At 43.4% G+C, this 144,179-nt stretch overlaps 1 protein-coding gene across 2 annotated transcripts; it reads right to left on the reverse strand.

Annotated features, from left to right (window-relative positions):
• Positions 1–36,846: 36,846 nt before the first annotated feature.
• Positions 36,847–89,444, reverse strand: ETV4 (ETS variant transcription factor 4). 2 transcript variants are annotated; one of them, XM_073683656.1, is made up of 13 exons: positions 89,030–89,178; positions 88,025–88,116; positions 87,756–87,846; positions 86,624–86,671; positions 69,808–69,861; positions 54,596–54,719; positions 54,328–54,486; positions 53,874–54,127; positions 44,704–44,760; positions 44,189–44,257; positions 43,609–43,781; positions 42,527–42,628; positions 36,847–37,574 (listed from the first exon to the last, which is right to left on the reverse strand). In XM_073683656.1, exons 2-13 carry the CDS (start codon positions 88,079–88,081, stop codon positions 37,353–37,355), a joined length of 1,410 nt encoding a protein of 469 aa, XP_073539757.1. In that variant the 5' UTR covers positions 88,082–88,116; positions 89,030–89,178; the 3' UTR covers positions 36,847–37,352. The 2 variants fall into 2 exon arrangements, with proteins under 2 accessions (XP_073539757.1, XP_073539756.1); XM_073683655.1 differs by lacking the exon at positions 89,030–89,178 and adding an exon at positions 89,194–89,444 and having other exon boundaries at positions 36,848–37,574.
• Positions 89,445–144,179: the final 54,735 nt, after the last annotated feature.

Here is a 144,179-nt window from a genome sequence, read left to right on the forward strand (position 1 = left end):
TTGTCATGCCCCGCAGCCAGCGTTCTGTCTGAACGTGTGTTCAGCGCTGCTGGTGGTGTGCTGACAGATAAGCGCACGCGGCTCTCCACTGATAATGTAGACAGACTCACGTTCATAAAGATGAACAAATCATGGATCCGAAACGACTTTTCTACCCCTGTGTCATCCTGGGGAGAGTAAAAGCTTGATGATTGGTTAAAATCACCCTACCAACCGTTTTAAGCTTTCAAATTACTAATCATGTTTATCTGTATCTTGGCTGGAAAATAATTTGGGCTTTGTAGCAGTGTGCAGCACTGATTCTATTAGGCCATCTATAATAAGCTCCACCAGATTTAAAATTACTAATCATGTTTATCTGTATCTTGGCTGGAAAATAATTTGGGCTTTGTAGCAGTGTGCAGCACTGATCCTATTAGGCCATCTATACTAAGCTCCACCAGATTTAAAATTAATAATAATTTTTAGCTGCATCTAGCCCGGAAAATAATTTTGGGGCTCCGAGATGCGCAAGACACATAAGTGCCTTCTTGCTGCACTACCTGCAACATGACCCTCATATTGTCAGAATTCGAAGTAATCATGACTACTGGGTTGCCACACTCTTAGATCCCCCAAACTTTTCGATCAACCTTTTCATTTTAATAAAGACCAAAAAAATGGTCATTTTTGAAATTATAAGCATTAGCAGGTTATTAGAAACTGAAATCAAACAGTTTTCAACTCAAAACTTTATTCTAGGTGATGTTACATTTTCACATAGGACCCCTTGTTCGAAAGGAGCTTCTGAACTCTCTTGTCCATTGAATTTGTCAGGTTTTGGATGGTTTCTGCTTCAATTGTTTTGCATGAGGACAGAATACACTCCCAGAGCTGTTGCTTAGATGTGAACTGCCTCCCGCCATCATAGACACTCCTTTTGATGATGCTCCAGAGGTTCTGAATGGGGTAGAGGTCAGGGGAGCATCGGGGTCACACCATAAGTTTGTCCCCTTTTATGCCCATATCAGCCAGAGATGCAGATGTTTTATGTGCAGCATGAGATGGTGCATTATCATGCAAAAAAATGATCTTGCTGTGAAATACACGGTTCTTCTTCTTGAACCATGGCAGGAAGTGCTGTTTGAGAAAATCCACATACATTATGGAGTTCATCTTTAGCGCCTTCAGGGATCCTAAAGGGGCTGACAATCTCTCTCCCCATGATTCCAGCCCAAAACATTACTCCACCTCCTCCTTGTTGGCGCTGTAGCCGTGTTTGCGTGGGGTGTCCATCAACCAGCCATCCTCCACTCCATCCATCTGGACCATCGAGCGCTGCATGGCACTCATCCGTGAACAAAACAGTTTTGAAATCAGTCTTCATGTAATGTTTGGCCCACTGGAGCCGTTTCTGCTTGTGTGAAGTGGATAGAGGAGGTCGACAGGATGGCGTATGCACAGCTGCAAACCTCTGAAGGACCCTGCATCTTGTTGTTCGGGGGACGTTGGAGGCACCAGCAGCTTCAAAAACTTGTCTGCTGCTATGACAAGGCTTTTTTGCCGCTGCTCTTTTAACCTGACGTAATTGCCTGTAGGAAAGAGTCCTCAATTTGCCCTTATCAGCACGCACACGTGTGTACTGTGAATCAGCTACATACTTCTTGATTGCCAAGACACTTCATCTTGATCATCGCACAATGTTGATTGTAGTCATGCCTTGACCTAAACACTCCACAATTTGTTGCTTCTCAGCAGCCGACACATCCTTTTTCTTTCCCATTTTGGCAGAAAATGTAGGCTGCTTAATAATGTGAGACAGCCTTCTTAAGTAGTCTTGCCTTTCATTGGACACACCTGCCAAACTAATTAGCACAGGTGTCTGCAATTGCTTACAGTGATATAAAGAGCCCTGACACACATCACCAATGAGTTTAACTAACAAACAAACAAATTCTTCCCTTATCACTCCTAAACACTTTTTGCATAATAATTTGGAACACAGTGTACATGTGCTTTTCCACAAAACACCAGTGGTTCACGTAGTGAATCTTACAGTTCTAACTTGCCAACCGTGGTCTGTATGGAGTTGTTCAATAAAGGGCCCAAAATTAAGATAACATAGATGGGAGAGGTCTCTATGAATAGGAATTCCTAAGTATTTGATACCCTGTGAGGGCCAGGCAAAGGGAAAGTTGGACTGGATGGAATCCTATATGGATTTGGGGAGGGAGACATCGAGGGCCTCAGACTTCGCTGCATTGATTTTAAAATTTGACCATGTAACAAAGTGATCTATTTCAGCCATAACAGCATGGATGGATATATGTGATTGAGTGATATATACTAGGACATCATCAGCAAATAGAGAGCACTTGTACTCGGTGCCTCCCACCTCAATCCACCTAATATTGGGGTTATGGCGAATTGATGAGAGCAGGTGCTCCGTCACTAGGATGTATAAGAGAGGGGACAGAGGACATCCCTGCCTTGTCCCATTGGTGATTGTGAAAGGTGATGAAAATGTTCTGATGCACCCCCTGGGCCTTGGGACACCCGGAGCCGGACCCTTTTTGGTGGATGCTGGTGGTTGTAGTCTTCGTGGCGGCGACCCGGTTCCGTGGCTCAGGGTGGTCAAACCAGTGGCGGAACTATTTATGTGGTTTTGATGTTTAAATGTCTGACTACGCCACCCGTGGATTGCGGTCAGAGTGAACCGCCGCTGCAGGGCAGACCGCTGAGGCTGGTGTTGTGGGTGCAGCAGAGCGTAGCATAACTCCCCACGGGAGGAGTATAGCCTCAGGGCAGTGTATGCGGAGGATGGGGGTGATGGTGCAGGGCAGCAGCAGTAACGACACGGAGTCAGTGATGCAGTCCAGGGCCTTTACTCACAGTTCTTATTATCCAGACCACGTCTGCAGGTAACGGCTGCCCACGTCGTACTGTGCTCACCAGGTGAGGGGCTCAGACAACTCCCAGATAACTTTGGAGCGCTTCACAGGACCCCCTTTGTGTGTCCTTTGTCTGGCCTTTCTTACCAACCCTTCTGTCCGGCTGCCTCGGGTCTCCTCTTGGTAAACTTGGCGCCAGTTTCCCTGACCCTATGTGGTGCCTTCCTAGCGGGTGTAGCGAGGGGCTGCGCCACATAAAATGTCACAGCCTCCGGTTTCTAGCTGAGGGTCGTTTCCTGCCTCCACTAGTTTCGGGGACCGGTCTCCCCCTTTGGCCTGACCCCTCCACGCAGGTGGATTCGGGCGTGCGGTGGCGACTCGCCCGTCCGCACCCCTGGGATCCCTTCATTCCTCGTTCCTGGAGCCTTCTCCACTCCTCTTCCTTCCTTCTCCCTCTTACAGGCCTGGGCCTCTGTTACTAGGCCCGCCTCCGGAGCAGAGCTCATGCAGAGCCCCTGCTCCCTGCCACTTCTGCTCAGACTTCTCTGCACTGAACAAAGATGGTGCCCACCTTTTATACTCCCTTCTCAATGCACCCAGGAACTGCTTCCTCCCTGCTCCTGCACTACAGGGTTCCCCTTCCTCAGTGTTCCCTCCCCCCACTCCAGCCAGGGACAGGGACTGTCGTGCCCATCTCAGAGGCATATTGGTCGCCCTGCCCCACGGCAATGTGGTGTAATGCATGCAGGTGTCGGGTCCTGATCCACACTCCATCCTTACCTGAGAGTGAGATTTCACACCTCTGGGTGAGGTACAATACCTCTGTAGCAACCGAGCCCTCAGGGTGCTACAGTTCCATCTATCTTCAGCCTAGGTGACGTATTGTGATAAAGGGCCGTGATTTTGGCTATAAAAGGGTCCCCTAGACCCCTACCCCAAGCTTTTTAAGAGAATCATATATGGCGTGCCAGGAGACTCTATGGAATGCTTTCTCAGCATCCAACGAGAGTATCTAATTACAAATTTTTAACTGCATCTAGCCCAGGAAATACTTTGTGCCTAGTAGCAGTGTCTGCTAGTCAGCGGATTATCCCGGCTGTTAAGCAAGCTACACCACCTGTAATTTGGACACTTAATTTTTTCAAAGGAAATGCTTCGGGACCACGGGATACTCAGTGAAGAGCATCATGAGGCACCCCAAGGCATAGGGGCTGGGACTGGCAGTAGGATGCCTTGCGGTGGACAGCCGAGCTCGATCCTTATAAAAGCTTTTTAACTGCAGCAGCTTTAGTGGATGCTACTGGAGCTGGAATTACACGGCTGCTGGCATGAGACTTGCCCTCCAATAGATCCTTGTAAATGGATTTAAAGTGTATTCATTCAAATTAGAGAGACAATTTAAATTAAAAAGCTTAGAGCTGCCTCCACCACAGGGGGGCTCGCTCGACCCACCAGCGGACAGGCACCAGTATTGGGGGAGGGGGGCTGGCCGTCAGGGTTCACCGCGGCTCTGGCACAAACCCGGCGACACGGAGGTGGCACGGGCAGGAGCGGACTGAACGTGTCGGCTTCTCACTTTTTGGATTTTAGAAGGGCATGACATGCCTATATCTGTGTCTCCCCCTCCTTTTACTCCTCCACCTCTTTTCTTTTCGCATGACTATATGTACTTGTCACTTTTCCATGTGTTAGTTGTGTCTTCTGAGCAGTTTGTCAGCTTTTGGACACCTTTGAAGGTGTTTTCTATGTGTTTCTATGTGTTTTTGTTTGCCTGCCATTGGTTTTAACGGTGTTCGAAGAACAGTTCGACGAACAGTTCGGCGAACACACGGGTGTTCGACGAACCGAACTCGAACACTACGGGGGTGGCTCAACACTACTCCGAACGTCTTAAAAAAAATATTAATTCCTGCTATTCCATTTGATTGTGCTAAACCTCTATGCCTTTATTGTCTCCCTCACCTCCCCCAATACATTCTACATTATTCTTAGTTGTTTTCCTTCATGTAGAATTAACCTACAAGGAAAGAAAGGGTTTATTTTTATTCCGATATTTCTGTCCCATTGACTTGCATTGGTTTCCGGTATCGGAATCGGCGATATCCGATACTTTTTGGGTATCGGTCCGATCCAATCCGATCCGATATTTCCCGATATCGGAAGGTATCGCTCAACACTAGTCCTCACCCATTCCCTGTAGATTGTGAGCACTCGCGGGCAGGGTCCTCGCTCCTCCTGTACCAGTCGCCGACTTCTATTGTTCAAAATTTATTGCAATTATTTGTGCTATGTATATCCCTTTCACTTGTAAAGCGCCATGGAATAAATGGCACTATAATAATAAATAATAATAATATTGTGACATGCAGAAGTAGTGCTGTTGCTTTAAAAAGCCTCCAGCAACTATAAGAGTTAATCACAGGAGACAGGAAGTGTTCTGCTTCAGAAGCATCCAACAACTAGAGGGTTTAACACAGTCACAGGAGACAGGGAGTGGTTAGCAGAACCGAGTGGAATTGTGGGGGAGTTGTTTACTGTTCTGGCTGGAGCTGTAGAGAAAGGTGGTGTGTGATCTGTATCTCACAGAAGACAAGGGAACAGAATTCAGGTCAGGATGGGAGCTGAACACGGGTCAGATAGACTCCCTGAGCTAACAGTGTGGAGTATTATCAAGCAGAAAGATAAGGACTGGAAGGAATCGTGTCATAGGGATCATCTCCCTCATCAAACCCTCCCCACCTCCATCTCCATGCAAGATAAAGAATGCTGTTTACTAGTGAGTCCTTGTGAAGCAAAAGCCTGCTGTTTATGCGTAGAAGTGTGCTGCCAAGAGATATAATCTGTGCTGAATTCTGCTACTGTAGAGACTGACTTTACTTTGCCTGCTTTATGAGACGGCACTGTAATGAAGATTGATGCAGTAATATCCCTGAATCGCACTGGCTGTGCTTCAGATTAAATTCCACTGTTAATCTGTTGAAAAAGACTCTTGTAAGATTTGTCTGGTCAGCAATTGAATCTATCGTTTGCCTGAAAGAAGCTGCAGCCTATGGTCAACATGAGGAACGGTTCCCCCAGGATTCCAAAGAATTCATGAAACCTATCTCGCCCTATCTGAACCTAGCGGAGTGCATGTAACATTGGTGAATCGTACGGGGAGTCCTGAGTAGGAATTAGCGTGTAGAGGGAGAAGAGGAAAAGTGTCTGGAAAAACACAGCAGCACAGCACCTCAACTCAACTACCCCAGTCAAAGGGGACCAGCCCTAAAGAAAACTCACTAGCAGAAATGGATGTGGAAATACAAATGGACAGAATTAGTGAGCTGTTACTTCAGTTAACCTGTGAAGAATTGAGAACAGTAGCAGAACATATAAAGATGTCAGAAGAACAGATTTCTAAAGCACACAAACGCAGGCAACTGTTAGCTGCCATTAATGCAAAAATGGACGAGCTGGGGGAGAAAAAAGCTGAAGACTTCATGGGGACATTCCTCCAGGAGCTAACACAGTTTCTAACCAGGTTAAAGTTGGACGATGGAGGGGCGGCACCAATTACAAAAAGCGGGAATCTCCATCCGCAGACTGAACTACAGGAATTGAAAGAACAACTCAAAGCCCTAACAACAGTCCTGCAGGAATTGACCAAAACCTCTGAACGGGTCACAGACTCAGACAGAACCTTTAACCCTCTTGGGTTAGATAAATCAAGGAGACAGTCCTTTCTAACACCACAAATCACCATAAGGAAAGAATTCAAGATCCTGGGACAGATTGGAGTGTGAACAGAAAGAGAAACTGTTTTATATGAACTTGTTGCACCAGATCGATGCAGGCTTACAGAAAGGCTACCAGCCAGGTGAGATCATTGAGGGGGTGGTGAAAGTGATCAGCCCAGGATTGAACCTCCGAATTATGCTAGAAATGAAGAGTCAATTGACCTTACAACAGCTGAAGATGATTTTAAAAGGGCACTATAAAGAAGAAAGTACTTCAGGATTGTTCCACCGACTTATTAACCTCTCACCGAAAAATAATGAATCACCCCAAAATTTTTTGTTCAGGGCAATTGAACTGAAGGATAGACTGTTGTTTGCATCCAGAGATGTAGAAGCGGAGGAGAGGTTTGATGCTGGACTAGTCCAGAAGAAGTTCTTGAGATGATTGGGAACGGAGTTAATCAGCAAAGACATCATGTTGCAGCTGAAACAGTACCTAGAATATCCTGGCATTCTGGACGAAGTCCTAATTTGAAAAATGAATGAGGCAGCTAGTTTGGAGTCAAAGAGCGAACAGAAGTTAAAGAACGTCTCTACTCCTAAAATCACCAAAATGAGTCAGCAGAAGTTGGAGACCCCTGGGTGGCCAGTCCGAAGATCATCATGGAGACGCTCCAGTGCCACCTCTGAGAGTGAACCTTAAAGCACCAACAAAAGAGGGGACCGCCAGCGCTGACTGGGAGGAAGTAATAGAACTGTGAGACGAGTTGATTAAGGTGAAAAGTTGATTCATTCCAGGCCAGAACCGGTATCCCTCAGACCCAGGATTAGGTTCCAAAACAGAAGATACCCGGCTTGTGAGGCATGCCCCTCATCAAATCAGAGTATGTGTGTACACTGTCTAAGATGTGGTGACGAAGGACATTATGCCAAGGAATGCCAATGATCACGGTCGTTTGGGGTTAAAAGACAGGAGGTTGCCAGTGCAGGGCAACTGGTAACCACGACATGGAGGAGGCTCTAGAAGCAAATCCAAATCTCACCAAACCCCGGAAAGGCGCATGAGGTAAAACGGCTGTGTCAGTACTATCCCCAAGTGTGTTCCCGTCTACAACAGCAGCAGGGGAGACAGTGGCATCTGTTACTTAATGCCCAGTGCGGAGATCAAATGATGTACTCCTGGGAGGAGGATTCCTCGGTCGGTAAAGATAGCCTCATCAGCCTAATCAGTGTAAGATGCTTTATACAGTGCCAGCTAGATGGACTCCTGGTAAAAGCACTGTGGAACACAGGAGCCCAAGCAAGCCTTTTAAATGAAGAAGGAGCTATCTGCCACATATATGCCTTCGATTGTTAAAAGAACTCTTAGGACCAGTGGAGCGCCACGGCAAAGCCATCAACCAGACCGAAATTCCTTTCATAGGCTGGGTGGAAGTGACTTTCCAACTGAGGGACACAAAGTGTTATGTTCTGCAGCTAAGAACTAAGGAATAGGAGGGAAAAGCTGTCCCTGCACTGAGACTCAGCTTAAACCCTACGCTGGGGTGGGTGCCCTATTCCTTGTGAATAGCCCCAACGACACTCCTGCACTTAACTCAAATGCAGACCTGAAGGAAGGGTAAAGGGTGTCACTAAAAGATCTAAGGACTGGGAGCAAAACAGGTTACCTCCTAAAAGAAAGGGTAGTTGCAGAAACGAAGATTAAAGGAAACAAAACTGTCCTAAGCACAAAAAACTAACAAGGCAACTTAGCCAGAGCACAAGCGTTACAACACTGATGTCCAGTGAGGAATGGGAGACAGGTGCTGAGTAATAAAGAGTAAGGAGATCACGTGACCAAGACACCCAGCACCATAGGAAAAGACTAGAAGCCAGCAAACCACAAAAAGATGGCCAAAAAGAAAAACAACATAGATTCTAACATGAAGAACAGCAACACCATTGAGCTTTTGGTACCTTTTCTCGTGACAAGTGATCAGAATGTGGCAGAGGATCCTATCCTAGGTTATAATGTAATCAGTGAGGTCATCACGAAGCACAAGTCAGGGACACTGGTGGTGGATGCAATCGCCACATCGCTTGCCATACCCAATGCCGTGGTGGAAAATTTTATTCATAGAGTAAAGAAAGCACAGAACGCTATGGATCTAAAAGAAGTCAAGGTAGGCTGGCGCCCAATTATCATCCCTGCAAATCAAATGATGGGAGTGAGGTGTGGAGTCCTGGTAGAACCGGGAAGAAAAGTCCAGAAAAGACTGTTGGTGCCAAAAGACTCCTCAGAACTTCTGGAAGGCCTAGTTCAAGGTGAGACTGTGCTTACGATTCCTACTGGTGGGTTTGCTCAAGTGACAGTACCAATGATGAATACTACGAAACACGAAATTAAACTCGCCAAAGACTGTGTTAGGTCACATCAAAACCGTTAAAACTGTATATCCAGCCAGTGTGAGACCCGCCCAGGGGTCTACAGTGAGTTCAGTCTCCCCACCAAGGAGCAGGAGTTGTTCATAGGAGGAAATCTAACGGCCCACCTCGGGGTCCTGGCATCCCCCAGTACCCCTGGAACACTTGTGTGCTGAAGATCGAGCGGTAGCAAAACAGATGCTGAGAGAAGAGTCTCATGCATTCTCCAAAGGTGACTGATATAAAGCTGTATCCCGTCGTTGCAGTTGAAAATCAATTTGAAAGACACGACCCCAGTAACCAGAAGTTACATGTCTGTTCCGAAACCATTACACCGTGAAGTGAAAGAGTATTTACAATATCTAACCAATAGAAGTGGGTCCAAAAGTCGAAGTCTTCTAATTCCTCTCCTATTGTTTGTGTTAGGAAGAAGGACGGTACGTTGAGACTCTGCTATGATTACTGGGAACTAAACCGAAAGTCAGTACCTGATCGGCACCCAATACCAAAGATTCAAGATATGCTGGATAGCCTATCAGGAAGTACCTAGTTCTCTGTCCTCGATCAGGGTAAAGCATACCATCAAGGGTTTGTTGAAGAGTCCAGTAGACCCTTGACAGCATTCATCACACCGTGGGGGCAATATGAGCGGATCCGCATACTGTTTGGGCTCAGTTCAGTTCCAGCAGAATTCCAGAGGAGCATGGACACATGTTTAGAAGGATTGAGGGACGATATCTGCCAGCCATACTTGGATGACAATGTCTTACACAAAAAATCCTTCCGGGAGCATGTTGAACACGTGAGGACCGTATTAGAATGGTATCAAGAACACGGAGTTAGGTTGACCCCAAAGAAGTGTGAACTGTTCAAAAGGCAAGACCGATTTCTAGGGAAAATTGTGTCCGAAGAAGGATATACCATGGAACCAGCAGAAATCGCTCCAGTACTGGCCTTAAAAGACTCTACTGTCTGGGAGTTGAGGCAGATATTAGGATTCCTCTCCTACTATCGTACTTACATTCGGAACTTCTCCAGGATTGCCGCCCTACTATACCTCCTCTTCTCTTGGGGGGGGGGGGGGGGGGGAGACAGAGTCAACACCACCCAAAAAAAGAAAGAAAAACAAAGAAACAAAGAAAAAGAAGAATGCGGGTAGGAACAGGCTTAAAAGACAACACCGTTTCGTTCCAACAGCCCATTCTCTGGACAGCAGACTACCAGGAGGTATTGGAAGAACTAATAGACTACCTGGCTAAACCACCCATCTTGGGATATCCTGATTTTAACTTACCATTTGTTCTTCATTGTGACGCTTCTAAAGTTGGATTGGGAGCTGCCCTGTATCAGCATCAAGATGGAAAAAGGAGAGTCATCAGTTATGGTTCTAGAACGTTGACAGACGCTGAGAAGAATTACCATCTACATTCCGGAAAATTGGAGTTCCTGGCGTTGAAGTGGGCTATCTGTGAACGATTTAGAGATTATCTCTACTACAGCAAAGAGTTTGAGGTATACACTGACAACAACCCTTTGACCTATGTCCTTACTACAGCCAAACTGAATGCAATGGGTCAGAGATGGGTCGCTGAACTAGCTGACATCAATTTCAGCATCAAGTACAGACCAGGAAAATGCAATGTGGATGCTGACAGATTGTCAAAAATGCCACTAGAGCCTGAGGAGTTCATGCAAGAATGCTCAGAGGAAGTTAGTCTGGAAGCAATTGAGAGCACTACCCAAGCAGTACAAGCTTATCAAGAGGAAGACACACTATTGTGGTGTCCGTTGACGGTGGAAACCACCATAAAAGCGAGAGAACAAGATCACCCCCTGTCTATTCAACAACTACCAAAAGGGAAAATCCATAGAGCTCAACGAAAATATCAGATAATTGGTAGAATACTACTTTATGTGGACCAAAATCGGTTTCCAAGTAAACGGGAGAGAGATAATGAGTCACCAGCAGTATATGTTTTAGTTAAAGAATGGACGAAACGCTACCTCAGTGAAGACAGAATCCTGTATCGTAAAGGAGGACAAAACCGGCAGTTATATCCAGAATATTCCTTAGGTTGGTCTTCAAAGAACTCCTAGAAAACATGGGACACCTGGGAGTGCAAAAGGACAACAAACTTGATCCGTGAACGTTTCTTCTGGCCGTACATGCAGAGAGATATTGAGAGGTACGTAACTAAGGAGTGTGGGTGTCTGAAAGATAAACGTCCAAACACATCAACCCGGGCACCTATGGGCAACATCCAAACTACGTATCCATTTGAGATGGTCTCAATAGACCTTCTACATCTTGAGACGTGCAAGGGTGGTTACGAATACATCTTGGTGGTGATGGACCATTTTACTCGATTTGCCAAAGCATGTGCCACCACCAATAAAGCGGTTCGAACAGCGGCAGAGAAGATCTTCAATGATTTTGCTTTGAGGTTTGGGTTGCCTACGAGGGTACATCACGACCAAGGAAGAGAATTTGAGAACCAGCTCTTTGCCAAACTAGGAAAGTACTGTAGGATCCAGAGATCCCACACAATGTCCTATCACCCAGCGGGTAATGGACAAGTGGAACGTTTTAACCGGACATTATTGTCGATGTTGCGCACTTTAACTGCTGACGAGAAGAAAGACTGGAAGAGTTCTCTGTGAAAAGTGGTACATGCCTATAACTGTACCTAGAGCAATGCATCGGGTTACTCCCACTTCTTTCTATTGTATGGACGATCGCCAAGACTGCCAATCGACATCATGTTCGATACTCCGGGGTCAGAGACTTACAGAACTTATCCAGAGTACATTCGAAAATGGAAGGAACGGATGGCAGAGGCATACAACATAGCGTCCAACGAGGTTACGCAAGGACAGAGGAAGAGCAAGGAGTATTATGATCGAAAATGTTATGGAGCAGAATTGGCACCGGGAAGCCGGGTGCTAGTCAATAACGTACGTGAGAAAGGCGGTCCAGGAAAACTTTGTTCGTACTGGGGAGACAAAATGTATGTGGTTGTAAGGAGGATAGCCGATGACAGCCCAGTGTATGAAATCCGATTGGAAACGGGAGACAAGAAAACCAGAAAGGTCCATCAGAATTTACTACTACCCTGGTGATTATCTCCCACCACAACAAGACTTTCCAGAAGTAGACCGACATCGTCCGAGATCGACTAAGGGACCACCACAGACGGTGGAAAGTGAACTTGAAAGTTCAGATGAAGAAGAACACGCCATTGTATTTCTCGGACCAGCAAGCAGAGAGATGTACCATCCTCAGAAGAGTGAACTAAGTCCCGAGGCTCCAGAGTTTGTACCAAGGAATACAGATGAAATCCAATTCAGATCTGATGATCGAACACCGGTCACTGAAGTGACCGATTGACACTTAGGAATAGCAGAATTACCAGACCAGGTAGAAACGGTCGATTCAAGAGAAGCACAGGAACTTACAGAGGCAGTTTCAAGATCATCTGAGGAAGTACGAGAAATGAGTGCGGCAGAAGAAACTCCTGCAACCAAGGAACCCGTGGTATCTGAGGAACAACATGCCAGGAGGATGTTGACTTGAGAAGTGAGGAGGCCTGTGATGCTGACGTAAGAGACACTTGGATAATCGAGCCAAGTGCCAAGGACTGTTGATTGGAAACAGGTATCTCTGCCTATGGACCAGGTAAGCTCATTTGAGTGGTATTCACCACCGAGAGACAGTATGGACAATGTTACCTGGTGAAAAGACTTGTTTTGGCCTAGTGAGAGAGAGAGCTGGTTGAAGACGTACGAAAAGCGCCAGCGGAAGAGATGCTGATTGTTTTAATTATGTTTTTCTTACAGGAGCTGACCAGACACATCTGACGAGTCTTTTTCAACAGTTTAACAGTGGAATTTAATCTGAAGCACGGCCAGTGCAATTCAGGGATTTTACAGCAACAATCTTCATTACAATACAGTCTGAGTTTCTTGAGCAGCCAGCTTCAGTAACAATACAGTAGTTTCTTCACAAGGCACAGTATTACAGTCTCTTCAGTAGCATAATTCAGCATAGATTAGATCTCTTAGCAGCACACTTCTATGCATACACAACCACAGGTTTTTCCTTCACAAGGACACAATAGTGCACACTATTCTTTATTCTACATGGAGATGGAGGGGAGGAGGGTTTGATGAGGGAGATGATCCCTGTGACACAATTCTTCCAGTCCTTATCTTCCTGCCTGATAATACTCTGCACTGTTAGTTCAGAGTTTATCTGACCTGTGTTTAGTTTCTCTCCTGATCTGAATCCTGTTCAATTCCCTTCTGTCAGATACAGAAAACACATTACCTTTCTCTTCGACTTCAGCCAGACTACAATAACAAGTTCCCCACAATCCCCCTTCGTCTCTGCTAAAACACTCCCTGTATCCTGTGACTGTGTTACCCCCTCTAGTTGTTGGATGCTTCTGAAGCACTACTTCAGCATGTCACACTTTTCCCTCCTTTTTGAATGTCGTCCTCGACATTCATCTTAATTGGTCAATCTGACCAATTCTGAGACAGTGGTGAAAGTTGAGTAACTTTTTATACAAATTGGCATTGTCAAATTGGCATATCATTTATAAACATTTATAACAACCTATTCTATGACCTTTTTCTTGTAGTACTCCTGTAAGAAATAAACAATTAACACAATTAACACAATCAGCGTCTCTTTAGCTGGAGCTTTTTGTACGTCTTCAACCAGCCCTCTCTCTCTCTAGGCCTTAACAGTTCTTTGTTTCTACTAAGTCTTGTAAGGAAAATCAAAGCATGAAAACAAGTCTTTCCACCAGGCAACATCTTCCATACTGCCTCTCGGTGGTGAATACCACTTCAGTGGGCTTACCTGGTCCGTAGGCAGAGATACCTGTTTCCAGTCGACAGTCCTTGGCACTTGACTCGGTTCACCAAGTGTCTCATACGTCAGCATCACGGGCATCCTCACTTCTCGAGTCAACATCTTCCTGGTGGGTTGTTCCTCAGATACCACAGGTTCTTAGGTCACAGGAGTTTCTTTCGCCGCACTCATTTCCCATGCTTCCTCAGATGCTCCTGGAACTGCCTCTGTAAGTTCCTGTACTTCTCCGGAATCGCCTGGTTCCACATGGTCTGATAATTCTGCTTCTCCTTAGTGTCGATCGGTCTCTCCAGTGACCGGTGTTCGATCATCAGATTTGAATTGGACTTCCTCTGTACTCCTTCGTACATACTCTGGAGCCTCGGGACTTAGTTCACGTTCTGGAGAATGGTACATTCCTCTCCTTGCCGGTCCGAGAAATAAAACAATGTGCTCTTCTTCATCTGAACTTTCAAGGTCACTATCCACCTTCAGAGCTTCAGTCTGTGGTGGCCCCATGGTCAATCTCGGTCAATGTCGGTCTGCTTCTGGGAAGTCTTGTTGTGGTGGGAGATAATCACAGGGTAGTAATAAATTCCGATGCACTATTCTGGTTTTCTTGTCCCCTCTTTCCAATCGGATTTCATACACTGGACTGTCATCGGCTTTCCTCTTTACGACCACATACACCTTGTCTTCCCAGTACGAACTGTTATGATCTGCTACAAGCACTAAGGAAAGACAGGAGATCTGTCCCTACAATAGAACTAAACTGGATCCCTACGATGTAACGGGGAACCTGATCCTGCGATCAGACCCGCTAAAGTCCTCGGCTAGTCTGTACAAAGACCTATAGATGCAAGGGAGGGATTCGTACAAGAACTAGGGACTGGGATAAAGTTGGACACCTCCTAGCAGAAATTGTAGCAGTCAAAGACAACACACAACAAAGAACATAGAGGTCCGAAGACCTAGCAAAACTAACAGAGAACGGTAACAGAGCACCAAGCTAGCTCAAGAGTAGTAAATACAATGAAGTCCAGCAAGGCCAGGAGGCGGAGCCGGATTAAATAGGCAAAAATGGTCATGTGACCAGCAAACTAGAAAAAACCTAACAGGAGAGTTCTAACAGTACCCCCTCTTCTAGGAGGATCCTCCGGATCCCCTAGGACCGGGCTTATCAGGAAACCTCCTGTGAAACGCTCTGACAAGTCTGGAAGCAGAAACATCATCCGCTCTCACCCATGAGTTATCCTCGGGTCCGAAACCCTTCCAAGCGACGAGATACTGCAAACTCCCTCTATACCGTCTAGAATTTAGAATGCGGGAAATTTCATATTCCCCGTCCTCCACCACCGGAGGAACAGTGGCAGAGGCGTCACCAACCGACACATCAGCTTTTTTCAACAGAGAAACATGAAACACCGGATTAATCTTCCAGGAGGTGGGAACCTCCAACCTAACAGCAGATTGGTTAACTATCTGAAGCACCTTAAAGGGCCCTACAAACTTGGGACCCAATTTTTTCGAAGGAATCCTCAATCGCAGATTCTTAGAGGCCAACCAAACCATGTCACCAATAGCAAACGAAACCTCTTGCCGTTTCCTATCAAAGTACCTCTTAGATTTTTTGTTAGCCTCCTGAAGATTATCACGCACATCCGTCCAAACTCTCTCCAAATCACCGGAAAAACTCTCCTCCTCCGGCACAGCCGATACCAATTTGGAGAATGACCCAAAAGACGGATGTCTCCCAGTACAACAAAAAAAAGGCGAACACCCAGCAGAAGAGGATGTATGGTTGTTAAGAGCAAATTCAGCAAGTGGCAGAAACTCAGACCACCCCTCTTGATTGTCTGCCACAAAGCAACGCAAGAACTGCTCAACATCCTGGTTCTTTCTTTCTGTCTGGCCATTAGACTCAGGATGATATCCGGATGAAAACGACAAATGAACTCCCAACCTGTCACAAAAGGCACGCCAAAAACGAGCCACGAACTGAGGTCCCCTATCAGAAACAATGTCAGTAGGAACGCCATGTAGTCTGACAATTTCCTTGACAAAGGCCTTAGCGAGTGTATTAGCGCAAGGCAGTTTGATGAAGGGAACCAAGTGACACATCTTGCTAAAACGGTCCACGACCACCCAGATGACCGTGCAACCTTCAGAGGGGGGAAGGTCAGTAATAAAGTCCATAGCCAGATGTGTCCAAGGTGCACTAGGAACCTCCAGAGGGCAAAGCAACCCCGCAGCAGGAGCATGCGAAGACTTAGATCTAGCACACACAGTACATTGACGCACCCACTTAATGACTTCCTTCTGCCATCCAGGCCACCAAAAACTGCGACCCACAAGTCTCTTGGTCTCAGAAATTCCTGGATGACCTGCCAACCGAGACTCATGACACTCAACAAGCAAATCTCTCCTAAAGGTCCTAGGCACAAACAACCTCCCATGGGGAGTGTTAGATGGGGCATTCTCCTGAGCTTTAAGAATCTCATCCTCCAAAACGGAGTCCAAAGCAGCAATCACAACACCTTCTTGTAAAATGCTCTCCTCCTCCTCCTCAGCACTGACCATGGGAGAACTGCGAGACAAAGCATCCGCTTTAACATTCTTGGTACCCGGGATGTAAGTAATGGAAAAATTAAACCGCGAGAAAAAAAAGTGCCCACCTAGCCTGACGGGCATTCAAGCGCTTGGCAGCATCAAGATAGATCAGATTTTTATGATCAGTGAAAACCTGAATGGGAAATTCAGGACCTTCCAAGAGATGACGCCAGTGTTCAAATGCGAGTTTAATAGCCAGCAATTCCCGATTACCAATATCGTAATTAAGTTCAGTCTCAGAAAAATTTTTTGAAAAAAAGGCACAGGGATGTACTCCATCCATGCTTTCCTGAGACAACACCGCACAAACCCCCACAGAAGAAGCATCAACCTCAACCAAAAACGGCTTAGTCACATCAGGCTGCATAAGGATGGGAGCAGAGGTGAACCTCTCCTTTAGAAACACAAAAGCTTCAATGGCCTCAGAAGTCCACTGAACCGCATTAGCACCTTTCCTAGTGAGATCGGTCAGCGGTTTGACAATAATAGAAAAAAATTTTATGAATTTTCTGTAATAATTGGCGAAACCCAAAAACCTCTGTATCGATTTCAAACCAATAGGCCTAGGCCATTCCTGCACAGCTTGAACTTTAACCGGGTCCATCTCAAAACCTTCACTGGAGATAATGTAACCCAAAAAAATAATTCTCTGTACAGCGAACTCACATTTCTCTAGCTTAGCAAAAAGCGAATTGTCCATTAATAACTGTAAAACCTCACGTACGCTCCGCCAATGAGACTCCAGATCAGGCGAATAAATCAGAATGTCATCCAAATACACAACCACATTTTTGCCGATCAAAGGTCTAAGGATGTCATTAATAAGATTCTGAAAAAATGCTGGAGCATTGGTAAGACCAAAAGGCATAACCAGATTCTCAAAATGACCCACAGGAGTGTTAAAAGCAGTCTTCTATTCATCACCCTCCTTCATGCGCAACAAATTGTATGCCCCCGGAGATCAATTTTAGAGAACCACTTGGCCCCCACTAACTGGTTAAACAAATCAGGAATCAATGGCAGTGGGTAAGGATTGCGTACAGTAATTTTATTAATCTCACGAAAGTCCAGACAAGGACGTAAACCGCCATCTTTTTTTTTAACAAAAAAAAATCCAACAGCCACAAGAGACTTGGAAGGCCTAATGTGACCGGCGGCCAAGCTTGTCTGTATGTATTCCTCCAAAGCCTTTCTCTCAGGAATAGTAAGATTAAATAAACGACTTTTAGGAAGAGTCGCTCCAGGGACAAATTCAATGGTACAATCATAGTCTCTATGGGGAGGCAAAATTTGTGACTCCTCCTCAGAAAAAACTCTCCAAAAATCCTGAATAGGTACAGGTAATTCCCCTTTTTCCACCGCAGCAATACGTCCGTTACAACACTTGTCATAACACTTACGGCTCCAGGACTTAATTTCATTGGTAGACCAATCCAGTACAGGATTATGCAATTTTAACCAGGGCAACCCCAATATTACTGGAGAAGGCAAATTGTTCAATACTACCAAATCCAAATTCTCTTTATGAACACCATTAATAGTGAGGGGAAACTCACAGACCTTGTGAGTAACACTCTTCAAGGGAGAGCCATCGACAGAAACCACAGCAATAGGGGATGACAAAGGTTTAGGTTTTAATGTAAGTTTTTCCAAGAATCCCCCATCAATCACATTCAGAGTAGAACCACAATCCACAAATACCCGAAATGCAATTAATTCTTCCTGAGCAGCGGTAGTAGCAGATAGGAATACTCCCTTAGTATTTAAACAGGCGATACGTGCATAACTGACCATTTTTTTTCTTTGTTCATATGAAGCACACAGTTCTTAATAAAATGACCAGAATTTCCGCAATAGAAGCACAAACCTTCAGAAAGCCTGCGGTCTTTTTCCTGAGAGCGGGGTGTCATCGTCCCAATCTCCATCGGCTCTCCTTTGTCAGCACAGACCCTCTCAAGACTCAGAGCTGACATAGCAGAGGATTTGCTCTCATTAACCCTTGTACGCAGTCTCCTGTCCACCCGTATAGCTAATTGCATAGCCTCCTGCAAGTTTCCAGGTGTGGGATAAGCAATCAGCAAATCTTTAACCCTTTCACCTAGCCCCGCAAGAAACAAACTTTTCAAAGCTGAATCGTTCCACCTCACCTGGGCAGACCACCGACGGAAGTGAGAACAATATTTTTCCACATTACCTGATCCCTGCCTCAAACGTCTCAATTCAGACTCAGCAGATGAGACACGATCAGGATCATCGTACAACAAACCCAAAGCAGAAAAAAAAACTATCCACTGATCTAAAGCACGGATCACTAGGTTGGAGAGAAAAAGCCCATCCCTGAGGATCCTTGCGCAAAAGTGACATTATGAACCCTATGCACTGTGATTCATCACCAGAGGATCCGGGTCTTAAACGAAAATACAATAAACAAGCATTTTTAAAAGAATTAAAATCTTGTTGTTCACCAAAAAATAGATCAGGCAGACGTACCTTTGGCTCTACCAAATGTGCTCCAGAACAGCTACTCACGTGTTGTTGGAGCTCGGCCACCTCCAGAGAGAGTCCCTGCAAGCGTTGAGCCAAATCTTGAACCGAGACCATGATGGAAACTGGAGGTCTTTACTTAGAGAAATTTTTTGGGCTGGACTTACTGTTATGATCTGCTACAAGCACTAAGGAAAGACAGGAGATCTGTCCCTACAATAGAACTAAACTGGATCCCTACGATGTAACGGGGAACCTGATCCTGTGATCAGACCCGCTAAAGTCCTCGGCTAGTCTGTACGAAGACCTATAGATGCAAGGGAGGGATTCCTACAAGAACTAGGGACTGGGATAAAGTTGGACACCTCCTAGCAGAAATTGTAGCAGTTAAAGACAACACACAACAAAGAACATAGAGGTCCGAAGACCTAGCAAAACTAACAGAGAACGGTAACAGAGCACCAAGCTAGCTCAAGAGAAGTAAATACAATGAAGTCCAGCAAGGCCAGGAGGGCGGAGCCGGATTAAATAGGCAAAAATGGTCATGTGACCAGCAAACTAGAAAAAACCTAACAGGAGAGTTCTAACACGAACAAAGTTTTCCTGGACCACCTTTCTCACATACTTTCTTTACTAGAACCCGGCTTTCCGGTGCCAATTCTGCTCCATAACATTATTGATCATAGTACTCCTTACTCTTGCTCTGTCCTTGGGTAACCACTTTGGATGCTGTGCTGTATACCTTTGCCATCCGTTCCTTCCATTTCCGAACGTACTCCAGATACATTCTGTAAGTCTCTGACACCGGAGTGTCGAACATGATGTCGATTGGCAGTCTTGGCGATCGTCCATACAATAGGAAGAAGGGTGAGTAACCTGTTGCATCGCTCTTTGTACAGTTATAGGCATGTACCACTTTTGACAGAGAACTCTTCCAGTCTTTCTTCTCGTCAGTTGTTAAAGAGCGCAACATCGACAATGTCTGGTTAAAAAGTTCCACTTGTCCATTACCCTCTGGGTGATAGGACATTGCGTGGAATCTCTGAATTCTACAGTACTTTCCTAGTTTGGCAAAGAGTTGGTTCTCAAATTATCTTCCTTGGTCATGGTGTAACCTTGTAGGAAACCCAAACCTCAAAACAAAATCATTGAAGATCTTCTCTGCCGCTGTTCGACCAGCTTTATTGGTGGTGGCATATGCTTGGGCAAATCGAGTAAAATGGTCCATCACCACCAAGATGTATTCGTAACCACCCTTGCACGTCTCGAGATGTAGAAAGTCTATTCACACCATCTCAACGAATAACATAGTTTGGATGTTGCCCATATGTGCCTGGGTTGATGTGTTGGGACGTTTATCTTTCAGACACCCACACTCCCTGGTCACGCACTGTACCTCTCAATATCTCTCTGCATGTATGGCCAGAAGAAACGTTCACGGATCAAGTTTGTTGTCCTTTCCACTCCCAGGTGTCCCATGTTTTCATGGAGTTCTTTGATGACCAACTTACGGAACACTCTGGGTAGTACCAACTGCTGGTTTTGTCCTACTTTAAGATACAGGATGCCGTTTTCACTGAGGTAGAGCTTCGTCCATTTTTTAACTAAAACTGATACTGCTGGTAAATCATTATCTCTCTCTCGTTTACTTGGAAACCGATTTTGGTCCACAAAGTAGTATTCTACCAATTATCTGATCTTCTCGTTGTGCTCTATGGATTTTTCCTTTTGGTAGTTGTTGAAGACACAGTGAGTGATCTTCTTTTCTCACATTTATGGTGGTTTTCACCGTCAATGGACACCACAGTGGTGTGTCTTCTTCTTGATAATATTGCACTGCTTGGGTAGTGCTCTCAATTGCTTCCAGAATGACTTCCTCTGAGCATTCTTGCTTGAACTCCTCAGGCTCTAGTGGCATTCTCGACAATTCGTCAGCATCCGCATTCCATTTTCCTGGCCTGTACTTGATGCTGAAATTGAAGTCAGCTAGTTCAGTGACCCATCTTTGACCCATTGCATTCAGTTTGGATGTAGTGAGGACATAGGTCAAAGGGTTGTTGTCAGTGTATACCTCAAACTCTTTGCTGTAGTAGAGATAATCTCTAAATCATTCACAAATAGCCCATTTCAATGCCAGGAGCTCCAATTTTCCAAAATGTAGATGGTAATTCTTCTCGACGTCTGTCAACGTTCTACAACCGTAACCGATGACTCTCAATTTTCCATCTTGATGCTGATACAGGGCAGCTTCCAGTCCAACTTGAGAAGCGTCACAATGAAGAACAAATGGAAAGTTGAAATCAGGATATCCCAAGATGGGTGGTTTTACCATGTAGTCTACTAGTCTTCCAATACCTCCTGGTGGTCTGCTGTCCAGAGAATGGGCTGTTGGGACGAAACGGCGTTGTTTTTGTTAAGCCCGGTCCTACCTGCGTTCTTCTATTTCTCCATGGGTGTTGTTGACTCTGTCGCCCCCCCCCAAGAGGAGGTATAGTGGGGCGGCAATCCTGGAGAAGTTCCGAATGTAAGTTCGATAGTAGGAGAGGAATCCTAAGATCTGCCTCAACTCCCCAACAGTAGAGGGCCGCTTGTCTTTTAAGGCCAGTACTGGAGTGATTTCTGCTGGGTCCATGGTATATACTTCCCTGGACACAATTTTCCCTAGAAATTGGACTTGACTTTTGAACAGTTCACAATTCTTTGGGGTCAACTTAACTCCTTTTTGTTCATACCGCTGTAATACGGTCCTCAGGTGTTCAACATGCTCCCGGAAGGTTTTGCTGTGTACCCCATTGTCATCCAAGTACGGCTGGCAGATATCGTCCCTCAATCCTTCTAAACATGTCTCCATGCTCCTCTGGAATTCTGCTGGAGCTGAACTAAGTCCACTCATATAATCCCCACGTTGTGATGAATGCTGTCAAGGGTCTACTGGACTCTTCAACAAAACCTTGATGGTTTGCTTTACCCTGATCGAGGACAGAGAACCAGATACTTCCTGATAGGCTATCCAGCATATCTTGAATCTTTGGTATCGGGTACCGATCAGGTCCTGACTTTCGGTTTAGTTCCCGGTAATCACAGCAGAGTCTCAACGTACCGTCCTTCTTCATAACACAAACAATAGGAGAGGAATAAGACGACTTTGATTTATGTTATGGACCCAACCCCTGTTGATTAGATCTTGTAAATACTCTTTCACTTCACGGTGTAATGGTTTCAGCACAGACATTTAACTTCTGGTTACTGGTGTCGTGTCCTTCAAATTGATTTTCAACTGCAACGACGGTATACAGCCTATATCAGCATCTTTAGAGAATGCATGACATTCTTCTCTCAGAATCTGCTTTGCTATCGCTACATCTTCAGCACACAAGTGTTCCAGGGGTACTGGGGGATCCCAGGACCCCGAGGTGGGTCGTGTAATTTCCTCCCCTGGGAAACTCCTGTTCCTTGGTGGGGAGACTGAATTCACGGTAGACCCCTGGGCGGGTCTCACACTGGCAGGATATACCATTTTAAAGGTTTAAAAGTGACATAACACAGTCTTTGGATCCAGTCTAATTTCGTGTTTCGTAGTATTGATCACCGGTACTGTCACTCGAGCAAACCCATCAGTAGGAATCGTAAGCACAGTCTCACCTTGAACTAGGCCTTCGGGAAGTTCTGAGGAGTCTTTTGGCACAAACAGTCTTTTCTGGACTTTTCTTCCCGGTTCTACCCGGACTCCACACCTCACCCCCACCATTTGGTTTGCAGGGATGATGGTTGGGCGCCAGGCTACCTTGACTTTTTAGGTCCATTGTATTCTGAGCTTTCTTAACTCTATGAATCACATTTTCTGCCACAGCGTTGGGTATGGCAAGTAATGTGGCAGTTGCATCCATCAGCATCCCTGACTTGTGTTTCGTGATGACCTCACTGATTACATTATAACCCAGGATAGGATCCTCTGCCACGTTCTGATCACTGGTCACGAGAAAAGGTACCAAAAGCTCGATGGTGTTGCTGTTGTTCGTGGCCCTCAGTTGGAAAGTCACTTCCACCCAGCCTATGAAAGGGATTTTGGTCTGGTTGACATCTTTGCCGTGGAGTTCCACTGGTTCTAAGAATTCTTTTAGCGACCTAAGGCAGGTATGTGGCAGGCGCCTTCTCCGTTCTTCATTTAAAAGGCTCGCTTGAGCTTCTGTGTCCCACAGTGCTTTTACCGGGAGTCCATCTAGCTGGCACTGTATAAAGCACCTTTCACCGATTAGGCTGATGAGGCTATCTTTAATGACCGAGAAATCCTCCTCCAAGGAGTAAATCGTTTGACCTCGGCACTGGATATTAAGTTACTGATGCCCTTTTAAAATCATCTTCAGCTGTTGTAAGGTCAATTGACTCTTCATTTCTAGCATACTACGGCGGTTCAGTCCTGGGCTGATCACTATCACCACCCCCTCAATGACCTCGTCTGGCTGGTAGCCTTTCTGTAAGCCTGCATCGATCTGGTGCAACAAGTTCATATAAGATAGTTTCTCTTTCTGTTCACTCTCCAATCTGTCCCAGGATCTTGAATTATTTCCTTGTAGTGATTTGTGGTGTTAGAGAGGACTGTCTTCCTGATTTATCTAATCCTGGCAGGGTAAAGGTTCTGTCTGTGTCTGTCACCCGTTCAGAGGTTTTGGTCAATTCCTGCAGGGCTGTTAGGGCTTTGAATTATTCTTTCAATTCCTGTAGTTCTGTCTGCAGACGGAGATTCCTGCTTTTGGTAATTGGTGCCACCCCTTCATCCTCCAACTTTTGCCTGATTAGAAACTGTGTTAGCTCCTGGAGGAACGTCCCCATGAAGTCTTCAGCTTCTTTCTCTCCCAGCTCATCCATTTTTGCAGTAATGGCAGCTAACAGTTGCCAGCGGTTGTGTGCTTTAGAAATCTGTTGTTCTGACATCTTTATATGTTCTGCTACTGTTCTCAATTCTTCACAGGTTAACTGAAGAAGCAGCTCACTAATTCTGTCCATTTGTATTTCCACATCCATTTCTGCTAGTGAGTTTTCTTTAGGGTTGGTCCCCTTTAACTGGTGTAGTAGAGTTGAATTGAGGTGCTGTGCTGCTGTGTTTTTCCAGACACTTTTCCTCTTCTCCCTCTACACGCTAATTCCCACTGAGGATTCCCCCTATGGGCCACCAATGTTACACGCCGCTACGTTCAGATAGGGAGAGACGGGTTTCATGAATTCTTTGGAATCCTTGGGGAACCGTTACTCAGGGCAACCATAGGCTGCAGCTTCTCTCAGGCACACAATAGATTCAATTGCTGACCAGACACATCTGATGAGTCTTTTTCAACAGTTTAACAGTGGAATTTAATCTGAAGCATGGTCAGTGCAATTCGTGGATTTTACAGGAACAATCTTCATCACAGTACAGTCTGAGTTTCTTGAGCAACTGGCTCCAGTAACAATACATTAGTTTCTTCTCAAAGCACAGTATTACAGTATCTTCAGTAGCATAATTCAGAATAGATTAGATCTCTTAACAGCACACTTCTATGCATACACAACCACAGGTTTTTGCTTCACAAGGACACAATAGTGCACAATATTCTTTATCCTGCATGGAGATGGAGGGGGGGGGGAGGGTTTGATGAAGGAGATGATCCCTGTGACACAATTCCTTCCAGGCCTTAACTTCCTGCCCAATAATACTCTGCACTGTTAATTCAGGGAGTTTATCGGACCTGTGTTTAGTTTCTCTCCTGAGCTGAATCCTGTTCAATTTCCTTCTGTCAGATTCAGATAACACACTACCTTTCTCTTCATCTTCATCTTCAGCCAGACTACAATAACAAGTTCCCCACAATCTCCATCGGGCTCTGCTAAAACCAGGGTCGGCCCGAATGTATAGGCGAACTAGGCGGCCGCCTAGGGCGCCGACCCTAAGGGGGCGCCAGAGAAAAAATAGAAAAAATTATAAAAAATCTTTTCAAAAGGCAAAAAGTTTTAGGGATGGAAAGAAAAGTGTACATAAATTTTTTTTATCATAAATTTAAAAGAAAAACCGTTGAGCTTCAATTTACGCACGGAAAGGAGGCGCCAAACTACGGACGTGAGTCGTTTGCATCGTCTGCTGACAGGTGTTTGATCCCACGCGTTTATTTTGCTCCTAAGTTTTCAAATGTTGGCAAAGCAAACAACCAAAAATGCACAAACTACACTAAGGGGGCGCCCGAGAGAAAAAAATACGTATACTTAAAAGGTAGGTGTACCTATTTATACGTAGTTTGGACTTTAGGTACTAGGTACTAGTTGGCAATTCTATTGATAGATGTCATCAGCAGTCGATGCGGCTAGTGGGAGGAGTCTGTTTTGACGCATTGGCGTAGACTGCCTGGACTGCCAGTCAGGCCAGCTAAGGCAAGGGAGATAGTATCTACGTTTTTTGCATATCGGCGCGCGCCATTATAATATTTTCGAGGTATGTCTCTACTGTTTGCACGCTTTATCATGTGAGCCATTGCTGTTATTTTGTATATTCATTAGATTCATTGTTCCATGAGGTTTCATGAATGCAAATAGAAAATAGGAGGTTTTTAGTAAATTTTTGGCCTAGGTTCTAAAGTGTTAGGCGCTGCGAGGTAGGTATATTGTTTTGATTTTCAAAAATATTGGAAACATTGGAAATTGTTAAAGAAATTTGTGGTTTTTGTCTTAAAAGTAAAATCGTATTATATAATGTTCAGATAACAATTTTAATCGGCGCGTTAACTTTTAGGTAAATGCTGTGTGTTGTAATGAGTCATGGCTGATAAGAAGAAAAAACTTTCGGGGTTTCAGAATCAGAACCGTAAAAGAAAAGCTGAGGAGGAGAAATCACTTTCAAAAATCAAAGGGTCATTTTTAAAATATCTAAGCAATAGAAATGAAGACGCGGAATTCCAAACGTTGGAACAACAGGCTTCTGTTGCCTCGGAAATATCGAATGTGGAAATAGAATTTGTTTCTCATGCTGAAAATAGTGAACTACAACCATCAATATCTGGTGGTAGATGTGATCAAAGTACCAGTACTGACATGGAGGCTGGTACATCTATAGAAATACTACACAAAGACTATTCGGACGATCCCGCTACGTGGACCGTAATCAATGATGACTTACGCCTAGATGTAGTAAAACTCGGCCCCACACAAGTTAAAGATTTCGATTTTCCTTTGGACACTAATCGTAGAAAATTTTCTTGTGTTCACTATAAACGTCGTCTTGTCAATGGTGAAAGTCTTGAACGCAATTGGCTAACGTATTCTATTCAGAAAAATTCAGTTTTTTGTTTTTGCTGCACGTTGTTTCCAGACTCATCACTTCAACTAGGAATCATCAAACGCTCAGCCTTAGGTACTGATGGTGTAAATGACTGGAAAAACATATCTGCTATTTTAGCCAGCCACGAAAAAAGCAAAGATACATGATTAGCTTTCAAAAATAGAAGGAACTCGAAAATAGACTTAAGATGAACAAGACCATTGACGAAGAACACTTACGCAAAATTGAAGAGCAAGAAAAATACTGGCATCAAATTTTAGAAAGGTTGATAGCTCTAGTGAGTGTACTAGGTACGCAAAACTTAGCGTTCCATGGATCAAATGATGCATTGTTTGCATCTAATAATGGGAACTTTTTGAAATTTGTGGAGTATTTGGCTATGTTTGATCCCGTCATGTGTGAGCACATTCGGAAAATCCGGGACAAAGATTCATGCACATTATTTGGGAAAAACAATACAGAATGAGATGATTCAACTGCTAAGTAATGGTATTCAGGAAAAGATTCTTGACGATGTCAAAACTGCAAAATACTTTTCTGTAGTGCTGGATTGTACTTCTGACGTGTCTCATGTTGAACAAATGACTATCATTGTTCGGTTTGTTTCCACATCAGAAGACAAAAAGTTTGAAATCAAAGAGCACTTCTTGGGATTCATTCCTGTTTCTGATACAACTGGAGGTGGTTTGACAGCCGCTGTCTTGAACAAATTTGAAGAACTGTCGCTCTCTATGGACAACTTACGAGGGAAAGGCTACGACAATGGGAGCAACATGAAGGGAAAAAACATTGGACTACAAAGACGAATTTTGGACATAAACCCACGTGCATTCTTTGTGCCTTGCAGCTCCCATTCTCTAAACTTAGTCGTCAACGATGCCGCTAAATGTTGTTTTGGAGTGACAACTTATTTCCTGTTAGTTCAAAATCTCTACGTATTTTTCTCTTCGTCAACTCAGCGTTGGGAAGTACTCGTGTGTCATTTGCCATCTCTGACTCTAAAACCTCTAAGCGAAACAAGGTGGGAAAGTAGAATTGATGCTCTGTCCCCCCTCCGTTACCAATTGAGCAAAGTCCATGATGCCCTAATGGACATAGCAGAAAATATTAGTCTCACAGGAAGCTCTGGAAATGTCTCCCAGCTAGAAGCTCAAGGTCTTTCTAAACAAGTTGGAACCTTTTCTTTTGTTACATCTGTTCTAGCATGGTTCAACATTTTGTACGAAATCAATTTGACAAGTAAGTTACTTCAGTCACAAGAATTCGATTTAGCTGCTGCTTCTCAACACCTTGACAAAACAAAGAAATATCTGCAATCATTAAGAAGCGATGAAGAGTTTGAGAAGCTGTTAGTTGATGCGAGGGAAATCGCAGAAGAGCTTGGCATACCAGCTAATTTTAAGTCAAGTTCTGCGCCAAAACGTTTAAAGAAAAAAACCAGACAGTTCTCTTATGAAGGGAAAGATGAGCCCATAAGAGATGAGAAACAGAGTTTCAAAATTAACTTTTACTTTGCGATCTTAGATACTGCTATAAATTCAGTTGATGAGCGGTTCACTCAGCTGAAAGAAATGGAATTGAAATTTGGATTTTTGTACCACATCCGTTCACTCGAGGGAAAACCAAACAAATTTGTTCTGGATAAATGTAAAGCTCTGGAAAAGTCTCTTACACACAACGAAGTAAAAGACATCGATGCCATAGAGCTATGTGGTGAACTGCAGGCAATGTCAAGACGTGTTCCAGAAGATTCATCACCAAAAGACGTTCTTGAACTTTTGCTGAAATCTGACTTGAAAGAAAGTGTCACCAACCTGGTGGTGGCTCTAAGAACTCTTTTGACTCTGCCTGTGTCCGTGGCCTCAGGAGAGTGAAGCTTCTCAAAACTAAAGCTAATTAAAACATATTTAAGGGCAAATATGACGTAAGAGAGGTTGGTTGGGTTGGCAACAATTTCAATAGAATCTGAAGTTGCTAAACAAATTAATCTCGGTGACTTAGTGTCATCCTTTTAAAAAAAAAAAAGGCAAGGAAACAAATTTTAATTACCTATGGTCGTTTTTGTTTTGTATTATTGATTACTTTGTATATATTTGTCCTATACAACTTCTCAGAACATTAAAGCGTTAGGAGAGAGTTAATTAATCATTGTTGTTGTGGTTTATTTTGCTCCTAAATTTATATCCCAAGTTTTCATCTACTGCCAAGAATAGTAGGGGCGCAACAAAATAGTTTCGCCTAGGGCGCCGTAATCTCTCGGGCCGGCCCTGGCTAAAAAACTCCCTGTCTCCTGTGACTGTGTTAACCCTTCTAGTTGCTGGATGCTTCTGAAGCAACAGCGCTACATGTCACACTTGGCTAAAATATGAGCCAAATGTAGTCTAGCCACTGAACTGGTTTGCAGTTTTATATTCCGACCCCTCATATGCTGCAGCTGGGATGCCAAGATGTAAATCCAAGGGTTGGGAACAGCTAATTCACCTTCCTCCTTCCCATATTCCAATAAATCATAATGAATATGAGGTACCCCTTATTCCATATTAATTCTCTAGAAAGTGATTGAAATTTATAGATGTACCTCCATGGTATCCAATTGGGCTATTGTGAATGACAATAGTTGTTGGATTAGGATCATTTTCATCAAGTTAGTATGACCAATAACCGATATGGGGAGCATACACCATGTATTTATTTTCTGCTGGAATTTTAAGAAATAACGGGTTTATATTTAGTGAGATAGAGGAGCTCAGATCCCTAAACACTTTAATTCCCAAATATGCAATTTACCTCACCACCATTAAAGGGATCAGAGAAATCTGAGTATCTGTAGAGAACATACACCAGCATTTGACAAGACATCCCAATTTTCTGTAGATGTTTTTCATTTCCATGGTTCTCTAGCTGGTCAATTCAGGTATACATGCACTGTGCAATTGATGTGGACGCAACATTTGCTTTTATGATAGAAGAACTTGGTATGCCTCGTCAGCGAAGGAATACTTCTCCTTTCCTCTCCATTGGATCCTTCATGGTTTGAGGAATGCTTGAAGGGAATAGACATCTCAGTTTAGCCATCGGAATATGAATCTTGGGAATTTCTTCCCACATTTTAACATTTTCTAGGTCGAATGGCAAACGATTCTTGAAATCTCTTAGCACAACTAAGCTCTTCTCTGCATCTTCCCATTCCCCCAAGATCATCTGCTTAATATTTTTGCTAAATCTGAAACACTTTGTTGTTTCTTAAACCCGCAACCATCTCATCTTGGACTGAGCGAGATTCTTTGATCTCTTCAATATTCACAGTTCCTCTCACTGCATGTAAAAGCTCATCCGTATCCTCAGCAGAGAAGTAATATTTATTCTCTTCTGGTTTAGAAATTGTAATTACCATGTTTAATGGACAACAAGACAGACTTTTTAACAAGAAAAACCTATAGTCTGGAGGCAGCTTCCTGTGATGGAGATGAACATAGACACTGGGTCCTTTGCAATCACAGAGAGAACTACTCTCGCTCCTCCTCCCTCACACTGATCTAAGTGATCATTGCAGAGCAGGAGAGTAAGCTTCCGGGACTTAAATGCAGGCTGCACGAGCTGAACATATCAGCTGAAGGACCTTCCACCTGATTAACTCGGGGACCCAGAGGCAGATTATAATGAGGGCAATCTGGGCTACCACCCGGGGCCCAAGGCTCTGGGGGGCCCATGGCCAGATTGCCCTCATTGTAATATTTTGTGCGCCACCAACAGCTGCACACATCCCGGCAGGCAGGGACTGGCTGGGCAGAGGGGCATATGCCCCCTGAGGCGGTCCCCACCAGCTGTTCAGGGCCACTGAAGGACCGACACTATCTTTTGAATGCTGTTAGATCCTGGCCCAGCCACATCACAGGGAAGCAGAGACGCCTGTGCACTGCATGCTGTGTGCTGCGTCTGAAGAAGTGACATCACACAGAGTGCCTGGAGCGGCTTCATCCTGGCGGAGAGGAGCTCGTGGATCAGAGGCCTCAGTGGATGGTGGTAAATATGAGGTCATGAATACCAGTGTCGGGGCAAGATGTCTAAAGTGAGGGGGCTGCAAGATGCGGCTCACCTCCTGATAACTTCCCACAGTATTACATATTGTCAGGTTGGCGGCCACTCCGCTGGGGCTCTGCTTGAGTTATTGCAGGAGTCTGAACTTTGCTGCAGCTCAGGTGACGCTGTTAGTGCCAGGTCATCGGCTCCAGCATCACCTGATGTGCAGTAAAATTCAGACTCCTGCAATAAATCACATTGATCCCCAGCAGAGACCACAGACATCACTATATAGAATTCTGCACTAACTGATCAACTCTGAACTTACAGGAAATCACAGATTTTACTATATAGATCCGTATATAAGATGTGAGGTCCTGTAGGCAGGTTTAGGTGTGATCAGTACAGTACATTATATATCCCTGTACATTATACATATTATATCATATCCAGTATACAGATTAGTGTATGGAATACTGTGGTACAGACATCAGTTGGTTTAGTGTTGCTCACCATTATTGGCACCCTTTCCTTTTTTCAGAGACTGTACAATATCTTCAGAAAATCCTTAGGATTTTTTAATTAGTGGTCCAAAGTAATACAACAATAAAACATTGTTTTTCAACTTCCATGTTGCAATTTCAAAGAAAAAACAGAATAAACAGCATGTGCAGCAATAAAGGCACCCCTAATTTATACATGGTTGCCCACCCTTTGGCATTGCTGACATCTTCCAAATGTTTCTTGTAGCCATCTATAAGCATCTTGCAGTTTTCAGCTGGAATTTTCTCCCACTCTTCCTTTGCAGTCTGTTCAAGCTCTTGGATGTTTGCAGGGTTCTTTTTCCCAATGGCAAATTCCAGCTCACCTCAAAGATTTTCAATAGGATTGAGATCAGGACTCATTGCTGGCCATTTTAAAACAGTACATTTTTTCTCTTTCAACCGTTCCTGTGTACTTTTGGATGTGTGCTTTGGGTCATTATTTTGCTGAAGGACACATGATGTTTGACTCAAACCAAGTTTTCTTACACTGGGAGGACATTTTGCTCTAAAATCTCTTGATAATTCTCTGATTTCATGATTCCTGTGATACGGTAAAGGCCTCAAGTAGCAGACCAGCAAAGCAACCCATCAGCATTATGGATCCTCCACCATGCTTAATTGTTGGTAATGTCTTTTCCATATAAACTTCACTGCGCCGTCTGTAAACAAACGGTTTGCATTGCCAAAAAGGTCTCTTTTTGTTTCATCTGTCCGCAGCACATTTTCCCAGAAGGATTGTGGTTTGTCAAGGTACTCTTTGGCATAGATCAGTTGTTCCTTTTTAGGTCTTTTCTTCTGCTATGGTTTTTTCCTTCGCGTTTGCCCATAAAGCTCTGCTTGGTTTAGTGTGCGGCGTATGGTACAGCCCCCCGAGGAAGCCCACACAAAGCACGTTGGGGCTGATGGCAGTGTGAGTCCACACGGGTCATTTATGGGTAAGGTGCACATCCTTCATGCAATTCCTTTTCATGAGACTTCTCAACACTGTGCGCATGGCTATATACATATGACCTGCATTTGTTTACTTGTGTTACTTTGCTGTTCTCAGATGGTGTATATACGTTATATGTGATGGCGTATCCCATATCTTATGCATTTGCACTTTTTCTAATGCCATTGATTAATATAGTTGGGATGCACATCATGTTGATAATGTTCACCATGTGATGGCATCTTTTTCTATTTCCCTTCACATGAGGATTGCAACATATTGTCTTGATTCTATTTATATGATATAGATGTAGCACCCCTCATACCAGATACTACACTGCTCAAAAAAATAAAGGGAACACTCAAATAACACATCCTAGATCTGAATGAAAGAAATATTCTCATTGAATACTTTGTTCTGTACAAAGTTGAATGTGCTGACAACAAAATCACAAAAATCATCAATAGAAATCAAATTTATTAACCAATAAATTTGGCCTGGATTTGGAGTCAACCCCAAAATTAAAGTGGAAAAACACACTACAGGCTGATCCCACTTTGATGTAATGTCCTTAAAACAAGTCAAAATGAGGCTCAGTATTGTGTGTGGCCTCCACGTGCCTGTATGACCTCCCTACAACACCTGGGCATGCTCCTGAGGAGGTTGTGGATGGTCTTCTGTGGGATCTCCTCCCAGACCTGGACTAAAGCATCTGCCAACTCCTGGACAGTCTATGGTGCAACGTGACGTTGGTGGATGGAGCGAGACATGATGTCCCAGATGTGCTCAATCGGATTCAGGTCTGGGGAATGGGCGGGCCAGTCCATAGCTTCAATGCCTTCATCTTGCAGAAACTGCTGACACACTCCAGCCACATGAGGTCTGGCATTGTCCTGCATTAGGAGGAACCCAGGGCCAACCGCACCAGCATATGGTCTCACAAGGGGTCTGAGGATCTCATCTCGGTACCTAATGGCAGTCAGGCTACCTCTGGCAAGCACATGGAGGGCTGTGCGGCCCTCCAAAGAAATGCAACCCCACACCATTACTGACCCACTGCCAAACCGGTCATGCTGAAGGATGTTGCAGGCAGTAGATCACTCTCCACGGCGTCTCCAGATTCTGTCACGTCTGTCACATGTGCTCAGTGTGAACCTGCTTTCATCTGTGAAGAGCACAGGGCGCCAGTGGCGACTTTGCCAATCCTGGTGTTCTGTGGCAAATGCCAAGCGTCCTGCATGGTGTTGGGCTGTGAACACAACCCCCATCTGTGGACATCGGGCCCTCATACCACCCTTATGGAGTCGGTTTCTAACTGTTTGTGCAGACACATGCACATTTGTGGCCTGCTGGAGGTCATTTTGCAGGGCTCTGACAGTGTTCATCCTTGCACGGAGGAGGTAACGTTCCTGCTGCTGGGTTGTTGCCCTCCTATGGCTCCCTCCACATCTCCTGGTATCTGCTCCATGCTCTGGACATTGTGCTGACAGACACAGCTGCCCTTCTTGCCACAGCTCGCACTGATGTGCCATCCTGGATGAACTGCACTACCTGAGCAACTTCTGTGGGTTCTACTGTAGACACCGCCTCATTCTACCGTACCTCTAGGGGTGAGCGCAATGGTAAAATGAAAAAGTGACCAAAACAGCCAAAAAGGATGAGAACAGAGAAATGGTCTGTGGTCACCACCTGCAGAACCACTCCTTTATAGGGGGTATCTTGCCAATTGCCTATCATTTCTACCAGTTGTCTGTTCCATTTGGACAACAGCAAGAGAAATGGATTCACAATCAGTGTTGCTTCATAACTGGACAGGTAGATTTCACAGAAGTGTTATTGACTTGGAGATAATAAGGGAACACTTACATTGGTTCACAAAATACACTGCTCAAAAAAAACAACCCAATCACTCAAATACCTGTGTCTTTGCTTTTATTCTATGTTATCTATTTTTGCCTGTTTGATATGTACAGGTGCATCTCACCAAGTTAGAATATCAAAAAGTTAATTTCAGTTCTTCAATACAAAAAGTGAAACTCATATTATATAGTCATTACAAACAGTGATCTATTTCAAGTGTTTATTTCTGTTAATGTTGATGATTATGGCTTACAGCCAATGAAAACACAAAAGTCATTATCTCAATAAATTAGAATTAACAAAAAACACCTGCAAAGGCTTTCTAAGCATTTAAAAAGGTCCCTTAGTTTCAGTAGGCTCCACAATCATGGGGAAGACTGCTGACTTGACAGATGTCCAGAAGGTAGTTATTGACACTCCACAAGGAGGGCAAGCCACAAAAGGTCATTGATAAAGAAGCTGACTGTTCACAGAGTGCTGAATCCAATCATATTAATGGAAAGTTGAGTGGAAGGAAAAAGTGTGGTAGAAAAAGGTGCGCAAGCAACCGCGATAACCGCAGCCTTGAAAGGATTGTTAAGAAATTTGGGGGAGATTCACAAGGAGTGGACTGCTGCTGGAGTCATTGCTTCAAGAGCCACCACACACAGACCTATCCAGGACATGGGCTACAAGTGTCGCATTCCTTATGTCAAGCCACTCATAACCAATAGACAACGCCAGAAGCATCTTCCCTGGGCCAAGGAGAAAAAGACCTGGACTGATGCTCAGTGGTCCAAGGTTTTGTTTTCAGATGAAAGTAAATTTTGCATTTCATTTGGAAATCAAGGTCCCAGAGTCTGGAGGAAGAGTGGAGAGGCACACAATCCAAGCTGCTTGAGGTCTAGTGTGAAGTTTCCACAATCTGTGATGGTTTGGGAAGCCATGTCATCTGCTGGTGTAGGTCTACTGTGTTTTATCAAGACCAAAGTCAGTGCAGCCGTCTACCAGGAAATTTTAGAGCACTTCATGCTTCCCTCTGCCGACAAGCTTTTTGGAGATGGAAATTTCATTCTCCAGCAGGACTTGGCACCTGTCCACAATGCCAAAAGTACCAATACCTAATTAAAAACAACAGTATCACTGTGCTTGATTGGCCAGCAAATTCAACGGACTTTAATCCAATAGAGAATCTATGGGGTATTGTCAAAAGGAAGATGAGAGACACCAGACCCATCAATGCAGACGAGCTTACACACAGGAGAAAAATAGACCGGGACAAAAAAAATTCCTGGAAAACAGCAAGCACAAGTGCTGATCAGCGATTTGCGTCAATGATCAGCGCTTGGCGGCTGCAGGACGCACGCACGGAGGTGGATAACAGGAGCAAAGTGATTAACAGCTCCCCCAAAAAGAAGTACGATTCCCCCCACCACAGTATTATTCCCAACAGCCACCCAACAAAGTATGGATTGCGGGGAGGGCGGCCACAGCATGCCTCAAATGGGCCATTGCTTCCAGCCTTTTAGTGTTCAGCTCTGAGGGCCAAATCTTAACAGCCTAAGGGTCAGATGTGGCCCACGGGTTGTAGTTTGCCCAGGTCTGCTACAAGCAGATTTTGCTACAGATTTCACTTTTTCCATTGCAACATGGGTGAAATCAGCATGGTTTTGAAAATCTGCATTGGGTCAGTTGTGTAATTCAGTGCAAAGGTTAAAAGGGGCATTCCCATCAACAAGATCGTATCCAAATGTGTAGTAGTGTAATATTAGTGAATACCTCTAATTAGATATGTAGCACAGTTCTTCTGATTTGCTATTTGCTTACCCCATGTGCAGGGCATTGCAGTAGCTAATATATCCATGGTTACAACCACTAAACAGCTGTCACTATATGAGTGGCCCGTAACCGTGGATACCCAAGCCACTTTAATGTCCTGCACATGTGGTAAGTAACCTAGCGAATCAGAAGAACTACACTACATTTATAATTGGAGGCCTTTGCTAACATTATTACACCCACTAAATATTAGAATAAGATCTTCCCACAATGAGCTTTTGATGACGGGTGTTTTCTCTACTAAAAAAAGCAGTGTGTAAAACACACAACTATCAAAAGTTTTTTCAAAGCTACCAGGAAGTATCAAAAGCAAAGCAGCTTTATTTAAAACATAAAAAGAAACACAGCGTCAAAAACTCAATGGAAAAAAACAAAAACACAAACACCAGAAACCAAACTTACCTAGTAGGAGGAGAAATGCTTCAGAAAATCTGCAACAAAAGCTCATCGTGGGAACATTGCCTTAAAGAAGTTGTCCGGTCTTGAGCTACAAGTTTAAAGTAACTATGGCCGCAGACTTGTGAATCCTCACATCATGCGCACTGCGAGGATTCATACTCCCAGCCACATTCAGACTAGACTGTTTCCAGCCTCACTCAACACACTTGCATTAAGCGAGGCCACGACCATCTAGTTGGCATGTGATCGTATGCATGAAAATCATATACTTGCTGGTGAATCCTCAACGCGCAGTGCGCGCAATGTGAAGATTCACATGTCAGCAGTTAATGAAGACTTGCAGCTTAGGACCAGACAACCTCTTTAATGTTAGTTTCTGTGCAGAGGATTGTATTGAAATATCACCTCCCTAGCTGGTACTGTCTTCCGAAATGCATGAACATACCTTACAGGGGTTGTCTGTTAAAAAAACATGGCTGCTTTCTTTAATCTCAAACATTGCAGCAACTGACATTTAATGCATGCTGTTATTGCAATCCAGCCCCATTTATTTTAATGCAGCCCTTTAAATATACAAATTACATGATGTGGGGGAAGGGGAATCCAAGGCATTTTACAGCGGACCATTAGGTGTACAGCCATTTTTACTTGCTGGTCCAATACTGGAAAAGCAGGTCTGCTTTCCAGGAATAGCATTACATTTTTGCAGGGGATGGGTCTTTTATTGCAACTTCTGTGCATTCTGATTGGTACTGAAGATAAATGGGGCTGAGCTGCAATACCAGTGACAAGCCATGGACAAGAGTGGCGCTGTTTCTATAAAGAAAGCAGAGCCTTATGTATCCCAAGCAACCCTTTTAACAACCCAATAGTTTACAAGGATTAAAAAACAATCAAAAAAACTATGAAGAGAAAATATACTTTGCTGGCTTCTAGACAGTACAGATAAAAAATAAATAAAATAATCACATTTAATAGACAAAGCAAGACAGGATTTCTTCAAACAGTTTAATTTCAAAAGGCAGAAAACAGAAGCATTGGTAGATTCCTGGATTATTGCACTGGTTTGATGCGGTCTTTGCTGAAATCCACTCAACAAAATCCTTCCCGAGAGAAAAAAGAAAAAAAAAAAAACAAAAAAAACAAAAACACCCCCAAAAAAACTAAATGCTACTTTAAAAGAAAAAAAAAAAAAGACTGAAGGAAAGGATTTTGCCTTCAATGCTCGATGCTGGAGAACATGCATTTCGTGAAATCAATCATTAATAAGCTTAGCCGTATTAAGAGGAATCTAAAACTTGGTGCTCAAATACACCACAGCCAAGGAGTGTATCTTGAAAAAGCCATGTTACAAACGCCCAAATATAACCTGGGTTTTAATAACTAACAGCGGTATCTTCAGCACCTACCCGCTAGAGTCCATGTTGCTTAAAAACACCAGGTTCTGGCAATAAAAACAAAACAAAAAAGCATCTACATTCATATGATTCCTAACAAAATGTATCCATATATACAAGATTACATGGCAGCCACGACTAGTAATTGTAGCTGCCTTTATAGTTTTGGGAAGGGACCGTTCCCACGTCCTGAAGGTACATGCCGCCTTCATCCAGGTGCGACAAAGGGACAGTATCTTCTTCGCTGATCTGTCGGTCAAACTCTGATTTCAAGGCAGGACGTTGATTGTCAGGAAAAGCCAAGGAAAATAGAGCTTCGGGTTCACACACAAATTTGTAGACATAACGCTCGCCCGCCACCTGAAATATGCAAAATACATTTGGTAAAGTGTTTTGTATGCAAAAAAAACAAAACACAGCCTTACCGTCTGATAATCCCTCTAAACTATGTTCACAAGCAGTGATTTTGCAGGCTTTTTTTTTTTTTTTTTTTTTTTTTAGACTAAAACTAAACTATTAAAACATGTACTGTAGACAAATCAGACAGGTAATTAACATCCAAAAAACGCAGATAAAAATCACAGCATAACCTGCGTTTTGAAACCATTTTTACTGCCAGGTTTTGGTTATACATTAAAAAAACAAAAACATGCTGCGTGTAAATATAGCCCAATTATTACAAAATATCCAATATTATTTCTAGTATTTGAACACAATGTAGCTTTATTAATACAATATTTGAAGCAAAAAAACAAAACAAAAAACAATGTAGGGCTATGTGCGCACGATGAGGATTTGAAACAAATTTTCTGAGCGTTTTTGCCTCCACCTCGCAGAAAAAAAGCATGCGGATTTACATGCATTTTGACTTTTTTTGTCCCAATAAAGTTATTTGGTGGGACATTGCTTAAACCCTTGGATTAAGAACTGGGGTGAGTATATTGGTTCATTTAAATAATTAAAGAATGGGTCTGTTGTATTTCAAATAAAGTGTTTGCTGTGTCTGTTTAACTTTTTACTTTAATTCAGTTTGGTCACCAAAAGGTCTGATTGACACCTTGTCATCGCCAAACAAAAGAGCTGGGTGTCAGCTAGTCCCTTTCACTCAATCTTCATTAGCATTTCTATTCATGTAATTTATGCAACTGCTGTGAGCTGCTAATTTTTCCCTGGCCTTAATTAACATCTCACAGCTGGTTCATTAGCCCCCAAGTCCCCCGATCAGCACTTCGCAGCGATTTGGACACAATGTATTCATGTTGTGTCCAAAACGCGGTGTTCTAATGCCGTACTTTTGTTGTCGGTACATTTGAATCCACCGCAAATCCACAGAAATTGACATGCTGCGAGTGAGTTTCGGTACGTGGCCACGGTCAGGAACTGCTGCAGGTTTGACGCTGCGTGTTTATACAGTGTCAAACTTGCAGGGACCAGACGGTACAGCATAGTGGATGAGTCCACTAGGCGTGCATCAGAGGCTGCGAATCACATGTGGACACTGACACGGGTGATTCACAGGACCGCAACATGTCAAATTCTCTTGCGGAGTCGCTAGTCTCTGCAACAGAAATTTGACCACTAGAAAGTATTGAATGCGGTAAATCCGCATGGTTCAGTGAACACATGTGGATTTACCTGCATTCATTAGAATGCAACATTTTAGACGCAGAAAAAATTTGCGTCCAAAGCGCTGCCATGTCCAGATCGTGGGCACAGAGCCTAAAATTAAAAAAAAAAAAAAGGCGCAAGCTCCCACATCATTTTTATAACCAACAGAGGGAAAGCAGACCACTGAGGGCTGATATTAGTAGCCGGGGAAGGGGCCATTAGCCAACAATGTTCCCTGGCTATTAATATCAGCCCACAGCTGTTTGTTTTGCCTTTACTGGCTAGATTACAGGGGGATCCCAGAAAAAAATTGACGTGGGATCCCCCTTTATTTAACCATCAAAGGCTAAACTAGACAGCTGCAGGCTGATATTAATAGCCAGGGAAGGGGCCATGAATACTAGCCCCCTCTGCGGCTATTAATATCACCCCTCGGCAGTCCCAGAAATGGCGCATCCATAAGATGTGCCAAATCTGGCGCTTAGCCTCGCTCTTCTCACTGCCCTGTAGCGGTGGCAGTGGGGTAATGGGGTTGGGGGTTCAAGTCAGCCTTGTATTGGCGGCTGACGTGAAGCCCAGGTTAGTAATGGAGGGAGTCTATAAGACGCCCCCATTACTAACCGCGTAGTAAAGAGGTCGGCGCTTTTTCAATAAAAGACACGGCCAGCATAAAGTATTTTAATGAAATAAAACACACACTGTTCTACAATTTTTTTTCATTTTTTTTTTTATTACCCTCCATCCGCAAAGCCTTCGATCTCCTGAAAAAAAAACGACAATCATATCCCTCACCTGTCCGCCGTCAACGACATAGTCCACAATTACGCCGAGTGTCCCGCGGCGATCTGGGTCACTTCTAAAGCAGTGACATCAGTGATGGCAGATGTCACTGCTGTAGAAGACAGCAATGTACACTGACAGGGGTGTAATATCACCCCGTCAGTGTACATTGCTGCAGGCAGTCACTGGAGTTGATCAACTGAAGATCAGCCCCGGTGAACTGGGAATGTTCCCAGGGTGAGCATCAGCTGATCATGACGTCACTGCAGGGCGCAAGCCCGCCCCCTGCAGTGTACCGCTGAGGACCAGGAAGACACCGGGGGCCGCCGGACAGGTAAGTATAAAAGGTTTATTTTTCCTTTTTTCATTTTATTTTTACTACCGCAGGCACGTGGGCTGGGAAGAGCACACTGCTGCTCCTCCCTTCCACGTCGTTCCCGCTGTTATCAGCAGGAACGGCGGTCGGATGAGGGGAGTAGCAGTCTCCTCTCCCGACCCAGTTACCACACGCACCGCCGTTCCGGCGCGATTTCGCGCCTATTGATTTTCATTGAAACACAGCAATTAGGCAGGTATAGATATTCTACCTGCGGGTTTGCTGCGATTCAATGCAAGTCAATGTGCGCAAATTCGCCACAGAATCACGCTAGAAATGGTCCTGCTGCAGTTTTTACCGCAATCGTAATCCGGAGCGGAAATTTCCGCATCATGTGCGCAGCACATCTGTATTACCATTGCTATACATAGCAGATTTATTAACAAGCGTTTTTAAAGCGTTTCCGTGGCAGAAAAACTGCCGTGGAAACGCAATAAAAACACATTGTGTGCACATAGCCTAAAACCTAGCAATATGGATTTTTGTGTTGCTTTTAACCTTTGCCTATAGGTCTAATACCAGCTATAAAATCACAGACTGCTATTTCTAATCAATAATGGAGACTGTGATCATTCTGGGCATGAGGCCTTAGTCTCAAAGTAAACAAGTTGTACAAAGCTATGACACCACATTCATTGTAGTCTATTTACCCCTTACTTGTACCACCACATACAGAAGTGGCATACTCCATCCAATACAACAATACAGAGTTATTCCACCTTAGAAGCATTGCTTAGGAGAATCATGGTGCACAAAACCTGACCATGTAGCATCTATGGCTCGGAACGGCTGAGTTTTGTCTCTATGAGCCCTAAGGGCAATATTGGAATCTCCTGGGTTTCATGTGTGAATTTATCTCAATATCAAAAAATTTTTTCTAAATTATTATCCAAGATGACTTTAAAGGGGTTGTCCGGGACAATTTTAATTTTTTCCTCATGGAGCCAAGAACAAACAGGCAGGTAGTTGCTAACTACCTGCTTATTCTGCCCGGTGTCGGCACAGAGCAATCTCAGACAGCTCATGTCTCAATTCTGCAGCTTCACCTCAACAGAGAAGCTCTTAATCTTCTGGTCTGCTCTGTCAACGGGACAAGACTGCCGACATCATGCTCAATGTCAGCTGGCTCCCTGCAGTTATGCAGCGGGGAGCAAGCAGTCACTCAGCATGACATTGGCAGACGCCAGTCAACAGAACAAAGTGGAAGTGGTCACTGGAAGCCACAGAGTAACTGACAGGAGCGATTCATGACCATTCTGAGCTGGCAGATATCGGCAACGGGCAGAACAGACTGGTAGTTAGCATCTACCAGCCTATAAATTCTTAGGTCCATAAGAGAAACATAAAATAGTCCTGGATAACCCTTTCAACAACCAGCAGCCTCTAAAAGCATCTTTCTACATATACCATAAGTAATTTATGAGGTCAACTGTAAGGGAATTTCAAAAAGAAATATAAAACTAACATGATTAGTGCGCATTTATGCAAATACCATTATCTACTTCTGGAGAACACTTTTAAAATCAGTGGGGACCCAAGGGGTCATGCTTCAACTGGTCCACAAGTTATCACCTATTCTTTGGAAAAGATACATCTGTAAATTTCGGAAATAACCCTTCCATGGTGTTTGTCTGACATCTATAATATAACGCTATAAGCGTCCCTCTGTCTGAAGCTTTTATAGACTGCGCAAGTGCCACGCACCTGTGCAGTCTGGTTCCAGACAGAACGCATCAAGCCGTTACAGGTAAGAGGAGTGTATGGCGTCGGAGAGCGCGGTATGCGTAGGCACTGAACGCATACCGCGATCTCCGGCGCCATACTTACTTGACCGGGAGGAGCGTTGCCGTGGCACCTCTGTTCTGGCCGGAGACCAGGACAGGAGGGTGGCGTGGGAAAATCGGCATCAGTGCATAAGCATAGCGGGCTATCCGGCACCATTTTACTGAAGACACATTTGCAGTGTGTCTTCAGCAAAATGGCGCCAGACAAAGCGGTATGGGCACACGTGTACTCCAGCACCACACTCCTCCCCAGGCCTCCGACAGAATGGGACGCAGCTCCTTGGCCACAGGGAAGAAAGGGGAGTACAAGCGTTTATTTTGTGTGTGCGCAGCGTGATCGGGATGAGGGGGCACCATGCATTCCAGGATGAGGGGGCACCATGCATTCCAGGATAAGGGGGTACCATGCATTCCAGGATAAGGGGGTACCATGCATACCAGGATAAGGGATGAGGGGGCAGCACAAATACCAGGATGAGGGGGCAGCACAAATACCAGGATGAGGGATGAGGGGGCAGCACAAATACCAGGATAAGGGACTGGGGGGGCAGCACATACCAATAAAAATGCTCGCCACCTGGGAGTAGAACGGGATCAATAGATAGTTATATATGACTAGATTCAATTATAAGCCTTTTTTTAAAAGGAGGTTAAAAATGTTGACAGAGCACATTTAGTAACTTTGCAGTCTATTTTGGGTACAGTAGTACATAAAAGGGTAAAAAAAAAAAAAAAAAAAAATAATGTTTGCTTAATATACTCACTTTTTGCATAATTCCCTTCTCATAGTAATAGCGCAGTGACCGACTGAGCTTGTCATAGTTCATGGCTGGCCGGTTTTTCTGCATGCCCCAAAGTCTGGCAACCTGCAAAAATAGGTCACAAGCGTCAAAACAGACTCAAATAAGCCTGAATAGCTAGAGAGGTTAACTTAATCATTTTCTTCCTTTCTTTCGTACTTTGTATTTATTGCCTCTAGGCATACAAGACCTTTCAGCTTGCCCAGGCTGATACTGAAGAGACTCACCCAGCTGTGACATTCGAGAATAGAAGAGAACTAATCCAGTTGTATGGACAAGCTTGGGTGGAGGTAAAAAAAGGTTAGGTTGGCTAGAATTTCTTAAGTTTTGAGGGAGATTTGACATTATCACAACTACAAGTCAAAAAATTACTGCAACCTCACTACCATGATAATATGTCTGCTTCTTACTATTAGATGCCCACAATCCAAAATAGGTGGGAAAATTAGCTGATCTCTTCTGCATTTCTGTGATTGTTTAATGGTTGGACATATGACAAAACCGTTTCGAACCATCGTATTTTGTTGTATTGGTGGAAAAAAAGGCAAATTTCTGCCTATAATAAGCACGACCAATGGTATAACAGATTGACTAGCATTCACTTGAGGCACCTTTACATGGGCTAAGACAAGCCGAATTGGCTCAGACCCATCATTATTACAAGATGACAAGTTAATACAGGGCCTTAAGTGCTCGTGCATATGACTGTATTTTCGGTCAGTGTGATCCAACAAATCATGGGGTTGCACTTGGAACAATTTTATGCCAAGCAAGTCAATGTGTCCATAAAAAAATGAAAACATATCAAACCGCACTAAGTAGACATCAGAGTGCAGTCCAATTTCCAAAAACAGAATGGAGAATTTTTTTCCCCTCATCTTCTCCATAGCCAAGAAAATCAGATCAGAGCGTGATCAGAGCGTGATCAGAGCGTGATCAGAGCGTGATCAGAGCGTGATCAGAGCGTGATCAGAGCGTGATCTCAAAAATGCATACAACATGGTGAAAAGCAAACACATTCAGAATGGGAATGCCTGCAATCTTACCTCTTCTGGTTCTATCAACTTGAACTCCATGCCCCGACCTGTCCAGGCGATGAAATGAGAGTTTGAGGGATCATCCAGCAGAGCCACAAGGAACTGCCATAGCTGCAAGGATCCACGTCTTTGGTATGGAGGTCCATCTCTATAGGTTCCAACTTCCTGTTTAATATCTCCTGCTGTAATCCCACAAAGCTCAGGTCAACTCATACAACATCAACAAACGATATAGAACACATGCATGCTTTTTACAGAAGCAAATTATATTTATTCCCTTTCATCTCAAATTATTCAATGCCTCCTTTCCTAAAATGTACTCCGACTTAACATTCCCTGTAGATAAGATGATATTAGAGATCTTCGTTCCTGTCCACCATGTTAGATATGCTAAAGACAAGGAATACCAGTACGTCTACTACATGTGTATGTAGACACTTGGTTATTAGGCATGGAGAACAAGCAAACAGGAAAGAAAATGTGGACCCAAGGACTATTTGTATCTAAGTTTAGGACCAGAAGCTTGAATATACTTCCCAATCTATCACATCTACCAAAATAAGAACTTATGTGATACTAAAACACCAACCTTCAAACTTCTCTGGTACAACACATGCATCATCAGTAAAACTTCTCATGGGCTTTTCATAACCATAACCTATAAAGAAAAATGGGAAAGCCAACTTAATAGGATGCAATCATTAATTTTAATCATATTACAACTTCTTGGCTGTTGACATAATGGCGGAAGAACAGTAAAAAGTAGTATATGAAAAAAAAATTTGGTAAATGTCAACTTAATAAAAAAAAATAAATAAAGTGATGATTTTCTATAACTTATCAAATACTTGTACTTTAATACAAATCCTACGAAATCCTAGTAAAGTTCAAGTAATTTATGTCCAGGGATCTTTCTATAGAAGGTGTCTTGTGCTCAATGACCGGTCATGACCATCACTTTCCTTTTCAAAAACAGGTTGTGTGATATATCCGACATCTCTAACCTACAATCAGAGCTTCTATTTTTCGACTAGGACTTCCCACTTTCAAAAAAAGCCTAACTAAATAAAAAAGACACAAATATAATACACAAGTCATAATTACCATCCATGTTTGGGTAGCCTTCCACATTCCTGTACATGGACTGACAGCCAGGAACATCTGTCAAGAAAGAATGGAACAAAAAACATTGATCAAAAGAAAAAAAAAAAAAAAAAAAAAAAAAAGTAAAATGTAACCCACAAATGTTCTTGCACTGAAAATCAGAAATCTGGTGCGAATCTAAATCTCCCAAAAATACACATGGCAAATAAGTTAATTAGCCAGATGTGCTGTAGGTTTATATTAGCCCAAATCAACGGAGAAGTGGATTGTAAACACATCTGAAAATCCTAATTGTGCTTCCGTTTCTGATACCTTTGGAGTTTACATTACCCCGGACCCCAGCTGTTTAGATGTTTTAGATACAATAAATAAAAGAAAATAAATTTAGCGGTTTGTGACAAGCCAAAATGTTAAATAAAGTTACATTACCATACAAGTGCTTCATACCAGATTCCTCTAGATGTGCCCACCTGGTGGTAGTGGTCAAACATTGTAACGCACGGGGAGGGGGGGTGCAATACATTAAAAATTACCATTAGGCCATGTCTGACCCTGGAATTTCTGATTTGTTGCAGCTTAAGTAGAGGTAATGCATAGCTTTTCCCTATAGAATCTACTTGAAATAAAAGTAGTATGCTACTTTTTGGAGATGGAAATTTCATTCTCCAGCAGGACTTGGCACCTGTCCACACTGCCAAGAGTACCAATACCTGGTTTACACACAACAGTATCACTGTGCTTGATTGGCCAGCAAACTCGCCTGACCTTAATCCCATAGAGAATCTATGGGGTATAGTCAAGAGGAAGATGAGACACCAGACCCAACAATGCAGACGAGCTGAAGGCTGCAATCAAAGCAACCTGGGCTTCCATAACACCTCAGCAGTGCCACACGCTGATCGCCTCCATGTCACGCCGCATTGATGCAGTAATTGATGCAAAAGGAGCCCTGACCAAGTATTGAGTGCATTTACTGAACATACATTTCAGTAGGCCAACATTTCAGATTTTAAAAACATTTTTCAAGCTGTTATAAAGTATTCTAATTTACTGAGATAATGACTTTTGTGATTTCATTGGCTGTAAGCCATAATCAACATTAACAGAAATAAACACTTGAAATAGATCACTGTTTGTAATGACTCTATATAATATACAAGTTTCACTTTTTGTATTGAAGAACTGAAATAAATTAACTTTGTGATGATATTCTAATTTCGTGAGATGCGCGTCTGTGTATCTATATATGTATGTATATATGTGTATACATATGTGTATGTTATAGAATATAATATATATTATATTCTAACACACATACATACACAATTCGGTTCCAATTGAAATTAGATCTCAATGGGTATTAATAGTTATCAAAGATCCTTGGACATCCTCAAGAGGAGGGTAAAGGGGAAAAAAAAAAAAAAAAAAAACAGCATCTTCCCCAATTCCTGTCAGACCAGTATAGCAAATGCACTGCTCAAAAAAATAAAGGGACCACTTAAACAGAATATAACTCCAAGTAAATCAAACTTCTGTGAAATCAAACTGTCCACTTAGAAAGAAACCCTGATTGACAATCAATTTCACATGCTGTTGTGCAAATGGAATAGACAATAGATGGAAATGCCTGGAAATTATCAAGACACCCTCAATAAAGGAGTGGTTCTGCAGGTGGGGACCTCAGACCACATCTCAGTACCAATGCTTTCTGGCTGATGTCTTGGTCACTTGATTGTTGGTTGTGCTTTCACACTCGTGGTAGCATGAGACGAACTCTACAACCCACAGAAGTTGCTCAGGTAGTGCAGCTCATCCAGGATGGCACATCAATGCGAGCTGTGGCAAGAAGGTTTGCCGTGTCTGTCAGCGTAGTGTCCAGAGGCTGGAGGTGCTACCAGGAGACAGGCCAGTACACCAGGAGATGTGGAGGGGGCCATAGGAGGGCAACAACCCAGCAGCAGGACCGCTACCTCCGCCTTTGTGCAAGGAAGAACAGGAGGAGCACTGCCAGAGCCCTGCAAAATGACCTCCAGCAGGCCACAAATGTGCATGTGTCTGCACAAACTGTTAGAAACCGACTCCATGGGGGTGGTATGAGGGCCCAACGTCCATAGATGGGGGTTGTGCTCACAGCCCAACACCGTGCAGGACGCTTGGCATTTGCCACAGAACACCAGGCTGGGCAAAGTCGCTACTGGCGCCCTGTGCTCTTCACAGATGAAAGCAGGTTCACACTGAGCACATGTGACAGACGTGACAGAGTCTGGAGACGCCGTGGAGAGCGATCTGCTGCCTGCAACATCCTTCAGCATGACCGGTTTGGCAGTGGGTCAGTAATTGTGTGGGTTGGCATTTATTTGGAGGGCTGCACAGGCCTCCATGTGCTCGCCAGAGGTAGCCTGACTGCCATTAGGTACCGAGATGAGATCCTCAGACCCCTTGTGAGACCATATGCTGGTGCGGTTGGCCCTGGGTTCCTCCTAATGCAGTACAATGCCAGACCTCATGTGGCTGGAGTGTGTCAGCAGTTCCTGCAAGATGAAGGCATTGAAGCTATGGACTGGGCCGCCCGTTCCCCAGATCTGAATCTGATTGAGCACATCTGGGACATCATGTCTCGCTCCATCCACTAACGTCACGTTGCACCACAGACTGTCCAGGAGTTGGCAGATGCTTTAGTCCAGGTCTGGGAGGAGATCCCACAGGAGACCATCCGCAACCTCATCAGGAGCATGCCCAGGCGTTGTAGGGCGGTCATACAGGCACGTGGAGGCCACACACAATACTGAGCCTCATTTTGACTTGTTTTAAGGACATTATATCAAAGTTGGATCAGTCTGTAGTATGTTTTTCCACTTTAATTTTGGGGGTGACTCCAAATCCAGGCCTCCATTGGTTAATAAATTTGATTTCCATTGATTATTTGTGTGTGATTTTGTTGTCAGCACATTCAACTTTGTACAGAACAAAGTATTCAATGAGAATATTTCATTAATTCAGATCTAGGATGTGTTCGAGTGTTCCCTTTATTTTTTGAGCAGTGTATATGAAATATATGGTTAGATTTCGGTTGACGTGACCATATTATGTATTGGTGACTGAGAATGAGTTGAGTCTCTGACCTGTCCTATATACAAACGCTTGCATTAATGTTCTCCAGCCGGCATGGACCATAACTAGGTTCTTAAAAGCTCTAGGTCTTGGTCTGACCACAGTGATAATAGATTAGTCATGCACGGCTAATATTTTAAAGCTAGAAGTGATGCAAACCCTGAAATCATTGATAAATATCCCCCGAATTGCACCTGCAGATTACACTCCTGGCTCAGGACTCCCAAGGAGAGAACTTGAATTTGTTGTTTCAGTTCCGATTTCCACATCATTTTTTGCTTATTCCTGGAACGTCTCCTTTAAATGTAAATGTTAGGGCTGCAGTTTGGTTGTCAGTGGAGTATTTGTAACCTCTATAGAGGGCTGTTTTTTTTCCCAGCGCCTTAATAGCCTTGGGCAGAAATACAGTAACAGATAGTGTTACCACAAGACAGCCCATATTTCTGGTATGATGTCAGCTGCCTATGAAAAAAGCAGCAGAGTTTTGTAAGCCAGCACCAGAACAGCCCTACGGGGACTTCTTGTCTTTCTCTTGTCCTCCATTTTGTGAATGAAATTCCTCAGACTCCATTCAGAAAGCGAGAAGCCCCATGTATGAGTGTTGGTGACTAGCAGGCAGGTGGGAGGGAGCCGGCTACAATTCAAGGTCGTAATGCAATCCTGTTAGAGGATGCAGAAAAATTGGAGCTTGAAAATGCAAGGTCAGGGGACGGTAAGGAAAGTGCAGCCGCACATCACATGGAGGAGCGTCTGTGCTGCAGTTATTTTTTAACTTTGGAAGTGGAAACACCTGGCCAAAAGTTTCCAGACTCCTCTTGATAACGGCCTACATTAATCTATAGGAAAGCCTGGGTGCACAGCAGCTAGCTACTCCTGTAAAGTCACGAGCAGAGTCTCTCCCTACAGTAACTGTGGCAGATGTTTGTCCGAGAATGGAAAACTATTCTATAGAAACAAGCATGCCTTCATCCCACAAACGCTCTCTTTACTTCTGTGATAAAAATTGGCTCCTATGCTGGTCTTTCTTTTCACAATCATGAAGCATGGTGGCAGTGTAAAGCATGAGGGAAAACTAGAGAAACTGACTGAATTCTCTCTCATAAATAGCCACCAGCCATTGGATTTTACCCAGCAGCATCCATAGACTTTAAAGGCTATGAACATTTTTGGACAGAATTTTTTTTTTTTTTTTTTTTTTTTTTTAATTGTCAATTGCCTTATATATGGGCAGAAAGGGGGATCAGTAGTTAACACTGTTGACTCGCAGCTTAGAATTTCTGGATTCAAATTCCATAACATCTGTAAGGAGTTTGTATGGGGACAATGCTGACAGTGTAAAAACACAGCGGAATATGTTGGTACTAAAGCAGTAAAAATGTTACAAATCTGTGAGCTCCTGATGGCTTTCTCTCAAGGAAGGGATTTTTACATATATCTGCAGTAAACAGGGGGAAAGTATCTAAAGTTTTATGGAGAGCAGAGAAAATGTGTTACAGATAACGAGGAAAGCACAAGCGGTAGAAATAAGTGCAGTTTTGGAGCTGCGCTCGTACACGACAAAGTGAAGACACCAGCGACCTGGATACACAAAATTCTGGATACAATGTTTCTCTTCAGAGGGAGGGACATTCCCATAAGAAAAAAAAAAAAATCAACCTTGACCAGGCAGCAAAGCTCATATCTGGGGGTCTGAAACTGAATAAAGGAATGAAGACTGCAGATCGAAACTGGTCATATTAAAAAGGGGTCCATGGTTTTTAAAGGGAATCTGTGTAGGATCAACCCTCCTAGGCCGTCTATATGGGCATGTAGGTCATCAAAAGTGGACATCCACAATTTCTCTCAATATGTAAGTGAGCTGTAAAGATCTGTATGCTGGTAACTGATCTCCCTGAAAATCTGCCTCCAGAGGTTATTTAAAATGAAAAGGGAGTTACCAGTGTGAGACAAGTAATGACTGACAGTCTGCTCTCCTGATCTACATGTCTCACAATGGTAACACCCCCTTTTCATTTTAAAATAAAGTATGGAGGCAGATTCTCAGGGAGATCATTTTCCAGCCTTTAGATCTTAACAGCTCATTTACATATAACTAAAAACATGGATTTCTTGGGAGTAACATCAGATCGCAGATATCAAGGCATCATTTTAATCAACTTCCTATGACTTGCATGTTCATATAGACAGCTTAGGAGGGTTGATCCTACTGACAGATTACCTTTAACAGGATGGCACAAAAATGTTACGTCTCTGGGGGCTATAAAAACAGGACAAGTATCTGACAGATTGAGTTTTTACTGGTCAGATCTTTTTTGACCTTAGAAAGATGCTTACATCTGCCTATAGAGTGCTTGACCGACAATTATTGCATATATATGGCCAGTGTTAGTTGCCGTGTGCGTGGTACTATCATTAATCATAAAATCATTTAGACAATTAGTGATAATCATTAAGTCCATAGTGCATGGCTTTATACAGTGTATACCCTTTCATTTCCCTTTGTACATCTATAAGTATTGATCCTACACCATAAAAGTCAATGATCTATTTCTTGCATTTGTGAAAAGGGTCCTCTTGGACTTGCCTTATAGTAAAACAATAGTAATGGACCTGTAGGAAATCCAAAAAGATAGCCTATACTTGTATAAAACTTTCACTAGTGGACACTTTAAACTATAGGTACACAATAAAGCCATACTGATAAGTCCCCACAGTGACATCACATATACGCCAAAGGCTAAAGTGCTGTTCCTTATTGGATGATGTGATGCTACGCAAGCAAAGGACGACGTTACCAAGGCTGTATGGAGTAAGTCTAGTAAAGGAAGACCATGGTAGAAGTGAAAGAATTTTGGTAAGGATTGTAATCTGTTTTCCATCATTTTAATATAAGTTAAGTCTCCATAAAACCATAAGTTACAACTGGAAAATCTGGGACACTTCCAGAAATGAGTGAGACATCCTGGACTCCCAAAGGAGTTGGCCAACCTCCAAGACAAAAACTGTATGACGGAGCAGAAAACCATCTGCTCCCTGCCCCTCCACTTACTTTTTCAAGTCACAGGCATTTAGGCCTGCTGTCTGATGGAGAATCAGAGCATCACGCCACCAGCATTTGATGCAGACCGCAAGCTGAGCATATCTCTACTTGTCATGGCAGCTTTATAAGTAAAGTTTACATTTTCTGTTTGCATAAATACGACACTAAAACCATATGGATGCATTGAATGTGCACCAAGGATAAAATTAGGGCACAGAGAAGGCACTATTACTGTACGAAAGCACCAAGGGGGTCATTATTCCCATGTGGGGACACAAAGGGCACCATTATTGTGTCAGCCACCAGGAGGGTATAATTACTGCCTGTGACAGTGGATGGATATAGCACTATCTGGTTTGAGCAGCAGTGCTGGAAAAAGAATGGCAAAAAAAATTCCTACATTCGGCAGAGAGGAGTGATGGATGGAAGAAGTGGTCATGACAGTCAGGACCAGATGGAAAAGAAAAAATATAAAATAAATAAATCAGTGACTATGATCAGAGAAAGCCACTGGATTTATCTGTACATTTTACACATGTGAGGTTTGCAGAGCACCTGTGTAGAACTAGTATCTACCACTATATGGTCAACATACAATAGTGTTACATAGGACTGCAAAGAACAGCTCTGTACACTGCTATGGTGTTACATAGGACTACAGGTGACAAGGTAATGTACTTTCAATTTTGTTTACCACTGCTTTTATTTCATGGGTGACAGGGGTGCTTCAAAATTGAACGTGGGCTGAAACAAAGGGGTGCATCTCCATAAAGTCAGTTCTCAAAAGTTGACAAGTATGAGTAAAACCCTTTAAATCAAATAAGATTTATTGCCAGGTTTATCAGATCAGTCTCACAGTATTACCATCATCGTTGCCCCATAGCAACCATTCACCATACAGCTTTCATTTCTAACGCTCCTTTGGAAAAATAAAAGCTCTGCTGTTTGACGGTTCTGATAAATCTGCCATATTGTGTGAATGCATACATATAGCTCTATATAATAGTGCCATTACATCACTAAATAAAAATGTGTACTATATAGTCAAAAAGTCATAAATGCCTCCTAACGTCATAGATCAGCACCAGACTAAAGACAAAACCTCACATAAAAGTATCACTATACAGACAAAACCATTTATTCAGCTATACATTATAACTTTTCCAGGAGCAGAGGAAACCGGAGGAAATTAAAACTCCATTTCTAACACAAACCAGGCTTCTGACAGGTCTAGCTGTGTCGTTTCACGGCCAGCCGTTCTCGGGAGTTTTAGAACACACTTTTCTTAATTCATATAAGTGCCTGAAACAAGTAGTTTTATTTACACTCCAACGTATGTGGAGACGCGGTGTTGGATGGACCAGACAGATGTTAGCTCATTAGTAAGGAAGAGACTGCATGGAGGCAACAGGAATACAGATTTAAAGAAACCACTGCCGGCTCCATTATTGTATATGACCGACAAATAATGACCCTTTAGACTTTCAGATGATACGATCAACATCTACCAGAGAATCTTCATTAACTTCTTAGGTAGAAATTAACACTTTAAAAGTTTCAATCACTGAAGATACTTGTAAGGCCAGTCATCATCATTTAAGTAAAAGGCCCCAAACGCAGACTAAAAAGTGTATGGGTGACTGCCCACTCTTCCAACAAAGGAGGACTCTTTTTGTTAGTCAGGAGAAAAGCTTCTGCTGGAACTGTCTGGCAATGGGTTTCTCCACTCTTTGAAACCATGAACATTTGGCCAGGCTAAATGTGTGTATGAGGAACTCAAGAAAGCTAGCCGACAGCTGGATGAGCACTCAGTTGTCAGCTATGGCATGTGTACAGGGCCTTGATGAGGCCATCAACCAAGTTTGTTGTTCTTAATTTACTGGTCATTGGTTAAAGTACACTTTTTTTAAATTTTGTTGACTAGATCAATCAAATTCAGCCATGGAAGGTTGTAAGGCCTGGAATAAAGCCCACAAAATGATCATATGCAGGGGTCATGAAAACACAAAGGGGCTATTTGAGAATTCTTATTTTCACGCATAGGGCTATGAACTAACAGGCAGGTAGTTGCTAACCATCTGTCTGCTCTGCTCCTGGCAGATTTTTGCTGGCTCACAGCGGGTACAGACCACAGACGTCATGTCGACAGGGCAATGTCTTCTCTACTGCTCAGTTGCCTGGGTGTCTTGGCTGATGATCTGCAGATTGGATGGCCGGCTCCCCACTGCCCAACTTCGAGGAGCCAGCCATCAATCAACAAAAAGTCAGCAGCAATGCACCATTGACAGAGTTGACTAATAGGAAGAACTGCTCCATTGACGAGAGGTGAAGTGAACCAAAAATCACCGGCTGAGCCAGCAGACATCGTCCCCGTGCAGAACAGGTGGGTAGTTAGCAACTTACCTGCCTGTTAGTTCTTAGTCCCATACATAAAGGGGTTATTTTTAAGTGTTCTCATGTGCCTTGCATACTATAGTTTATAGTGTGGGGTTTATTCCAGGGCCTACTTCCTTCAGCTTTGACCGGCTACGCTAATTTCTGGCCATCATCTAATGCAGAAACTTTTGCAAAACACATTTCCTGCAGAAAAAAAATATAAATAAAAAAATCAGTTGTTACATGGTGCCCATTCAAATGAATGGTGGACCTTGTAATACTTGCTACCGCTGAGTCAGATAGGGAGTGGACATAGGGTATATGAAAAAGGGGACTGTCCAATAGCGGATAACCTAACTGCTAAAGTGCCCAAAAAAATATAAAACAAAAACATGCTTCCCGGACCGGCGCTATGCCTTATGATGGCGATATGTCTACCCAGCAGTCGAGTAACATAGCAGTCATATGACCGCTGGAAAGAGCGCCAAAATCAGAAGTATATGATTTTTAATTTATATTGTGCACTTCAGAACTTAAGGGGTTGTTCAGTAGTGTCCATGTAAAATATGTGGAACATTTGGTTGGGTTGTGGAAGGTTAGGATGGTAAAGTCGTTTCAATATGTCTAGTTCACAATGTCTTACCTGAATCATATGCATAGTCTGTTTGTTCCTGCTTGATTACCACATTGGGTTGGTACCGATGAGGCCTGCTGGTTACAGCATGGCTTGCCTGGTCATACATGGGATCATGGTACTCCTGTTTGAAGCTTTGCTGTGGATACTGGACACATGGCTCAGACATCTGGCGTTGGTAGTTAGCTGAAGACTCCCTATTCATGTTCTGTGTGGATGGAAAGGAGTGGCACATCTCGGGCAGCTGCTGTTGGTATCGGGATCTAAATATTATAGTAGAGGTGTTAGAAGAAAAAGCAATACACTTTTCTTTTGGGGGGGGGGGGGGGGATTTTTGAAGGTATGTCATTTGGGCTGTGTATGGCTAGACTTTAAAGAGGACTACAAATATCGTATTATGGGATTCCACTACAGAAGAACACTTCTGCAGATGGTGCTGGCATTTATGGTCAACTATACTTACCCATGTTCCATGAGATAGCCTCCAGACTGAGCAGACTGTGATGAGCTCTGTGGGTTGACATATCCTCGGTCCTGTCTGGAAAAGTGGGGGAGTGGTGACACTTGAGCACCCTGATTTGGGGACTTGATGTTGACTTGTCTTGATGTTTGGTCATAGGCACTAGAGACAGAAGGAAAGTTTTAACTACAATGCTGAACCAGTGCAACAAATCAGTAATCATCTGTCCAACCTTACTTTAACCATGGAGCAAAGAAACCATAATCCTCACCTAGCATAAAGGCACTGTTCCCCATTTCGATACTGAAACGGTTTTTGGCTGCATGAAAGACTGGGGTCTGAACAAGAGCTTGGCTGTTCCTTTTTGATTTTCACCGGTGGGCTGTGAAAAGCAACTTTTAAGAAAAATAAGAGCTAGGTAAATAGACTAAAATAAACCAGTAAAATGTTCTAAACAGTATTAGTTTGCAAGAAAATCAGCATTTCTCATGTAGTTTTCAATGGGCGATATTTTAGGTCTTACTCATTGTCTCCCTATGTTGTAAAAGACACTACATGCAGTCAGTATTGCACTATATTCGAGAGTTCTTTCATTGCTTCTATGGGAGAAAATGGTTTTAGTTTCATGCCATGCCGCACTGTAGGTCACAATTCAGAGGAATATGTATATAGCGTAAAGCCTTATAAAAGTCTATTGTTGTCATGTTACAGTTCAGAAATACCCATGTGTGCATGGGGCTTTACATTAGGGATAAACTGCCAAAACACTTGAAATGTGAGTAAAAGCAGTCAAATCTTGTCTAAAATAGAAAATCTAATGCAGTAGTGCTACTGCAGAATTATTTATTTATTAATTTCACTTATATGGCGCCATCATATTCCGCAGCGCTTTAGACATCATTGCTGTCACCACTGGGGCTCACAATCTAGATTCCCTATCAGTATGTCTTTGGAATGTGGGAGGAAACCGGAGAACCCAGCGGAAACCCACACAAACACAGGGAGAACATACAAACTCCTTGCAGATGTTGTTCTTGGAGGGATTTGAACCCAGGACCCCAGTGCTGCAGGGCTGTAGTGCTAACCACTGAGTCACCGTGCAGAATAGTAAAACCTTTTAAGAGTTCTTTCTTGGGGGAAAAAAATAAAATAATGATCAAATATGGATAACTAAAAGTCCATGGTAGCTTGTGGACTCGAAAACAAAAACTGCCCATGCATGTTCAGGCCACTTTCACTTATCCGTGTTTCGTGGCCAGAGTCTGGATCCACTGAAATCAGCAGTTTTGGCTGACATTTCCAGTTTTAGTTATTGCCCCTTTGCATGGGCTGATCTAAAAACATTCATCCACTCCAGATTGGCTACATGCAAACCAAATCACCGGACATTTAATATGATTGTCCAGTGCCAATGGATTTTCATGTTGTAGGCAGCATGTTTACACAGGATGAGGCGCTGTCAAAGATTTTTAAGCCTGGTTAAAAAGGAAAAAAAAAAAAAATCTTGCAGCTGGCGAATGAGTGTTTTGCTCTGTCATTGGGCGATTGCAACCCTGTTTAGATGGGCAGATAGTCAGGAACGAGTATTCCTACGAATGCTTATTCTTTGAGCATTGGTTTGTCTAAGTGGGCCATTAATGACAGTTAACCATTTCATATTAATAGTTCAGGCTAGTACAGCCTACTATCTTTTTCTCTACCAGATTTAATCCTGAAAGCCACGAACTGCACTTCCTACTTAGCAATTAACAGCAATTATAAACACTTAAGTAGTCTGGCAATGCTTTATAAGACCCACCCAATATTTGAAAGTACAGGCCTGGAGGACATTTCAAGGTACTTTCAGGTAACATGACAAATGTTTTCCACTGGTAATAACTAATATATTTCAATGGAATGAGATTAATATTTATTACGAAAAAGTAGTTTTACTCTAGACATGCCGGTTCCTTTCTAATGTTTACCACATTTTTATTAATTTAGAATTTTGAGAAAGTTCTGGCTAAAGCAGTAATTGTTTTACTTGAGTTTTTTTTTTTAGTCTCCTAGGTTTGTTTTTTCCCCTTTTCCAACTCTAACTTCCATGACGTAGTTTAAGTCTTGCCTGGCTACTGACCTCTTGATCCTCTGGATATAAAAACACATTTAGCCACGTCATACCTCCTGTGCAGAAAACACTTCACATATTAAAACGCTACAAGATTTTGTAACATGTCCAACTAGGCAGGGACAGAACTATAGGGGGTGCAGAGGTTGTAGTTGTAGGGACTAAGCTGGCAAAAAGCAGAGGTTATTAATTCCTGCATTAAAGAAGTAGTTCCACCTCAAAGGGATGGCACAGAATACTAGGATATGCCATCATTCTAGAAAAATCGATTGATCACTGGAATTCCCACAGATTCTAAGGCCAAATGCAGATATTCACAAATTTTGGTTTGTGGAGATTCTAGATCTGACCCCCACCAATTAAAGGGATGGAAAACCTTTGGGATTTCCCTGTACAGGGATAGTTAATGGGTTCTTTCCATTATATTACATTGTCTACTACATTTGTACAGCACCAATATTATCTGTTTTGTATAATGTAGTAGTGTTTATTATCGGTTTTGTGGAATTACTTAATTACCCCATTACTTTGCCTGATAGTGCCAAGCCATATTTCTTTGCTATCTTAAACCAGATTACTGCAATGGACCATCCGTGAAAGTAGAAATTCAGCGGTCGCAGAGCTCACAAGATTAACTGGTGCTCAGACATAAAACCAGTGTGGCACCCCAGGGGTCTGGTTTCCACAGTAATGTAATGTTATGTCTGAGAGCAGGTGGGAGGTCCTTTGGTCAGAGATCCTGTGCATGCCACACCTCCTGCCCAGTCTTGGGAGGGGGAAGAACTTCCCCTATAAAAACCCGGGGCTGAGGCAGGGTTAGGAGTCTAGGAGAGTAGAGACGAGAAACGGTCATAGGAAGAAACAGCAGAAGCTCAGTGGGAGCAATACTACTACGAGTCAGGGGCTGGCAGCTGCAGAGCTCGCCCTGACTGAGAAGATTTCTTACCGGACCCGGCGTCCGAGGCTGTGGGGACTAACTCTTACCCAGCAGCAGAAGCCGACCGGCAGGGGATTTCAGGTCCTCAGGCCCAGAAACCCGAAGGCAAGGTCACACGCGTGGGACCAGCACCGCCATCGTGGAGCGGAAGCCATTAGAAGGCCCCGAGTCACCGGCCATACGGGTGAGCACCACACGGCACACTCAGGGACGTGGGCTACTTATATCCGCTTCTAGCAAGGTAGCCAGAAGAGTACAGTCAGTTTGGGAGGCTTACAACTCTGCCTGACCAGGGGAGATCCCATCTGCTCAAGGACTGACCAGGCCCCGTTCCCTAGCAAGTACTCCGGGAGGGTCTATCGTTGTTACCAGTAAAGACCCTGAATTACACCGCACCGTCTGAGTGGTTCCTGCTACCCCCATCTTCCACGTCGACTGCCCCGAGGCCATACCCCTCCCGTTGGGGGTTATACTATCACGCTGCACAATTCTACACCGGCCTCAGCGGTCTGCCCTGCAGCGGCAGCTCCATAGCTGCAAATCAATGGGTGGCGTAGTCTACACTCAAATAACACCTATCAAGACTGCCACACACTGAGTTTGACTCCCTGGGCACGGACCGGGTCCCCGCCACTGAGACTACAACCCTCATCTGATCCGGTTCCGGGTAAGCCCCCGTGCGCGAGACGCTGCGCGACACAGCAGGCCCAGGGGCGCGTCAACTTTGGCGTAGTCGGCAGGATTTCGTGCCCGCAACCACCGGGTACTGCGTGCCTGAAAAGCAAAGACTGTTCAAACTTACCAGTGGTTTCCCCCCATCCGGCGCCATCTTCTGCCTTCTTCCCGCCATCCGCGAAGTTTTCCCGCCATCCGGCGCCATCTTCGGCCTTCTTCCCGCCATCCGTGGAGTTTTCCCGCCATTGGACACCATCTTGAGGACGCCGCGCGGGAAGAAAAGGGGCGTGGACTCCGAAAGCGCGCGAGAACTGAAGCCCCGCCTCACGTCCGGACGTTGCGTAAGGTCCTGGAAGGAGCCCAGCAGACGCCGACGTCACCGGAGCGCGACGGAAGGTCCTCAACCCTGACGATCTACTGCGGAGCCGCGGCCTACGGAACAGGATCATCGCAAGGTAGGCCACGGTCCACTAGGGGGGAGGAAGATGTCGGATGCGGAGGAGAGCTTCACTGCCTCAACCCCCGCCAGCGCCACCGCTGCTGCAGTTATGCCCTTCACCATGCCCTATATCCCGGGAGCAGCTTGGCTACCCCAGTACTCAGGGGAGTCACATACCCTGCATGACTTTAGAGAAAAGCTGGATAGCCTCTTCCAGGTGTACCCCCTCACAGAAGAGCAAAAAGTGAGCATCCTGGTGGCCCAACTAACCGGGGCAGCCAAAAGGGAAGTAAAATCCTGGCCACCTGGGAGGAAGACTGTCGCAGGGATACTAACCCGGCTGAAGGACACCTTTGATACCCGCACCTCAGCCGAGATTAAGCTTAGATTCTACGGGTGCAAGCAGCGAGCGCATGAGAGTATAAGGGACTATGCACTAAACCTACAAGAGGCCCTGAGGGCCATTAAGCAGACCGACCCTGATGGAGTGGGAAACGAGGACAGGCTGTTGACCTGGAAATGGGAGTCCTGACACCCGAGGACACTTCACCAGAAGCAGATTGGGACACAGAGAGGCAGCAGCAGTACCGGAGAGTACAGGAGAGCGTGGAGCGAAGTCTCTGTCAGGCTAGGGAAAGACAAGAGAAAACTTACAACCAGTATGCTCCCGCTGTTCCCCTGGTACCCGGAGAGCAGGTCTTGAAGAGGAAGAGACGGCTCCACAAGTTGGACGACCAGTGGGAGAAGGACCCGTACACCGTACTGCCCTCAAGCCACGAGAACCCGAAGGTTTGTACCATCAGTAAAGACGGAGGGGAAACCACAGCCATTGTATCCCGGGACCACCTGAAGAAGTGTCCCGAACAACTGAGGAACCCTGAAGAGGAACAAGAAGACCATCGACCCGTAGAGGAAAGGGAAGATATGGTTAGTACTGTGCTCGGGGACTTCCCTCGGTCTTGGACTCAAGTCAATGGTGCAGTTGTGGTACCCGTACTCACCTTCCTCCAACCAGCATCCCAAGCACCTACGGAGCAACAGGTAGAGCTGGAAGAACAGCCGGTCCAGGAGGCAGAAGACCCCACACCCGCAGACCAGGAGGATCAACCCTCTGCTTGCAGTGAGCCTGCCATATCCCTAGTGAGCCAAAGAGCCGGTAGACAGCTGCCCAGTTTACCCTTGACAGCTCCTACACCCTGTAGTTCAGGGCTAGACAGTCAGCTCCGTAGGGCCACTAGAGGCCAGTTACCCGCACGTTGGAGGATTTGAAGTGTATAAATTGTTTTATTTATGTTTACCTGTGTATTGTTGCTTGTGTATAATTTTGTGTTTCTAGTTATTTGTAGGAGTCCTTGGTGGATTCACCGGGAATCCTTTGTACATAGTTGGAGCGTAACCCAGGACGGACTAAAGACTGTTAAGGACTCGGGGCAGGACAAACCCCTACCTGGTTACGTCTCCCTGTTTTGGTGAAATGGACACCTTGCTTTTCTTCAAAGACTGCACCCGGTTACGGACATGCCGTGACCACCTTTATGTGTTTCTTCTTATTGTACTATTATTGTTGTTATATCTTATGTTTTTCTAAAATATGTTTAGTCCCGGAGTACTAAATTTCACTAGGGGGGAATGTGGCACCCCAGGGGTCTGGTTTCCACAGTAATGTAATGTTATGTCTGAGAGCAGGTGGGAGGTCCTTTGGTCAGAGATCCTGTGCATGCCACACCTCCTGCCCAGTCTTGGGAGGGGAAGAACTTCCCCTATAAAAACCCGGGGCTGAGGCAGGGTTAGGAGTCTAGGAGAGTAGAGACGAGAAACAGTCATAGGAAGAAACAGCAGAAGCTCAGTGGGAGCAATACTACTACGAGTCAGGGGCTGGCAGCTGCAGAGCTCGCCCTGACTGAGAAGATTTCTTACCGGACCCGGCGTCCGAGGCTGTGGGGACTAACTCTTACCCAGCAGCAGAAGCCGACCGGCAGGGGATTTCAGGTCCTCAGGCCCAGAAACCCGAAGGCAAGGTCACACGCGTGGGACCAGCACCGCCATCGTGGAGCGGAAGCCATTAGAAGGCCCCGAGTCACCGGCCATACGGGTGAGCACCACACGGCACACTCAGGGACGTGGGCTACTTATATCCGCTTCTAGCAAGGTAGCCAGAAGAGTACAGTCAGTTTGGGAGGCCTACAACTCTGCCTGGCCAGGGGAGATCCCATCTGCTCAAGGACTGACCAGGCCCCGTTCGCTAGCAAGTACTCCGGGAGGGTCTATCGTTGTTACCAGTAAAGACCCTGAATTACACCGCACCGTCTGAGTGGTTCCTGCTACCCCCATCTTCCACGTCGGCTGCCCCGAGGCCATACCCCTCCCGTTGGGGGTTATACCATCACGCTGCACAATTCTACACCGGCCTCAGAGGTCTGCCCTGCAGCGGCAGCTCCATAGCTGCAAATCAACGGGTGGCGTAGTCGACACTCAAATAACACCTATCAAGACTGCCACACACCGAGTTTGACTCCCTGGGCACGGACCGGGTCCCCGCCACTCGGAGACTACAACCCTCATCTGATCCGGTTCCGGGTAAGCCCCCGTGCGCGAGACGCTGCGCGACACAGCAGGCCCAGGGGCGCGTCACCAGCAACAATGTAAATCCAAGCAATAGCAAACAGATACTCATCAGATAGTAAAAGTCATCTTATTTGGAGAGTTCCTTCGTTCTTCGCCATTGCTTGATTAATCCTTTACTTTGACTTCAGTGTATTATCTTTATACTGTGACTTTGCTGTGTGCATTATTCATGTTTAGTAACAAAAATGTTGAACCATGATCAATGTGTTGATCATTTCTAAATTGACATCACAGTGACCTATTAATATTCCTATGCAGTTACTTTGGGCATTACATATGTGCCGTGATATCATTGTGCTCATTCTCATCATTTCTTCAGTAGCATATGATTTTGTTCTGTGACATCAATAAGAATTTTTCTACTGTGATCTCATCAAGCGCAAAATTAGGAGTATTAAACGATAGGGGTTTTGCCACAGATTTTAAAATGGGGCTTAGAAAATTCAACTTTGGCCACTAACTGGGAAAAATAAAGTTTGTCAAACTTAAAAGCAGGGGATGCAGAGCTTAAAATAAAGTGGTACGGGGGAACCGAACCACATGCCCATTAAATCCCCACTCATCTTCTACGATAGGGGGCATAATGTGACCACTGCTGCCAATCAGAAGCTTCTGCTTTTTTTTTTTTACACTGAATTTTTAATTTTCTGGTTCAGGCAGAACAGGACTGCTTCAACCAGTCTCCTAGCTCTACTCCAGCTTGGATAAATCTTGACCATGGCAACTAATAAGTGGCTACTGACACCTCTATCCACAACAAAGAGTAGAGACCACAAGCAGCAGCACTGAGTGGTGGGTGTCTGGTAGGGGAGCAGGTTTTATTTTTCTTTAAAAGGAATTTGTCAGCAGGATTTCACCCCCAAACTATTCATATACGCATGTAGCCCTTTCAAAGACAAGTCCAACAATACCTTTACATGGTCATTCTGTTCCTCCATTACTGAGAAATCAGCATTTGCAGTGATATGCAAATGAGGCTGAAGAGTTATTTGTAGATCTGAAGCCTCTGTCACTCCAGCTCTATTACCCGCGGTGCTGGGCTGGGAATAGATTTGGAGTGACAGATGCCTCAGATCTACCATAGTTCTTCAGCCTCATTTGAATATCAATATAAAATGCTGATTTCTTGATAATGGAGGAACGGACTGGCCATGTAAAGGTATTGTTGGACTTTTCTTTGAAAGAGCTACATGCGCATATAAGTATTTACATCTCTACAAGTTAAAAATAATATACAATACTACAAACAATAAGTAAAGGCACAGTGAATGGCCGGCTGCTCAGTACAGAGTGAGCAAAACAATCAATTCTACATGAATGTAAAAATTTGACTTTTTGCATCATTTCCTGTGGGAGCCATGTGACAGTAGAAGAGCCCAGAGAAGAGTATTTAAAATAATTAGACACCAGGCAATGACGTCTTTATTCTCTCGCTACTCACTAGAAATTGCTTGTTTGCAGTTCCAGTGTAGCCATGTGACAAGTGTCAGGGGATGGTGTAACATAGTTGCAAGGCTCTCACTGGGGATGCCACTTCCTTCAGGGGCAGACTGTCTTAATATTACTGCTGCCTGTAAACTGAATTATCCAGAGCAAAGTCAAAGGGAAATTCTGTGTGATGAAACAGAATCCAGACTACCGATGGCTCCCGATTTCATTCTAGTGTTCATTTCCCAGAGCAAAGATCTGAACGTGGCCATAGAAACCCATTTTGTAAAAGGCAGAGATTACTAGACAATACATATGCTGTAAAATAACCTCTTTTGCAAAAAAAAAAAAAGAAAATAGAAAAAAAAAAACAGCCATTGATTTGTTGATTGTAGCAAGAGCCACTTTGACATGCTTGATGCAAGGAAAGTGTATGGTTAGTCAAAAGAATGGTCAATTAGAAACTTTTATCATCTATCAACAGATTAAGTAATAAATGAATGATCACAGGGGTAAGTGGGTGACCAGGTTCTGGACTGCTAGGACTATGTCTGATCTCAAGAACAGAGGTCCCAAAGTCCCGTGTGAGTAGTGCAGTAGTGTGCATGCATATCCATGCTCATTTTACTATGGGGACCGGACAATAGTACCAAAGCACATAGGAAACGGAGCCAGTCACCCATGCACACAACCCCTCCAATCGCACAAACTCAATTGATAAGTGACGAGTGTATTTAGTGGGATAACCCTTTCAGCTCACATGATCTACACCACACATTTCAAACTCTGGCCTGTGGGCCAAATCTGGCCAACAGGGTGATTATACTTGGCCTGCGACACCAGAACCACCACCCCTATGTGGGACCCCATAATTCTGTATGGAGGACTGTGTGGGGCCCCATTATTCTGTATGGAGGACTGCAATATCACTCCAAATAAAAGACCAAAAAAGGTCTACCCAAGACTGACAACTGCTATGGATACTATAGATAAAGAGTTCCCTTATGCCACCTCCCTATTAAAAGAGCATACTGTTTTCAAGCATGAATACATTTTAGGTCGAAGTTACCTTGAAATAATGTTTTGTTTGTCTTGTTGTTCTCATCATGTTTTGATTTTTTTTGAGATTTAAAATTGTCTTGAATTAATATCTGCTAGTATGTAATTCATCAGCTCTACTTGGAAGGAAAAATGGGGATTTTTGTCAGAAGAGATTTCACAATAAGACCATTAGTGAAGCCTAAAGAAGTGTTCCCCAGAGAGATAGGATTGTACTTCAAGTCTCCCCGACAGAAGAATGCCGAGCTCCTGTCCTCCTCTTCTTCTATAAAGCATGAATGGTGAAAAGCTGGCTGTGATGTAGGCAATTATTTATAAGTGACATTTCCTAGTCCTGGGAACCAGCAGTTGCCCCAGGCTACAGTTCAGAAACATCACTCCTAAAGTCGGAAAACATTGGGGCTTTCCCCAGTAGAACCTTCTAAAACGGTCATAGTACAAAAATCTTATTAAGTGTTTTCAGGCCTCCTCCACAAAACAAAAACTAAAGAGAACAAACATACTATAATGAAGCATTTAAGAGCCATTCCCTTTATTGCTGCATTAATATTTTATAAGCCCTTAAAGAGAATTAACTAAGTAACAAATGCAGATAAAGCAGTCAAGGAGATGGATTTGCCATTTTCTTTTATCTGTAAATGCACAGTAATCGCAGCATAGTGCTAAGAGGACATGAAGGACCAGCTCATTAGTCTACGCTGTCCTCAGCAGCAGGATTAGCACAAATCCATGTACTGTATATGCCAGCCTCCCTTTACCAACCTACATAACGAAGGCATATAAAAAAATAGAAAGAAACCAGGTTAAAGATTAAACAATTACAAAATATATATTTCTTCATGTTTATGCATTCATGTTGTCAAAAATGGAAGATTATTATTATTAATTATTATTATAGCGCTATTTATTCCATGGCACTTTACATGTGAAAAAGGGGTATACATACAAGAACAATTACAATAATCTTGAACACAATGTGACAGCGACTGGTACAGGAGGAGCGAGGACCCTGCCCGCGAGGGCTCAATCTACAAGGGATGGGTGAGGATACAGTAGGTGAGGGTAGAGCTGGTCGTGGAGCGATGATTAATGCAGGTTGTAGGCTTGTCGGAAGAGGTGGGTCTTCAGGCTCCTTTTGAAAGTTTCCATGGTCGACGAGTCTGATGTGTTGGTGTAGACAGTTCCAGAGTAGGGGGGATGCACGGGAGAAATCTTGTATGCAATTGTGGGAGGAGGAGATAAGAGGGGAGTAGAGAAGGAGATCTTGTGAGGATCGGAGGTTGCGTGCAGGTAAGTACCGGGAGACTAGGTCACAGATATATGGAGGACACAGGTTGTGGATGGCTTTGTATGTCATGGTTAGGGTTTTGAACTGGAGTCTGAGCAATGGGGAGCCAGTGAAGAGATTGACAAAGAGGAGAGGCCGGGGAATAGCGGGGGGACAGGTGGATTAGTCGGGCAGCAGAGTTTAGGATGAATTGGAGGGGTGCGAGAGTGTTGGAAGGGAGGCCACAGAGCAGGAGGTTGCAGTAGTCAAGGCGGGAGATGAGGGCGTGCACTAGTGTTTTTGCAGATTCATGGTTGAGGAATGTGCAGATCCGGGAGATATTTTTGAATCAGGCAATAGTGCTTTGTAGGGTTACATACCATAGACCAGACAAGGAACTTTCTATGGATTCTTTATGGTAACGTAAATCTGCAAAATGCTACCAACTATAAGCAATAAGGAAAGGGGAAAGCAGCCTAATGGTCACAGGTTCATTTTATTCTGCAAGAGATGGGTGGCAGGGTTACAAGGCTGATCTAGTCTCAGGATGGCATAATCCAGCTCTAGGAGAGGGCCCCATTACCATATAGGACCCTCTTCCCTGTATATCTGCCCCCGCATGTTAATGATTTCTATGTAATTTATATTTTAGAATAGTAAACTATTAATTATATGCTTGAATCAAAGTATACATTTTAATTTATATATGTTAATTTCTATATATTAAACCTTAATGAAAACCTGTGATGTATATTTTCACCACAGGTCGGGTGCGCATGTATGCAGCAGGCTCAGGACTTGAGCCAACTTCATACATGGAGGGTGCCTGCTGTGTTATAACAGCCAGCACCTTTCTCCAACAATAGCAACTGTAGTGAGCTCCATTCACTGTGGCTAATCCATTTAACTTCTATTGGTATTCTAGGATATCAATTAATGAAACTGGGGAAGTATATCGGCACTAAACAGCATATGGTATCATAACAGTCAATTCATAGTCTTATGAGCTATGTTGTTTAGCCATTGGTCTTGGTGCTTGGCTGAATAGCATGTAAATCTAAAATTAAGAAGTTAGAAAGTGGCACTCAATGAAGTAAAAAAAATTAAATAATATATATATATATAAATAAAATTCCTTTATTCCATATTTCGTTACGTGGACTGGATATGCAGCTTCTAGCCCATATCTTCTACGGTACCTGGACCCATAGAAGTGCTGGGCTAGCACGAAACAACCGCCCCGTTCCTCTCTCTCCCTGCATATTCAGTCCACATCAAGAAGTATGGAATAAAGGACTTTTAATATTTTATACTTCATTAGGTGAGTGCCGCTTTTTCATTTCTTGATATTGGATTAACATCTAAAGTTGCAATCCAAATGAGCACCCATTCAGGTGCCCGAGGCCACCCCCCCCCCTCCATTTCCCCTTCAGCTGGGTGTGGATGAAGTACCATCGCAGACAGGGGCTAACTGTCCCAATCACTGCCATCTTTGTTATTGTACTTCTATGAAGCCTAGACAGTGATCTCTTATAAAGTGGCGATACTGAAGCATTTGTACAAGTGATCAAATGACTGCAGGTTCAAATAAACCGTAATTAATTTTAATCCCCTGCCCCACGTATAATATATATATAATACGTGGGGCAGGGGATTAAAATTAATTACAGTTTATTTGAACCTGCAGTCATTTGATCACTTGTACAAATGCTTCAGTATCGCCACTTTATAAGAGATCACTGTCTAGGCTTCATATATATATTTTTAATTAGTATTGCTTTATCTGTACAGAAAAAATAAAAAAATAAAAATCTTCGAATGCCTGAATTGGCATTTCTCTTATCTTGCATTCCCCAGCCTCACTTGCAATTAAAAAAAAAATAAAAATCTTATGTACCCCAAAATTTTAATAAAAAAGGACAACTTGCCCAAATAAAAAAAAAAAAAAAAAAAAAAAAAAAAAAAAAACATAACGCAGCTCCATTGATTAAAAGCGGTTTTTGTAGCCAGTAGTTTTAAACCAGATTTTTATTTTTTTTTTTTTACAAAAAATAAAGACTATAAAGGAAAAAATAAGGCACAAACATCAAAAAAAAAAAAAAAGGGGCCAGGTTTTACATTTTTCAATTTTTTTATTTTAATATACAATTTTTAGCATAATTTAAAGTGTCTATATGGCTTTCCGGTATCAAACTTTTAGTGGGGTATGTTGTGGTACTAGGTAGCATTTTTGTAGTATACTGTAATTCTTCAGTTAGTCTTGTTTTTGTCACATTATTCACAAATCATAATAATTATTTAGACCCCGCAGCTAAAAAAAGATATACACTTAACCATTACTCTTCCAGAGAGATAAAAAATAGGTGGGGGGGGACTCTGCCAGACTGAAGGAATAGAAAAAAAAAAATTGTACAAGACTATGCCATAAAGGGGTTAAACTAAGGGCACACACAAAGCAATGTACATTGTTCAGGGACAAGTCTAAGCGTGACACTCCTACAGGCCAGACCAGACACTTCCGAAACCGCTCTACACAGTCTGTTATGGGAGCAACATAAACCCTTAGGAAAGACGGCATCCATAACAGAAGGGGCCGGCCTCAGACACCGCTTCACACCTTTTCATTAAATGTAGCAGCAATACATGTATAGCATTTAACCCCTACATCGCTACGCTTTATTTTTTCCGGTTACTTCCACGCATTTCCCGGAAACAACTTGCAACCAAGTTTTACATACGTGGGAGTTTGAAACCAGAGCCGAATAAACAATCTTTTCCTTTTATCAAATCAGCATGGCTAAAAGCCTGCCTGCTGTGCAGCTGGTGTCCTATAACCAGTCAATACAGAGTCTATGTCCTCCATCCACGTGAGGAGCGGGAACTCTGAGCACTAATGACCTCTAATGGAATCACATACATTAGTATAGGGCAGACCATGGTGCAAAGGGCTGGTGCATTGAGTGGGTAAGTGTAGCTACAAATCTCCAGCTCTACCATTAGAAGACTACGTACAATTGGTCTCGGCACCTAAATACAATTTACCAGTTGTTTATAGCAATGGCAACTTCATTTTCACTTTTTTTCCCCTCTCAACAGCTTATCCAAAAATTACAACCAACCACGTATTTTTTACAGATTCATTGAAAAACTGTACCAAAATCCTAGAGATCGTAAAATGTGTCTACGACCAAATTCTTAAAATATTAGCAGCATTTACTAGGATCTGTAATATATGGCGCACTGTCCGTTAGTTAGGTTACACTCACAGTTTCTACGAGGACTTTAAAGTGATTTTGATGTAGATTTGGAGCAGAATCCACTTCAAATACTGTATTTGAAGCAGCTTTAGATGTCAAGTTAGCAGCACAATACACTTCAAAATCCTTCAGAGAAACCTCTGTGTGAACATACCCTTACACTTCCTGCCCTTCAATCGGTCCTCTATTCTGGAGGGTTGTCAACTACCCATTTAGGTTAGAGCTCTATGGCAACTTTTTGTCTCCTCACGTAAGAAGACAAGGGAGGTTCAATGAGAGTTACTGCTGAGTGTTTGACTTGGACACCTACTAATCAATGACTAGTTGAAGAAAATTACAACCTTGCGAATCACAATGCAATTACTTGATCTGATATTAGGGGCTTGTAGGATCATCCCTCCACTCAAGAAGTTTTAGGCCATGTTCACATGTCCGCTCGGACAATTTCATTTTAGGAACAGACAAGCGGGATAAGTGATCCGCAGCATCAGTTCTGTAACTGGAAGCAGAGGCTTCATTGATTATTAGGAGCTTCGAATAAATTCTGTTTTACAGAAGGGAAGAAAAAGTCTTACATGCCGGACTTTTTCCATACTACTAAAGGTATCCCATAATAATCAATGGAGCCTCTGCGCTTGTGCTTGTTTAGATGACTGATGCAAAGGATCACTTATTCCATTTGTCTCTTCCCTTTATAGGAAAAGACGAACGCAAAGTCTGAGCGGACAAGAGAACAGAGAAAAGTCTTTACTTCGGGGGGATCCAGTGATATTGCACAGGCAAAACATACAGCATCCTTCATTACTATAGCAGCACGGTGGCTCGGTAGTTAGCACCGTAGCCTTGCAGCACTGGGGTCCTGGGTTCCAATCCCACCAAGGACAACATCTGCAAGGAGATTGTATGTTTTCCCAGTGTTCGCGTGGGTTTCCTCCCACACTCCAAAGACATACTGATAGGGAATTTAGATTGTGAGCCCCAATGGGGACAGCCATGATAATTATGTAAAGCGCTGCGGAATATGTAGGCGCTATATAAAAAAATAAAGATTATTATTATTGGTTTATATTGCAGATGGGTGCCATATAGGCCAGCGAGAAGTGACAATGCATGCAACAGACAACACTGGCCATGACAGACCATCACAATAACGCTGGGGTCACATGAGAAAAGCGGTCAGAATATGGTGATCAGCGTGATCCGATTTTCTCAGATGTAGAGAATTAAAAATAAAAAAAAAGTTTCATCTTCAATTTCTAATCTGTGTCTGAAAAATCAAGCGGTATTCAGATGTCATCCAAACTCACAGACATGAATGGGCGAGTGCCATCCGATTAGAGGCCACTTGTGTGCATGCTTAGACCAATAAAAAAACAAGTCCTAACTATGTATATTGTTCTGATCACAAAAATAAAATAAAAATAGCTTCCTATTGCCTCGTCAGGATAGGAGTTTTCCTCCATCAAAGGAATATCCAAATACCTACACAAATAGGAATATTGCAAATGGTTACAAGGAATGTCGCCCGCAAACATTACATTCCACCAACTTCTCCATGGAAACTTTCCTCCAGCCTTGAAACTGTTAACCCCGTCTTCCTGACCCCATGCACAATCCAGTCCCATTTCTCATTTGTGGCTTTTTTTTCTGCCCATTACACTGGAGGTAAAAACTACAATGGCTACTTACGATTCTCTGACTGCAGGTCCTGCAAGAACTGTTCATCACTGTCTGGTACTTGAGCTGCAGAGAAAAGAAAGAAAAAAATAATTACTACTTTTTTTATATTAAAATCACGTTGCAAACTGCTAATATAAAAGGTTTATGAAAGCTCGAAAGTAGTGATCTTGGGGGCAGGGATTTTCCTGCAGCTCCTGTCCTTCAAACGGGATGAAGTGGCCGATAAATGAAGTATATTGTTAACTGTAAAGCTTATATAGATCATACAAAGCTTATATTAAAGGCCTTCCATTTTTTTGTGCATGAAAAAAAAAAAAAAACCATGGTTTGGTCAGTTTTCACCATTTCATCAGTTTTTCTTGTATGAAAAAAAAAAACAAAATCTTGATGCCTCCCATCAGTTTTGTTAACAGTCAGTGAAAAACATACAGCACTAGGGTGCAACTAGCCTGCCATAAGCGACAGGTACGGTAAAATTAACACTGACACCAAAACGCAGAACTCCATGCATGAAGCTATTGTGAAAGATGGACAATTCAAGATTCCAAGACAATTTGCGTTAGAGGTTAACAGCATATAACATTGGCACAAGTCCAGTTGGCTCCAAATAGGATTGCCCATAGACCCCCACAATCTCCTGAACCATTTAAGCCAGTGAAACAACACTGAAGTAGGAGGGTGGTGGGGAATTGAAGTATTAACCCTTTGCAGGGTTTTTCCAAGTGAAACAGTCCGGTATCAATTGAAAGTGTCATGTTGTTCTTGGTGCACTGTAAGCTGAGAAGTGAGCATAGTCTGAGGAACTGAAAGCCGATCTACTTGTCCTCATTTATCTAGCCATAAAACATGATGAAGATCATTCCTACAGGTCAATCACTGCACCCTGCACAGTTCCAGGGCAGGATATAATGTATAGTCAGAGACTCCAAGTACTGATGCTACTGCAGAAACACAAGAGATGGTTAAAAGGGAACCTTCTCTGTCCAAAAACCAACATATATCTGCAGGATATAGCCTCCCTGTAGCAGCTCATAAGGGCACTGCACGGAGTGGTTACAGTACTCACCCCCTATAAGTAGAGTGCGCTGTAATCACTCCCCGGCACTTTGATTGACAGTCTGTACTGAGGCTTCTACAAGTTTAGTCTCCCACTAGCTGCTGTTCCATTGAGGCAGCAGGTAGGATTTTACTACTACTTACTTGCAAATTAACCCTTTATCAGCAGATAGAGATTAGTTTTGGGTGGACATGACAGGTTCCTTTTAAGAAAGGAGGAGTTTCAAGAATGACCCATATTTTTTGTCAAAATCATAAAGGTGGCCAATATACACAATGGTCATGTTAAGGCAGGCGCTTATGGAGAGATGTAGAGAGATTGGTTGGGGCTGTTTTGGGTACAACATTGATACATACTCCGAAAATATGTCTGTTAGGAGACAGACCAGTTACTCTCACTAATATTTCCTACAAACTGTTAAAATAAAATACTTCTATGTGGAAAATGAACTGCAGATCAGGACAATACTGGAAAAAAAGGCTTTAAAACCTTTGGATGCATCACTTGGAAACACCCAACATGGCTTACTGCCCATTTCCGTGAAGATCTGGTTGACTGTACTCTGTCTAATCTAACAGTGGGAATGGTGCTCTACACGAATGACCTGGAATAAAGGCTTACTACCTTGTCTAGATGGGATGGTGGCACCACATGTATTGTCTGGTTCAATTGCTTTTTGAATCTTTGTAGCATATTCATTATTCCAATTGTCTTGTTTTCAGGTTATACATTTTGTATCCTTTTATTATTTACACAGATTCATCCATCATCCATACCTCATCCATCGGTATCTGACTGATTTACTTTATTGTAGAGATGAATGTTATCAATACCATGGATGGCTAGAACAAAAAACTATTTTGGAACAAATCAAGCCAGAAGTGTCACTTGAAGCAAGGATCACCAAGCTATGACTTGCCTAGTTTGGACACATCATGCAAAGAAAGCAATCACTGGAGAAGGACAACATGGCCAGAAGAATAGAAGGAACAGGGCGAAGAAGAAGACCAGCAACATGACGACTTGAAAATGATCAAAATATGGTGGAGAAGACCCTGTTGGAACCATCTAGGCAATCTACTCCACTCTCTGTTAAGGCTTGTGAGGTATCAAGCAGCTTTGTTCGAAGTGATGAAAAGCTTCTCAATCCAGCAAAGCAAATTAAAAACTAATTCTTTGTGACTTAATTACAATATTAGCATAGGCATAAAAAAATCTGACGTGTTTCAAGTCTGCCTGACTCCTATTCGTAGACAGAGTCATTATATCTACGATTAAGAGTCAGCTAGACTTGAAACGAGTCCGTTATTTTTCTATGCCCATGCTACTATTTTAATGAAGTCCCAAAAGAGAATTTTTGCTTTAAATTTGCTTTGCTGGATTAAAAACATTATCACTCTGAACAAAGATGCTGGATACCTCACAAGCCTTAACCAAGTGGAGTGGATTGACCAGGAACCAGACTGAACAACATGCATATATTGGATGGATGAGCTGTATCCACAAACCTTCAGATAGAAATTTGACCCAGAGAATACCTATTATGGGAGGGAAAAAGGAGTGCAAGACCCCTTCTGAAAAAAAAAAACGCATTATGGGTAGGCAGGGGGTAGAGTTTATTTTTAGCTTTTCGATGGGATTACTTCTGCATACGGTGCTGCCTCCATAGCATATAACCATTATAGCTAGTTGTCTGCCCTTGTGTTCAGATTATAAACACAGTGCAGAGCACGTCTCCGTTCTCAAGGACGTACCTACTGAAAAAATCTCCTTGGTGTAGAACATCACAGTGGGTTAATACTTCCTAAAGTGGGGAAAAATAAGGAGCAGCACAAAGATAGACTCTAAAATTATCCCTTCAGTTAATAGGTTAGAGATTGCACTCTGACATTTGGGAAGGAAGTATTATATTGTCTGCTGGTCATTGAGTAACATTAGTAGAAGACCCAGCACTAAACTGGCAGTGCGACTTCCGGTGCCTTTCCAAGCCCCAGCCTCAGATAGCAGAAACTATTTAAAGCTGGCAAGTTGGCACCGACTCCTGAAAAGTGATCTAGGAAGCAAAGGATCTGTGCTAAGCAAGACGTTTCGTGCACAGGGCTGGGCCAGCTTTAGAGAAGGGTTGCAGCAAGAATATATTCATTTCCCACATGTTCACAGTCTGCTTATCTCAGATAATGGGGGTATACAAGCTATGGAAAGCTGGATGGCAATCCCTACAGGGTAAGGCTGGATGCCCACGTAGCGTTTTTCAAGCGTTTATGCTGCGGAATTTCCGCAGCGGAAACGCTTGTGAAACGCTAGGTAATCCGCACCCCATGGGCCCCAATGGGATTCCGCATGTTCTATGCACATGCTGCGGATTTTTCCGCAGCGTTTATGCTGCGTACAAAAATCCGCAGCATGTCATTTAATTTTGCGGAAGCGCAGTGGAACTCCCGCCATTGACTTGCATTGAAACGCATAGAAACCGCGACTGTACATTTGTACAAGCGGCTTCTATGCGTCTCTATGTGCGGATGGTACCCAGTTCTGGAGGAGAGGAGACTCTCATCCAGACCTGGGTACCATTGTACCTGTAAAAAAAGAATAAAATAACAAATAAAGTTATATTCACCTGTCCGGCGGCTTCTCTCTGAATGCCGGCATCGCTTGAGGACCTGCGGTGACGTCACAGTCATGTGACCGCAGGCCTTTCACCGCTCTGTCTCGCGATATGCCGGCAGCCGGGAACCAGACAGGAATGAGCGCTGCAGCCACGCCGGGGCCTCGGGGGTGAGTATAGCTTTATTTGTTTTAATTTTTACGGTCACACTGTATAAATCCATGCCGTTTGCATGGATTTATATAGTGTGACCTAGTTAGCATCACTTGGAAAGTGCTTGACATCACCTGGAAAGCGCTTGTCAATCTGCATGCGGAAACGCATGTGAATCCGCATGTATTCTGCAGGAAAAACGCATGCACAATCTGCATGCGTTTTTTCTGCCAGGGAGATGCAGAAATGCTGCAGAAATTTTCTGCTTCATTTCTGCATCGTGGGCACATAGCCTAATACAACAATGCCAACATAGCATGCAGGCTCTATGGAATTCAAGGGGATAAGGCTTATGAGAAGTTTCCTAATGGTTACAAGCCCTTCTGATCCACGGAAAGCTGGGTGACGTCCCATATGGCTGGTATAACATTTTCTAGGTTTTGTCATGCTATTTTTCCAAGATTTTAAGTCTGCTTAGTTATTCACTAGTACAAGAACGGAGACTTGCACCAATAGGCAGATTTTGCCATTCAGGCGTTTAGGAAAGTTGGGTTGCATCAATTGGGTGGACTTGCAAAGGAATAAGTGTTGCAATTATTGTTTCGGTAACGTATTTGACCTATGGCTACTAGTGACATCAATATGATTTTTATTCCTCAACCTTGATCCCTCATTTGTAAGTAGGAAATGGGGTTTCCTGTATCTATTCACATGGAAATCTAATGCATTTCCATTGTCTTCTGACCCGATCCACCCACTGTGCGCGCTTACAGTAGGTTCATCCCCTTACAAAACAAAGCAGGCATGTAATCTGCAGAAATTAACCCTTTGTGATGTAACCAACACCTAGGATCACAAGGGGTTATTTTTGCATTTCTTTCCCAGTAACTGCATAAACAAACATTACGGAGAAAGCAATTAAACTGTTCTATTGGAACATGTGACGCGGCATCCAATAGGTTTAGGCCTCAAGACGTCCGCTTATCATGTACACATGTTCTGTGTTTTTAAAGTCACGTTTTAATTTTTTTTTTTAAGCAGATCATTGCTGACCCTGATACCATCACCACCTAGGCCGGTTGGCTGAAGCAAAGAAAAGAAAGACCATCAGGCCCTCCAGAGGAATGGTGGACGATTTACCGGGGAAATTACAGCCATTGTGTTATTTTAATGCTTTTACCACTTTCGGCTCATTTTTTCAAAAACCTTGAACAATCCGTTAAAGGGTATCTGTCTGCAGGTTTTTGACACCTAATCTAAGGGCAGCATAATGTTGAGACAAGGACCCCAATTCCAGTGGGGTATCACATACTGGTTTGCTTGCTGTCATTTTGAGAATCTCCTGATAAAACAGTTATTGTATCACTACAGGTCTAGTAAACCTGCTGCCACAATCTAGTCCTCCATAGTCACAAGCTATATATAACCCCGCCCCACGTACTGAATGGCAGTTTCCTGCCTATGCAGTGTACACAGAGCTTCCAATCAGTGATGTGGGCGGGGCTACAAAGAGCTCAGCATTCGGAGAACTGCTAGATCTGTAGCACATCTATACCTATTTTTTTTTTTTTAATCAAAACTACAGCAATTAGCCCGATATGTGATACGTCACTGCAATCAGGGTCCCTGCCCCTACATCATGCTGCTCTCAGATGGGGTAGCAAAAACCAACCAACAGTTTTCCTCTAAAGGCATCTACGGAATGTGACTAAGGCACCAACTGAACAGTAGCCAAGGTGCCAAACTTTAGCACCCACTGCATGCAAATATCAGATTAGAAAAAATGGCCAGTAAATTTACAGCGCACATGCAAAATATTACAACGCCAAAAACTTGAATGCCTCAAAGATCTACGGACAATCATATGAGTATTTTTTTGATTGGCCATGGGGTGGGGGTAGCAGAAGGGGTTATGTTATTATGGTGACATTATATAGCTATAGATCTAGATCAGTCAAGTCGGAGCGAATATGAGGACATGCCTAACATTTCCCAGCCAAGTTTGGGTCTGTGGTTCCATAGTTCTGTAGACCACGCTAAAATAAGGACATCCTTGAGGTTGGTTCTCTCAGTCTGTGGTGGTTCTTCATGCAGCTGCTGAATTATACAAGTATCTGGAAGGCCAAGAGAAAGGAATCTAGAAAAGTCTCGTCTTCGCTGGGTGTAGTTACATTTTTCCTTGATACCGCTATTTATTACCTCCTCAGATGTTCTGTCTTACAATGTAATTTGTCACATTTATGGCCAAGTGGTTCTTTACACCAGAGCTGTAATTACATTTAGTCTAGTGCCTTAACGGCTAGATACAAATGAATCTGGAGAGGTTACAGTAAGAAGGTAGCACCTGGTTTTCTGCACCTAGAGGACGCCTCAAGGATATAGGGGGATGGCGGTATATATAGGATCTGATTCAGCGTCCTGGCATGGACAGCAACATACAACTAGAACAATAGGGTGGAGGAGGGTTACAGTGGTCATGTAGCCCAGGTAATATTTTGAATTAGACTGGCTTTTAGGAACAGTGAATATAGCCACTTTTTTTTTTTTTTTGCACAATTAGGCCAAAGCTCCTTAATGCCTTTATTACCGGCAGACAGCTTCTCGCTGTCATTACAGAGCTCTCTATGGATTCAGTCAGACTGGCTCTGAGACTCTACAGCGTTTCACCACGCCAGCTCTGAGGTTTCTTTTATGGCAGGTAGGAGGGCGGCGCAGACTGGGTGGGCCAAGGCACGAGAGATTTATATTTTACGTGCTGTTAAAAAGAAAGCCGTGCCTTAAGGGCTACTATTATGCCATAAAGATATAAAAATGGCATAATCTGAAAAGCAAATATTTCATTATCCAAAGGGATGCTAGAGAATTGTGCATGTTTTCTGCTCTCGGGTTATGATCAAGCTTCCAGTTTTGCAACCGAATAAAGCACTCAGGTTTCATTAGCCAATGTCAATGTTAGTAGCCATATAATGAAGTATACATTATAAGGATTCAATCCATAATTCTCAGCTCTCACCAATACATCGCATTAAAATCTGGTTTCCAAGTGGCACAAGTGTCCAAATTCTGGTAGGTGATGCAGCTACAGATAACATTTTCGGCAAACAGTCTCATCATTGGGAATTTGCGTAAAATTCTAAATACTGTCCTTCACTACAGTTTCTCAAATGTATAAAGCACATAACCAATCCAACTGCATACACACTAAGATATATGTATCCATCTCTGGTCAGTCTGCATAGAACACTATTTGAATGAGTGGATTTCTACTACAGCTCATAGAACGTAATCTGGAGCATGGAACCAGCTTCTGGCATCCATTTATCCCAATAAGACACATATGTAAAGAAGTTTCTTTAAGGGATGATGCGTTTCAGAATAGTCTTAAGGCGGCATCCTTGACATGTTTAAATGATCACACTTAGAAGCAGGGACCCACATTAATGCCCATAAAGAAAACCACAGCGAATGTACCCCTACGGACACCTATGGAATCTGACATTATAGAGAAGTCTAGAAATATCTCAAGCAGCATGATATTCTGAAATCCAAAGGCATGACATCCATATCTAAAATATTGGTTCTAGCCATAAAAGGTCTTGTTATATAAAAGGCAATAGGCGTATTGTATAGAAAACACACCATCACACTACTAAAAAAAGCGTATTAGGAGAAATTAAAATACCAGGAAGTCTATATATTCCCATTGATGTGAAGTCTACAAGTCAATGCCGACCATGAAGCAAAAGTTTGAGACGCAAAGAGTTGACCCAGAAATGGCATAAAATACCAGCAGACTAGTTGCACCCTACGGGAGAGGTTATTCCACATAATCCAGCTTCCAGATCTTTTCTGCCGCTACAGCCACATGAAACATCTCAGAAAGCTCATAAAGTCCCAGGGAAAGAATCACAGATCATGTGCAAATGGAGCCAGGGGGGAGCAGAAAGTTGAGTTTTAAGGGATGTTAAACTCCTTTCCAAATTGTCTTTTTCCATCCGCAAATGCCAGAAATCCTTTTACTAGTAACTACAGCTAAATGTGTCCTGTTTTTTCATAAATGCTGATGTTGGACTTGCTTTTTTAACAAGTAGAACTGTATAAACAAGGCAATCCTGCCCAAAAACTTCCATTACTCCAATGTTTCCAAATAGGAAACTGAAAAATAAACGTCTGCTAAGATCCTCAAAAAGCATATTAAAATGAGAGCACCTGCAGGGCTATCAATGTGCAGTGGTAGCAAAACAGTGGAAAGACCTGCAAACCTGAGCCTTGCAGAGTTCTGATCCAGAACTGTGAACCAGATGCCTTCAAGAGGCTCCAGGAACCAAAACTTTGGGCATTCAAGGTCCAAGAGTTTGTCCATTTGTCTGCAGAAAGAATTATATATGTGCAGTAACCAGGTATATTTTATATTAATATATTTATTTCATCAGTGCATTTTGGGTCAGAATGCGAGTTTTGTTGGGGTCTTCTTTCTTACTATCAAAGATTGGTCAATTTAATCATTTTTTCCTCAAGAAAAAACAAATACTGGAGGTTTCTTAATCTTTTCCAATCAAACAATCCATGATAAACGGACAGCACACGGATGGCTCATACCTAAGCAGTACAGCAACAAGAACGTCACGGTATTACTAGAACTTGGTACTAGAATCAAACCATAACAGTGATTATAAGTCATATCAGTTGGTCATCTTTACAATGAACTTTGGTGGCTTCCAACCTGCCATTTGGGACTCCTGACTCTCCCCAGACAGATTATGTTGGGGTAAGATAATGATTGTCACGCCGGAATTCGAATGGCAGATAGTTTTGTTCTCCCCCGAGATAAGCAAGTGCCAGAAGAGCCTGGTAGGGACATAAGAGAATAGTGTTTGGCTGAGTGTTCTAGTGTATGGGGGAGTTGTTAAAGAGCTACTGGCCTGAATGTAGCTGACAGCCATCTAATGTGTATCGGGGTATTAACAGTTGGGGACCTTCGGTCTATAGTTTGCTAATGAGCCAGGCCCATCAAATGGAGATTCAAAACAATACCATCTAATACAAGTTTATTTGATTTATCACCAACCAAAAAAAAATAGAAAAATAAAATAATGAAGCATAATAGGCTTTTCCTATTGAGAAATGCTTCAGCGATCCTACCCTGGGCTAAAATTGCTTATAACCAATCACAACTACACAGTAGATGTAGAAGATAAATAATTACTAAACCCGTGTCTAAGACACAATCATTGAGGATAAGCATAAGCAATCACAATATAAAGTTTGTCATGGTATTCAATGTTTTATAAAATAAGGCACAGTTCTTTGCATTTGAAGCAATCTCCTATTTAGAGACAGGATGATGCAATTTGAGGATTTAGGCTGGCCTGTGCCAAGGCAGAACATAAAAACCAGTCAAAACTCAGAATACACAGTTAGGGTCGCTGCCAGCAAGTAACCACAAACATGTAGGCATTTCCATTTTAGTTAGACTTTCAAGAAAAAAAAATGAAACCGTAAAAAGGAAACATTCATAGACAATATAAAAACATGGACGCAAAAAAAAAACAAAAAAAAAAAAAAAAAAAAAAAAAAAAAAAAAACGGGAGGATCTAAAACAGTTATAAAATAAACTTGAGAAGTCATCAAGTCAGATGAGGATGTATCTGGTACTGCTCATTTTCTGAAAAATGTAGCACCATGAAGGCAATGTTCATAGAAACCTAAGGCTCCATCTAGAGAAGTTAAGATTGCATCATACCATGTTTTTTTTTACATGAGCTTAGCATAGGCTTCATTTGTATTACGGCAGACATTTTGTCAAAACTTTTACCTGTTAAGACTTTTTTTTTAGGAATTTCTTGAATTACTGAATATAATGCACTAAACTGAATTTCCAATAAAAGAATATTAAATTTTGATTTAATAAGAGCTAGACTTCCTGGTGACTTCGAATTCTGAGGGAGAATTTAAAAAAAAAAAAAACAACACTATAGGAAATTGTGACAAACATGTCAACCAATTGTTTTTCCTCAAAACCCTCCATTGGTCCAAAATGACAACTATTTTCGAAGACTAGACTTTACTACTTCATTAAATGGGAAGAACCAACCAAAAGTGGAGCTTCACTTTATAAACCTAGTAGAAGTTGACCCTCTTCACCATGCAGAGAAGTGGTCTCCAACATGATGTTCTTGAGCTTTTGCAAACCTAAAATTCTAGGCAAGTCATTAAGTTATGCCAAGAGTTGTAGTTTTCCAACACATGGAGAGCACCAACATCAATACTTGTGCTCAAAACCAGTTGGTCAGAGTATGGAATGCGAAGACATCTTTTTGGCAACGGGATTATACTCAGATTTTTGTTTTTTTCAGTTGAGCTCTACAGTTTACTTTTCTTTGCTTTAGGCAGAGTACACTCAAACAAGCTTCAGGCCACTAACCACATAATAATTTAGCTACTTTCACTATTAACCAAATCAAACCCCCAATCATCCTCAAATGCAATAATGTTGGAGGGGGGAACCAAGGAAGTAAGGTTGGGTAAGCACAATTATTAGCAGATCAAAGGGAATGTCACTTGTAGACCAGAGGAGTTAGTTTGCTATTGTGCCTTCATCACCTAGTTCTTCCTGTCCTCTGTAGCGGAGACCTCCACTACAGTAAAGGATTTGCCAAGCTAGTACATACTCTAAAGGCCGAACCAAATGGTTAAGAAAGACAGATCAAAGGACGAAAGCAAATCACGGCAGCTAATCTAACTGATGGACAAAGTCTGTGGCTTATTCTGAAGATATGATGCACACAGGATATGGAGCATGTAAAAGTAAAGATTATATACAGTGTAGACTCTCCACAGATGGAAAATTGCATTCGAAAATTGCAATTGAATGGCTTTATACTGTGTGTGGACACACATATATACAGTAATATACACATATAATGATCTGTACAAGCAAAGGCTAATTAACAGATATACATCAATTCATTGAGGACAATCATCCAATGTTTCATCAGTGTATTGTAAAATTGACATAGCATGGTAACCTGATCGGATGGTAACCTGATCGCATTTTTCGGCTCAAACTCCAAAAAGTTCCACAATAAACAAATAGAAGCAACTATGTAAAATCCACAAAAATATAAATAACCATACCTAAATAAAAACAAACTACAAATATAAAAAGTAAAATCAGCTAAATCTAAATACCATAAAGTCAACTTTTTAATATCCGATACATCTCACAGGAGCTTGGTGCCGATTGAGAGGTTTCTAGACCTACAGACAACATTTAGTGAAATGATGCAAGACACTCAGCTGATCTACTAGCCTAGTGTCAAAAATTGTCAGTGGAGTGGCAGGAGTGATGGGATCCATCACTGGGTCCTTTCATCTTGTGGGGTGCCTGTGGTTACATAATCCTCAGGTGTCGGGACCTGTCAGGTTGCCTGGCGTCCACATATGTCTACTATCTCTTCTAGCTTATACCTAACAAGTAGAAGACAAACATATCCCCCATCATAACATTAATTCTATAGAAAAAACTCAATGGCTCCACCAGTTAATCATACATGAAAAGACAAAGCAAACCAGACAGATCCAAGCAAAAATCCGCTCCAATGCAGTTCACCTTGATCCTCAGCCCTGTTGCTACATATATATCTGTTATAAACTGGTATCCCAGCAATATCATAACATCACAAAATCACGTGCTCCTCTGTCAGCAAGGGCAATACAGATCTCCAAGCAGATAAGAGCAATCTTAAATCAACACTACAATCTAGGAGTTCTGCCACTTCCCATATCTCTGCAGACACTTTTAAATGAAGATTTTCTGAACTGGAACTTCAAAGACTCCAATTAAAGACCAAATGCTTAAAACAAAAAACCAGTGGAGACATTGGAATACTTAACAAGAAGTGTTACATCTGAGTGGTTTCTGTGATTGTCAATCACATACAGAACCATTAAACTCTATTTGCCCTACATCACAGAAGCCCTTTGACATGACTTCCCAAAATGGATGATGGAACACATTCAGAACCAAAGCTTTTTCTCCAACTCAACTACCAGGAAGCTGGTCAAAAATATGTACTGTTACCTCATTACTTTTAAGAAATAAAATAAATTTACCACATAGTTATACTTTTATATACATACATCAACATAAACTGTTGATATACTATCAAAATATCAGATGAGAGTGCTGGAACCTGACAATATAGCCTTCAGACCAGAAAAAGGTTATACACTCCAGCTACTTAATTTTTGATGACAACCTTATGCAATCACGACTATCCCAATACCTGTTTTTTTGTTCATTCTTCTCTTTAAATGTTGAGGGAGATGCTTGATATTAACTCTTCAAAAACAGGACTTGAAAATAACACCAATTATGATTCACAATGGATTATCACTACCTCCGATACCAACCGAAAATGATGAAATTCAACACACCACTGGTCAAGCTTGATGCCTTTTAGCGGTGCAGGGTGGTCACCATGTATGGCTAGCGGCACAAAGCAAAAGCCCCAGTTTCACAGATATGGATACACAACCAGAATGCCAACAGAATACTAACGGAAATACTTCTAGCTATTAGTATATGGGATATACACTAGCCAAATATTTCCGTTTTCTAAACAAGCCCCTCAGCAATGGATCGAAAATTAGAAAAATTTTGACATCTAGGAAAGAGGAAAAATAGATTGCTAATGCCACAAATTGACATACAGTCTTCAAAGTTTATTGGGGTAGGAAAAGATGAAGTCCATGCTTTGCAATGTCTGACTACAGCAAAACAGAGGAATAACCTGTAGATACAAATGGGAAACCCATAGAAAATACGAAGCCATATTTAATGCCACAGTGTTCAAAATTAATGGAAAACTAAAATAAAGAAGTCTATAAATCCTCATTGAACAAATGGACTATTCCTTGAAATACACTCTTGTATAACAAGGGTTTATTGCATTTCCTTTCACACCTCGAGCCATAAAGTGAGCATGGACTATAGGTTATACAGCATGGTAGGTCAAGAGAGCACCGATAATGGAAAAACACACAGAATGTCGCAAAGTTCAACATACATTATTACTAATAGAAGTAGCAAAACACTGAGGACTCTGGTATAACTAATTAGATTAATAGGTTAGAACTAGAAGCTAGAAAACGACCATTTATTGTAAAAGAAAAATAAAAAAAGACACACCAACCTTACCAGTGACAACAAATAAAACATTACCCATTTGAAACAACAATTCAAAGAGAAAAACAAAAAACGAAGAGCCAAAATCCTGTACTGACTGGGTCATCATCAGTCCTAAAAGCTGAACACAAAAAATGCTGCAGTGCTGGAAACATTTCAATCTACAATGGACTTCTAAAATGTCAATCAATATACCATCACTAAAGAAATTCTATATATCCAATAGGTTTATTACTATGTAATGATGCAATTAGGTGCAGACCAGTCCCTAAATAACCCTAAAAGCTTACACTAGAAAACGAGACAAAATAATCAGTATTAATGACCACCACATGTGTGACACCTACCTTGATAACACATCAATATACGCATCAATAGAATACAACCACAAATGGTCAGATCAAAAGCAACAGATGATACAAGACGTAATCAAAACCTACCGGTGATATCAAACCAGATGGAGACTGGGGCTCTAAGCGATTTTGTAATCCCAATATTAAAAAGCATGGTGTCGGTGTCATCAGAATGGGTCCTTTGAGGAAGACGCAGGAGGTTCATGTCCCAACGCACAGGGACTTGCAGTGCCAAACGCCAGTTCTTAACTTATCCATCATTATAAGTGGTTGATAGAGACCTGCATGCTCACCTGCATTAGAATTGACAGTCCAAGGACTGACTGTATAACACCCCAGCGACTGTATGGAAATAGCTCGTATCACTGAACCAATTATTTAAAAGGCAAGAATCATTAGTCCTGAATCTTCATTAGTCTTTTTAACCTCTTCATGGAAAACTTGAAGTCGTTAAAGGTTTCGGATGGTTATTGCCATAAAAGGACAATGCATTAAATTTAGACTTCAGCGGCCAGGACAAGCTGGACATGGACCAAAAGCCATTTTTTATATTCTACATGATTTCCGTGACTGGCAAAACCACACATGCATCTGACAATTGGATTTAACCCTCTCACCTGTCTGATTCAATAATCAAAGTATAGGGAAAATAAAAACGCACAATTTTGTAGACTGAACAATGGTGAGAATGACCAAGCTCCAGAAACAGGATACATTTAGAGGAACTCTTAATTTTACCTATAATTAAGGCCAAATCACAAGACTCTTGGTTGACCATTTAGTAATTTTTGGAACGTTGGCCAATGTGAGGAATGAATTCGTTGCTTCCTATGCACAGATTATATATAATCTATCTATATACACTTGTAGACATTAAAACCTTAATTACTTCCTATGCATTTTTCACTATGTATACCAAGTGAGAACATAAATGAAGTGTTAACACGTAGCCCATACTAGTAAAATAATGTATAGCTTAGGGTTAATAGCTTGACTGCTTTTAAGTTAAACTTTAGAGTGGGAATATAGGCAATCTCTACAGTAAGGCCCTAAAAGTGGCAAGAGCTGCATAATGAACAGCACAAACCCTATATAGCCAAAGATCCTAGAAATTTCGCAACCAGCACCCACCTTATTAGCTACTTTTACTTTGAGGTCTATGAACTATAGCATAGCTGAGGCCATTAAAAAAAAAAATAAAAAAAAAAGGTGTCAAGTGACCCCTGAAACCCACAATATATTAGCCACCCTTTTTTAATTAAATCTTCTGATTTGTACCCCTTTTGGAACCTTGATGGCAAAATAAGATAAAACCGTGTTATTGTTTCTCTTTATGTTAAAACAATATTATCAGCGAGTTTGTGTCGACAGCATCTGATGGTTGGGATCACGGGCCATGAAAATTATAAACAATGCTTTAATATCAATGGGCATAGAAAAAAAAAAATGGAAATATCACAAAAATATCTGATTTTGTATTTTTTGGGGGGAGTGATGGGATGATGGAATTTAATTCACAATGCATGGCAGAACATGAATCTACCTGCCATTATTAGATTACATCTCTCTGAAAATATTCATATTCTAGTGGGTGACACTCATTGACACCAAGTCATGATGTCAAACTATATATAAAATTTCCAATATTCTGTGAACATGCACTACAGATTTTGCAGAGCTGAGTTAGTGGTTTAACTCCATGAAAGCAGAATAGATTGCGCGCATCAATACTAATTAAACAATCTAGGCTTCATTTGGAGCCTATGATAACCACATCATTTAAAATGATCACAATGGCTACAGCCAAATCTGTATATCAATAGAGGAATCGCAGAAACAGGAGTCCTATACAAGACACAGCACAGATGCGAGAGTTTAAACCCCATGTAACCACGGACCGTTACACAGAATGCACTTTAGGATTTGCCTACATTTTGCTATGCAAATCTCTTCTAGGAAAAAAAAAAAAGTCAAACTTTGTAGTCAAAACGATCAATGCACCAACAAGGCAGCCTGCTCCACGCCACAGCCCACATCACAATGCTCCAGCATTAATTTGCTATAGGCATGAACCCTCATGGTCATTTCCTGTGTTAATGTACACCATATGTTATTGTCTAATTGTCATCATAATGGCATCAAACATTCATTTACCATAGGAAAACTGCCAGGAATCAGATATCTAATATCTACTCCTATGCATTAAATTCTTTAACCTGACATTTAGCTAATAGAGTAGAAAAAAAAAATTATTAGTCTTTAGGATATTGAAACTTTCCATTGTTTGCCACAAGTGTCAGAAAGTGAAGTGTACAAATCCACTGTAGAGTGTAAGCTCTGTCGCTGTGCTTGATTGTACATGCCTATGCAGCATTGATCTATTATACACATTTCTATACTCTAGACTGCAAGCTCCTATACCCAATATCTATAATGTAGCATTTTGCTATAGATCAGGAATCAGCAACCTTCAGCACTCAAGTTATTGTGAAACTACAACTCCCAGTATTTGGAGGCTACAGGGCATGATGAGTGCTGGAGTGCCAATGGTTACGGATGCCTGCTCTACATTGTAACCTCTTAGGCTCCATTATAATCACTAACCTAGAATATAAAGTGCCATGATCTAGAGTGTAAGCTCGGCTGTACCCTCCCTAGCCTCAGTACTCCAAAACCAAATACTTCCCATTCAGATTACATCAAGATACCTGCAGGGCAATGATCATATATTGCAGTCGCTATAAAGGCAGGCATGGATCACCTGGTGTACACAACATCTAGGCATTAGATTGCAAGCTTCCATTTGTCAGAACGATCTAGAATGTAAACTTGTCCGTGCCAGTGTGACACAACGTCCTAGAATGTTAGCTCCTGCGTGCCAATACAATACAACAAGACCCCACACCAATTGCTCCACTGCCTTTTTTTTCAGACACTGCAGAATAGGTGGGTGCAAGATTAATAAATGATAATTCCTTTCAAGCTTGTACAGACAGCATAAAAATCTCCATCCAGTGTTCCATTTGCTTTCAGTCTAATTAGACTCCAAGGAATTGCTTTTCCTTTTAAACTCATGTTTGGAAAAAAAATAAATAAATTGCAGAAAGAGATTCAAAGTGAAAGGCATAGAGAAGACGGCTCGGCGAATACTTCAACAAATTACCGGTTTAACCCTTGCAACATCAGTATCAGTTAAGGAAAAAAAAAAAACACTTATTAAAAGAGGAAAGCTCAGGATTGGGGGGGGATGGGGTATGGGCTGAGAGCCAGATCCTATTCATAAGCAAATACACAGCACAATTGTTTTATTCATAATCCTGAAGTTAAACAAGTCCCAAAACGTTGGCAGAAAAGAAAAATATCGCTCATCTGTGGAGCGGGCTAAAATAAATACAGGGGAGGGGAGGAATAAATACAGATGTGCCGACCGTGCAATAATAATGCAGATGGGGGGGGGGGGCACTTACCTTCTGTTAACCAGGCTTCTTGGAATTGGATTAAATCCTGGAAGAGATCTGAAAAGGAAAGGAAGAGTGTGAATCCAGAATCCGGATTTCAGGAATGGTTTGCTTTTATTACAGACACTCCCAGAAGAATTTACAGCCAAAAGACCGTTGTATCTTAATATACATTGAATTGTAAAACGCTTCAGAACAGGTTGGCGCTATACAAATAAGAATGATCGCTACTATAATCCCATAGGGTGAAAATGACACCGTTGTCACCCATCTCATCTACACAGACCCTAAACTCTGTACCAAAATAACCTTCCATATACAATCAAGACATATGAAAGTCAAAAAGGCGCAGCATGCATTCATGTAACTAGTCATAGTCTAAATACACAGATGAAGCAGAGCCAAATTTGTCATGCTATGTTCTTCGCCCATAGGGAGAAGCATATACAATACATTGTGGCAAATTATTTATGCCACCCTTACATACCTCTAATGACTTTATAGGTTAAAAAGCAAAGTATGCCGACATGTAACTGAGCTATATATGCTATGTACACAGATGAAGCAGAGCCATGTTTGTCATGTAACGGTCTTTGTGCATCGGGATGGCTAAATATGGAGAAACACATGATACAGTTGTGGTAAATTATACTCTCGACATCCCATAACCTCAATATACTTACATGTAACTCACGTGCACAGATGTAGCAGAGACAAGTTTGTCATGTATGATGGAACGGCAAAGACAACACGATTGGGGTAAATAACTCACATATATAGTGGATAGTGCCGTGCTATAGAAATGCCCATATGTGAATGGCACCCAGGGCCATCTGTGGTATAATACATTGGGAGTTTTCATGACTGATCACTAACTAAAAGTTGAGAATATAAAGTACAAAACTATTAACGTAAATATAAAAGATTAAATATAATGGTCAGATTATAAATATATAAAATATAATAAAAATAACCCAGGGACTATCAATAAAACGGATTGTGAAATCTCTTCCCGACAATGGAAAGCAATGTGAACATGTCCATTCTTATAAAAAAAAGAAATATACATAATATGTTACCGCAGACATGTAAATATTTGCCCCCTTTTGTGTCTGAGACAATAGGTAAATGTTGACGTTACCTTCAGATTCTTGGGGCGGGAGATCTGCATCCATGAATTTTCTCCTGCTGGCCATACAGTATCGGTCTACGTCTTCATGCCCTTGAGGGTTCTGCCCTCGCCAGAAAAAAAAAGTGAAAAAAAATCCAAGTGTCAAATGAAAATATTTCAGATGGCAGCGTGAGGTTACATAAGCAATCAGAGGAAGCAAGAGGATCTTGTGACCATTACAGAAAAGTTGTAGCGAGTAGATAGGAGGAGGAGCAGGAGGAGAAAAGCTCAAGACTCACATTTGTCAGGGTATAAGGCACTTGCTGATCCAGGTAACCTCTCATCCTATGGTCCATTTGTTAACTGTGTGTTGTCATGGAGGATCAGCAGTCTGCAAGAACAGGAAAGAGGAGGGGGAGAGAGGAGTATGAATGGAGAGCACAAACATGCATACATAATGAGACCCATTCACAAAAATGCATACAGGAGGGGGAGGGGGAGGAGAAGGGGAGTGGGGTGTCTAGTCAAGAAAAGCTGTGGCCAATTAGCCATGGATTTATACCAATAGAACAGTATATACACACACAGGCCAGCTCAGAATCCCACAAATCTAGATCTATATACCCAGATGAAGTTTGGAGAACACGAAACCCAAAGTTCCTGAATTACTAGAAAAGCTTAAAAACTGACCATAGATTTTATTTTACAAACAGATGCACAACCCAGACCTTTTTTTTTTTTTTTTTTTTTTAATTGTCATTGCCATCATAATCTGTGCACAAGGTTTTACGTTTTGTATTTTTTAGAAGCTTTTCCAGTAAATACTCATATGGACAATGTTGCCTATTACTGTACACGACTGATTGTCCAGTACATGTTCGGAGTAGGCCACAATCCTGGCAGTTTCCACCATTTATTTTTTTTGCATAGAAAATCTAGGAGTTGATCCCAAGCATTTGCCTTTGTAGATTTTATGTATTTTTAAAGGAAAAAAAAAAAAACTTATTTTGGCACAACTGGACAAATTTGCAACCAATCTGTTTGGCACCACAATATACATAGAACTGCTCTGGATTGCGAAGATCCCAGTTTGCTTGTACTGGTTTCCAGGACATCTCATCTGAAACCTGCATCTTCCATAAACCTCCTCTTCCCAAAGCTGCTCTTTCCTACTCTGTCCCAGCAGAACATATGGCTGCTATCCCCGCACAACCTTCTCTGCTGCACAGCTCCAAGGGACCGATCAGATCGATCCAGGAAGCGATCAGATCGATCCAAGGACGGGACCCTGCAGCTAAAAGTACCTGAAAGCCCCGGATCCCGATTTCTGCAGGAATCTCTGCTCTAAAGCGCCCGATTCCCCTTCACATGGGCTGCCAGGGTGTGTTCACCAGGATCCTTCTCCTTTACACCCAGTAAAACAACAGGATCGTGAAATAAGTTGCTATAAAGCGATCGGATCCCTCACCTCAATGTTCTAGGAGCTGCAGGAAGGTCTCGGTGGATGGGATTTGCTTTGCAGGAGAGGAATCACCAGAGAGGGGAGGGAATGGAGCCCTGCAGCCCCAGATTTAAAGTGCTGATTTGAAAGGACTTGTTTTTCTCGCAGCTCAGACAGTTGTTTGCCCAGGGGAGGCCGCGATTGGTGAGTTTCCTCTTTCATGGTCTCACATTTCCCCTTCTCCTCTTTTGTTTCATTGAGTTTTTTGTGAATGAAAGCCAGCCTGAGACGCGAGAGCCAATCAGAGCGCCGGCCGCCAGCCCCGCCCAGCCAATGGAAGGAGGGGAGGGAACGGCCAGCCAATCAGGGGCGGAGCTGGTCAGAGTTCCATTCAGAAGTCTGGCACTCATTCATAAAGTGGAGAACAGAGCGGACTTCATTCATGGAGGGAGGAGGGGAGGCAGCTGAGCAGGGAGCGGGACTCAGGAGTCTCTGGGGCTCAGCACGCAAACATGTGGAGGAGAGCAGCCATGTACATGGGAGGCAGCCACTTACCGGCAGCACACGGGCTGTTAGGGAAACAAGACAGGCTGTTAGTGGCGTTATTCCTGCTGCTTTTTGCAATGGGAAGAAAATAAAAACCCATCTGCAACCAGATGTTTGCTGGGAGTCAATAGGAAACATTAGGGCTTGTGCACACTGTATTTGCAGCAGGTTTTTAAAGGTTAAGTGCACATATAGCGTTTTTGCTACGTTTTTTTTCTGCGTGGAAATGCATAAAAAACGCTATGTAATCTGTGTGCCAGCTAATGCAATGACAATCCTGATGTGCTGTGCACATGGTGCGGAATTTTCCGCTCAGGATTGTCATTGCGTTTAAATAAGCAGTATGTCGATTGTATGCTGCGTTTCTGCAGCGTTTACCGCAGCAAACCCACAGGTATAAATATATCTGCAGATTTGCTGCGGTTCTTTGCTGCGTATTTGACTAGTCAATGGGTCAAATATGCTGTAAAAAATGCGCAGAGTGGTACCAGGGTTGGTTGGTGAGGACTACTTCTCCCATCATCCGACCGCCGGTCCCGCTGATAACATCGAAAACGTCACGGCTGAGGGGAGCCTGCGTGTGCGCTGTGTGTAAGAAAAAAAAAAAAAAACACAACACCTTTCTCATCTATCCAGCATCCCCCGGCAATGCAATCAGGCCGGCGGTACACTGACAAGAGCAGCAGCGATGTACATTGACAGGAGTGATTTTACACTCCTGTCAGGGTACAGTGCTGTCTTCTACAGCAGTGACCTCAGTGATTGATGTGACTGTTGTAAAAGTGACCCGGATTGCCGAGGGACAAACTGGATTACGTCGTGACGGCGGACAGGTGAGGGATGTTTTTTTTTGTTTTGTTTTTTTTTTTTTTACAGAAGATCGAGGGATTCGGGGACTGGGCGTATAATAAAAACAGTGTGGAATTTTATTTCAATAAAATACTTTATTCTGGCCGTGTCTTATTGAAAAAGTGTTGAAAACCTAAACCACGCGGTTAGTAACGGGGGCGTCTTTTGGACACTCTCCATTACTAACCTGGGCTTTATGTCAGCCACCAATGCAAGGCTGACATGAACCCCAACCCCATTACCCCACTTGCCACCACTACAGGGCAGTGGGAAGAGCAGAGACTAAGCGCCAGATTTGGTGCTTCCTATGGATTCGCCATTTCTGGGACTGCAAAGGGAGTGATCTGATTAGCTGCAGAGGGGGCCAGGATCCTTGGCCCCTTCCCTGGCTATTAATATCAACCTGCAGCTGTCTGTTTAGCCTTTTCAGGTTAGATTTTATAGGGAGACACGTCAATTTTTTTCTGGTGTCCCCCTGTAACTAGCCAGTAAAGGCTAAGCAAACAGCTGTGAGCTGTTAAGAGCCAGGGAACATTGTTGGCTAATGGCCCCTTCCCCAGCTACTAATATCTCCCGACTTTCCCTCTGCTGGTCATAAAAATGATGCGGGAGCCCACACTTTTTTTTTTTTAATTTTAGGCTCTGTGCTCACGATTCAGACTTTGCTGTGCTTCAGGCTATGTGCCCATGATGCAGTAATGAAGCAGAAAATTTCTGCAGCATTTCTGCATCTCCCTGGCAGAAAAAACGCATGCAGATTGTGCATGCGTTTTTCCTGCAGAATACATGCGGATTCACAAGCGTATCCACATGCGTTAACGCATGTGTTTCCGAATGCGGACTGACAAGCACTTTCCAGGAGATAGCATCACTTGGAAAGTGCTTGACAACTAGGTCACACTGTATAAATCCATGCAAACGGCATGGATTTATACAGTGTGACCGTAAAAATAAAAAAATAAAGCTATACTTGCCTCCGATGCCCCGCAGCGTGAGCTGTTGCACTCCTTCCTGGTTCCTTCCTAGCTTGCCGGCATCTCGCGAGACAGCCTGCGGTCACATGACCGTGACGTCATCTCAGGTCCTGGAAGGAGAAGCGCTGCAGGGGCCGCCGGACAGGTGAATATAAACTTTGTTATTTTATTCTTTTTTTTACAGGTACAATGATACCCAGGTCTGGATGAGAGTCTCCTCTCCTCCAGAACTGGGTACCATCCGCCCATTGAAACGCATATTATCCGCTTGTACAAATGTACAGACACGGATTCTATGCGTCTCAATGCAAGTCAATGGTGGCGCTTCCGCAAAATTAATGAACATGCTGCGGATTTATGAGCGCTGCAGAAACGCTGTGGAAAAATCCGCAGCATGTGCATTGACATTGCGGAATGCCATTGGGGACCATGGGGTGCGGATTCCCATGCGTTTTTGATGAGTTTCCGCTGCGGAAATTCCGCAGCGGAAACGCATCGTGTGTACGCAGCCTTAGACGCATATTTTTGCTGCGTCCAAAATGTTGCATTCTATTGAATGCAGGTAAATCCACATTTGTTCACAAGGATTTTTAAAATCCACCTTCTAGGTTACAGAATTTTGCAGAAACGTATAAAATGAGAATTTTTTAAAGCTAGACTACCCAGCTGGTATTTTATCACATTACAGACTATTTGTACACAAAGCCGCAACATGTAGAAAATTTTTAGGAGAAAACCATGTCAAGAAATGGTCCAATGTGGCACATGTGTCATGAGACTAACATTAAGCATGGTTTCTCATAGTGTTTTGTAAAGGAGTTATCCAGGCTTTGGGTTCAAGCCTGCAGTCACTCCATGCAACTGCAGACTTGTGAATCCTCACAGTGTTCACACTGCATGCGGTCAAGATTCTCTGGTGCCAGCTGCGTGCCTCGGCATTTATGCGATTTGTGTACATGCGGTCATGTGCTGACTAGATGTATGTGCAGGGCCGGCTCCAGGTTTTCTTTGGCCCTGGCAAAAGAGTCACAGAGGGCCCCTTTAAAACACATACCACGATTCATGATGCACAGATACCGCTGAGAAATATAGGTATAGTACAAGGCCAAAGACATCACTTACTTCTTACATTAGATGAGTGATATCCATTATAAATTCTACAATAGCTCAGAAACCGCTGAATCCTCGCAGCACAGTGGTTGACTGCAGACTTTCCATTTTTGACCAGACAGTATAGTGCTCCATACAGTATTATGAGCCCCATATGCTCGTCTATACAGTATAATGGCCTCACAGTAGTCCATACAGAATAATTACTCCATACATAAAAAATAAATACTCCCCTCTCCCCGTTCGCCTGCTGCTCTGGTCTCCTCAGAGTCTTCTGACCCTCTGCACTGCTCAGCACAGAGGGCACACTGTAGTGACATTAGCTTGTCCAGGGCCCGGCCCTTGCCCGAATGCGCCGGCCCTGCATGCATGACCTCTGCTCAATACAGACAACCCTGACAGCGTGTACTGAGGCATCACAAGTCTGCACCCCAAGCGTGGACAATCCCTTAAAGTTGGCACTTTATTTTTTGCACAGTGAAAATACGCAGTGTTAACCCTCCATCACATACAATAGGCCTGACAGGCACATCTCTTTTACTTTCATTTCTCCTTCCTCACTAGATTGTGAGGAAATCCCCTCCCTCCAGGTAGTCTCCTGTCTTTAGCAGCTCTGTGAAACCTCCTACCACAGTTGGATTGCAGAGCTTCAGGAGGACAGATATAACTGCGCTAATCTCTCAGGCTCATTGTATGTGAACACGTCACACTCAATAAGGTTGGTATTTTATGTTTTTATTCATCACAATTGTTTATTTAGCTTGTTTTATGAATGTATAGCACAAAGTGTGAGGATATTTCATAGAAATAAGGCAGATCAAAAAAGAAAGTGTGCTGCTCAGGCATATACAGTGGTTCCCTAACACATATCCTTCTCTTGCTTCAGATTATCTGCTGAAATGGAGAGAAAAATGTACAATTTATCAAAAAACCTTGATGTTGAGGAAGTAACACATGCTGTTAGATGATGCAGACCCCACATTGAATGAGGATTTAGGAGAGGAAAGTGAGATTGATTCTCATGATGAGGTGGAAGTATGTGAAGTGGATTCTGAAACAGAACAAGATGGTGACAGTGAGGAGGATGAAGATGTAGAATCTTATTATATGGGAAAAGATAAAAAAAAACAATGGAACAAGAAGCCACTCCAGAAAAAACATAGGGAACCTCAAAACATTATTACTCACCTTCCTGCAGTTATAGGAACTGCAAGTAATGCAAAAACTGCAGTTGAATGCTGGAATAGTTTATTCACAGATGACATTCTGGACTCTATTGTCACATATACCAACCAATATATAGACATTATAAAGGACAAGTTCATCTGCAACAGAACCATCAAGGCCACAGATGAAATAGAACTGCGTGCTTTTTTTGGATTATTATACCTTGCAGGAGCTTATAGGGCAAATAGACAAAGTTTGGAGGAACTTTGGAGTAAAGATGGGGATGGAGTTGAAAAATTTGGCCTTATGTCCATAAACAGATTCAAGCTTCTAATTCGTTGCCTTCGGTTTGACGACAGAACTACCCGAATCGAACGTAAAACACATGACCGACTTGCTCCAATTCGTGATATATTCCAAAAATTTGTTGAAAACTGTAAAAAAAAGCTATTGCCCTGGGGAGAATCTCACTATTGACGAAATGCTCCCTGGTTTTCATGGTAAATGTGCCTTTCGTCAATATATTCCATCAAAGCCTAACAAATATGGAATAAAAATGTATGCCCTTGTTGATGCCAGTAAGACCTACACTTACAACTTGGAAGTTTATGCAGGAAAACAACCAGAAGGTCCTTACTGTGTCAGCAACAAACCCAGTGATGTTGTAAAAAGACTGTCTGAGCCCTTATTTGGATCGGGTCGCAATATAACAGCTGACAATTGGTTTTCAAATTGTGATCTGATTGATTATCTGAAAATGCAGAAGCTTTCATATGTCGGAACTGTAAGAAAAAATAAAAAAGAATTGCCTACACAGTTTGTAAGTGTGAAAGGGAGACAACAGTACAGCAGTATGTTTGCATTCCATAATGGAAAGGTTTTGGTTTCTTATGTACCACAAGCAAAAAAAAAAATTGTACTTCTATCAACACTTCATGATGATGCTGCCATCGATTCTGGGACTGAGGCACAAAAAAACCCGGAGATAATTACATTTTATAATGCAACCAAAGGGGTGTTGATACAGCTGATCAGATGTGCTCAACTTTCAACATCAGCAGAAACACCAAACGCTGGCCAATGGTCATATTTTTTGCTATGTTGAATTTGGGTGGTATAAATTCACAAGTCATTTACCTTGAAAACAAGCTTGAACCACTCCATAGACAATTCTATCTGAAAAAATTGGCCCATGAACTAGTGCTTGGAGAGCTACGCAGGAGAAGTATGAAAACAAATCGGTATCCCCTCTCGCCTTCAAGTTCAGCTCAAAAGATTCCGCCCAGAAGATGATAGCGAAAATTCACCACCTGCACCACCTCCCAAAAGAAGGAGATGCACCACCTGCACCACGGAAAGCGGAATCAGAAGGCTTTCTAATTATGAATGTCACAAATGTCATAATGCAATCTGCCGACACATGCAAAAATGATGTGTAATTCTTGCTCTTTGCTCTGCAAGTTAATTTTTCTGGGGAAACTTCAGGATCTAATTCTGATTGAATATGTGTTTAATAGTACTTAAGGTACCTTAAAATTAAGTTTGTTTCCATAAATTTTCTTTGTAGAGTTTTTTGACAGTCGAACTGGGGACTATTTGGCGGGAGTTTTGAAATGTTTGTATTTCAGAGTTATTAGTTTTATGTTAAGTAAATGGGTTTTTTTTGCACCTGATTATGTGCAGTCTCTTATTACATCCCTGTGAAGGTCACTGATCACTTTTAGAGCACTGAAATTGCAAACATTAGATATAGGTATTTTTCTAGCCTGCGCCTGACAGTCACATTGTATGTGAACTCGTTAGAACCGATATTGTATGTGACGGAGGGTGAAAAACTCACGTCTCATAGCTCCAGCAGAGTGGATGAGATTTATACACATTTCAAGCCCACTTTTTTGTTTGTTAAACGTTGCGCAAATTGACTTGTGGTGAGTTTTTAAAATCCGCAACATGCCAATTTCTGTTGCAAGAACAGATTTTCACCTTAGAATTGCATTAGATGTAGAAAGTCCGCAGATCGTTTTTTTTAGTGCATTTCCACTGGGGATATGCATTAAAACTCATGTAATCCACAAAAAAAACAAAAAACACATACCAGAAAGATCTGCACCAAAACCTATGTTAAAAAAACTGCATGCGAACATACACCTAGGCCCTGATTCATTAAGACCAGCGATTTTCTCAACAAATCACATTGTAATGTCAGAAATGCAAACAAAAGAAAAAAAAGCACACATTAACCCCTTCCTGACATGGTGATTTTCCACCCCCTTCTTCCATGAGTCAATTTATCCCCCCCCCACCCCCATCTACATAGCAACCAGAGCCTGTTTTTTTTGCGGGACGAGTTGTAGTTTGGAATGACAGTTTATTTTACCATGTGATGTACTGGAAAACAAATTCCAAGCTCAACTTAATTGCAAAAAAAAAAAAAAATCAATTCCGCAAGTGTTTTTACAATGTTTTTACAATGATCAATGGCGTTGTGGGAGGGCCTTTGTTATTTTTGCATGGCAAGCAGACATTTGAATTGATACAATTTTGGGGTAGATACGACGTTTTAATAGCTTCATATTGAATTTATTTTCTTTTGCAAAGTGTTGCAGCAGCCGAAAAACCACAAATCTGTCTTCTCAATTTTTCTTCTTTTCATGGTGTTTATCATTCTGTTTAATTTTATAGATTGGACTTAAATGGACACCGTAATGTCCCATCTCCCCCATTAAAATGTGACAATTCAAACTTTGATATTTTTAAAAAAAGTTTCCATTTTTTATATAAGTGATATATAATTGCCGATTTTGATTTTGTATAAAGATACACTGATCGCAGCTTTACTATTATGGTACTGCTGTATATAAGAAAAATCACTGTCTATGAAGCTCAGCCACAGGCCAGACTTGCCAGAGCATAGAAATGAAAGGCAGAGAGTCTTCAGCAGATTCTCGGCTGCTATAGAAAACTATTGCCGATATGAGATCACTAGTGATGAGCGAGCACTAAAATGCTCGGGTGCTCGTTGCTTGGGTCGAGCACATTGGAATACTCGGGTGCTCGACCCGAGCAACGAGCCCAATGTAAGTCTATGGGAAACCCAAGCATTTTCCAGACTGCTCCCCCCGGCGGTCTGCAGAGGGCCTAAAATTGCCCAAATAGATGGGAACAGCATGGGGAAGACCCCTGGAAGCATTTCTGACTCCCAGGTCACTTCTGTCAATAACGTTAGCTGGCTGATGGTCACCTCTGACATGTTTTATTGTTCCCATTACTAAAGAGTGGGTCTCCTATACTGTTCTTGCATATGCAGTGAGTGGCAGGGCTGCCTAAAATTTGGACGCACTCCAATACCCCTTTGAAGAGACTTAGAGGAGGGCCTCCTGAAAACAAATGTTCCCTTTAATAGGAAGTAGGTCTCCCATTGTGTTTGCCTATGCAGTGAATGCAACGACTGCCAAAAATTGGGAGGCACTCCAATGCACCGTGGAAGAGACATGAAGAGGGCCTCAAAAAAAATGTTCACATTAGAAAGGAGCGGGTCTCCTATACTTGTAATGCCCATGCACTAAGTGTATGGGCTGACAAACCTTTACCCCTGGGGTGATATACATGAACATATTGTATAATTTTTTTTTTTTACGGGCATCATAAACACCCTTTAAAAAAAATATGTGGGTGTTGCATCACGGACCACGGTCACCCTGGTGATATGGTGGTGGAGGATGAGGAGGACAAGAGCAAATAGACAAAATCAGGAAGCGTATACCCATGCGTGGCTGTGAAGAGGTGCATGGGAATACACCTACCAAGAAAAGACACTGGATTTGAGTTTGTTTTGCTGCCATCATTTGGTGGTGTTGAGAAGTCTGGCCCAATCCAACCCTTGTTCATTTTTATAAGAGTCAGCCTGTCAGCATTTTCAGTTGACAGGCAGATGCGCTCATCAGTTATAATTCCACCAGCGGCACTAAATACCCGCTCTGATAAAACACTGGCGGCAGGACAGGCCAGGACCTCCAAGGCATAGAGAGCCAGTTCATTCCACGTATCCAGCTTGGATAACCAATAATTATAAGGCACAGAGGAATCGCGGAGGACATTGGTATGGTCGGCAAGGTACTCCCTCAGTATCTTCCCAAACTTTGCACTCCTTGTGAGAGTACCCAGCGCCTCAGGGCTTTTGCGATGAGAGGGTCTGAGAAAACTCTTCCAGAACGTTGACAGTGTTCTCCTGCCTCTGCTGGATTGAAGTTGTGTCTCTCTCGCATTTACTCCTTGGTTGTCCAACGAACTGTGACCTCTGCCGCCAGCGTTGTCAGATGGGATTTTTTTTTTTTTTACTAGTTCTGCCACAAGGACCTTCTGATACAGCACCATTTTTGTAGACCTGTCCTCCTCAGGAATAAGAGATATAAAGTTCTCCTTGTAGCATGGGTCTAGAAGTGTCACCAACCAGTAATGACTGTCACCCAAAATTTTGAGAGCGCGAAGGTCATGGAAAAGGCAATCTAACATAGCAGTCTGGAAAACATGGCCGAGTTTAACAGGCAAGACTTCAGTGTCCTCACCAAGAGGATAACTGACCATGCTTTCCTCCTCTCTGTCCTCTGGCCATCCACGCTGAACAGACTATTACAGCTGTGCAGGTAGTACCATCTATAGTGCATGAAACTAGCTCCTGTCCTTCCTCATTATCACCCAATCCATGTTGGGATGAGATGAGGCTGGGCTGCGGGTAATCACCCTGTATGGTTCCTTGCTCCATCTCATTGTGCTCCGCCTGTAATGCATTCTCTTTGATTGTGAGCAGAGAGCGTTTCAGAAGACAGAGAAGCGGGATGGTGACGCTAATTATGGCATCATTGCCGCTCACCATCTTGGTGGAGTCCTCAAAGTTTTGGAGGATGGTACATAATGTCTGACATCCATGTCCACTCCTGAGGTCTTATGTGTGGAGTATGAACTGAATACCGACGGCCTTGTTGATGCTGGTACTCAACAACTGCCCTCTTCTGCTTACAAATCCTTCCCAACATCTGCAGTGTAGAGTTCCAACACGTGGGGACATCACACACCAGTCTGTGAGCCGGACACTGCAAACGCTGCTGAAGCACGGCAAGGGCGGTGGAAGCTATAGCTGACTTTCTAAAATGGGCACTCAGGCGGTGTACTTTGACAAGCAGATCTGGCAGCTCCAGGTAGGATTTGAGAAATTGCTGAACCACGAGGTTAAGCACATGGGCCAGGCATGGTACCTGTGTGAGCTCGCCTCAGAGCCGCCACCAGGTTCTGGCCATTGTCACACACGACCATGCCTGGCTGTAGGTTCAGCGGTGTGAGCCACAGATCTGACTGCTCTTTCAGTGCTGTCCACAACTCTTCAGCATTGTGTGGTTTGTCACCTAAGCATATTAGCTTCAGCACAACCTGTTGCAGCTTGTCCGAGGCAGTGCTTCCAGCTTGTGATTGATGGTCATTTCAGAGATGGAGGCTGAAGAGGATTAGGTGCAGGAGTTGTAGACTGTGGGGGCAACCCTGATGGACCTAGGGCCCGCAATCCTTGGCGTCGGGAAGACAAGTTCCATCTCAAGGTCCGACTGGGTCTCTGCTTCCACTATGTTAACCCAGTGTGCTGTCAGCGAGATGTACAGTCCCTGCCCACAAGCACTTGTCCACGTGTCCGTGGTTCGGTGGACTTTCCCGGTAACAGCGTTGAGAGCACGGCTAATGTAATGCGGGGACGGCACACCGGGAGAAATAGTGGCGGCTGGGGACTGAGTACCAAGGGACGGCTGCTGCCATCAGGTTGCAGAATGCTTCCATCTCCACAAGCCTAAAAGGCAACATTTCGAGTGCAAGCAGTCGTGAAATGTGGGAATTTAGTTGTGTGGCCTGTGAGGTGTTGGCTGCGTATTTGCGGTTGCGTTCCAAGGACTGGGGTATGGACAACTGAACGCTGCACTGGGACAAGGGTTCCTGATGCTATTACTTGAGAGTGTGCAATGACAGATGCAGTGCAGGAGGCATCTTCATGTAAGGAAGGGGGGGGGGGAGGGCGAAGAGACCGGGATGTAAGTACTTTCAGAACAAGGGATCCGGAACTGCCGGGGCCGTGCCTCTGATTGCAGGGGGAAGACAGACTGCGAGCACAGTAGTCAGGTGACCGGGAAGCTGGGGGCGCGTCCAGAGCGAGAGCTCAGGAGTCAGGTGACCGGGGAGCAGGGAGAGTCTCTAGGAAGAGGGAGAAAAATGAGGTTTGCATGTGAAAGCAGACAGTTGGAGTCAAGCCCGACTAGAGGGAGAAGAGACGCAGCGTCCGTGGAGCCAAGCAAGTGAGGTGCAGTGTTATGGACTAGGGGCTCAGCGGGTCAAACCAGAGACCGCCCGTTGAGCCAGAAGACAGAGCATTGTTTAGGCGGGGAAGCCTGAAGAAAACACCAGCATCAGCAGGCAACTGCCTTGTGGGGAACAAGAGTCAGCTAAGTGTAAAACTGCCAATTACAACAGTTTCGACTCTGCTACATCTAGCTAAACTGTGGATTGGCGGTTATAGCCTGTTACCTGCTACTTCCCTTGTTGTCCCCATATTTCCCCTGTTACTCCCTGCGTGGAGATGGACCCTGTTACAATAAATCCCCCCTGTTTATTAACCCTGTACTGGCTGCTCTGTTTCTGTGTCACTGTATCTAAAGAACCTGTGTCGCACTCCCATGCACCATGGACCGGGGATTGGCTTGCATGCACAACAGCGGAAGAAGCAATGGTGCCACCCGCAGACACTGTTCCTGGACCCTGGGGTTCGGACCACAAAGTCAGGTGCTTTGCTGCCATGCATCTGATCATGCTGGTGGTGGTCAGGCTGCTAGTTTTGCCACCCCTGCTGATGCTGGCCTGGCAGGTGGTACAAATTGCCTTTTTGGGGTTATCGGCAGAGTCTTTAAAAAACAACCAGACTCGGGATGACCTAACAGTTGTACTGGCAACTTCCTTCATGTTGGTGTTACGGGGAACGGTTGCCCGCTTTCTGTCTGTGGCCACCACACTGCTTCTTCCTGCCTGTTGGGGTGCTCTGCCTCCCTCCCCCTGTGTGCTGCTGTCCTCCTGCCAGGTTGGGTTAGTTACTATATCATCCACCACCTAGTCTTCTACTTCCGCATTCTGGTCCTCCTTCTGACTTTCTGGCAATTGTGTCTCATCATAGTCGCCTTCGTGTGACCGTGGCTGCTCAAATATTTGGGCATCGCTACATGCGATCTCCTCTTGCCCTGCTTCAAGTGGACCGGGTGAGAGGCCCGAATCTATAAATGGAAAAGTGAACAGCTCTTCGGAGTGTCCAAGTGTGGGATCAGTTGTCTCCGGGCACTCAGCATGGTGGGAGGAAGGAGGATCAGGGTGAGGAATATGCGGTCCAGACTCCCGTCTACTGAGACTTGACCGTGTGGAAGACAGGGTGGTGGTGGTGGTGGCCAAGTGACTGGAAGCATTGTCCGCTATCCAACCAACAACCTTTTGACACTGCTCTGTGTTCAATATTTGTATTCTGAGGTCCCCTATTAATTGGGACAGGAAGGTCGAACGAGAAGATGTGGGTGTTTGTTGTGGCACAATTTCAGCTTGCCCACGGCCTCGGCATGCACCATCACCATCACATCCAGTTCCCCGTCCCTTGCTCATTTTAAATTGAGGATAATATCTTCCACACTTAGTACAAATGGCTGAATTTGGAGCGAAGTTATATGTAATCCGTGTGATGGAGAAACCACAGTTTTAAATACCTGGCCTGTAGGTAACTATTTTGAACAGCAAACCGGTGTCAAAAACTTTGCTGAAACACTGAAAAAAAAATTTGAATGGGGGCCAAAAATGGCAGTATTTTCAGCGCAATTATATGTGATCCGTGTGACGGACAAACCACAGTTTTAAACAGCTGGACTTTTAGTGCTGTAATATGGAAAGGACCTGGCTGTATTCTGCAGTGCCAACAAGCAAATGGCGCAGAAAAACTGTTCTCTGGATTGCTTTTTAAGCAAACAATGAGGATTAAGATCCTTAAGTTATTCCTGGCCCCTTAGATATTTCTAGACAAAGTCCCAGGTTTAACAGCAGCAGAAGGCAGAACTGGAATGGAGCCTCTTGTGCTATATGCACTGCAGTTTGCTATATACACTGCCTGCCATCTCTGCAGACGGATTAGTCCTCAGAAGGACTGTTTGTTAAGATGGATGTGTGTAATGTACTTGTTTTCTCCCTACACTACCTAATACACAACCAAATCTCTCCCTAGCTCAGCAGCACCTCTCCCTACAGTGCCTGATTGCGGAGTAGACTGAAGAGCACAGCGTCAGACCCGATATAGACCTATAGACCTGATGACGCTGTGCAGCCAGCCAATCGCTGTAATGCCACAACCAACATGGCTGCAGCATTATAATGAGTGGCAGGCAATCAATGCATGTTGATTGGTGCTCTAAAGAGCGCCAAACATGCAGGGAGGGGACCCGAGCATCTTGCAAGTACTCAGCGAGCTCTGAGCATCTCGAGTACTTGCGAGTATTCTCACTCATCACTAGAGATCACGTTGGGCTGATGGGTGCATGGAACATCATGCGGAGCTCTGTGAATGCCACTGTCAGATTGACAACAGCATTTAAGGAGTTAACAGCAGCAGTAAGACCTCCCCTCCATTCGCGTCTTTAAGAGGCAAATGATGGCTGAATTACAAAACCATCATCTACTTGGAAAGGTGCAGGCTCAGCTACTGAGCCTTCATGAAATAAGGGACCATACATTGGTTCTACCCATACGTCTAATATGTCAGGAATGGGCAAACACACACAGGGTAAATATGTTCAGCTAATTGCAACAGAATTTTGGCATATTTTGTGCCAAGAAACCAAAAGCCTCAACACCCTGTCTCAAATTTCACCATATTACGCATTTTAGACTGAATGGTGACGATGATGATGATGAAGAGCTCGGGACTGGCTTGAATCTTCCCTAGCTGGCTTTTAAACATCAAAATTCCACAATGTTTTATAGTAAAACATACTCACCTGAAATTAGAGTCAGTGAGACTCCTGGTTTTGGCAGCACGCATATGCAGTCCGGTTCCCATTTAATCCCTTTACAACCCAAGGTGGTTGGCACGTTAATGACCAGGCCAATTTTTACAATTCTGACCACTGTCACTTTATGAGGTAATTACTCTGGAACACTTCAACGGATCCCACTGATTCTGAGATTGTTTTTTCGTGACATATTGTACTTCATGATAGCGGTAAAATTTCTTCGATATCACTTGCGTTTGTGAAAAAAAAAAAAAAAAAAAAAAAAAAATGGAAATTTGGCGAAAATTTAGCAATTTTCAAAATTTGAACTTTTATCCCCTTAAATCAGAGATATATCTCACAAAAGTTCATAAACAACATTTCCCACATGTCTACTTTATACAGTTATATGAAAAAGTTTGGGCACCCCTATTAATCTTAAGCTTAATGTTTTATAAAAATTGGTGTTTTTGCAACAGCTATTTCAGTTTGATATATGTAATAACTGTTGGACACAGTAATGTTTCTGTCTTGAAATGAGGTTTATTGTACTAACAGAAAATGTGCAATCTGCATTCAAACAAAATTTGACAGGTGCATAAGTATGGGCACCTCACCAGAAAAGTGACATTAATATTTAGTAGATCCTCCTTTTGCAAAAATAACAGCCTCTAGTCGCTTCCTGTAGCTTTTAATGAGTTCCTGGATCCTGGATGAAGGTATTTTTGACCATTCCTCTTTACAAAACAATTCCAGTTCAATAAAGTTTGATGGTCGCCGAGCATGGACAGCCCTCTTCAAATGATCCCACAGATGTTCAATGATATTCAGGTCTGGGGACTGGTATGGCCATTCCAGAACTTTGTAATTGTTCCTCTGCATGAATGCCTGAGTAGATTTGGAGCGGTGTTTTGGATCATTGTCTTGCTGAAAGATCCATCCCCTGCGTAACTTCAACTTTATCACTGATTCTTGAACAATATTGTCAAGAATCTGCTGATACTGAGTGGAATCCATGCGTCCCTCAACTTTAACAAGATTCCCGGTGCCAGCATTGGCCACACAGCCCCAAAGCATGATGGAACCTCCACCAAATTTTACTGTGGGTAGCAAGTGTTTTTCTTGGAATGCTGTGTTTTTTTGCCGCCATGCATAATGCCTTTTTGTATGACCAAACAACTCAATCTTGGTTTCATCAGTCCACAGGACCTTCTTCCAAAAAGAAATTGGCTTCTCCAAATGTGCTTTTGCATACCTCAGCCGACTCGGTTTGTGGCGTGCTTGCAGAAACGGCTTCTTTCGCATCACTCTCCCATACAGCTTCTCCTTGTGCAAAGTGCGTTGTATAGTTGACCGATGCACAGTGACACCATCTGCAGCAAGTTGATGCTGCAGCTCTCTGGAGGTGGTCTGAGGATTGTCCTTGACTGATCTCACCATTCTTCTTCTCTGCCTTTCCTGTGTTTTTCTTGGCCTGCCACTTCTGGCCTTAACAAGAACTGTCCCTGTGTTCTTCCATTTTCTTACTATGTTCCTCACAGTGGAAACTGACAGGTTAAATCTCTGAGACGGCTTTTTGTATCCTTCCCCTGAACAAATATGTTGAATAATCTTTGTTTTCAGATCATTTGACAGTTGTTTTGAGGAGCCCATGATGCCACTCTTCAGAGGAGATTCAAACAGGAGAACAACTTGCAAGTGGCCACTTTAAGTAGCTTTTCTCATGATTGCATACATCTGGCTATGAAGTTCAAAGCTCAATGGGGTTACAAAACCAAAAAAAAAAAAAAAGTGCTTTAGTAAGTCAGTAAAAAGTAGGTAGGAGTATTTAAAACAAGAAAATGATAAGGGTGCCCATACTTATGCACCTGACAAATTTTGTTTGAATGCAGATTGCACATTTTCTGTTAGTACAATAAACCTCATTTCAAGGCAGAAACATTACTGTGTCCAACAGTTATTACATTTATCAAACTGAAATAGCTGTTGCAAAAACACCAATTTTTATAAAACATTAAGCTTAAGATTAATAGGGGTGCCCAAACTTTTTCATATAACTGTATCAGCACAATTTTGGAACCAAAATTATTATTTATTTATTTTTATTTTTTTTAAAGGGACCACATCATATTTGAAGTCACTTTGAGGGGTCTTTATGACAGAAAATACCCAAAAGTGACACCATTCAAGAACTTTATTAACCCTTCAGGTGCGTCACAGGAATTTTTGGAATGTGGAAGAAAAAAAATTAACATTTAACTTTTTTTCACAAAAACATTACTTTAGACCCAAGTTTTTTTTATTTTTGCAGGGGTAACAGGAAAAAATGGACCCCAAAATTTGTTGTGCAATTTCCCCTGGGCACTCAGATACCCCATATGTGGGAAAAAAACACTGTTTGAGCGCACGGCAGGGTTCGGAAGGGAAGGAGCGCCATTTGACTTTTTGAATGTAAACTAGAATTGGAAACTAGACCCCTCAGGGAACTTATCTAGATGTGTGGTGAGCACCTTGAACCCCCAAGTCCTTTACAGAAACATGGAGCCGTGAAATAAAAAAAAAAACTAAACAAAAAAAAACAAACTTTTTCCACAAAAATGATGTTTTAGCCCCAATTTTTTTATTTTCACAAGGGTAAGAGGAGAAAATGGACCCCAAAAACTTTTGTGCAAAATCGGCTGGAATCGAGAGCGGATGCCATGTCGCGTTTGGAAAGCCCCTGATGTGCCTAAATAGTGGATACCCCCCACAAGTGACCCCATTTTGGAAACTACACCCCTCAAGGATTTAATCAAGGGGTATAGTGAACATTTTGAACCCAGAGGTACAGCACAGAATTTGATAGCATTAGGTCATCATATTGAATAAGTTGTCATTAGTCTTGAGCGCAAGTGCTCACTACTTGAGTTTGCATTGCATCGGGTACTCAAGTCCCCGCCCGCATGTTTCACGGTTATAAGACACCCAAAAAAAAACATGCGGGGATCGCTCGTGCATGGCAGGCAATCCCCGCAAGGTTTTTTTGGCCACGAAGCATATGGGGCAGAGACTCAAGCATGTCACTCGAGCACCCGCGATACTCAATGCATACCCGAGCACCCGATGCAAACTCAAGTAACGAGCACTTGCGCTCAACACTAGTTGCCATATCGTCATTTTTTAACTTTTGAAAAAAAAAAAAAAAACAACAACAACCCTAACACTAACCCCAGCCCTAGCGTTTATTTTTTACGCCGTTCCTAGTGCGGTATAAGTGATTAGACGACTTTATTCTTCGGGTCTGTGAGACTATAGAGAGACCAGAATCATATTGGGTTTTTATGATTGACAGCTGTCACACACTAAAAGACACATTTTGTAAAATCTAGTTTTTGCATCGCCATATTTTGAGAGCCATAATTTTTCCATATTTTGGCCGACAGTCATGTGACTGCTTGTTTTTTGCGGGATGAATTGACGTTTTTATTGGTGCCATTTTCAGGCATGTGACATTTTTTGATAGCTTTCTATTCTGGTTTTTGGGAGGCAGAATAAACAAAATTCAGGAATAGTTTTTTTTAAATTTTTTTATTCTGCTCCGAGTGTGGTAAAATTGATAAGGTAGCTTTATTCTTCGGGTCAGTACGTTTACAGCGGTAACACATTTATATCGTTTTTCTATGTTTTGGCGCTTTTACACAATAAAAGCTATTTTATAGAAAAAAATTTTTTTGCATTTCTTTATTCTGAGAGCTATAACTTATTTTTCGGCTGATGGAGCTGTATGGCGGCTTATTTTTTGCGGGACAAGATGACATTTTCAGCGTTATCATTTTTATTTGTCTTTTTGATCGAGTGTTATTCCATTTTTTGTTTGGCGGTATGATGATAAAGCATTGTTTTTTGCTTCGTTTTTTATTTTATTTTTTTACCGTGTTCACTGAAGGGGTTAACTAGTGGGACAATTTTATAGGTCCGGTCGTTCTGGATGCGGCGATGCCAAATATGTGTACTTTTGTTTGTTTGTTTGTTTTTTTCATAATATTTATTGATGGGTACATTATATTTTTTTTTGGGTGGATTATTTATTTATTTTTTTTTTTTTCCACTTTGACAGTTTTTTTTATTTGTTTACTTTGTCCCATTATGGGACTTTCACTTTTTTTATTCTGATCGCCTGCATAGCATAGAGATGGAGCACCATCCCTGGGCCATGCAGGTTGTCAGCGCTGCACAGTGACCCGGATGTTGTCATGATGACATCGGGTCATCATGGCAACATCCGGGAAGCCGCGGCAGACAGCGCTGGAGGCCGGAAGAGGAGGCGAGTATACCGATCACCTCCCCTTAGCCACCGCAATGCTGCGATTGACTTCAATCGCAGCATTGCGGGGGTTAATGTGCCGGGAGCGGTGCGGGACTGCTCCCTGCACATAGCACCGGGTGTCAGCTGTGACAATCAGCTGACACCCGGCGCGATCGCGCCCGCACAGCCTGCACGCGCGATCGCCATGACGTACTAATACGTCATGGGCTTTAAAGGGTTTAAAGAAGCCTTGTCCCTAGATCAAAAATGTCCAGTTTTTGCCATTTTAATACCCTTGATTTCCCAATATTCTACTTTCTTATTTTTTAAAATTCGCCATTCAGCTCCAGTTTCCATGAAATCATATCTACTTTGCTTGGACAGTTAAACAGAAGAATTTTCTGTGCAAAAAAAAAAAAAAAAAAAAAAAAAAAAAACACACACAACACACACGCGCATTTACACTATATATGTATACACAGCCCAAATATCCAAGCAAACTGGATGTGATTTCATGAAAACGCTGCCCTTGGTATGTCTAAAGACGCTGCTGAACTGAGGTTTTGGTGTTTTTTTGGTTTTTTTTTTTAACCTCTATAGATATGTGGAGCTTCAAAAAAAAAAAAAAGTTGCATTTTTAACAGCACAGAATCAAAGCTTTTCTGTACAATTTAAAAAGTAAAACCAAAAAATAAAAAAATAAATTGAACCAATGCATATGTTGGTATGAGTGCCATGCATGGGTGTGCATTCACACTGTGGCCATTTAGGCAGAACCAACGAAAAACAAAAAATGAGCAAATACAATTTATATGCTTACTGAATGGTAATAGTACATGTAAGTAACACTGTACTTAAACTTTTTTTTTTTTTGCTCAAAACAAGCACATAAGATCCATGCCACCATGACAAGGTTTACCCCAATCGGGGTGGTACCCAACTGTTCTAATTCACCTTATTAGGTGTCAGCAGATATTAAAAAATAGATAAGGACAGAGCAGGACCTTGGTCCCCACTGCTCAGACACCTGCCAAGGAATGCTATATAAACAATGAACAGCCCCAAATAAGGGGAGTGGCACTCCAATCAATACCATCCCGATTGGGGTACACCTTGTCGCAGTGGGATGGGTTTTGCTCCTTGATTAAAACAATGTTAACCAAGTACCCTATGTTATTTACATGTACCAATACCCTGCAGTAAGTAAAAAAAATATTTATAGAAATTATACTAGATATAGATATATCTATCAATATCTATAGTATTTACTATTAAAAGCATTGCTTCAAGTCTGCACCAAAAATTAATCAAATAAGGGGAAAAATGCAAAAGAAATGCAACAAAAAACAGAATTGTTTTTGCGTCGTGTGGTGCAGTAAAAAAAAAAAATGCAGCATTTATGTTACGTGTGAACACTGCCTCATTGTTGCGTTACATTTTTATGGGTTGAATACAAAAAAAAAAACAAAAAAAAAAAAACACCACGCCATTTTTTTACGCAATTTACCAGTCACCCTAAATAAATCTGATTGCAGTGTTGCGCGGGTTGTTACAATTACAGGGACACCAAATATCTCCATGATATTTGTTGATTTGTGATGTTTATTATTGTTTTTTTTTTTTTAAACTGCATTAAAAAAATAACCTTTGTAGTAATTTTATAGGATGGGAAAAAAAATCTCTTTAGCTACTGCCCTTCAAAAGATAAGAGGTTGTGGGTTTGATTTCCAGGGAGATGAGATGAGATCTCAAGAGGAGAATAGTTTATTTAATTGAATGTAAGTGTGTACAGATCAGACTCACTGGCTCTGCCCCCGAGGAAGAGGAGCTAATTAAGACAGAAGACCCCACATAGAAGAGAGTGAGTGGAGGTCAGGACAAAGTCCTGACGTACCAGGACAGTGGGACTAGCCCCTCTAATTTGAACAGTCCCGCTGAATCCGGTACAGTTGGGAGCTATGCGTGTGCCCACCTATGACCAAGGAAGTTATGTTGTCAGAGTGAAAATTCCAGTTGGGAAAACCAAGCTCCTCCAGACGGAAAATTTGTTGTGCTTTTTTGATCTATTCAGAGCGTGTCAGGGAGTAGTTGTATATTAATCTAGTGGAATTAGTTGCTTTGAGGCTGGCAGTAGTAGACCAAGTTATGTTTGGAAGGCCAGTAATTGAGAAATTGTTTACAGAGAAGAACTTCCACAGGGAATAAGACACCAAGAATACCAAAATCACAGAAAAATTGTTCAATGTTCCTCAAGAATAGCTTGATCACCCCACAAAATCACCATAATGGCCGAGTGTTCCCACTTTTTGTTTACAACACATTATCGGCCAGACCAAGATGGTGTTGAAAGGTCCTATACCAGCGAGATTGTTTATAAGAACTTTCTTGCTAAAGCACAAATTTGGCTGAACCATGTGAATGTAATGTCTCCCTTTCTGAAATGAAAGCCATGTTGCCCATTTTCCTATTGCAGTAAAGAAGTTTATTTCAATACCTGTTGGGGTGCCAGAAAAGTTTAGAGAGCAATCTAGGAATTGGATCCCTTCAGAGTTTATACATCAAGGGCCAATTCAGGAGAGAATTTTTTTTTTTTTTTTATGAAAGAGGCAAGGATTTTTAGGAGATGTATTGTCCCTATTGGAAGGTTTTGGGTCAGCAATTAGCAGAGGAAAAACGTATATACCCCAAGGGGCAGTTTTTGGTAAACTTAGAAAGGGGACCAGAGATTGTAATGGTCTACATAATTGGAGTTTAGATAATATTATATTATAATATTTAGATTAGTTTTAGAATGGTGGAGCCTAGTGCCAAGGAGAGGAACTCTGGGTGAGGTGGTGGAAGGAAGGAATCATTGATCTTTAGACGCTCATTTATTAATTTGTATGCATCACATTCATGGACCACAAGTTTCTTTTAAAACTTACTAAAAATATGGAAGTGACTTATTGGGGGAAATTACCACATCTATTAATTTACTTCTGATACTTGCCAACCGCACAGGTATCCCAGCAGGAGATGTGACATCACCGGCTCCACTCACTTTCCGATAGGCAAGCAGAGCCAAAATAACCCTTTAAACTTGCGCTTAACATCTGCTGTTTCAAGGTGTGAGCACATACAAAGAGTTTGATATTCTGTTCCAAGTCCATAGGCATTAATATGGGGTTTGTCCCGCACACCAATTTGCAGATATATCAGCTTTCACTCTTTTTGGGAGGGTTTTCTAAAAGATTTAAGAATGTTGGGGAATTTTTGCCATTTGACTTGTTTGTAACATGTCATTAATTCCACGGCGGTTTACGGACAATCACTATCCCCTGTGGCGCCCACAATCCAAATTCCCTATCAGTATGTCTTGAGTGTGGGAGGAAACCCACGCAAACACGAGAATATACGAAATCCTTACAGATGTTGTCCTTGGCAGTATTTTAACCCTTGACCCAGCGCTGCAAAGCAAGTGTCCCAAGTCATTCAAAAGAGCATTTGTGAGATTAGACACTGATTTTGGGCTCTTCATTCCGGTTCATCCCAAAGGCATTCCATGGGGTTCAGAGCACAGTTCTGTGTGGCCAGTCAATTTCTTCTACATCAAATTCACCCAAATATGCCTTTATTAGTCTTGCTTTGTGTAGTGGGGCACAGTCTTACTAAAAACATAAAGCGCCTTCCTCAAACAGTTCCCACAAAGTTAGAAGCAGACAATTGTCCATAACGCCTTGGCATGACAATTCCCTTCTCTGAAACCATGGGGCCTTGGCCAACCATTGAAAAAATAACTCCATATCTTTAGACATCCCTTTCATACTTTACAGCTGGCACAATGCAATCAGGCAATGTTCTCCTCGCATTCGCCAAACTCAGACTTTAAGATCAGACTGCCAGATAGAGAAGTTTGATTAGTCACTCCACAGTACACATTTCTTCTGCTCCAGATACCAGTTGCAGCATGCTTCACAACACTCCAATACCTGGCATTGTGCTTGGTGATGTATGGCTTGCATGCAGGCATGGAAACTCATGCCCTGAAACACTGGTGCATAGTTTTTTTGTGGACGTTAATGCCACAGAAGGCAGCTATGCACCATGTGCCTTAGCGCTCAGTGACCCAGCTCTAACTTTCCATGGCAGTGTTGTTGTGGTCCCTAAACACTTCTAATGTTTCCATAATAGCCTTGAAAGTGGATTGTACAGTAGAATATTTCGGGGCTGGAGAAATTTCATCAGTTGACCTGTGGCAATAGTGGTGTCCTGTTACAGGTACCAATGAGCTTTTTAGAACAAACCATATACATTTTTTTCTCGGCAAAAACTTTGAAAAGACAGCATGCATAACTAGAGACTTCATTTTCTTTTCCCGGGGCAATGGATCTGAATGACATCCCTTAATTATAGTATTCAGATTTATGTCCTAATAAAGTTTAATTTTGACTACTACCATAGTCTCTGGTCCACACAACCTGACATGTTCAAAGAAGTCCCGTCTCCATGCAGCTATATTCTAAACCAACTACCTTTTGGGTCAGATATTTGGGCAACTGGTTCATGCACCTTCATTTATATACCCCCCATTTTCAGCACAAAAAACAACCTTCTCCACACCTTCATGATTTTGAGGATCCAAAAACACAATTTGTCTATAAGGTCACTAAATAGGCAGACATTTCTGTAGCCGCACTCAATGTTATTCTTGGTTAACACGACATGCATAATGAAGAATAAGGGCTGCTCAATTCCTGCCTGAACATACAACCAGTGAATAGCTTCCAAATGTTCATGAAAATTTATTTTCCTCGACCTGCTCAGCCAAGGGGAATTCACAGGAAGCACAAGTCTCTCACTTACTCTGAAGAAACCTTCATTTAGTTATTACATAACCAGTAATTGTTCTGAAAGACGCTCCTAGAATCCTGAAAATATTAGAATTCTCCAGTGGTCTACTCAATCCTCTTGTGGTGGCAACTCATTCCCTTGCCCAACTCAAAGATTAAATGTTTGTATATTCTATGTAAATGTTTGGCAAAGTGATCTACAGTGCGTTATTAATGGCCTACAAAGTGTAGAATAAAGGTGTATAAATATACAATCATGTGATTTCAGGAGAAAATGACAGCAAGAAAGTTCCCTAAAAACCCATACACCATTTGTGTCACAGTAGGGAAAAAAAGGAAGAGGACAGTAGGATTGTGTCTTCCTGCAGCTCATCATCCTTCACTTTAATACGGCTAAGCTGCAATACCAGGCAGAAGCCCATGGACTCTGGAGGCACCATTTCTAGATGAAAATGCCAGTTTTTAAAAATCTCCTAGGATGAAAAAAATCCCTTTGTGACAGCCAGTTTGATAATTTTTTATTTTGCCATTGACATAACCTGCAAAAAAAAAAAAAAGAAAGAAGAAGAATCAAGCTTTCCTGTAGCAGAGTTGTAGTTTTGAATTACACTAAATTACTGGCATATAATGAAAGTGGTGGTGGTGGGGGGGGGGGGGGTGGAAAGATAAAAACGACTTCACGATTCATGTCATTACACTTATGGCACTACCAAACGTGTCATTTTTGTTTTTTTATTTTAGCAACTTAAAGGGGTTGTCCACTACTAGAACAACCCCTTCTTGATCTAAAGGTCTGCCCAATAAAATAAAAGCTTATACTCACATCCCATGCTGGTGCCGTTCCAGCGGTGTCCGCACTCGCGTTCCCAGGACTCTTGTGCATTTATGAGCCTTGTGACCAATCAGCAGTGGTGTCACTGTCCCCACCTCTGTATGAATTGAACATGAAGAGAAAGAAGTCATGGCTGCGGCTGCCCTCTCACTTCGCCGGGCTCGCGTGTCATAACCACACGAGTGCCGACACCGCTGGAAAGGCGCTGGCACGGGAGGAGAGTATAAGCTTTATTAATTTTAAGTCGGGGCCAAGCGTGGAGTATGAGAAGAAGTTGTCCACTAGTTGGACAACCCCAAGATTCTGACATTTTATTTTTCTGTTAAAGCTGTCAATATGGGTATGTGAATCATAGAAAGCTGAATAAAAGATAGCTTGTTATCTGCAATCTAATGTCTTATGAGAAAAATTTTAAATTTCTGAAGTATGTAAATGAGCTGTTCCAGGCTATGGGCCGGGCACTGATCTGCTTGAGAATCTGGCTCTAAGGCTTATTTTAAATGAAAGGTGGCGTTACCAGTGTGAGACATGTAATAGAAGAGCTGAACTTTTTCTCTCCTTACAAAACACATTTGCTGCAGCTCTCACAGCTCTGCTGCATTGTCACAATATTGCAGCCCTGTCTGACCGAGATGGAAGCTAAGAGGAACCTGCAGATGTGTCAGTTATAATCACACACAGCTCTGCAGTGAGATCAGGAGAGCAGAGAGTGGCCAATACACTGAATAACAAATAAAATAAAATTTTATTATTATTAATCTGCAGGTAAATCGCATTCTGAAGCCATGCACCACCACATCAAGAGTCCTGCTGCTGGGAGGAAATTAACTTAATTCTTCCGGGCAGCCTTGGTTGTCCGTACATGAACATTGGTTGATAAGGGATTGGTCCTGTTAAAGTAATCTGATCAGCTTCTCTGATATTTTGCCACACAAATGGTTGATACATAAAATGGCATAATGGGACTAGGGGAAAATATGTAACTGGGTGAACAACTGGCTCATTGATCGGAAACAAAGGGTGGTCATCAATGGAACACACCCTGATTGGGTTATAGTCAATAGTGGGTACCACAGGGGTCAATACAGGGCCCTCTTATTTTTAACATTTACTAACTTTGTTGATTACCTTGCAGAATTTAGTATCATTTGCAAAGTTTTAAATTCTATGCTGTATGACCTCTACACAGAGGAGGATAACTTAACAATACAGAAGGATTTATACAAGCTGCAGGTTTGGGCTGAGAAATGGCAATTGAAGTTTAATGTAGATAAATGTAAGGTCATTAACTTGGGCAAAGGAAATGAAATGTATAATTATGTACTAAATAGTAACATTTGAAATCTGAAAACTAAACTTTAGTGACCATTGCCAGGCAGCTGCTGCCAAGGCAAATAAAATAAGGGGATGAATTAAAAAGAAACATAGATGCTCTTGAGGAGAACATAGTTTTGCCTCTATACAAGTCACTAGTGTGGCCACCGTATACAATTTTGGTCTACGGTGAACAAGGACATAGCTGAACTAGAGGGGGTGCAGAGAAAAGCAACCAAGGTCACTAAGGAAATGGGTAGACTACAACAACAATACAGGATATTAAACTTGGGGTTATTCAGCTTGGAAAAGCAAAAAGGCTTAGGGTCAATCTTATAACAATGTAGACATGTGAGCGGACAGCAATCCCTCTAATGATCTTTTTACACCTAGACCTGTGACAGGGACAAGAGGTCCTGCTCAACATCTGTTATGGCAGTGAGACTATAGAACTCTCTGCCACATGATGTTGTAATGGTTGATTTAGTAGAAAATTACAAGGACGACCTTGATGCCCTTCTTGAAAAGCACATTACAAGTTCTGGGTACTAAATTCTACGATGGGGTCTTGATCCTTGGAACTACTCCGATTGCTGTACGAGGAGTCTGGAAGGAATTTTTCCACTAATATGGAACAATTAGCATCTGCCTCATGAGGTTTTTGCCTTCCTCTGGCACAACATGTTAGGCTACTAGTTGAACTATGGACTGGTGTCCACCTTCAACGTTATAAACTACGTAACTATGAAATACCACTATCAGATTGACAACAGCATTTAAGCAGTTAAACTGCAACAATAAAATCTAGCTCTAATTGCTGATGTTAGAGGTAGGTGCCAGCTGTATAGCACAGCTGGCATCTTTGCTCGCTCCAGAACGTTATGGATAAATGAGTGATATCCATGATGAAAATGGATATATGCAGTTTGTTGAGGAGATTTGTTAAAATTTAATTTCAATGCCATGTTTCATTTAAAATAGGCTCTGTAGACAGATTTTCAGGAGATAATGTCCGGACACAGATCTGAACAGCTCATATGCATGCAAGAAAAAACATGGATTCCTCTGGAAAAAAAGACATCGGATTGCAGATATCAAGGTGTCATTGTATTCAACTTTCTAGGACGTACATGCCCATATAGGGTTGATCCTACAGACAGATTCTCCTTAAAGCAGACTTGCTGTCAAATTTTCTGCAGTGTATCAAAGTTGATACATGTCTGTATGTCAAAGTTGAGATGATCAGACATAATTGGTTTAAACCAGAATACCTTATTAAATTGGCATTGATGTCTGTAGAAACCTTGTTTAAATAGCTTCAAACTACCTGGATTCACAGCCACACAGTTCAGTACTGCTGATTAAGGTCTTTCTTGCCTTTGCTGCTTATGTCTGTGTGCTGCATAATAGAAGAGTAGGAATTATTGTGTATGGGAGACCTAGTTAATCTCTCCCCACTAGCTTAGAGAGAACTAAAAATTGGAGATGGGGCCTGCAAATGTGAAACATGCAAGAGTCATAATGGCCAGAAATAATAATATTCCTCATACACCAGCTCAATTTGAAAAGTGAAAACAAAAAAAACCCCAAACCCACCATCTATACTGTGTAAGCCAGGTATTACCATGAGGCTATACTATCTGGTAGTATGATAAATTACAGTACCAGAAAACATTACATCTCAAGTAAGCAAAGCATTATTTCTGCACAAGCAACGTGACCTGCCCTGAAGTGACTAATACAGGTAAACTATAGAATGACTACACATAAGGAACAGATGCTGGAGAGGAAGTCAGATCCCCTCGTGGGGGCCACCACTAATACAGGAGTTAGAAACACATTTATCCTGGTGTGTGCACGACCGTTCTTAGGATCATTTATAATTGAGCAGTTTGCTGAACAAAGACAATTAGATTATATGCAAGTGCATTAGTCATGGAAGAACCATTAAGAGTAGTCCAGTCTCTAGGTAGATGTCTGTAAGTGCACAACCTGCACACAGTAGATTGATCCGCCAAGGGATTTCCTATACGTGACGGCACACAACATGGTCTTTAACCTCTTCATGTACAATGATGGAATGATTGCCTTTAAAGTGGGTCGGTTACCAGATTTCACGATACAAACAGCATACATTGTTAGAGATTTTCCAGTCACACCATATTGAGGACTTCTCCAAATAAGAGGTCATCAATAAGGAGATAGGTGGGGTTTTGACAGTCAGCACCCCCACTGATCAGCAGCTGCACGCTCCATTGATGGCTGGATGTATAATATGATCTACACTCTCAATGTACTTTGCAGCTTCGTTCAATCTGTAGCAGCAGCTAAATGATACTACAGAACAGCTCCTATTCAAAAAGCTCTTAGATCTGATGGTTAGTTATACAAAAAAAAAGCTGCATAATCCAAATATATAGAACCTGGGAGTCTGAACTGAAACGTAAATTGATGTGCATACTAAGTGTAAATGCATGTTCACATAAGGCCACTAGACAGAAAAACCAAAGACAAGCAAAATACCCAAATAACTGGAAGTAAATGGATAAATCGCACAGTGCAAAAAAAATATGATAAATAAAGGGTATTTAGTTAACATAATTTTGATCAAAATAACGTAAAAGCCATCCCACAACGTCACGCCAACCCTTATGGGACAGTCCTAACTAATATTAAAACCTTACCAGTTGTCAAGTGACATACATATGGATAAGGGCAGAGAGACTGAACCCCTAGTAGAAGCATAGACCTGAGAGGCAGAATGAACCTTTCAGCTCAGACAAAGGGCTTTAATATTAGAGTTAGGACTGTCCCATAAGGGTTGCCGTGACGTGGCGGGATAGCTTTTACATTATTTTGATCAAAATTATGTTAACTAAATACCCTTTATTACTTATTTTTTTGCACTGTGCGATTTATCCATTTACTTCGTTATTTGGGTATTTTGCTTGTCTTTGGTATTTCTCATAATCCAAATATATAAATGAGCGTTGTGTGTCTGGCCAAAGCCAAACTCAAAATTCTTATTTGAATATCAGAGTAAGCCTTCAAAAAGGATTATACAGCAATTCTGACATGGATTTTTATAGCAACTACCCCAGATTCATATGCATTTTGTATTGTGAAATCTAGTAACCAGTCCCCTTTATCTATAACTGCTGACAATGAAGACCATTTAACAAAAAAAACAAAACAAAACACTGGTGTGAGAAATCACCTAAAATCACTACAACTATCCTTTGTGCAGAGATTCTTAAAGGGGTATTCCCATCTCAATATGTAGTAGGTGTAATAATATTAGCAAATACCTCCAATTAGAAATGTAGTATAGTTTCTCTGAATCCCTATATCTTTCCTCATGTGCAAGCATTGCAGGACCTTTGGTATCCATGGTTATGATTACTGATCTAGTAACCGTTAGCTAGTTGCTAGTGGTCATAATAACCAAGGATAGCCAAGGTCCTGCAATGCCTGCACACGAGGAAAGATAGTGAATCAGAAAAACTATACTACAGATGAAGAATATATGATTATGGATTATTATTCCTACTACATATTGTGATAGGATCTTGGAGATGGGAATAGCCCTTTAACTATTGAGAGCATTTTTATGCTAGTTTTCTGGTGTGAAAGCTTTAATGAAATAGCCCCTTATTTTTCACATACATTAAGGCCCAGGTACTGTAAGTTTGCTAAAATACAATCATATGAATTTTCTGAGGTCATACACCAGCGATTCTTTAAGCAGGAGGAACTTATACAGATTATGAGCCTAATTATCATTTTACAGTTCAGAGAATGAAACTGTCTTCATACCAGAATTATTGGCCTTGGACATGTATCAGTTTTAGTGCTTGCTCACACTACTGTAGATTGTCATTCGAGAGAATCGGGTCGATTATGCCAATGACGCTCCAATCAGTTTGATCTGATTCTCTTGGATGAGAGAATCTGAGCACACTGAGGAGAAGATTGAGAACTTAATTTCTCCATTGTGTCAGTCCGTGGGAATCAGACTGCACTCAGATGTCAAAGTTCAGTCCGACATTTTCCATGCACCTATAAACTTGAATGTGTGACTGGCATCCGATTTCAAAGTTGAATCGCAGATTCTGTCAGTGGGTGTGTGTGTGGGGGGGGAGGATATCGGGCATCAGCACTGCCCCATTGAATAACATTGGTCCAAGTGCTATCCGATAAAACATCAGATAGCATTCGGACGATGTATATGCTCGTGTGAGCAAGCCCTTAAGGCCATGGCCCCACTATCAGTATTTTCTTAGGAGTGGGAGCCAAAACCTGGAGTTGGTGATAAACGCAGAATAAGTGCACTTGTTTCTTTTCTCTGATTGTTCCTCACCTGATTTTGGCTCCCACTCCTGAGGAAAAATACTGACTGAATACTGACCAAATACTGATAGTGGGGCCATGGCCTAAAAGGGAATCTGTCGGTAGGATAAACCCCACCCCCCCCCCTCAAGCTGTCTACATGGGCATGTAGCCCCATCTGTCCATTTTAATACTACACATCCACCCTCTCCCTGAATTGGTAGGTTTGTGAGTGGCTGTTTGCATCAGTATTTTGCACCTGTGCTGCCCCCACCTTTATCATGGGGGTCTGCTGCATCCTGCTAGTTCATTGGTAATCTGACCTGATGTTTGTAAGGCTGGTTTCTGTGAATGTTTTTTTTTATTTGTCCTTTTCTGTGAGCCATGTAGGTCATAGGGAGCTGGATAGCAGGTATCATTTTATTCAATGTTTTATTCCAAAGAAATCCACATTTTTCTTATATGTAAATGAGCTGTTCAGTACTATGGGTCAGACACTGATCTGCATGACAATCTGCCTCTAGAGCTTATTTTAAGAAAAAAATAAATAAAAAGGAGGCATTAACGGTGTGAGACATGTAACTAAGACAGAATAGGATAAATTGTCCTCTTACAAACACATTTGCTGCAGCTCTCACAGCTCTGCTGTATTGCAACCCTGTCTGCCTGTGAGATGGAAGCTGAAGCTGAGAGGATCCTGCAGATGTGTCAGGTATAATCACACACAGCTCTGCAGTGAGATCAGGAGAGCGGCCATTACATATTACACTGGTACCTCCCACTTCATGTAAAAATAAGCTCTGGAGGCAGATTCGTGTCCGGCCCATGGTCCTGAACAGCTCATTTACATATACGTAAAACTTGGATTTCTCTTGAATAAGAAATTGGATTGCAGATATCAAGGTATCATTTTATTCAGCTTCCCATGACCTACATGCCCATATAGATGACTTAGGAGGATTAATCCTACTGACCGATTCCATTTAATTCCAGCTTTCCAGATTGTTAAAATATTGGTTTTTGATATCAGAAAAAATAATTAAAGTTAACACCCCTACTTTGGGGTCAGTTTATAGCAGGCATTCTTGTTTGGTCATAACTCAGAATGATATTCCTGTATAGGCATTGTTTTAGTAATGTTGCTTTTCTGATTAAAGGGAGTCTGTCAGTGCAGAATAACTATTCAAACCAAGCACAAGCGCTCCCCTCTTTGACAGCTTTGTAGATCTAGAGAAGAGCAGCAATACTTGTTTCCCATCTAAGTGGGAAGATGTATATAAAAGTGGACCTGTCATGTAAAAAGCACTATTAACCTACAGACATGGGGTTAATCTTCAAGTTAATAGCATTCTGAGGCTGCCCGGCGCCCGCACTGAGAGCCCCACTGCCAGGAGAAAATTAACTTTAATTTCTCTCGGCAGCCACAGACTTTCAGTCACAGAGGTGCGGCAGATGCAGCTTCACTCTCTGCTCAGTGCATAGTAAGCGGTGGCTGTAACCATGCCCCAGCACTGACTGACAGCCAGCTCATGCATAGTTTTGTCTTTAACTTCCCCAAATAATGCAACAAGAAGCGATCACAAAAGCTTGTATGTACATATGGTACCAATATAGACATCAGCCTACCAAGCACAAAATGCCGCCATTGACGGAAGTGTGAAATAGTTACGGGTCTCAGAAAATGGCAACATTTATCCTGTCTTGTGAAAAGCAAACAAAAAAAGCAAAACACGTCACATCTTTACAAGGTTTGGTATCGCTGTAGTCGTACTGACCTAGAGAATCATGTTTCCAGGTCAATTTTTACTGCACAATGAATGCTGTAAAACATAACCCAAGAGGAGTTGTTTTTTCTTTATGCATTTTTAATCTTTCCTTTTTTTACTAAATTGTATAGTATAACAATATGAAGGCTTTTTTTGCAGGATAGACAAAGGATGGTTATGAGAAAAATAAAAAAAACCTTACGGCTCTTGGAAGAAGAAGAAGAGGAAAATAAGAACAGTAAAGTGCCCAGCCATGGATGGGTCAAGTAGGTGGTGACAGGTGTGACTTACACAGCACTACACCTATATAGGGTGTCCTGTTCATCGTCTAATAATATAACTGTACCAGCACTAGTGATCATACATACTAAATGTAAAATCTTATATAGTCTTGGCCCTGGTGTCCGCAAAGCTCCATCTGACCGGTCATTTATTAAAAATAGATCTCATTCTACCACATCAGATCTATAAAGTTCAATCAAAAAAAAAAAAAAAAAAAAGTGCTATTACCAAGAATATGTATGATAAGAGTGTAGATTGAATCTCCTAGGCCCCAATGCCAAATCTTGTATTTTCTGATAAGAAAACTGCAGTATTATAATTTGGGATCTTCGGCACTGATTATAACTTCTACCTCTGTGCCACACAAGTTGAGAACTAGGATGCTACCTTTTAAATTGCATTGCCATTACGTACAGCATGTGCCAAATTTAGGACCCACGAAGCTACCGCAGCATGGAGACCCGACCCATGGCCAGTTTCATATGTCTGACATTTGTGTTCTTTGTGTAGACCACAATGTCCAGAGAAATCACAGCCCGAACTGTTTCCCATGTTTGGATGGCACCTGCAGGAAAAGTGCCGTTTATGCAGTAGATTCGTTAAGGCTCATCCTTGACTAGGGGCTCTCTAGCGTTGTTAGAAGGTCTTCATAGCAGCTTGGAGAATTTACTGGTCTACATGATTATCAGTTTCACTTGAGCTTGTGTACATGGTTGTTTTTGTCATTTTAGCTTACAGTGAAAGAAGCTGTTTCTAGCAATTCATTTTTTTCCCCATTCATGTATAAAAACACGTTAGACAGGTTGGCATGTGTACTCTGAGCCAGTGCTGAGGACAAAGTGGGTGGATCAGGTGAGAACACAATAGAAATGCATTCGATTTCCATGTGAATAGACACAGGAAACTCCATTTCCTATTTACAAATGAAAGATCAAGGTTAAATAGCAGGAGTCGCATCAGTAATTGAGGTTAACTGCCACTACCACCAAGATGAACTGGCCCGGGGGCAGCCAAAACATGTCACACATCACCTTTCAATAACCTATAGTATATCCTGTATTTCCAGCCGCATGGTAGAAAAATTCTCAAGTTCCATCCCTCTTTTTACTTTAAATTTGAACCAAAGAGGCAACTTTCTAATTAGTGGCATGGATAAGAGGGCTGAAGTTATGGGGTAAGGCTGATTTCACACATTGGTATATTACAGTCCATGATGTACGAACTGGGTACAAGTCTCCTGATCCGGACTCAACAGCCCTATTGGCATATATGAAATGGTCAAGTTTGCGTCAGGAGGCTCACGGCCAGTCCATACATCGTGGACTGTAAGAAACAGATATGTGAAATTGGCCTTCGCTCATAACTTCCACCACCTTATCCACAAACTAACATACATGTATGGCATACCCACAGGATATGTCAAATTTATAGTAGGTGCAGGTCCCACCAATACAAGTCCAACATAGAGAACAGGGCCCCGTCTCCCACTACTGTCAGCTGAGAGGTTCTCAGAATTACTGTACAAGTTACAGAAATTTCTGGACCACCTCACCAGATTGCAGCGCATGCCATGGCCCTGCTAAAGATAGATGCAGGTCCCACCTATGGCACCCGCATCTACTATACATTCATGGCATATCCTGAATGTACGAGATGAGAGTACCCTTTTGAGCATTGGTAGTTCAGTTTATATAGTAAACAATGCCAATACAACCCCATCCCCTTGACAAAATCCTGCTTTAAATGTGGCCATTCTGTCCATTTTCCCTCCACCCGCCGAACAAGTTGTAGAGTTATTTTTCTTCATTACGAGAGCCAATAGGCAACATACATCAGCAGACGTACACCCCAGATTTGGTATGAACAGAGCCATTGTTTGAAGTCTGTGAAACAAGGATCGAATGCGGAGAGCAACTTCCAGATTGACCGCAGGTCTCCTGACCCAAACTTAAGAGACTCAGGCTTATGCGATTCCGTTGAGTTAGGCCTCATTCAGATACTTTCTTGTACGAGTTATGTTTTTTTTCACGGATAGAACTTGTACCCATTGTAGTCTATGGAGCCGTTCACATGTCCTTATATTTGATGACAAAATAGTCCACACAAAAATCAGACTTGTCTGACTGATCAATCTCGGATCAATCACGCAAATGCTAGTCTATGGGTCTGTGAATAAAAATGAGACAGCATGCGGATGGTCATTCATGTGCTGTCTTTTTTTTTTTTTTTTTTTTTATTTTTTACTGACTTTGATAGGAGAATCCCCCCCCCCCCGTATCTGACGATTAAAACCTAGCACTCAATCCAAGCTCTGATGATGCCGACAGCAATCAATGATGAAACTTATTGCTCATGATGAGTTCTCAGACTTATTTTCTCGTATGAGAAAAAGCCCGGTTCTCTGAGCCCTTCAGGTCAGCAGACTCGCAGCCAGTCCATAGATCGTGATCCATCTTAGGACAGTGATAGCAGTTTTATACTTATGGGATGCCCAGTTCACGGACATTCTCATTTAACTTGAAGCCATTGGGGGGAGGAAATCTTTAAAAGTTTAAGTTAGGACTTGTAAATCCAACCTACACTAATGCTAGATGTCAGATAAAGACTCAAAATCGATCCTGATTGGACTGTAAACGTCTAATGTATGCATACTGGAACCTGGCCACTTACACAATATCCCTTCCACCCATTAATGTGGGTTTCAGATGGTGAATCCCTCATATAAAAAATTAAAGAGTGGGTTTTACGCTTGCGGTAAGTAAAAAAGGTTAGTAAAATGCTCCTGCTACCAGAATATACAAATTTAACCTGGACGTGACTGACAAGCTGCATGGCTTGGCTGCAGAGACATTAGTATAGTTAGAGCCATCCATTGTATTATAAAATCAATGAGTCATTACCTAGCACAAGTCTTTGATTTGTAGGATGACAGAACTTACAGAGAGGATTCCCCAACTCCTCCATAAGGCAAGGCCTCCAAAGGATATGGAGCTAGGTCATCGTTTACTGTAAAACTACCACCATGCTGCAATTGCAACACTTCTAGGATATAAAAAGCTAAGATAATATTTAGTTATTAATGCAGAAAATCTAACCTCAATCGTACCATTATAACCAGGATGAGTCTGGCGATCGAGGTGAGGAAGCTCTGAGAATTTGCCTTTTCTGCTGCTGCTCTGCCTGAAGCCATCAGTAAATTATTCAGAAAACTGGTCGAAGCAGCTTGTAACGTGGTAAGGATACAAGTGACATCCATGTTCATCCAACACGATTTGTTCTTAAAATGTAGTAACTAGTGTTGAGCGAGTATGTTCTGTCCGAGTATGCTCGGGCCGAGCTCCGAGTATTTATAGCTGCTCGGTGATATGTTTGAATCGCTCCCGTGTGCATGACTGTTTGACAGCTTTATTACATGGGAGGAATGTCTATTTCTTACACATTCCTCACATATAATAAAGCTGTCAAACAGTTGCAAATCATGCACACAGGAGCGATTCAACCATATCACCGAGCAGCTTTAAATACTCGGAGGTCGGCCCGAGCGTACTCGGCGAAAGGGTTAATAGAACATACTCGCTCAACACTATTAGTAACATATAGGTAATGGCAATCCTTGCTGTGAGTTGAGGGACTGGACTTTGTGGAAGTCCCCACTCAGCTTTTCCTCATCTAGACAAGCATCTACTGGAACCCACATTCCTCTTTGGATCATGAAGGGACCTTCCCCTGCCACATAGTACTGTGACACTACAGTTGCACTGATTTCTAGATTTTGTCTAGTAAATATGCACAGTCGTTACTTTCACATGATTGACTCTTTCATTGGTAAAAATACAACATCTAAGCCATAGGGATCCCAGCTCAAGAATCACAGAAATAAGCGTATGCTCACATGGAGGTTTTTTTTTTTTTTTTTATCTGTTCTTTATGCAGTTTGTATAGGGGCATTTTTTTCAGCATTAAAATTATTCACTTGTCAAAATTTAGATTTTTTTTCCTTCAAGCATAAACCCCTTAAAATTGACATGTTGCTTCTTTTTTTAAAATAGCACCATGTGCATAATTGGCATTAGAGTCAAGCAAAATGATTCATAGGACCCTGGAACAGCAGCCATGTCTGTAGTCCATGGAAACTTTCTAATAACTGTGGCTCTCCCTGCGCCTCTTCTGATTAGTAGGCTGCAGTGTGGTTGTATCACGAGGCATGACATCGTAGCAGCCTGTTAATCAGAAAAGGAGGAGTCGGGGATGCTGAGAGTAGGTGGTTTTTATTTTATTTAACTTTACTCACTTATATAGCACTTCACAGACAATATCGGCACTGTCCCCATTGGGGCTCACAATCAAAAATTCCCAGTATGTCTCTGGACTGTGGGAGGAAATCCATGCAAACACAGGAGAGCATACAAACTTCTTGCAGATGCTGTCCTTGGTGGGATTTGAAACCAGGACCCCTGCACTGTAAGGCTGCAGTGCTAACCACTGAGCCACCGTGCTGCCCGTGGTTTCGGAAGGATTTAGGTTTTTTTTGGTCATCACAACATTGCAATAACGGGCGCTCAAAACATCCTATCTATCCCAAAATGGTCAGCCCTCACCCAGCCCCAGATTTTTTTTTTAATAAAGTGGTGAACAGGGAAAAGTATTTATTTTAGTTCTCTGTGTTTTATGCGCATGTTCTATTCAGGTTTCCATTCGCTGGACTACATCAGACCTGCGTGGGATTTTTCTTTAATAAAGCAGTGAATCAGGGAAAGTGTATTTAAATTAAAAGTATTATTTTCTGTGAGTTTCCTTTTTAGCATCGAGTCAGTAATGGGGGGTGTCTGTTGTGTTAGTGTTAAATTTTCATTAACAAGTCAACTGGGTTTGAACAGACATAGTTGAAGTTGATTGGTTGGAGGTTATAAGAATGCATTTACATGCAAAGGCAACTTTCAAAAGATTTTTATGCTGAGGTCATGTGACATTAAGATTAAGGTTGGTAAAAAATGTTGTAGACTAATAGCTTTTAAAACCTGAAAAGTAAAAACAGATATAGTTTTATATAACCTAAAACAAGCAAGACCTTATGTCTCAATGCATGTTCAATTAAATCCCCCCAAAAGCACCAGAATTGACTTACCCCTTAAAAATAATACTGTTACAACACAGAAGAAGTAAAATGCAGCGGCACAACTTGCCCCAATGAGTCTAAATGCTTTCTAGAGGAGGGGGGGGGGACTTTAGTGATCAAATTAGTTAATGCACCTGAATCTTAACTCTTTCATGAACAGGTGTCTTGTTAGCCTGGGGTAGTAAACGTTAAGGCTGTGTGCCCACGATGCGTTTTTTAAGCGTTTCCGCAGCATCAATTCCGCTGCATAAACGCTTAAAAAACACTTGGTTGAAGGTATGCCATGTTCCCCAATGATAATCCGCATGTGTTGTGCACATGCTGCGGAAATTTCCGCTGCGGGTTATCATTGCGGAAAAAAAAGCAGCACTACCAATTATTTTGCGGAAGTGCTGCGCTTTTGCCGCCTTTGACTTGCATTGGAACGCATAGAACCCGCATCACTGAATCTGTACATGCGGAATCCATGCGTTTCAATGTGCGGATGGTACCCGGGTCTGGAGAAGAGGAGACTCTCCTCTGGACCCGGGAACCATAGAACCTGTAAAAAAAGAATAAAATAAAAAATAAATATTATACTTACCTTCTAATGGCCCCCGGTGTGCTTGTCTTCGCTTGCCGGCAGATCGCGGTGGACTCAAGGACCTGCACTGACGTCATTTAGTCATGTGACGGGTCCCGCAACCGCTGACGTCGGCAGGTTCTTTAGTGTACCGCGAGCTGCCGGCAAGCCGAGACGCATCGAATAAAGACACTGGGGGCCATCAGAAGGAAGTATGATATTTATTTTTTTATTTATTAACATTCTTTCGGTCACACTATATAAATCCATGCTGGTTGCATGGATTTATATAGTGTGACCAAGTTGTCGAGCACTTTCCAAGTGATGCTAAAATCTCTTGGAAAGCGCTTGACAACCCGCATGCGGAAATACATGTGAAGAACGCTTCACATCTGCATGTGCCTGGCAGGAAAAATGCATGTACAATCCGCATGCGTTTTTTCTGCCAGGGAAATGCAGAGACGCTCAGCAAAAAATCCTGAGCATTTCTGCATCGTGGGCACATAGCCTTAGGGTATGTTCACACGGAGATTTTTTCAGAAATATTTGGAGAGAAACTCTCCAGAAACCATGAGAAGTTCAAAAGCCACAGATTTGGATTGGGAGGTGGGTTGTGTTCAAACTGAGACTTTTCGCTGAGTTTTGGGAGTGAAAGCTGAGCAGAAGCTCAAAGTTTTTTTTAGTTTTGAGGAGGATTTTGGAAAGTTTCTGCTCCAAAAGCTCATCAAAAAGACTCACTATGCACATACCCTTAAGCCACGTGCACATGTTGAGTATTTGGTGAGTTTTTTACTTCAGTATTTGTTAGCCAAAACCAGGAGTGTAATAATCAGACCTCAGTCCCACTATCAGTATTTGGTCAGTATTCGGTCAGTATTTTTTCTCAGGAGTGGGAGCTAAAACCAGGTGAGGAACAATCAGAGAAAAGGTATAATAGAAACAAGTCACAATTCTGCATTTATCAACAACTCCTGGTTTTGGCTCCCACTCCTGAGAAAAAATACTAACTGAATACTGACCAAATACTGATAGTGGGACCGTGGTCTTAGAGGAAAAGTATAATAGAAACACGTCACCACTTCTGCATTTTTTACCCGCTCCTGGTTTTGGCTTACAAATACTGAGTTCAAATACTCAACGTGTGCACGTGTCCTTTAGGATGGTCCAGTCACTTCTCAGCTTATGAAATGTGAAGAAATTAAAAGATGCTCTAGAATGCAGAAGATAAGCACAGTAAGTCATTTTGACATTGTGGTGCATTATGTTCATTCTTTTTTATGTTTATTGAGTGCTTTTTTCAGGCAGGTTATGGAGTGTACCTGCTTGAAAAAGACGTCGTGTACACATACCCTTAAGGGCTATGTGCACATGTACTCTCTATGTTGAGTTTGTGGAGCAGAAACTGAGCTTGAACTCAAAGTTTTAAAGAAATTTTGCAATTTGGAGAAGGATTTGGAGACTTTACGCTCAGTTTTTGCTCTAAAAATGTGTCTAAAAACTCTGCGTGCACATAGCGAAAGTGTCTATCTCCCATAGCCATTGCATTTCCATTTATGTGGCACCCCAGGGGTCTGGTTGCCACAGTGATAGAAATATCACGTCTGAGAGCAAGTGGGAGGTTCCCTGGTCAGGAGCCCTTGAACATGCAACACCTCCTGTCCCAGACCAGATAGGGGAGGAACCTACCCTATATAAACTGGATCTGGGGCGGGGTTAGGGAGTTAGAGCCTGGAGTGAAGTTCCAGACACAGAGGGACAGCAACAGCTAGGAGCTCTGTAGGAGCAGGAGCTGAAGACCAGGGACTTGAGCTAAGCAGAGTTCGTCCTGGCAGAAGACACTACGACCGGACACAGGAGTCCGAGGCTGTGGGGACTTATATATCCAGCAGCAGAAACCAGCCGGCAGGGGATTTCAGGTCCTCTGGCCATAGGAAGTCCGGAGACTCAGTCACACACACAAGGGACCGGTACCGCCATCGAGGAGCGGAAGCTACCAGAGGGTCCAAGTCACCAGCCATACGGGTGAGCACCACAAGGTATACTCAGGGACGTGGGTTACTTCCACTCACTTACAGCAGAGTAGCCAGGAAGAGTGCACACAGACGGGCCTGGCCTCTTATGCTAGCCAGTACTCCTGGGAGGGTCTGCCTTATCATCATCAGTAAATACCCTGAACTGCACTGCAAAGACTCTGAGTCGTTCCTGCTGCGCTCGTGCACCATCACTCCCATCATCCACACTCACTGCCCTGAGGCTATACTCCTCCCATGGGGAGCTATCCCATTCTCTGCTGCGCAAACAACACCAGCCTCAGCGGTCTGCCTTGCAGCAGCGGTACACCCTGACCGCAATCCACGGGTGGCGTAGTCGGACAATTAACCTAAAACCTATAAAAGGCTGCCACTGTTCTGACCACCCTGAGCCACGGGACCGGGTCGCCACTACTACTCCCAGCATTGCCCTGAAGTCCGGTCTCGAGTGCCCCATGGCCCAGGAGCGCATTATTTACATCACTGGGTATGGCCGACTCAATCTCATCTCATTTAATTCTCCCCCGCCCCACCACATAAACACTCACCCCACCAAATTAAAACACTAAAATTGTATTCTTTTGGCTAATTTGGCCACAGCGGCCATTTGTTTAACAAGACAACATTAAAACTTTACCAGTACCATGAAAAATAAGAGATCTGGCACCACCATAATTTTATTTTCCAACCGACCATCTTACCTTCAGCCATGAAGCCCCAGCTCGAGGACACCATACTACCACACCGCAAGCTCCCAGGGTCAAACCCTGTCCAGAACCCAACCAAATTGCCTACCATCCGGCCTGATGCCAGCACGCAGCGCCCCCCAATGCACGAACAAGTGTCCAAAAATTCATGCAAAGAAACAGAATCCCGCTTGCAAAGAATAACCGCAACAACAAAATTAAACAATTATCCAAATAAGAACACATTCACTTAACACCTCCAAAATAGCCTTATATACTGTATGACAAGTAACGGTTAGAACTCCATCTCCCAAATACATCTAATTTCCTCCGGACCCAAGCCTCTGTTAGCTGCTTCAGTTGCCGTGCCAGTCCTGAATGAATTAGAACCATAAACTGAAGGATCAAAGCCCAATTCATTTTCTAACAGAACCCCGAATCGCTCCGCTCTCCAATCCATAGATGACAATACAGTTTTACAAACCAACGACTCTGGGGGGCTAATGAACAAAAAATCATCCAGATAATAAATCACAAACTGTAAAGTGGAAACATCTTTCACTACCTATTCCAAGAAAGTATTAAACTTTTCAACAATGAACAAGAAATTGCACAACCCATGGGTAAGCATTAGTGTTGAGCGAGCATGCTCGACACTGCTCGGTACTCGCCCGAGCATCACGCTACTCGGGATGTTCGGCGAGCACCGAGCATTTCCGGGTTACTCGGGCGGGGGCTCGGGTCTCCGCCCTGCATGTTTGGCGCTCTTTACAGAGCCAATGAACATGCAGGGATTGCCAGCCAGTCACTGTAATGCCGCAGCCATGTTGTTTGTGGGCATTACAGTCATTGGTGGCCGCACAGCGTCACCTCGAGTATTTAAAACCGGGCGCAGCCATTTTGGACACAGTCGCTCCGGATCAGACAGTGTAGGGACAGCGCTGCTGATTTAGGGAGAGATATATCCTGCAAAATAGTTAGTGTAGGGTCTGTAAAGGCTGCCAGATCAAACAAACAGTCCTTCTCAGGACTAATATCCATCCCAGATATCAGGCAGGCAGGCAGGCTGTATAGGAGACGCAGTGGGTATACCAGCAAACGCTGCATTACAGTCCTGTGTGCTCCTGTTGCTGAAATTGCTGCACTTAGCTCCAGGTCTCGGGGGCCAGGAAAAATCCTTTTTTTTTCATCTAAATCCTCTTTTTTTCCTCCTTCACACTGTACAAATACCCGTTTTATTAACCTTTTGGTTTCCCAGCCCCCCCCCCCCCCCCTCAAAAAAAAAGTGTGTCTCTGATTTTTCAGACACAAATATATCTGTTGAAAATAGTCTGGTGTAGGCCAGAGAAATAGAAGTGTGGTTTTGCAGTTCCATGGGCCATTTGTATCTAAAAAAAACAGTTTGAGTGTGTCGCTCACTGTTCAGCTGCAAATATATATATTGTAAAAAGTCTGGTATACACCAGTAAATTATAACTGTGGTTTTGCTGTTCCACGGTAAAAAATCTCTATTATCCTGTTTTTGGCATTTTTTGCCGTAAAAAAAAAAAATAATAGTGTCTCCCCGATTTTTCAGACACAAATATATCTGTTGAAAATGGTCTGGTGTAGGCCAGAGAGACAGAAATGTGCTTTTGCTGTTCCACGGTAAAAAATCTCTATTATCCTGCTCTTGGCATTTTTTGCCGTAAAAAAATAATAATAGTGTCTCCCTGATTGTTCAGACACAAATACATCTGTTGAAAATACTCTGGTGTAGGCCTTAGAAATACAAGTGTGGTTTTGCAGTTCCATTGGTCAAATCTCTGTATTATCCTGCTTTTTTGCATTTTTTGCCGAATAGAAAAACAGTAGTGTCTCCTGATTGTTCAGACACAAATATATCTGTTGAAAATAGTCTGTTGTAGGCCCGAGAAATACAAGTGTGGTTTTGCAGTTCCACGGTTCAAAGCTCTGTATTATCCACTTTTGGGCCATTTGTATCTAAAAAAAGCAGTTTGAGTGTGTCACGCACTGTTCAACCGCAAATATATATATTTAAAAAAGTCTGGTATACATACACCAGTAAATTATAACTGTGGTTTTGCTGTTCCACGGTAATAAATCTCTATTATTCAGCTTTTGGTATTTTTTCCGTAAAGAAAAGCAGTAATATTTTCTCCCTGATTGTTCAGATTGTTTAAAAGAGTCGGGTGTAGGCCAGAGAAATAGAACTGTGGTTTTCCTCTTCCACGGTTCTAATCTACTTTTTATTACCCTTTTTCCATTGATAGTGCGAGTGTAAGCTATTTAACTTACTTTACAATGGGCAAGGCGCGTGGCAAGGGACGTGGAAGTGGACGTTCTGGTGATGGTGCGTGCAGAGGACGGTGCCGTGGCCAAGGTGAAAATGTGCCACAACCAACAGCCACATCTTCTTGCTCCCACTTCTTGACCGAATTACTAGGGAAGCACAGAACAACACCAGTATTGCGAACTGATCAGTGTGAACAGGTTATTAATTGGATAGCAGATAATACTTCCAGTTACCTGGGCACCACCACCTCCGGCCTGTCTTCCACACGGTCGACTCTTAGTAGCCGTGAGTCTCGACCGCATAATCCTCCTCACCCTGATGCTTCTTCCTCCCACCATGCCGAGTGTCGTCAGACAGCAACTGATCCCACACTTGGACACTCTGAAGAGCTGTTCACTGGTCCATTTCCAGATTTGTGCCCCTCGCCTGCTCCGCTTGAAGTGGTGGAAGAGGAGATTCCACGTAGCGATGCCCAAATATTTGAACAGCCACGGCCACAGGAAGTCGACGCTGGCAATTTGTCACAAGAGGTGGACGATGACGAGACACAATTGCCAGGAAGTGAGGAGGAGGATCGTGGTGTGCAAGCGGAAGAGGAGGAGGTGGTGGATGATCTAGTAACTGACCCAACGTGGCAGGAGGACATGCAGAGTGAGGCCAGAAGCACACGGGGGGAGGGAGGCAGAGTACCCCAACAGGAAGGAAGAAGCAGTGTGGTGGCCGCAGACAGAAGGCGGGCAACCATTCCCCGTAACACCAACACGAGGGACATTGGCAGTACAACCGGTAGGTCTTCCAGAGTCTGGAATTTTTTTAAAGACTCTGCTGATAACCCCAAAAAGGCTATTTGTACCACCTGTCATGCCAGCATCAGCAGGGGTGACAGAACTACCAGCCTGACCACCACCAGCATGATCAGGCACATGGCAGCAAAGCACCCGACTTTGTGGGCCAAACAACAGGGTCCACGACCAGTGTCAGCAGGTGTCACCACTGCTACTTCCACTGTTATGCGTGCAATAGAACCCCCTGTTGTGTGTGCAAGGCAATCCCCTGTCCATACTGCATGCAAAGATGCCCCTCCTCTCAGTCTTCACTTGTTATGGCAGTTTCTCAAGAAACAGCATCAACGTCCACGTCCACGTCCCACCGCAGCGTTCAATTGTCCATATCCCAGACCTTTGAACGAAAGCGGAAATTTGCAGCTAACGCCCCACAAGCCACAGTCCTAAATTCGCACATTTCACGACTGCTTGTGTTGGAAATGCTGCCTTTTAGGCTGGTGGAGATGGAATCCTTCCGCAACCTTATGGCGGTGGCCGTCCCTTGGTACTCGGCCCCCAGCCGACACTATTTTGCCCGGTGAGCCATCCCCGCACTACACAAGCACGTGTCCCAAAACATCTGCCGTGCCCTCAACAACGCAGTTACTGGGAGAGTCCACCTGGCAAAGGACACGTGGACAAGTGCTTGTGGCCAGGGACGGTACATCTCCCTGACGGCACACTGGGTAAACATAGTGGAAGCCGGGACCCAGTCGGACCTTGGGACGGAACACATCCTCCCCACACCGAGGATTGCGGGCCCTATGTCAGTCAGAGCTGCCCCCACAGTGTACAGCTCCTGCGCATCATCCTCCTCGTCCTCCTCATGTTCAGCCTCCATCTCAGATATCACCACATCAGTTACAAGCTGGAAGCACTGCAGTACTGCCTCCGCCAAGCGGCAACAGGCTGTGCTGAAACTCCTAAGCTTAGGTGAGAAACCTCACACTGCTTGTGAGTTGTGGACAGCTGTGAAAGAGCAGGCAGATCTGTGGCTGAGACCGCTGAACCTACATCCAGGCATGGTGGTGTGTGACAATGACCGTAACCTGGTGGCGGCTCTGAGGCGAGGCGAGATCACACACGTACCATGCCTGGCTCATGTGCTTAACCTCGTGGTTCAGCGGTTTCTTAAATCGTACCCTGAGTTGCCAGATCTGCTCGTCAAAGTACGCCGCCTGTCAGCTCATTTTCGCAAGTCGGCTACAGCTTCCGCCGCCCTTGCTGTGTTGCAGCAGCGTTTGCAACTTCCGTCACACCGACTGGTGTGTGATGTCCCCACACGTTGGAACTCTACCCTCCACATGTTGAAAAGGATTTGTGAGCAGAAGAGAGCAGTTGTGGAGTACCAGCTGCAACAAGGCCGTCGATATTCAGGTCAGACTCCACACATAAGACCTCAGGAGTGGACCTGGATGTCTGACATCTGTACCATCTTGACAAACTTTGAGGAGTCCACCCAGATGGTGAGTGGCGATGACGCCATCATTAGCGTCAGCATTCCACTTGTCTGTCTTTTGCAACGCTCTCTGCAGAGAATTAAAGAGGAGGCATTGCAGCCAGAGTATGATGAGATGGATCAAGAAGCCGTAGCGGTCGATTACACACAGCCCAGCCTCATCTCATCCCAACGTGCATTGGGGGACAATGAGGGAGAGGAGGAAGAGGAGGAAGAACAGGAGCTTGTATCATGCGCTGTAGACCGTAGTACCTGTACAACTGTCTTACCGTCGGTTCAGCGTGGGTGGCCTGAGGACAGGGGGGAGGAGGAGGAGGAGAGCATGGTCAGTCGTCATCTTGGTGAGGACACGGAAGTCTTGTCCGTTACCAGTCTGGCACGCATGGCTGACTTTATGCTACGCTGCCTTAACCGTGACCCTCGCGTTGTCAAAATATTGGGTGACAGTAATTACTGGTTGGTGACACTTTTAGACCCCCGCTACATGGAGAACTTTCACTCTCTTATTCCTGAGGTTGAGAGGTCTACAAAAATGGGGCAGTACCAGAAGGCCCTTGCTGCCGAACTGTTAAAATAGTTCCCATCTGAACACGCTAGCGGCAGAGGTCACAGTTCATTGACCAACCAAGGCGTACAAGCGAGAGAGAGGCAACTCCAATCCAGCAGAGGCAGGGGAACCCTGTCAACGTTCTGGGACAGTTTTCTGAGACCCGCCCAGCTTACAGGCCCTGAGGCGTGGGGTACTGTCACAAGGAGTGGAAAGTTTCAAAAGATGGTGAGGGAGTACCTTGCCGACCATACCAGCGTCCTCCGTGATTCCTCTGTGCCTTTTAATTATTGGGTATCCAAGCTGGACACTTGGAATGAACTCGCTCTGTACGCCTTGGAGGTCCTGGCCTGCCCTGCCGCTAGCGTGTTATCGGAGCGTGTTTTTAGTGCCGCTGGGGGAATTATAACTGATAAGCGCACTCGCCTGTCATCTGACAATGCTGACAAGCTGACCCTTATCAAAATGAACAAGGGCTGGATTGGGCCAGACTTTTCATCACCAACAAATGACAGAGGACTAACATAAAGTCAAATCCACTGTATTTTTTCGGGAGGTGTATTCACATACACTGCTTCACACCCACACATGGGTATACGCTTCCTCATTTCGGCTGTTTTATGTTCTTCTCCTTATCCTCAGCCTCCACCACCACTATACCACCAGGGTGACCGTGGTCCATGTTGCCATTATTGAAAGTTCCTCCATCCTTATTTTTGTCAGCTTTTGCTTGGAAGGCATAAGCAAAGACTGTGGGAGACCCACTCCCCAATAAAGGGAATAATATTTTTAAGATGCTGTACTGTTTGGCTCTTGTAAGGGGCATTGCAAGTTCCTCCGTACTAATTTTTGGCAGCTTTTGCTTGGAAGGCATAAGCAAATACTATGGGAGACCCACTCCCCAATCATGGGAATAATGTTTGCAATATGCTGTACTGCTTGGCTCTTGTAAGGGGCATTGCAAGTTCTTCTTTCTAATTTTTGGCAGCTTTTGCTTGGAAGGCATAAGCAAATACTATGGGAGACCCACTCCCCAATAATGGGAATAATGTTTTTAAGATGCTGTACTGTATGGCTCTTGTAAGGGGAATTAAAAGCGTCTTGTTAAGATACTGGGACCTCCACCACTTTTCCGAGGGGCAATTAAAGCGTCTTGTTAAGCTACTGCAACCTCCACCACTTTTCCGAGGGGCAGTAAAAGCGTCTTGTTAAGCTACTGTGACCTCCACCACTTTTCCGAGGGGCATTGAAAGCGTCTTGTTAAGCTACTGGGACCTCTACGTCTCTTCTGAGGGTCATTAAAAGCAGCTTGTTAAGCTACTGGGACCTCCACCACTTTTCCGAGGGGCATTAAAAGCGTCTTGCTAAGCTTCTGGGACCTCTACATCTCTTCTGAGGGGCATTAAAAGCATCTTGTTAAGCTGCTGCAACCTCCACCACTTTTCCGAGGGGCATTAAAAGCGTCTTGTTAAGCTACTGTGACCTCCACCAATTTTCCGAGGGGCATTTAAAGCATCTTGTTAAGCTACTGTGACCTCCACCAATTTTCCGAGGGGCATTTAAAGCATCTTGTTAAGCTACTGGGACCTCCACCACTTTTCCGAGGGTCATTAAAACTGTCTTGTTAAGCTACTGGGACCTCCACGTCTCTTCTGAGGGGCATTAAAAGCGTCTTGTTAAGCTACTGGGACCTCCACGTCTCTTCTGAGGGGCATTAAAAGCGTCTTGTTAAGCTACTGGGACCTCCACCACTTTTCCGAGGGGCATTAAAAGCGTCTTGTTAAGCTACTGGGACCTCCACATCTCTTCTGAGGGGCATTAAAAGCATCTTTTTAAGCTACTGCAACCTCCACCACTTTTCCGAGGGGCATTAAAAGGGTCTTGTTAAGCTTCTGTGACCTACACCACTTTTCCTAGGGGCATTAACAGCGTCTTGTTAAGCTACTGCGACCTCCACTACTTTTCCGAGAGGCATTAAAAGCGTCTTGTTAAGCTACTGGGACCTCCACGTCTCTTCTGAGGGGCATTAAAAGCGTCTTGTTAAGCTACTGCGACCTCCACCACTTTTCCGAGGGGCATTAAAAGCGTCTTGTTAAGCTACTGTGACCTTCTCCACTTTTCCGAGGGGCATTAAAAGCGTCTTATTATGCTACTGAGACCTCCACCACTTTTCCGAGGGGCATTAAAACCATCTTGTTAAGCTACTGGGACCTCCACCACTTTTCCGAGGGGCATTAAAAGCATCTTGCTAAGCTACTGGGACCTCCACGTCTCTTCTGAGGGGCATTAAAAGCATCTTGTTAAGCTACTGCGACCTCCACCACTTTTCCGAGGGGCATTAAAAGCGTCTTTTTAAGCTACTGTGACCTCCACCACTTTTCCGAGGGGCATTAAAAGCGTCTTGTTAAGCTACTGGGACCTCCACCACTTTTCCGAGGGGCATTAAAAGCGTCTTGCTTAGCTACTGGGACCTCCACGTCTCTTCTGAGGGGCATTAAAAGCATCTTGCTAAGCTACTGTGACCTCCACGTCTCTTCCAAGGGGCATTCAAACCGTCTTGTTAAGCTACTGCGACCTCCACGTCTTTTCCGAGGGGCATTAAAACCGTCTTGTTAAGCTACTGGGACCTCCACCACTTTTCCGAGAGGCATTAAAAGCATCTTGTTAAGCTACTGGGACCTCCACCACTTTTCCGAGGGGCATTAAAAGCGTCTTGTTAAGCTACTGTGACCGCCACCACTTTTCCGAGGGGCATTAAAAGCGTCTTGTTTAGCTATTGGGACCTCTGCCACTTTTCCGAGGGGCACTAAAACCGTCTTGTTAAGCTACTGGGACCTCCACCACTTTTCCGAGGAGCATTAAAAGCGTCTTGTTTAGCTACTGGGACCTCCACGTCTCTTCTGAGGGGCATTAAAAGCGTCTTGCTAAGCTACTGTGACCTCCACGTCTCTTCCAAGGGGCATTCAAACCGTCTTGTTAAGCTACTGCGACCTCCACGTCTTTTCCGAGGGGCATTAAAACCGTCTTGTTAAGCTACTGGGACCTCCACCACTTTTCCGAGGGGCAATTAATGCGTCTTGTTAAGCTACTGCAACCTCCACCACTTTTCCGAGGAGCATTAAAAGCGTCTTGTTAAGCTACTGTGACCTCCACCACTTTTCCGAGGGGCATTGAAAGCGTCTTGTTAAGCTACTGGGACCTCTACGTCTCTTCTGAGGGTCATTAAAAGCATCTTGTTAAGCTACTGGGACCTCCACCACTTTTCCGAGGGGCATTAAAAGCGTCTTGCTAAGCTTCTGGGACCTCTACATCTCTTCTGAGGGGCATTAAAAGCATCTTGTTAAGCTGCTGCAACCTCCACCACTTTTCCGAGGGGCATTAAAAGCGTCTTGTTAAGCTACTGTGACCTCCACCAATTTTCCGAGGCGCATTAAAAGCGTCTTGTTAAGCTACTGTGACCTCCACCACTTTTCCGAGGGGCATTAAAAGCGTCTTGTTAAGCTACTGTGACCTCCACCAATTTTCCGAGGGGCATTTAAAGCATGTTGTTAAGCTACTGGGACCTCCACCACTTTTCCGAGGGGCATTAAAACCATCTTGTTAAGCTACTGGGACCTCCACGTCTCTTCTGAGGGGCATTAAAAGCGTCTTGTTAAGCTACTGAGACCTCCACGTCTCTTCTGAGGGGCATTAAAAGCGTCTTTTTAAGCTACTGCGACCTCCACCACTTTTCCGAGGGGCATTAAAAGCGTCTTGTTAAGCTTCTGTGACCTACACCACTTTTCCTAGGGGCATTAACAGCGTCTTGTTAAGCTACTGCGACCTCCACCACTTTTCCGAGAGGCATTAAAAGTGTCTTGTTAAGCTACTGGGACCTCCACATCTCTTCTGAGGGGCATTAAAAGCGTCTTGTTAAGCTACTGCGACCTCCACCACTTTTCCGAGGGGCATTAAAAGCGTCTTGTTAAGCTACTGTGACCTTCTCCTCTTTTCCGAGGGGCATTAAAAGCGTCTTGTTAAGCTACTGGGACCTCCACCACTTTTCCGAGGGGCATTAAAACCGTCTTGTTAAGCTACTGGGACCTCCACCACTTTTCCGAGGGGCATTAAAAGCGTCTTGTTAAGCTACTGGGACCTCCACGTCTCTTCTGAGGGGCATTAAAAGCGTCTTGTTAAGCTACTGCGACCTCCACCACTTTTCCGAGGGGCATTAAAAGCGTCTTGTTAAGCTACTGTGACCTCCACCACTTTTCCGAGGGGCATTAAAAGCGTCTTGTTAAGCTACTGGGACCTCCACCACTTTTCCGAGGGGCATTAAAAGCGTCTTGCTTAGCTACTGGGACCTCCACGTCTCCTCTGAGGGGCATTAAAAGCATCTTGCTAAGCTACTGTGACCTCCACGTCTCTTCCAAGGGGCATTCAAACCGTCTTGTTAAGCTACTGCGACCTCCACATCTTTTCCGAGGGGCATTAAAACCGTCTTGTTAAGCTACTGGGACCTCCACCACTTTTCCGAGAGGCATTAAAAGCATCTTGTTAAGCTACTGGGACCTCCACCACTTTTCCGAGGTGCATTAAAAGTGTCTTGTTAAGCTACTGTGACCTCCACCACTTTTCCGAGGGGCAATAAAAGCGTCTTGTTAAGCTACTGGGACCTCTGCCACTTTTCCGAGGGGCACTAAAACCGTCTTGTTAAGCTACTGGGACCTCCACCACTTTTCCGAGGGGCATTAAAAGCGTCTTGTTTAGCTACTGGGACCTCCACGTCTCTTCTGAGGGGCATTAAAAGCGTCTTGCTAAGCTACTGTGACCTCCACGTCTCTTCCAAGGGGCATTCAAACCGTCTTGTTAAGCTACTGCGACCTCCACGTCTTTTCCGAGGGGCATTAAAACCGTCTTGTTAAGCTACTGGGACCTCCACCACTTTTCCGAGGGGCATTAAAAGTGTCTTGTTAAGCTACTGGGACCTCCACCACTTTTCCGAGGGGCATTAAAAGCGTCTTGTTAAGCTACTGTGACCTCCACGTCTCTTCCAAGGGGCATTCCATTCACTGCTTAGGCCAACAGTGTACAGGAGACTCAGTTGCTATAAATGGAAAAAACGGTTTAGTTAAGGCCCTCTGACCTCCATGTCATTTCCAAGGGGCGTTGGAGTGCCTCAAAATGTTTGGTAGGCATTGCACTCACTGTATGCCCTATAACTGTGTAGCCGAACCGCTCATTTTGTTACAGAAACATATCCTACAAGACATGTGTGGTTGACTGGCCTGATATTAATGTGAATGGTCCCTGTTCCTCCTGCTCTTTCTCCTTTGCCACTACCTCATCCATCATTTATCACCTGAAGCTTTGTTTTAATGGGAGTAGTAGCAGAAAACATCCAGCAATCCTCGGAAGAGGTAGGATATGCGCCAAAACGCTCGACCACCTCAGGCCTAGCCGCTACTACATACATACGCTTGCATTCCAAGAAAACAAAGCAGATGCTAACTTCTATCATCATCATCATCATTGTCCTCACCTTGGCACTCTCAACTCCCCTGATGGAGAAGCCAGGGCCCACCGGAGGAGTCTGGTTCTCTGGTGAGCTCGTCCAATGCTGCCCTAAAGCAGGCCGGGCTAAGAAAAGTGTGTGGGGGGATGTTCCAAGGAGAAATAGGGGCGGCTCGGGACCGTTTATGGACACCCTGCTGCCCCCAGGTGGCTGGGGACCGTGTGGGACACCCGGCCGCGGGGCGGCTGCGGGCCGAGTATGGACACCCGGCCGCCCCCTGGCGGCTGGGGATCGAGCGTGGACACCCGGCCGCCGGGCGGCTGGGGAGTGAGTATGGATACAAGGCCGCCAATGCAGCCATGACGTGGTGGCCAGATTCCGCCTCCACATGCCTAAAAGGCCCAATTTCAAGTGCAAGCAAGCAGTATGGTATTGCAGCCTGGGGGTGGGTGGGTGGTTGGCTGCATATTTGCGCTTGCATTGCAAGGAATGGGGGAGGTACAATTGAACACTGCCCTGGTACAAGAACTTGCACGGGGATAGTTGCAAGTCTGCATCTTCTGATGCGGTAAGGATGACTTCTGATGGGCACACTTTTAGGCAGTGACCTGGGTGTCAGAGATACTTCCAGGGGTCTTCCCCGTGCTGTTCCCATGTCTTTTCAGCACTGTATGTGACGCGCCCCCTGGGCCGTGTGGGGAACCCGGAACCGGGCCTGTTGTGGGATGCTGGGGGTTGTAGTCTCCGCGTGGCGGTGACCCGGTCCGTGGCTCAGGGTGGTCAAGCCAAATGGCAGTCTATTTATGGTGTTTGTTATTATTTATACATCCACGGGTGGCTTAGTCGGACAATTTACACGGTGTTCCAAATTATTATGCAAATAATATTTTCTCAGATTTTCCCAAATTACCTATATGAATTGCAGTCATTGTAATTTTCCAGTCAAATAACTATTAGAGTACAATTGTAATGATAATGCCCCATCACTATGAGCACTGTCACTATCGTTTTGGGCACTTGTTAGGCTTTTAAAAGACTGCTGGGGTTGCCGTCGCAAAAATGCTTGGGTCTCCCATAGACTAACATTGGGCTCGTTGCTTGGGTCGAGCACCCGAGTATCACGACGAGCTTGGCCAGAGCTTCGAGCACCCGAGCATTTTAGTGCTCGCTAAACACTAGTAAGCATCCATCCAAATAATACTTCCCATCCCAATAGCAACCTAACAACTTGATACTCTCTGGATTCACCGGTAGCAACCTAAACGCTGACTCAATGTCCATTTTTGCAAACAATGATCCCGGCCCACAATGACCCACCCACTGGATGGCCGCATCAAATGATACCATCATTGACTGAGAGCCCCTTTGGGTACGACAGGTGATAAATCAGCCTAAATTTGTTTGGCACTTTTTTAAGCACCACGTCCAATGGGGAAATAATCACATCATTAACTGGCAAACAACAAAATGGGCCAGCCGTGCACCTTAACTCCACTTCCATCTTTAGTTTCTCTTCAACAGCCACAGGATATTCCAAAGCCAACCGCAGGTTCTTCAACGAAAAGGAGACCTGACGATCTGGAGACAGAATCTGAAAACCCTCAGAAAAACCCTTAAAAATAACCTGAGCCCTTACCTTCTCAGGGAACCTATTTAGAAAGGGGGCCATCGTGAGATGGTTCACTGGAATCACCCCCTTGACTAGTACCGGCAGGTCCTTTTCCTTTCTTAAAACATTTTGCGGCCCTGTGTGAAGTTCCTTTACAGTGAGAACACACGTGCCTAAACTTCCAACTGGTGGTGTAATTGCACTGATCATCATTAAGCTGCCAGCACCCTCCTGCTTTTTTTTGGACCCCTGAACTCCCTGATTAACTCCCCTGAGACTGACGATTGGTTCCTGCCACTTGCACCCCCAAGAAAGGACTGCCCATAATTCAAAGGGGCCATTACCTTCAACCAAAGCACTATGTCGTTCTGATCCCACTAAACGCTTGGCCGCATTGCTTGTGACGCACCCCTGGGCCTGTGTCGCGCTGCGTTGCGCACGCGGGAGCTTACCCGGAGCCGGATCTCTTGAGGGTTGTAGTCTCGTGGCGGTGATCCGGTCCGTGCCCAGGGAGTCAGACTAAGTGGCGCTGTATCAGCGGTAGATGATGGACGACTATGCCACCCGTTGAATGCAGCTATGGAGCTGCCGCTGCAGGGCAGACCGCTGAGGCCGGTGGAAGGATGGTGCAGCGTGGATGGTATAACCCCCAACGGGAGGGGTATGGCCTCAGGGCAGCCGACGTGGATGATGGGGGTAGCAGGAACCACTCAGAGACGATGCGATGTAGTTCAGGGTCTTTACTGGTGACAAAGATAGACCCTCCCGGAGTACTGGCTAGCGGTTGGGGCCTGGTCAGTCCTTGAGCAGATGGGATCTCCCCTGGCCAGGCGGAGTTGTAGGCCTCCCAAACTAACGATACTCTTCTGGCTACCTTGCTAGAAGCGAGTATAAGTAGCCCACGTCCCTGAGTGTACCGTGTGGTGCTCACCCGTATGGCCGGTGACTCGGGGCCTTCTAGTAGCTTCCGCTCCACGACGGCGGTGCTGGTCCCATGCGTGTGACCGTGCCTTCGGGTTTCTTGGCCAGAGGACCTGAAATCCCCTGCCTGACGGATTCTGCTGCTGGGTAGGAGTTAGTCCCCACAGCCTCGGACTCCGGGTCCGGTAAGAAATCTTCTCAGTCAGGGCGAGCTCTGCAGCTGCCAGCCCCTGACTCCTTGTAACACTGCTCCCACAGAGCTCCTGTTGTTCCTTCCCATAGCTGCTTCTCTTCTCTGTCTCTACTTCTGGCATGGCCCAGGAGCTGGGCCCAGCTGGAGCCACAGCTCCCTGTCAGCCCTCCTGGCTGAACTCTCCCTCTCAACTCTCTAACCCTGCCTCAGCCCCAGGTTTATATAGGGGAAGTTCTTCCCCTCCCAGGACTGGGCAGGAGGTGTGGCATGCATAGGATTCCTGACCAAGAGACCTCCCACCTGCTCTCAGACATAACATTGCTGTTACTGTGGAAACCAGACCCCTGGGGTGCCACATTCCCCCCTAGTGAAATTTAGTACTCCGGGACTAAACATATTTTTAAACATAACAAGGTATAAACAATAATAATACAATAAGAAAAACACATAAAGATGGTTACGGCGTGTCCGCAACCGGGTGCAGTCTTTGAAGAAAAGTAAGGTGTCCATTTCACCAAAACAGGGAGACGTAACCAGGTAGGGGTCTGTCCTGCCCCGAGTCCTTAACAGTCTTTTAGTCCATCCTGGGTTACGCTCCACTAACTGTACAAAGGATTCCCGGTAAATCCACCAAGGACTCCTATAAATTACTAGAAACACATAATTATTTACAGGATATGGCCGCTCTCAGTCCTCGGCCAGTGGGGATAAGGATTGGCTGCTCACAGTCCTCAGCCTGGTAAGGGATAGGGGATGGCTGCTCACAGTCCTCAGCCTGGTAAGGGATAGGGACACACGGGGAACAATTCACTAATCCCAACGGGGACCATATTTTAATTAGCAGCAGTCCTTGTACCCTAACGGGTAACTATGTACAGCTCTTTATTCACGCTACTTCCCTTCAGTAGCTATGTCCTCTTTGTGCTCCCTCCTGAGGGTAGTCCTCAGACCCGTCCGGGTCCTCTTGGCTTTCCTCGTATTGGTAGTACTGCAGCTCCTCCTCGGTTAGCTGGGTTAGTATCTCTGCGACAGTCCTCCTCCCAGGTGGCCAGGACTTTACCTCCCTTTGGGCTGCCCCGGTTAATTGGGCCACCAGGATGCTCACTTTTTGCTCTTCTGTGAGGGGGTACACCTGGAAGAGGCTATCCAGCTTTTCACTAAAGTCATTCAGGGTATGTGACTCCCCTGAGTATTGGGGTAGCCAGGCTGCCCCCGGGATATAGGGCATGGTGAAAGGCATGACCGCAACAGCGGTGGCGCTGGCGGGGGTTGAAGCGGTGAAGCTCTCCTCCGTATCCGACATCCTTCTCCCCCCTAGTGGACCGTGGCCTACCTTGCGATGATCCTCTTCCGTAGGCCGCGGCTCCGCAGTGGATCGTCAGGGTTGAGGACCTTCCGTCGCGCTCCTGTGACGTCGGCGTCTGCTGGGCTCCTTCCAGGACCTTACGCAACGTCCGGACGTGAGGCGGGGCTTCAGTTCTCGCGCGCTTTCGGAGTCCACGCCCCTCTTCTTCCCGCGCGGCGTCCTCAAGATGGCGTCCAATGGCGGGAAAACTCCACGTGTGGCGGGAAGAAGGCTGAAGATGGCGCCGGATGGCGGGAAAACTCCACCGATGGCGGGAAGGAAGCGGAAGATGGCGCCGGATGGCGGGAATCTTCACCACAGGTAAGTTTGAACAGTCTTTTTCAGGCACGCAGTACCCGGTGGTTGCGGGCACGAAATCCTGCCGACTACGCCAAAAGTTGACGCGCCCCTGGGCCTGTGTCGCGCTGCGTTGCGCACGCAGGAGCTTACCCGGAGCCGGATCTCTTGAGGGTTGTAGTCTCGTGGCGGTGATCCGGTCCGTGCCCAGGGAGTCAGACTAAGTGGCGCTGTATCAGCGGTAGATGATGGACGACTACGCCACCCGTTGAATGCAGCTATGGAGCTGCCGCTGCAGGGCAGACCA

This window comes from Phyllobates terribilis, unplaced genomic scaffold, assembly GCF_046119375.1.
Source record: "Phyllobates terribilis strain yellow unplaced genomic scaffold, ASM4611937v1 Scaffold_5__5_contigs__length_657084704, whole genome shotgun sequence".
In the NCBI taxonomy this organism is placed as follows: Eukaryota; Metazoa; Chordata; class Amphibia; order Anura; family Dendrobatidae; genus Phyllobates; species Phyllobates terribilis.

Coding starts and splice junctions, on each gene's coding strand:
- ETV4 (XM_073683656.1), bottom strand. CDS start 88,081: ATGGACCATAGGATGAGAGGTTACCTGGATCAGCAAGTGCCTTATACC. Junction 44,258..44,703: donor AGGCTACCCAAACATGGATG/GTAATTATGACT, acceptor TTTTCTTTATAG/GTTATGGTTATGAAAAGCCC. Junction 37,575..42,526: donor AGAAGGGAATTATGCAAAAA/GTGAGTATATTA, acceptor TGCATATTTCAG/GTGGCGGGCGAGCGTTATGT.